We start from the raw sequence: 144,179 nt of genomic DNA, 5'->3' as shown, positions 1-144,179 counted from the left end.
CCTCCCCAGCGCTTAGAACAGTGCTTTCCACATAGTAAGCACTTAATAAATGCTATCATTATTACTTGGGACAGGGATTGTATCCAACCCAGTTTGCTTGTATCCACCACAGCACTTAGTACAGTGCCTGGCACATAGTAAGCGCTTAACAAATTCCGTAATAATTATTATTGTTATCTCCCCACTCCTCAGAAGCTTCCAATGATTGCCCATCCAGCTCCACATCAAACAGAAACTCCTTATCACCCACTTTAAAGCATTCAATCAGCTCTCCCCCTCCTACCTAACCTCCCGGATCTCCTAGTACAACTCAACCCACACACTCCACTCCCCTAACACCAAACTACTCTCTGTACCGTGATCTCATCCCTCTCACCACTGACCCCTTGCTCATGTTTTCCCTCAGGCATGGAATTTCCTCCCCCTTCACATCCGACAGTCCACCACTCTTCCGACCCTCAAAAGCCTCCTAAAATCACATCTCTTCCAAGTGGCCTTCCCAGAATAAACCTTTTATTTCTAGTATCCATCCTCTCCTCTGTACTGATTACGAACTTGGATGAAAGCCCCTTAAGCAATTTGATGCTCACGCCTATCAATCAATCAATCAATCATATTTATTGAGTGCTTACTGTGTGCAGAGCACTGTACTAAGCGCTTGGGAAGTACATGTTGGCAACATATAGGGACAGTCCTTACCCAACAGTGGGCTCACAGTCTAAAAGGGGGAGACGGAGAACAAAACCAAACATACTAACAAAAGAAAATAAATAGAATAGATATGTACAAGTAAAATAAATATATAAATAAATGGAGTAATGAGTAAAATAAATAAATAAATAGAGTAATAGCAATAAATATGTACAAGTAAAATAAATGAGCCCGTTGTTGGGTAACACTACTACCCACAGTGCTTATGGAAATATCCTTGTACTCTACTATTTCCCTATTGTCTGTCTCCCCCAAAGACTGTAAACTTCATGTGGGCAATGATCATGTCTACCAACTCTGTTGTATTTTCCCACGTGTCTAGTACAGTAAGAGCTCAATAAATGCCATTGATTGATTACTGATGGACACCTAGTAAACAATTAACAAATACCATGATAGTATAATGCTATAGTAAGAATATAAGTCTATAGTAATAATATAATTCTATAGTAATAATAATAATAACTATGACCATAACAATGATAACAGAAGAACATTTAGAAGGGTTGTGGATTATGTTATGTTGCCAACTTGTACTTCCCAAATGCTTAGCACAGTACTCTGCACACAGTAAGCGCTCAATAAATATGATTTAATGAATGAATGAATTGATTGATTACTGATGAACACATAGTAAACAATTAACAAATACCATGATAGTATAATGTTATAGTAATAGCATAATTCTATAGTAATAATAATAATAACTATGACCATAACAATGATAACAGAAGAACATTTAGAAGGGTTGTGGATTATGTTATGTTGCCAACTTGTACTTCCCAAGCGCTTAGTACAGTGCTCTGCACACAGTAAGTGCTCAATAAATACGATTGAATGAACGAATGAATGAATTATGGCAGAGGACAGGACATTCTGAAGAAAGTATATCCATGGAGTAGCAATGAATCGGAAGCGACTTGACAGCACTTGATAATAATAACAATAATTATTATTAATAATAACAACAACAATAATAATCATAGTTTTCAGTGCTTACTTTGAGCCAGGAGCCATACAAAGCCAAACAAGAAAATCAGGTGAGACATTGTCCCTGTATTACATGGAGCTTACAGTCTAAGAGGAAGGGAGAACTGTATATAACCCCCATTTTACAGATGAGGAAACTGAAGCAGAGAGGTCACACAGCAAGCAAGTGGCAGAGTCAGAATTAGAACATGGGTCCCTTGATTCCCAGACCCAAGATCTTTCCATTAGGCCATGCTATATCTCATTTTACATTTATAAGGCATTGTTTTTATAAACCAATTAATTTCATTTTATGGACAGATAGGCTCTGACTGCATTCACATCCAGTGAAATGAAAGCTAGGACTCCGGAAGCAGAACTCATCCATATCTTAATTCAAACTGTCTGAGAATTGAACTGTCTGAGAACAGTGCAGTCGTAGTGCAACTTTGGCATCCTGGAATGGATTTTCAGAGAGGGAGATTTGAAATTAATCTTTCAAAAAACCCCTGCCTTGCTGCATTTCCTTTGTTTTTCTGTTAATAAACTTTAGGAGCCAAAGTATTGTAAATGGTAATCCTTTTGATTTCCCTTGAGTTCATTTACAATCCTTAGACGGGGGGAGTCTGTTCCATTTTTTGGTATAATGCGGAGGAGCCCAAGCCAACAGCAGCAAATTGAAATCAGACCTATGTGTCTACTCGATCCCAAGCTTGACTCACTTGAAAGGGGAAACCGCTGGCTTTGGCAAGAAAGAGGTCTCAGTGGAGTGAAGGGGGCAAAAACCAGACTGTAGTCTACCAAAGGACTACAAGGGAGACGACACTTGTGAAATGCTAGAACAAAGCCATAGGTTCTGATTTTAGGTCCAGCCGACCTCAGTCAGGGCATGAGGAAAGCAAGGCCTCAGGGCAAGAAGGGCAAAGAGAGAGGAGGGTGTCAGAGAGGGCAGGAAGAGAGGCACATATAGTTTAAAGCACCCAGGCCGAGTCAGAAGGCCAAGTTGGAAGCAGTACGTGAGGTAATAGGGACCCCCTGGTAGGGGAACCCAAAGACTTTGGATCGTTAGGGGCAGGTAAGGGGTCTCTGGCTGGACAAATGAAGACTTCTGCAGGATACCATTGCATTACACTATGTGTCCCCACAGTGTAACGAGATGACATCATGCAGAATTCTGCAAGTGTTCAGTGTTACACAATGATGTGATGAAGAATGCGAGGGGATGGCTCAAATTTTCCCTTTCCTCAGGCAGCCAAGTGTTTGAAGCTGACCCTGACCTTGAGCTAGCAATCCTGGGAGGGAAAGCAGTTTCCAATGTGGAGCAGAATCTGGAACATTTCAACTCAGGCTCCCATTCTTGTCCATACCATTCACACGGGTTGTATTACCTCTACTCTGCATTTATCTCGCCTCCAAGTCCCTTTCTGATGGACTGCAATCTGGTTTCTGCCCCCTTCACTCCACTGAGACCACATTTTACAAGGCCACAAATGACCTCCTTCTTGCCAAAGCTAGTAGACTTCTCCTTTTTCTTAATCCTCCTTGACGTCTCATCTGCCTTTGACCTCTTGGACCACTCTGTCTGGAGACATTAGTTAATCTTGGTTTAACTATCACAGTTCTCTCCTGATTCTACACCCCAACTCTGGCTACTTCTTCTGGTCTTTTTGACTGGTTACTCTTCTGTCTCTCATCTATTAGCTCAAGGCTCTTTTACATGTTCCCTTCTCTTCTCACTTCAAACTCACTCCTCTGGGGAGGTCATTCACTGCCATGGTTTCGCCCGTGTCTTCCCTATCCTAAAAAAACCCTGCCTTGACCCCATGACTCCTTCCAGCTATCTCCCCATCTTCCTCCTACCATTCCTCTCCTAACTCCTTGAGCGAGTTGTCTACACCCGCAGTCTCAAGTTCCTCTCTTCTATCGCTCTCCTTGATCCCCTCCAATCTGGCTTCCATCCCCTTCACTCCACAGAAACTACCCTCTAAAAGGTGACAAATGATCTCCTTCTTGCCAAATCCAACAGACTCTACTCCATCCTAATCCTCCTTGATCGCCCAGCTGCCTTTGAAACTGCCGACCATCCCCTTCTGGAAATATTATCCAACCTCGGCTTCTCTAACCCTGTCCTCTCCTGGTTCTCCTCCTATCTCTCTGGCTGCTCATTCTCAGCGTGGCTCAGTGGAAAGAGCCCAGGCTTTGGAGTCAGAGGTCATGGGTTTAAATCCTGGCCCCGCCAATTGTCAACTGTGTGACTTTGGGCAAGTCACTTCACTTCTCTGGGCCTCAGTTACCTCATCTGTAAAATGGGGATTAGGACTGTGAGCCCCCCGTGGGACAACCTGATCACCTTGTAACCTCCCCAGCGCTTAGAACAGTGCTTTGCACATAGTATGTGCTTAATAAATGCTATCATTATTATTATTATTATTCTCAATCTCTTTCACGGGCTCCTCCACTGCTTCCCATCCTTTGGGAGTCCCTCAAGGGTCAGTTCTGGGTCCATTTCTATTCTCCATCTACACCCCCTCCCTCAGAGAACTTATACATTCCCATGGCTTAAACTACCACCTCTGTGTGGATGATTCCCAAGTCTACAGTTCCAGCCCTTTTCTCTCTCCCTCTCTGCAGCCTCACATTTCCTCCTGCCTTCAAGGCATCTCTACTTTGATCTCCAGCTACTTCAAACTTTACATATCCAAAACAGAGCTCCTTATCTTCCCCCCCAAACCCTGTCCTTAAGATTTTCCCATCACCGTAGACAACATCACCATCCTTCCTGTCAGACAATCCCACAACCTTGGCTTTATCCTTGACTCCTCTCTCTCATTCAACCCACATATTCAGTCTATCACTAAATCCTGTTGGTTCAACCTTCACAATATCGCAAAAATCCACCCTTTCCTCTCCATTTAAACTGCTACCACATTTATCCAAGCATTTATCCTATCCGGCCTTGAATACTGTTTCAGCCTCCTTGCTGACCTCTCTACCTCCTGTCTCTGCCCATGCCACTCTATGCTTCACACTACAGCTCAGATCATTTTTCTACAAAAACATTCAGTCCATATTTCCCCACTCCTCAAGAACCACTGGTGGTTTCCCATCCACCTCTGCATTAAACAAAAACTTTTTATCATTGGTTTTAATGCACTTAAAAACTTCTTATCATTGGTTTTAATGCACTCAATCACCTTGCCCCCTCCTACCTCACCTTGCTGCTCTCTCATTACAACCCAGCCCACACACTTTGCTCCTCTAATGCCAACCTACTCACTGTACCTTGATCTCATCTATTTTACCGCTGACCTCTCGCCCACTTCCTGCCTCTGTCCTGGAAAGTCCTCCCTCTTCAAATCTGACAAACAATTACACTCCCCACCTTCAAAGCCTTACTGAAGGCACATCTCCTCCAAGAGACCTTCCCTGACTAAGCCCTCATTTCCTCTTATTCCACCCCCTTCTGCATTGGATTTGCACCTTTTACTCATCCTTCCCTCAGCCCCGCAGCACCTATGTACACATCCATAATTTATTTATTTATATTATGGTCTGTCTCTGCCTCTAGACTGTGAGCTCATTTTGGGCTGGGAATGTGTCTACCTACTCTGTTGTATTATATACTCTCCCAAGTGCTTAGTACAGTGCTCTGAACAGAGTAAGTGCTCATTAAATATAACTGATTGATTGATTGATTAATTGATTTGGCTACCATTCTATGAGGGTGTCTTACATATCTGCCTTGATTGCCCTTGCCACTCATTTCTTTGGCAATTTTGCATTTCCTCTTGCCTCTGAGATATCTCCAAAGGAATGTCCTGCTAGTTATAATAATAATAATAATAATGGCATTTATTAAGCGCTTACGATGTGCAAAGCACTGTTCTAAGTGCTGGGGAGGCTACAAGGTGATCAGGTTGTCCCATGGGGGGCTCACAGTCTTAATCCCCATTTTACAGATGAGGTAACTGAGGCACAGAGAGGTTAAGTGACTTGACCAAAGTCACGCAGCTGACAAGTGGTGGAGCCGGGATTTGAACCCATGACCGTGACCATAACCATGAGCTTAGTACCTTAAGCTCAATATATTTAAATGTGAACTCCTCTTCTTCCCTCCTAAATTCTCTCCTCCATCAAAGTTTTCCGACATAGTTGGCACCCCCCCCGCCTCTGAAGGTCCTTGGTATAATCCTTAACTCCTCACTCTCTTTCAACTCTCACATTCAGTCTCACATGAAATCCTGTCAATTTTTCCTGCACTTATCAGAGCTGCCCTTTCCAATCCATGTAAATGGCATCACCCTGGCCCAATGAGGGAAAGGACCTGGAGAGCTCATTTTGTCCATTCTCCTACAGTCAGTTAGGCCAGCACTTAGTTCCAGAAAGATAATTTCTATCTTTCTTTAACAAACTCTCTGGGGAAAGTGACACCCGCACCTCTCTGAGAGTCTTCTTCCAGCTTGATTTTGGGTGAGATTGTTAACCCCTTGCAGGTGGGCACTTGAAAGAATATAGAGACTTGGTAACGAATCTTGGGGTCAATCATGTATCATCACCCTCTCTCCTCTGCTCCCCAACCAGCAAATGAACAACCAAAGAGAAAATTGTGGATAAATTAAACCACAAATGGGTCAAGTTGCTGAAAGGGACCACATTTCATCACTCTCCGGACCAGTGTTTGTGTGAGGCTGTGGAAGGAAATGAGAAGCAGACACAAAATATTCTACCGAATTGTAAAATGAATCATGGGCTTCTTTGGGGGCCTGGGATCTGGTTCTTTCTCTTGCAAATAAAACAAGACACAGTAGCTATTGGCCTGTGAGGGAGGGTCATTATCAGAGTTGTTTTCAATTAAGGGCCCTGTCTGGGCCGGGCCAAAGCTTGAGTAGACTGCTCCCCAAAAACGACATTTGCAAAATAGGCATCGTGAAGGACTTCAAACACTTTTATCTTTCAACATCCAGAGCAGTCAGGAAATGTTTTCTTGTCTTAATCAGATAGCGTATTAGGAAACACCCTTGCTACCACTCAGACAGCCTCGGGGAAGAAAGAACTGCTCTGTCACAGCCTTTTTTTCTCTGCCTACAGAACATTGTTCTTTCTGACTGTCTCTGTCAAGCTCAGGACCATTTTTATAGGCCCTTTTTGAAAGGTGGTATAGGAAAGCTCAAATTGAAAGCAAAACTAGCAACCCAAAAGATTTATACAATGAACCGGCTGCAGTGATTTGATTTTCTCTAAACTAATCGCAGGGCACCATGGACAAAAGGCATTGACCGTCCTTTAAGAGAAAAGATTAAAGAAAGAATTCACTTAAGAGAGAAGCTGGGCAGGAATGAAAACCAGTGATAAAAGGACAGTTTTATGAAGATAGGGCACACGACGGAGAACAAATCACCCCAAGAGCCCAGAAGTTTAGAAACCAGTCTTTAAAGTAAAAAACAATAGCGCTGATCCATAGTGGGAGGTGTGGTTAGAGAACATGATGTAACCGAAGACTCAAGTAATAGAACATTGCTTTTGGCCATTATCGGGAATTCAATTTAGCCCAGACTTGTGCCAAAGTAGGACACTGACAATGGACATCTATGTGACCTCAGAACCCAAGCATCACAGAGGCAGAGGGTTACAAGTTTCCTGAATGCTGATTTGGTCACAATGCCCCATTCGTTTTAGCCCATCAGGACTCTGGAGAGATAGTTCAGGCCGCAGGTTCATTCAGGACATGGCCTCGCCTTGGAGACGGGCCGACATCAGTCAGCTGTCGAACAGGGTTTCTTGGAATAGGGGTACTTATTCATTACGACTTGGACTGAGATCATCAAATCTTTTCCCTGTCCCTCGTACATGGGAGCAGCTGTTACCCACTATAAACTTGGTTGGATTCACTTGACCTAAGGGTGAAACGCTCCGCATTCTTTGGTTGAGCTGAGGAGTGGGGAATGGAGATGAAGCCCAAAGAGGACTGAAAGGTAGAGCAATTAGAGGCTTTTGAGGAACAAATATTTGTCTCCCGACTAAATTACAAGTGATGGGCATTGCCATTTATAGCTATGTAATATTGAAATGTGGCAATATTTACAAGTTCCAAGTTGGGTTTCAAAAATGAATCAGCTTTATTTCTCTGTCGTTTCAGTTACACTTGGGCACATTGATATAGGTCACTTTAAACATTAAAGACAACTATACCAGATATATATGGATATGATATAGTTATTGTGTGTATATATATATATGTATATATGTATATATAATATATATGGATACACAGTTCCATTTATGTTAGAAAGAAAAGCCATTTATGTTAGAGAATCCATGGTGAATATCCTAATTTCCTTTTCCAATTAGTCTTCAATTTTTTTAATGGTATTTATTAAGTGATTACTTTTGTGCCAGGCACTACTAAGTTCTTGGTTGTCTTGTCTTATGCCGTTGATTCATCTTCGACCCATAGCAACGCCATGGACCCATCTCTCCCATAACCCCTCACCTCCATCTGCAATCATTCTGGTAGTATATCCACAGAGTTTTCTTGGTAAAAATACAGAAGTGGTTTACCATTGCCACCTTCCATGCAGTAAACTTGAGTCTTCACCCTTGATTCTCTCCCATGCCACTGTTGCCCAGCACAGGTGAGTTTTGACTTGTCACAGATGCCCTTCCACTTGCCCAAGCTAGGAATGGAATGGGTAGGCCTCTGCTTGACTCTTCCTCCCCATAGTCGAGACTGGTAGAGTACTGGGAACTCTCCAGGTGTAACCCTGAGAGGGAAGTTCTTGGTAGATACAGCATAATCGGGTTGGACACAGTCCCTGTCCACATAGAGCTCACAGTCTTAATCCTCATTTTACAGATGAGGAAACTGAGGCACAGGGACGTTCCCACACAGGGAAGGTTCCACAGCACACAAGTGGTGAAGCTGGTATCAGAATCCAGGTCCTCTAACTCCCAAGCCCATGTTCTTTCCCCAGGCCATGTTGCTTCTCAATTCAAATGGAAATTAATGAAGTTTGGAATGCAGGCATTATCTCATGTTTCTGACACTCCTAATTATCCACATGTAATAATGATTAATAATAACAATAATTATGATACTTGTTAAGCGCTTACTATGTGCCAGACAGTGTACTGAGCGCTGGTGTGGATACAAGCAAATCGGGTTGGATACAGTCCCCTTCCCATGTGGGGCTCACAGTCTCAATCCCCATTTTGCAGATGAGTTGACTGAGGCACAGAGAAGTGAAGTGACTTGCCCAAGGTCACACAGCAGACAAGTGGTAGAGCCGGAATTAGAACCCATGGCCTTCTGACTCCCAGGCACATGCTCAATCCACTACTCTGTGCTGCTTCCCTGATATTCACTTGGGATTCACAGCCCCCTCCTTCCTCTCCCCCTCGTCCCCCTCTCCATCCCCTCCGTCTTGCCTCCTTCCCTTCCCCACAGCACCTGTATATATGTATATATGTTTGTACATTTTTATTACTCTATTTATTTATTTATTTATTTATTTATTTTACTTGTACATATCTATTCTATTTATTTTATTTTGTTAATATGTTTGGTTTTGTTCTCTGTCTCCCCCTTCTAGACTGTGAGCCCACTGTTGGGTAGGGACTGTTTCCATATGTTGTCAACTTGTCCTTCCCAAGCGCTTAGTACCGTGCTCTGCACACAGTAAGCGCTCAATAAATACGATTGATTGATTTTACAGAAGAGGTAACTGAGGCCCAAAGTAATGAAATGATTTTCATTCATTCATTCAATTGTATTTATTGAGCACTTGCTGTGTGCAGAGCACTGTATTAAGTGCTTGGGAAGTACAAGTTGGCAGCATATAGAGAAGGTCCCTACTCAACAACGGGCTCACAGTCTAGAAGGGGGAGACAGACAACTAAACAAAACATTGTCCAAGGTCACACAGCAGACAAGTGGCGGAGCCAGAAATAGAACCCTGGTCCTTTTGACTCCAGGCCCTGTATTGTTATGCACTTGGCCACTCTGTTTCTCACTGCTCTATGTCCTCTTAGAGAGGATGGAGAAGCTCTTTTCCCATGGAGCTCACTAGATTCTCCTGCCATTTCCCCCCTCTACGCTTTAATGCTTTGGTATATATGTTTGTACATATTTATCACTCTATTTATTTATTTTACTTGTACATATCTATTCTATTTATTTTATTTTGTTAGTATGTTTGGTTTTGTTCTCTGTCTCCCCCTTTTAGACTGTGAGCCCACTGTTGGGTAGGGACTGTCTCTATATGTTGACAACTTGTACTTCCCAAGTGCTTAGTACAGTGCTCTGCACACAGTAAGCGCTCAATAACTACGATTGATGATGATGATGATGGTGGGAAGAATAGGCAAATGGGCACTTTTGGTCTTCCCTCCCAGGCACCGCACCATCAATCAGTCAATCAGTAGAATTCATTGAGCATTTACTGTGAGCAGAGCACTGTATTAAGCGCTTGGGAAAGTACTATAGAATTGGGAGAAACGATCTCTGCCCACCAAGAGTTTAGGTCTAGATGAGGCCCAGCAACTTCAGCAGCTCTCCATGTGACTCGGCCAAGGCAGAAATTTACTCTTCATTCACTACCAGTTTGATTAAGTTGCTTATGAGGTAAAGCTCTTGTGTGAAAGTTCAACGGCTAAAGAATTGCAAAAATTAGCGCACCCTGAAGTCCAGGAATAAATGAGATGTAAGTCAAGGCAAAAAAAACAAAAAAAACCCAAAACCTAAAACAATCTGACTCTGGGCTAGAGAGAATTTTAAGCGCTTAGTACAGTGCTCTGCACATAGTAAGCGCTCAATAACTATGATTGAATGAATAATAAGAACAGAAAATACGAATCAAAGCTGATATCAATCTTTGGCAGGCCAGTAAGCACGTCACTACTCCAGCCCCACAGCACTATGTGCATACCCCTATATCCTACTATTTATCTTATCTGTATTTGATTTTAATTATTCATTCATTCATTAATCATATTTATTGAGCATTTACTGTGTGCAGAGCACTGTACTAAGTGGCATTTATCAAGCACTTACTGTGTACAGAGTACTGTACTAAGTGCTTGGGAGAGTCCAACATGACAGTGTTGGTTGAATCATACCCAGCCACAACGAGCTTACAGTCTACTTGTACTTCCCAAGTGCTTAGTACAGTGCTCTGCACACAGTAAGTGCTCAATAAATATGATTGATGGATTGATTGATTGAAATATTATTATTAATAATTATTATTATTATTATTCAAGGCCCTACTGAGAGCTCACCTCCTCCAGGAGGCCTTCCCAGACTGAGCCTCCTCCTTCCACTCCCCCTTGTCCCCCTCTCCATCCCCCCGTCTTACCTCCTTCCCTTCCCCACATCACCTGTATATATGTATATATGTTTGTACATAGCTATTACTCTATTTATTTATTTATTTTACTTGTACATATCTATTCTGTTTATTTTATTCTGTTAATATGTTTGGTTTTGTTCTCTGTCTCCCCCTTCTAGACTGTGAGCCCACTGTTGGGTAGGGACTGTCTCTATGTGTTGCCAATTTGTACTTCCCAAGCGCTTAGTACAGTGCTCTGCACACAGTAAGAGCTCAATAAATATAATTGATTGATTGATTGATTGATTGACAGAAGGGGACTAATGTCTGATTCTCCCTGTAGACTGTAAGCTCCTTGTGAGAAGAGAATGTGTCTACCAGTGGTATTGTATTTTCTCAGACACTCTTACAGTGATCTACACATAATAAGCGCCCCCCACCTGCAAAAAATACCATTGATTGATGCAACTTTTTAGATCATTAGAAAGTGTATGATGGAATGGATGGATGGGGAAGATTTTCTTGTCTTGTCTTATGGCATCAAGTCGTTTACGACCCATAGCGACACCACGGACACATCTCTCGCAGAATACCCCGCTGTCCATCTGCAATCGTTCTGGTATTGTATCCTTAGAGTTTTCTTGGTAAAAATACGGAAGTGGTTTACCATTGCCTCCTTCAGCACAGTAAACTCGAGTCTCTGCCTTCGATTCTCTCCCCTGCTTCTGCTGCCCAGCATGAGTGAGTTTTGACTTGTAGCAGATGCCTTCCACTCGCTAGTCACTGCCTAAGTTAGGAATGGAATGGGCAGGCCTCTGCTTTACTCTCCCTCCCGTAGTCAAGACTGGTAGAGTACTGGAAACTCTGCAGGTGTGATCCTGAAGGGGTGGAGGTGGGGAGATTTTACAAGCTGGAAAAAAAATAGTGGCCTGATAGATTTTGCTTTACCAGACCTTTCTATAGATATGGATTAGAGTTCATTTTGGAGTTTGTCTGTAATAACCACTCAGGCTCAAAGAGTCTGGTGTCAATGCATTTAAGCATATATCTTCTAGGGAGTATGGATTGAGAAAGGCAAGTTCTGTGAGGTTATCTAGCCGTGAGCAGGGAATGTATCTGCCAAGCTTGTTATATTGCACTCTCCTGAGCACTTAGTACAGTGCTCTGCACATAGTAATCACTCAATAAATACCATTGATGATGATGACATATATATGTATATGTATTAATTACATAATTATTTATGCAATTATAATTATAATAATAATTAATTACATAATTATTTTAAACCTTACATCTTTCCCATTACCTCTTTTAGGGAACTGCAGTACCTGAGGCACCTAATGCATTTGAAACAAACAGACCCTGGTTTCCTCTTAGTCTATTGATATGGAGGAAATCAATCAATTAATCATATGTAAAAATCTGTACAAACATATATATGTATATGTTTGTACATATTTGTTACTCTATTTATTTTACTTGTACATATCTATTCTATTTATTTTATTTTGTTAGAATGTTTGGTTTTGTTCTCTGTCTCCCCCCTTTTAGACTGTGAGCCCACTGTTGGGTAAGGACTGTCTCTATATGTTGCCAACTTGTACTTCCCAAGCGCTTAGTACAGTGCTCTGCACACAGTAAGCGCTCAATAAATACGATTGATGATGAGGAGGAGGAGGAGGAGGAAAGTATAAACAAGTTACCACAACATGTCGAATTGATATTTCATGTATTAATGGTTGGCTCTGAAATTCATTCTTACCCTAGGCGTTTCTTGACAGATTTCTATTTCAGTCTCATTTACTGTGTGAAAATACCCAAATCCCTAAAGTCGCCAGTCACTTCTTCCATTCGATCAGGCAATTCAGGAGCAGCATAGAGATGGAACTCTGTAAAAAGGATTGAAATGAAATTTTAGGATGAAGCAGCCAAAGGTATTTGGGCAACAGTTTCTAGGAAGTCAACAGGATAGAATCAATCATCAATCAATCAATCAATCTTATTTATTGAGTGCTTACCATCTGTGGAGCACTGTACTAAGTGCTTGGGAGAATACAATATAGAGAGTTGGTAGAAACCTTCCCTTCCCACAGTGAGTTTGTGGTCTAAAGCTTACAGACATAAGATGATGCTGTTCAACGACCAGGGCAAAATTCTGACCCAAAATGTTCTTTATAGACATTGTTGTATTGTTCTGTTCCCCGCATCCACCAGGTTTGATGGGGCACGTGAATTTCTATCCTCAGTGATAGCCATTGGATGGAGACTAAAGAGATGTCATCCTCCCAGTAACCCCCGTCTCCTGTTTAAAGGACTGTCTATTAGCATGAGTGCATATAACCAAGTCCTAAAAGAAGTCTGGCTGTACCTGGCTGAGAAGCAGCATAGGCTTGGGAGTCAGAAGATGTGGGTTCCAATCCCGGCTCCGCCACTTGTCTGCTGTGTGACCTTGGACAAGTCATTTTACTTCTCTGTGCCTCAGTCACCTCATCTTTAAAATGGGGATTAAGACTGTGAGCCCCACATGGGACAACCTGATTACTCTGTAACCATCCCAGCACTTGGAACAGTGCTTGGCACGTACTAAGCACTCAACAAATATATACAGCGCTTACCTGTATATATGTATATATGTTTGTACATATTTGTTATTCTATTTATTTTACTTGTACATATTTATTCTATTTATTTTATTTTGTTAATATGTTTTGTTTTGTTGTCTGTCTCCCCCTTCTAGACTGTGAGCCCGCGGTTGGGTAGGGACCATCTCTATATGTTGCCAACTTGTATTTCCCAAGCGCTTAGTACAGTGCTCTGCACACAGTAAGCACTCAATAAATACGATTGAATGAATGAATGAATGAACAGATGCCATTGTTATCATTGTTATTATTACTACCCAAAAGATTATTTTAAACCTTACATCTTTCCCATTACCTCTTTTAGGGAATTGCAGTACCTGAGGCACCTAATGCATTTGAAACAAACAGACCCTGGTTTCGCCTTAGTCTATTGATATGGAGGAAATCAATCAATCAATCAATCAATCAATCCATTGTATTTATTGAGTGCTTACTGCATTCAGAGCACTGTAATGAGCTCTTGGAAGAGTGGAATACCACAGAGTTGGTAGGCATGTTCCTTGCCCACAATGAGCTAATATGTTCCAGGCCCCAAGCTTCCTAGCCAGGGCAGGACTTAGCTTAAGTCCAAATGTGGCAACTGCCCTGGAGCTCATGTCTTGGGGTCATGCCCTTCTCAGTAAGCTGGCCTCTAGACTGTGAGCTCGTTGCGGACAGGAAATGTGTCTGTTTATTGCTATACTGTACTTTCCCAAGTACTTAGTACAATGCTTTGCACACAGTAATGCACTCAGTAAATAAAATTGAATGAATGAATGAATAACCACTGCCAAATCAGTGTACTGATCACTTAATAATGGCATTTATTAAGCGCTTACTATGTGCAAAGCACTGTTCTAAGCGCTGGGGGGATAAAAGGTGATCAGGTTGTCCCACATGGGGTTCACAGTCTTCATCCCCATTTTACAGATGAGGGAACTGAGGCTCAGAGAAGTTAAGTGACTTGCCCAAGGTCACACAGCAGACATGTGGTGGAGCTAGGATTCGAACCCATGACCTCTGACTCCAAAGCCCAGGCTCTTTCCACTGAGCCACGCTCCAGCGTTTGAGCATTTACCCTCAGCCTGTGGAGTCTTGTTAGCAGGAAGGGGCAGGAGCCCACAGGACTCAGGTCCAGGCTGGCAGGAGTCTTCCTGGAGCGGTAGGAAGTTAGTGGCAGAGTGTCTGGACTTTCATTCATTCATTCAATCATATTTATTGAGCACTTGTGTACAGAGCACTGTACTAAGCGCTTGGGAAGTACAAGTTGGCAACATGACTTGGCAGGATTGAGGTAGGATTTCTTTGCATGACATACTTCCAACTCTCTTTCTCTGTCTCTTTGTTTTTGTCTCTGTCTCTCACATGCACACACACACACACACACACACACACACACACATTCTCCAGAGATATTCCTGATTCTAAGGTAATGTCAATGTCCCTCATTAACCCCTGAGAATTGTTTGGATTACACTGGAGGCCACTCTCTGGTCCTGAAATCTCTCTAGAGATTTCTAGACTGTAGCTCTAGACTGTAGGCTTATTGTGGGCAGGGAATGTGTCTACCAATTCCGTTAGATCGTATTCTCCCAAATGCTTAGTAGAGTCCTCGGCACACAGTAAGCACTCAGTAAATACCACTTACTGATGGATGGATTGAAATCTCCACATCCAGTAGTCTGAAGGTGCAGCTCTTTGGAAAGTGGCGTTGACCTAAATGTTTTCCAAGACAGCTAAGCTTCAAAACCGCACCATGATTGCTTTGTTCCACATCCTGTCAAGTGCAATTAAACACCACGCAACGCTGCTTCAGCCTAATTTATGGTTCGTGCTCCCTCACCGATGCTGTCATGTACCCAGGGACAGCTATTCAGATGGACATGGGCCATCTCTTCGAGGGCTGGAGGCCTGTGGACTCCACCTTTCTGGACTGTGAGCTCCCTGTGGGCAGGGAACATGTCTACCAAATGTACTGTACTGAGTTCTCCTAAGCTCCTGGCACAGTAAGCCCTCAAAAAAATTCCACTGAATCAACCAATCCATCAATCCTCAGGGTTAGATAGTCTCCTTCCCACCTCCCTCCTCCCTTCTTTCCTCCCCATCACCAACACTTTTTCCAGGTTGCCCTTTACTTTGCTATACAAGTAACTGAGGCCCAACACCAAAACTTCAACTATGCCCAAGGGTGCCGTCTACTCTAAGTTTCATACTGGTGTCTCAGAGGATGAACTGGGTGACTTTTGAAAACACTCACATGTTTTCCTCTATAGACCACCTCCTTGGTTATCAACTCTTCCATATTTATTATTATTCATAATAATAATTACAGTATTTGTTAAGTGATTACTATTTGTCAGGCACTGTACTAAGCACTGGGGTGGATACAAGCAAATCGGGCTAGACATAGTCCCCGTCCCCTATAGGGCTCGCAGTCTTAATCCTCATTTCACAGATAAGGTAACTGAGGCCCAGAGAGTGAAATTACTTGACCAAGATCGCACAGCAGACAAGTGGCAGAACCGGGATTAGTATGCGTTTAACAGATGCCATTAAAAAAAAAGTAAAAGTACTCAAACATGATCGATGAATTTACTGAAATAAAGTCAGCCCGCTGGACTCAAAGCCATGCTTACCGCAACCCAGCTTTGCTGGGAAAGACAGGTGAGGAAAATGGGTGGCAGATGAAGGATAATAATAATAATAATAATAATGGCATTTATTAAGTGCTTACTATGTGCAAAGCACTGTTCTAAGCACTGGGGAGGTTACTAGATGATCAGGTTGTTCCACGGGGGGCTCACAGTCTTAATCCCCATTTTACAGATGAGGCAACTGCGGCCCGGAGAAGTTAAGTGACGCCCAAAATCACATAGCTGACAATCAATCAATCAATCAATCAATCGTATTTATTGAGCGCTTACTGTGTGCAGAGCACTGTACTAAGCGCTTGGGAAGTACAAGTTGGCAACATATAGAGACAGTCCCTACCCAACAGTGGGCTCAAAGTCTAAAAGGGGGAGACAGAGAACAAAACCAAACATACTAACAAAATAAAATAAATAGAATAGATATGTACAGGTAAAATAAATAAATAAATAAATAAATAGAGTAATAAATAAATAAATAAATAGAGTGATAAATTGGCGGAGCCTGGATTTGAACCCATAACCCCTGACTCCAAAGCCTGTGCTCTTTCCACTGAGCCACACTGCTCCCAAAGAATTGAATCCATCCATTTTCCTCACCTGTCTTTCCCAGCAGAGCTGGGTTGAGGTGAGCATGGCTCTGATGCAAGTGGACTGACTTTATTTCAGTATATTCATCCATCGTGCTTGAGAGCTTTTACTTTTTTTATGGCATTTGTTAAGTGCTTACTAAGTGCTGGGGTACTAAGTATTGGGGCAGATACAAGCTAATCAGGTTGGACACAGTCCCTACCCCACATGGGGCTCATGTCTTACTCCTCAATGTGCAGATGAGGGAACTGAGGCCCAGAGAAGTTAAGTGACTTGCCCAGGGTCATACAGCAGACAAGTGGCAGAGCCGGGACTAGAACTCAGGTCCTTGTTCTAGTCTGTGCACCATCCACTAGGCCACATTGCTTCTGGGTGTGCCAAGAACTGCACTAAGCACATGGGAGAGTACAGTACAACAGAGTTAATAGACACATTCCCTGCCCTCCAGGAGCTTGCAGTCTAGCGGGAAGCTTACACTCTTCAGGACTTTGCTGTTGGTGATCCCGTCTTAATGATAACAATAATGGCATTTAATTAAACGCTTACTATGTGCAAAGCACTGTTCTAAGCGCTGGAGAGATGCTGATGGAATGGCTTAAGGAGCCAGATTCAGGCAGTCATATAGATGATAGGAAAACAGGACAGCTCTTTTGGCTTTCAGTTTTGTTTGTTTTGGGCAGGGAATATGACCATCAAGTCAATTATATTGTACTCTTCCAAGCGTTTAGTATGGTGTTCTGCGCACAGTAAGTGCTAAATAAATACAATTGATTTGATTGAAATCTGACATCTTCACTACCGCTTAGTCTCCCCAAGGCTATGCTGGCCTTCTTGATTCTCTTTTCTACTTCCTTTCCTCATCCTTTGCGGCATCTCTGGCCAGAGTGCTTCCTAAGTATGCAAACCAGTCAGTACTGACCCACTAACAGCGCTGACCCCACTAACAGCGCTGACCGTTGTTTTAGGAATGAGAACTATTTGCTCCAGCTAATACAGAGTCAAGCGGCACTTTGAATAGCAATCTTCCTTCCCAATGCTGTGGGCAGGGAATGTGGCTGTTTATTGTTATATTGTTCTCTCCCGGGTGCTTAGTAATGCTAACCTTCTCACTGTGCCTCCATCTCACCTATCTCATCACTGCAGAAACCTGGCCCACGTCCTGCCTCTGGCCTGGAATGCTCTCCCTCCTCAAATCCTAAACACAATGACTACCCCCCTAGCCCACCCACCCCTTTTAAAGCCTAATTGAAGGCACATCTCCTCCAGGAGGTCTTCCCTGACTAAGCACCCCCTTTCCCTTTCTCCCACTCTCTTCTGTGTCGCCTTGACTTGCTCCCTTTGTTCTCCCCACTCCCCCAGCTCCATTCATTCATTCATTCATTCATTCAGTTGTATTTACTGAGCGCTTACTGTATGCAGAGTGCTGCACTAAGCGCTTGGAACAGCACTTATATCTGTAATTATTTATATTGATGACTGTCTTCCCCCCCTTTAGACAGGAAGCTCATCGTGGGTAGGGAATGTGTTTGTTTATTGTTGCATTGTACTCTCCCAAGCGCTTAATACAGTGCTCTGCACACAGTAAGTGCCCAATAAATACAACTGAATGAATACCCGGGCACTCCATAGCCCACGATTTCATTGCTTAAATTGGCTGCCGACGGTATTTGCCTCTCAAAAGCTGAACTCTGCCTTACCAGAAATTTGTTATATTGTTCTGAAGCTGTTCTTTTTAACCTGTCATGTTTATTGAGCGCTTACTGTTGAGTAAGCACCTGGGAGGGTATAGTATAAGAGGCGGCAGACATGTTCCTTGCCCACTTTTTGTCTTGAGGTTGTTATTCTTCAGACTTCTGGTTGCAAAACAGTGGTGTCACTTTAAGAGCTTTCATCCTAGGGCATTCAATTAACTGGGAGTGAAGATAACATTGTCATGCTTGGCTACCAGTTCATATGAATGCCCCTTGACATTCATGCCGAAGCTCAGGATGCAAAAAAAAGTTTCTCCGGAGAATTACTAAACCTGGATGCTTTGTTCCAGCTTTGTGATGAAATGCAGGGCTTCTCATTGTAAGGAAAATATTTCATTGTGAAAGTTTGAACAGGGTTGTCCTTAAAAAAGAACTCCAGCTGGTAAAATTTAAGGTGCAGAATGGAAGTTCAGTGTGAGAATCACAACTGCCCCTGAGCCATTGCGTTTTTATCTGATGGTGAGCTGGATAAATTCTCTTTCAATGCAATTCCCTTTGCCCCTCTCAATATTTGGTCCCTCTGAAATAAAGCCAGTGGGTGCTGATAGCCTCATTGGCTTGAATAAAACAGCTAGCCCAAGCCAGTCCCCTCCCTACTGTCACAACCAAAAGAAAAGTGTGGCCTAATTGACAAGTGAAGAGAAGCAGCGTGGCTCATTGGGAAGAGCACAGGCTTTGGAGTCAGAGGTCATGGGTTCAAATCCCAGCTCTGCCAATTGTCAGCTGTGTGACTTTGGGCAAGTCACTTCACTTCTCTGGACCTCAGTTACCTCAACTGTAAAATGGGGATTAACTGTGAGCCCCACGTGGGACAACCTGATCACCTTGTATCCTCCCCAGAGCTTAGAACAGTGCTTTGCAAGTAGTAAGCGCTTAACAAATGCCATCATCATCATTATTATTATTATTATTAAGTATGCAGGCCTGGAAACTCGGGTTACCTGCGTTCTAACCCCAGCTCTGCCACATGCCTGATGATGCGTCACTTCTCTATGCCTCAGTTTCCTCATCCATAAAATGGGGATTAAATACCTGTTAACAGGGACTGTGTTTGACCTGATTTTCTTGTCTCTACCCCAGTGGTGCTTAGGAAATACCAGTTATTGTCATTATTATGGAGGCCAACTACCTGTTCTCCTTCCCCCTTAGGGGGTGAGCCCCACATTGGACAGGGACTCTGACCTGAGTGTTTCGTATCTCTCTCGCATGTAGCCCATAGTAAGTGCTTAACGAATACCATTACAATTATTATATGGCTTCGGGAAAGCCCAAAACATCGCAATGGCTCACGGCAGAGCAGCTCAGGAAACTCACTCCAGAAGAGCAGCGTTGCCAAATTCCTCACCTGCCTGCTGGTCTCCTAGGGCATCTAGGAATAGAGATCTCTGGCTCCAGCCCAACCCAGCCCAGCCCATCCCAGCTGGCCCACCCAATACTCAAAGTCCAGAAACTTGGACCAAAGTCCACCAAAGTCCAGGGATGGGGACAAAGAGGAGGGAGCTAGAGTGAGGGCCTTCATTTCTCCATTTGTAAACTGGGGTGGCAGTGGGGGGAGAATGGAGTGAGGAGGTGTCTGAAAGAAACTCTGCTCCTCTAGCCATGGTGCAGTGCATTTACTGTAGCGAGCAATATCTTGTGTCTCCATTCAATCATATTTTCAATCATATTTATTGAGCCCTTACTGTGTGCAGAGCACTGTACTAAGCACTTGGGAAGTACAAGTTGGCAACCAGTAGAGACGGTCCCTACCCAACAGCGGGCTCACAGTCTAGAAGGGAGAGACAGACAACAAAACAAAACATATTAACAAAATAAAATAGAATAGTAAAGATGTACAAGAAAAATAGAGTAATAAATCTGTACAAACATATATACAGGTGCAGTGGGGAGGGGAAGGAGGTAGGGCGGAGGGGATGGGGATGAGGAGAGAAAGGAGGGGGCTCAGTCTGGGAAGGACTCCTGGAGGAGGTTGAGCTCTCAGTAGGGCTTTGAAGGGAGGAAGAGAGCTAGCTTGGCGGATGTGCGGAGGGAGGGCATTCCAGGACGGGGGAGGACGTGGGCCGGGGGTCGACGGCAGGACAGGCGAGAATGAGGCACAGTGAGGAGGTTAGCAGCAGAGGAGCGGAGGGTGCGGGCTGGGCTGTAGAAGGAAAGAAGGGAGGTGAGGTAGGAGGGGGCGAGGTGATGGACAGCCTTGAAGCTGAGAGTGAGGAGTTTTTGCTTGATGCCTAGGTTGGCTGGTAACCACTGGAGATTTTTGAGGAGGGGATTAACATGCCCAGAGCGTTTCTGCACAAAGATGATCTGGACAGCAGCGTGTAGTATAGACCAAAGTGGAGAGAGGCAGGAGGATGGGAGATCAGAGAGGAGGCTGATGCAGAAATCAAGTCTGGATAGGATGAGAGATTGAACCAGCAAAGTAGCGGTTTGGATGGAGAGTAAAGGGCAGATCTTGGCGATGTTGCCGAGGTGAGACCGGCAGGTTTTGGTGACGGATTGGATGTGTGGGGTGAACGAGAGAGCGGAGTCGAGGATGACACCAAGGTTGTGGGCTTGTGAAACGGGAAGGATGGTAGTGCCGTCAACAGTGATGGGAAAGTCAGGGAGAGGGCAGGGTTTGGGAGGGAAGATAAGGAGTTCAGTTTTGAGTTTTAGATGGCAGGCAGTCATCCAGTCTCCGGGTTGCTTTTGTGTTTTTATTTGTGCATCTTTCGTCATGTGTCTCTCTCCAGCCCTGCCTTCCCACTTTATCCTAGATGGTGAGCCTCGGATTGTATTAAATTCTCACCTGTGCTGTTTATCCCAGTGTTTAGTAGTGGTAGCAGTAGTATTCATTCATTCATTCAATCGTATTTATTGAGCGCTTACTGTGTGCAGAGCACTGTACTAAGCGCTTGGGAAGTTCAAGTTGGCAACATCTAGAGACGGTCCCTACCCAACAGCGGGCTCACAGTCTAGAAGGGGGAGACAGACAACAAGACAAAACATACTAACAAAATAAAATAAATATGTACAAGTAAAATAAATAAAGAGTAATAAATATGTACAAACATATATACATATATACAGGTGCTGTGGGGAGGGGAGGGAGGTAAGGAGGGGGAGATGGGCAGGGGGAGGAGGGGGAGAGGAAGGAAGGAGGAGGAGAGGAAGGAGGTAGTAGTAGTAGTAGTAGTAGTAGTAGTAGTGGTGGTAGTAGTAGTAGTAGTAGTAGTAGTAGTAGTAGTGGTAGTGGTAGTAGTAGTAGTAGTAAAAGTACCAAGTGCCAAGCCCTGTAGTAAGTGCCAGGAAAGAAATCCACAGATGAAGTACAGGAATGATCCCTGGGACCACAAAGGTAAGAAAGTGCCAACTGATGCAGCGTGACCTAGTGGAAATACCGTGGGCCTGGGAGTGGGAGGATCTGGGTTCTAATCGCTGTTCTATTTACCTGTTGTGTGACCTCAGACCAGTCACTTCACTTCATTCATTCATTCACTCATTCATTCATTCATTCAATCGTATTTATTGAGCGCTTACTGTGTGCAGAGCACCGTGCCTCAATTCTCTCATGTGCCAAATAATAATGGTGGTATTTATTAAGTGCTTACTATATGTCAGGCACTGTGCTAAGCACTGGGGTGGTTACAAGCAAATCGGGTTGGACACGGTCCCTGTCCCACGGGGGGTTCGCAGTCTCCACCCCCATTTTACAGATGAGGCAACTGAGGCCCAGAGAAATGAAGTGACTTGCTCACGGTCCCACAGCCGACAAGTGGCGGAGTCAGGATTAGAACCCATGACCTTCTGACACCCAGGCCCCAAGATTCATTCATTCATTCATTCAAAAGCTTTTATTGAGCTCTCACTGTGTGCAGAGCACTGTATTAAGCACTTGACCAATCCCTGGTCTCCCTCTTATTTAGACTGTATGCTCCCTGTGGGCAGGGAATGTGTCTGCTATACTGCTATATTGTTTTGTTGTCTGTCTCCCCCTTCTAGACTGTGAGCCCGTTGTTGGGTAGGGACCGTCTCTATCTCTTGCCAACTTGTATTTCCCAAGCGCTTGTGGCTCAGTGGAAAGAGCCCGGGCTTGGGAGTCAGAGGTTATGGGTTCAAATCCCTGCTCCGCCGCTTGTCAGCTGTGTGACTCTGGGAAAGCCACTTAACTTCTCTGTGCCTCAGTTACCTCATCTGTAAAATGGGGATTAAGACTGTGAGCCCCTCGTGGGACAACCTGATCGACTTGTATCCTCCTCAGTGCTTAGAACAGTGCTTTGCACATAGTAAGCGCTTAATAAATGCCATTATTATTTTTATTATTATCATCATTAGTACAGTGCTCTGCACACAGTAAGCGCTCAATACGATTGAATGAATGCTATATTGTGCTCTCCCAAGCGTTTAGTACAGTGCTCTGTACACCGTCATTGCTCAATCCCTATGATAGGCTGACTAAACCCCATGTGGAGCCTGATGATCTTCTATATACCCCAGCGCTTGGTAAGGGGCTTGGCACCCAGAAGGCACAGAACAAATGGCCATGATTAATAATAATAATAATAATAATAATAATGATAATAATAATAATAATAATAATAATAGCATTTGTTAAGCGCTTACTATGTGCAAAGCACTGTTCTAAGTTCTGGGGAGATACAAGGTGATTGGGAGCCACCTTTTTCCCCCAGACTGAGCCCCCTTTTTCCTCTCCTCCTCCCCAACCCCCCCGCCTTACCTCCTTCCCCTCCCCACAGCACCTGTATATATGTTTGTACAGATTTATTACTCTATTTTATTTGTATATATTTACCATTCTATTTATTTTGTTGATGATGTGCATTTAGCTTTATTTCTATTTAATTCTGATGACTTGACAGCTGTCCACATGTTTTGTTTTGTTGTCTGTCTCCCCCTTCAAGACTGTGAACCCGTTGTTGGGTAGGGAGCGTCTCTAGATGTTGCCAACTTGTACTTCCCAAGCGCTTAGTACAGTGCTCTGCTCACAGTAAGCGCTCAATAATTATGATTGAATGAATGAATGAATGTTGTCCCACGTGGGGCTCACAGTCTTAATCTCCATTTTACAGATGAGGTAACTGAGGCTCGGAGAAGTGAAGTGACTTGCCCAAGGTCACACAGCAGACACAGAGAAGCAGCGTGGCTCAGTGGAAAGAGCAGGGGCTTTGGAGTCAGAGGTCATGGGTTCAAATGCCGACTCCGCCAATTGTCAGCTGTGTGACTTTGGGCAAGTCACGTCACTTCTCTGGGCCTCAGTTACCTCATCTGGAAAATGAGGATAAAGACTGTGAGTGCCCCCTGGGACAACCTGATCACCTGGTATCTCCCCCAACGCTTAGAACGGTGCTTGGCACATAGTAACCGCTTAACAAATGCCATCCTTATTATCATGTGGGGGAGCGCCGGGATTAGAACCCATGACCTCTGACTCCCAAGCTCATGCTCTTTCCACTGAGCCCCGCTGATTATGACTGCTTGTTAATACTGTTTGGCGCTTGGCTCGCCGGGCCTTACTAAGCAGTAGGCCAAGCCGTGGTGGGTGAGGCCAGGGCCGCCATGCTCTGCCTCACGACCAACACGGGAAACCTCACCCGACCCGGACATGGAAAGGATCGACAGATCGATAGCTCTTTCTCGATTCTGTGGGTGGTGGTGCATGGCCGTCCTTAGTTGGTGGAGCGATTTGTCTGGTTAATTCCGATAACCAACGAGACTCTGGCAGGCTAACTCGTTATGCGACCCCCTGAGCGGTCGGCGTCCAACTTCTTAGAGGGACAAGTGGCGTTCAGCCACCCGAGATTGAGCACTAACAGGTCTGTGATGTCCTTAGTACAGTGCTCTGCACACAGTGAGCGCTCAATAAATACGATTGATTGATTAGATGTCCGGGGCTGCATGCGCGCTACACTGACTGGCTCAGCGTGTGTCTACACTCTGACGACAGGTGCGGGTGACCCGTTGAACCCCATTCGTGATGGGGATCGGGGATTGCAATTATTCCCCATGAATGAGGAATTCCCAGTAAGTGTGGGTCATAAGCTTGCATTGATTAAGTCCCTGCCCTTTGTATACACTGCCCGTCCCCCTCAATCAATCAATCAATCAATCAATTGTATTTATTGAGCACTTACTGTGTGCAGAGCACTGTACTAAGTGCTTGGGAAGTACAAGTTGTCCCCCTCCTTCCTCTCCTCCTCCCCCCTCACCGCCTTACCTCCTTCCCCTCCCCACAGTACCTGTATATATGTACATATGTTTGTACGTATTTATTACTCTATTTATTTTACTTGTACATATTTATTCTATTTATTTTATTTTGTTAACATGTTTTGTTTTGTTGTCTGTCCCCCCCTTCTAGACTGTGAGCCCGCTGTTGGGTAGGGACCGTCTCTCTATGTTGCCAACTTGTACTTTCCAAGCGCTTAGTCCAGTGCTCCGCACACAGTAAGCGCTCAATAAATACGATTGAATGAACGAATGAATGCTTGGCACATAGTAAGCGCTTAACAAATGCCATCCTTATTATCATGTGGGGGAGCCAGAATTAGAACCCATGACCTCTGACTCCCAAGATCATGTTCTTTCCACTGAGCCCCGCTGATTATGACTGTTTGTTAATACTGTTTGGCGCTTGGCCTGCCGGGCCTTACTAAGCAGTAGGCCAAGCCATGCCTCCTCCCCCTCCCCGCCCCGCCTTACCTCCTGCCCCTCCCCACAGCACCTGTATGTATGTATATATGTTTGTACATATTTATTACTCTATTTATTTATTTATTTTATTTGTGCATATTTATTCTATTTATTTTATTTTGTTAATGTTTTGTTTTCTTGTGTGTCTCCCCTTCTAGACTGTGAGTCCGCTGTTGGGTCGGGACTGTCTCTCTATGTTGCCAACTTGTGCTTCCCAAGCGCTTAGTCCAGTGCTCTGCACACAGTAAGCACTCAATAAATACGATTGAATGAATGAATGAATGCTTGGCACATAGTAAGTGCTTAACAAATGCCATCCTTATTATCATGTGGGGGAGCTGGGATTAGAACCCATGACCTCTGACTCCCAAGCTTGTGTTCTTTCCACTGAGCCCCGCTGATTATGACTGTTTGTTAATACTGTTTGGCGCTTGGCTTGCTGGGCCTTACTAAGCAGTAGGCCACGCCGTGTCTCCTTCCTCTTCCCCCACACCCCGTCTTACCTCCTTCCCCTTCCCATAGCACCTATATATATATATATATATGTTTGTACGTATTTATTACTCTATTTATTTATTTATTTTACTTGTACATATTTATTCTATTTATTTTATTTTGTTAATATGTTTTGTTTTGTTCTCTGTCTCTCCCTTCTAGACTGTGAGCCCGCTGTTGGGTAGGGACCATCTCTATATGTTGCCAACTTGTACTTCCCAAGCGCTTAGTCCAGTGCTCTGCACACAGTAAGCGCTCAATAAATACGATTGAATGAATGAATGAATGTTGTCCCACGTGGGGCTCACAGTCTTAATCTCCATTTTACAGATGAGGTAACTGAGGCTCACAGAAGTGAAGTGACTTGCCCAAGGTCACACAGCAGACGCAGACACAGAGAAGGCTTTGGAGTCAGAGGTCATGGGTTCAAATCCTGACTCCACCAACTGTCAGCTGTGTGACTTTGGGCAAGTCACTTCACTTCTCTGGGCCTCAGTTCCCTCATCTGTAAAATGGGGATGAAGACTGTGAGCCCCCCGTGGGACAACCTGATCACCTTGCAACCCCCCCAGAACTTAGAACAGTGCTTTGCACATAATAAAATAATAATATTTTGTTTTGTTGTCTGTCTCTCCCTTCTAGATCATGGGTTCGAATCCCGCCTCCGCCAACTGTCAGCTGTGTGACTTTGGGCAAGTCACTTCACTTCTCTGGGCCTCAGTTACCTCATCTGGAAAATGGGCCCCCTGGGACAACCTGATCACCTTGTATCTCCCCCAGCGCTTAGAACAGTGCTTGGCACGTAGTAAGCGCTTAGCAAATGCCATCCTTATTATCACGTCGGGGAGCCGGGATTAGAACCCATGACCTCTGACTCCCAAGCTCTTGCTCCTTCCACTGAGCCCCGCTGATTATGACTGTTTGTTAATTCTGTTTGGCGCTGGGCTTGCCGGGCCTTACTACGCAGTAGGCCAAGCCGTGCCTCCTCCCCCTCCCCACCCCTCCCCACAGCACCTGTATATATGTATATATGTTTGTACATATTTATTACTCCATTTATTTATTTTATTTGTACATATTTATTCTGTTTATTTTTATTTTGTTAATGTTTTGCTTTGTTGTGTGTCTCCCCCTTCTAGACTGTGAGCCCACTGTTGGGTAGGGACCGTCTCTCTATGTTGCCAACTTGTACTTTCCAAGCACTTAGTCCAGTGCTCCACACACAGTAAGCACTCAATAAATACGATTGAATGAATGAATGAATGCTTGGCACATAGTAAGCGCTTAACAAATGCCATCCTTATTATCATGTGGGGGAACGGGGATTAGAACCCATGACCTCTGACTCCCAAGCTCGTGCTCTTTCCACTGAGTCCCGCTGATTATGACTGTTTGTTAATACTGTGGTGCTTGGCTTGCCGGGCCTTACTAAGCAGTAGGCCAAGCCGTGCCTCCTCCCCCTCCCCGCCCCGCCTTACCTCCTTCCCCTCCCCACAGCACCTGCATATATGTATATATGTTTGTATGTATTTATTACTCTATTTATTTATTTATTTTGCTTGTACATATTTATTCTATTTATTTTATTTTGTTAATATGTTTTGTTTTGTTGTCTGTCTCCCCCTTCTAGACTGTGAGCCCGCTGTTGGGTAGGGACCGTCTCTATATGTTGCCAACTTGTACTTCCCAAGTGCTTAGTCCAGTGCTCTGCACACAGTAAGTGCTCAATAAATACAATTGAATGAATGAATGAATGTTGTCCCACATGGGGCTCACAGTCTTAATCTCCATTTTACAGATGAGGTAACTGAGGCTCAGAGAAGTGAAGTGACTTGCCCGAGGTCACACAGCAGACACAGACACAGAGAAGGCTTTGGAGTCAGAGGTCATGGGTTCAAATCCCAACTCTGTCAATTGTCAGCTGTGTGACTTTGGGCAAGTCACTGCACTTCTCTGGGCCTCAGTTCCCTCATCTGTAAAATGGGGATGAAGACTGTGAGCCCCACCTGGGACAACCTGGTCACCTTGTATCTCCCCCAGCGCTTAGAACAGTGTTTGGCACATAGTAAGCACTTAACAAATGCCATCCTTATTATAACGTGGGGGAGCAGGGATTAGAACCCATGCCCTCTGACTCCCAACCTCGTGCTCTTTCCACTGAGCCCCGCTGATTATGATTGTTTGTTAATACTGTTTGGCGCTTGGCTTGCCTGGCCTTACTAAGCAGTAGGCCACGCCGTGCCTCCTCCCCCTCCCTGCCCTGCCTTACCTCCTGCCCCTCCCCACAGCACCTGTATACATGTATATATGTTTGTACATATTTATTACTCTATTTATTTATTTTATTTGTACATATTTATTCTATTTATTTTATTTTGTTAATAAGTTGTGTTTTGTTCTCTGTCTCCCCCTTCTAGACTGTGAGCCTGCGGTTGGGCAGGGACTGTCTCTATATGTTGCCAACTTGTACTTCCCAAGCGCTTAGTCCAGTGCTCTGCACACAGTAAGCGCTCAATAAATACGATTGAATGAATGAATGAATGCATGGCACATAGTAAGTGCTTAACAAATGCCATCCTTATTATCAAGTGGGGGAGCTGGGATTAGAACCCATGACCTCTGACTCCCAAGCTCGTTCTCTTTCCACTGAGCCACGCTGATTATGACTGTCTGTTAATCCTGTTTGGCGCTTGGTAAATATGATTGAATGAATGAATGAATGCTTGGCACATAGTAAGCGCTTAACCAATGCCATCCTTATTATCATGTGGGGGAGCTGGGATTAGAACCCATGACCTCTGACTCCCAACCCGGTGCTCTTTCCACTGAGCCCCGCTGATTATGACTGTTTGTTAATACTGTTTGGCGCTTGGCTTGCCGGGCCTGACTAAGCAGTAGGCCGCGCCGTGGTGGGTGAGGCCAGGGCCGCCATGCTCCGCCTCACGACCGCCCAACCGCCCGCCCGCCGCCATCTTGCCGGCCGCGGGGCGGGGTTGGCGCATGCGCGCTGGCCCGGGGCAACGGTCGGCCCGCCCTGGGCCCCTCCCCCGCCCGCGCTGTGCGCGCAATAGTGAGGGGGAAGCAAGGTGGCTCGTTGCAAAGAGGTCCTGGGTTCGAATCCCGCCTCCTCCAACTGTCAGCTGAGTTACTTTGGGCAAGTCCCTTCACTTCTCTGGGCCTCAGTTCCCTCCTCTGGAAAATGGGGATGAAGACTGTGGGACAACCTGATCACCTTGTAACCTGACCAGTGCTTTGCACATAATAAAATAATAATGTTTTGTTTTGTTCTGTTGTCTATCTCCCCCTTCTGGATCATGGGTTCGAATCCCGCCTCCGCTAACTGTCAGCTGGGTGGCTTTGGGCAAGTCCCTTCACTTCTCTGGGCCTCAGTTCCCTCATCTGGAAAATGGGGATGAAGACTGTGGGACAACCTGATCACCTTGTAACCCCCGCAGTGCTTTGCACATAATAAAATAATAATGTTTTGTTGTCTGTCTCCCCCTTAATAATAATAATAATGGCATTTATTAAGCACTCACTATGTGCAGAGCACTGTTCTAAGCACTGGGGGGGATACAAGGTGATCAAGTTGTCCCACGTGGGGCTCACAGTCTTAATCCCCATTTTACAGATGAGGTAACTAAGAAGAAGTCAAGTGACTTGCCCAAGGTCACACAGCAGACATGTGGCAGAGCTGGGATTCGAACTCATGACCTCTGACTCCAAAGCCCAGGCTCTTTCCACTGGGCCACACTGCCCTTCTAGATCATGGGTTCAAATCCCACCTCCGCCAACTGTCAGCTGGGTGGCTTTGGGCAAGTCCCTTCACTTCTCTGGGCCTCAGTTACCTCATCTGGAAAATGGGGATGAAGACTGTGGGACAACCTGATCACCTTGTAACCCCCGCAGTGCTTTGCACATAATAAAATAATAATGTTTTGTTGTCTGTCTCCCCCTTAATAATAATAATAATGGCATTTATTAAGCACTCACAATGTGCAGAGCACTGTTCTAAGCACTGGGGGGGATACAAGGTGATCAAGTTGTCCCACGTGGGGCTCACAGTCTTAATCCCCATTTTACAGATGAGGTAACTAAGAAGAAGTCAAGTGACTTGCCCAAGGTCACACAGCAGACATGTGGCAGAGCTGGGATTCGAACTCATGACCTCTGACTCCAAAGCCCAGGCTCTTTCCACTGGGCCACACTGCCCTTCTAGATCATGGGTTCAAATCCCACCTCCGCCAACTGTCAGCTGGATGGCTTTGGGCAAGTCCCTTCACTTCTCTGGGCCTCAGTTACCTCATCTGGAAAATGGGGATGAAGACTGTGGGACAACCTGATCACCTTGTAACCCCCACAGTTCTTTGCACATAATAAAATAATAATGTTTTGTTTTGTTCTGTTGTCTGTCTCCCCGTTCTAGATCATGGGTTCGAATCCCACCTCTGCCAACTGTCGGCTGTGTGACTTTGGGCAAGTCCCTTCACTTCTCTGGGCCTCAGTTACCTCATCTGGAAAATGGGGATGAATACTGTGAACCCCACTGTGGGACAACCTGATCATCTTGTAACCTCTCCAGCACTTAGAACAGTGCTTTACGCATAATAAAATAATAATATTTTGTTTTGTTCTGTTGTCTGTCTCCCCCTTCTAGATCATGGGTTCGAATCTCGCCTCCACCAACTGTCAGCTGGGTGACTCTGGGCAAGTCCCTTCATTTCTCTGGGCCTCAGTTACCTCGTCTGGAAAATGGGGATGAAGACTGTGGGACAACCTGATCACCTTGTAACCTCCCCAGTGCTTAGGGCAGTGCTTTGCACATAATAAAATAATAATGTTTGGTTTTGTTCTGTTGTCTGTCTCCCCCTTCTAGATCATGGGTTCGAATCCCGACCCCACCGTCGGCTGTGTGACTTTGGGCAAGTCCCTTCACTTCTCTGGGCCTCAGTTACCTCATCTGGAAAATGGGGATGAAGACTGTGAGTGCCCCCTGGGACAACCTGATCACCTTGTAACCTCCCCAGCGCTTAGAACAGTGCTTTGCACAGAGTAAGTGCTTAACAAATGCTATTATTATTATTATTATTATTATTATTATTATCCAAGCCCCTTCCTTCCTCTCCCCCTTGTCCCCCTCTCCATCCCCCATCTTACCTCAATCAATCAATCAATCAATCAATCGTATTTATTGAGCGCTTACTATGTGCAGAGCACTGTACTAAGCGCTTGGGAAGTACAAATTGGCATCACATAGAGACAGTCCCTACCCAACAGTGGGCTCACAGTCTAAAAGGGGGAGACAGAGAACAGAACCAAACATACCAACAAAATAAAATAAGTAGGATAGAAATGTACAAGTAAAATAAATAAATAAATAGATAAATAGAGTAATAAATATGTACAACCATATATACATATATACAGGTGCTGTGGGGAAGGGAAGGAGGTAAGACGGGAGGATGGAGGGGGGACGAGGGGGAGAGGAAAGAAGGGGCTCAGTCTGGGAAGGCCTCCTGGAGGAGGTGAGCTCTCAGCAGGGCCTTGAAGGGAGGAAGAGAGCTAGCTTGGCGGATGGGCAGAGGGAGGGCATTCCAGGCCCGGGGGATGACGTGGGCCGGGGGTCGATGGCGGGACAGGCGAGATTAGCGTCAGAGGAGCAGAGGGTGTGGGCTGGGCTGTAGAAGGAGAGAAGGGAGGTGAGGTAGGAGGGGGCGAGGTGATGGACAGCCTTGAAGCCCAGGGTGAGGAGTTTCTGCTTGATGCGCAGATTGATCGGTAGCCATTGGAGGTTTTTGAGGAGGGGAGTAATATGTCCAGAGCGTTTCTGGACAAAGATAATCCGGGCAGCAGCATGAAGTATGGATTGAAGTGGAGAGAGACACGAGGATGGGAGATCAGAGAGAAGGCTAGTGCAGTAGTCCAGACGGGATAGGATGAGAGCTTGAATTAGCAGGGTAGCGGTTTGGTTGGAGAGAAAAGGGCGGATCTTGGCAATGTTGCGGAGCTGAGACCGGCAGGTTTTGGTGACGGCTTGGATGTGAGGGGTGAATGAGAGAGCGGAGTCGAGGATGACACCAAGGTTGCGGGCTTGTGAGACGGGAAGGATGGTAGTGCCGTCAACAGAGATGGGAAAGTCAGGGAGAGGACAAGGTTTGGGAGGGAAGACAAGGAGCTCAGTCTTCGACATGTTGAGCTTTAGGTGGCGGGCGGACATCCAGATGGAGATGTCCTGAAGGCAGGAGGAGATGCGAGCCTGGAGGGAGGGGGAGAGAGCAGGGGCAGAGATGTAGATCTGGGTGTCATCAGCGTAGAGATGATAGTTGAAGCCGTGGGAGCGAATGAGGTCACCAAGGGAGTGAGTGTAGATTGAGAACAGAAGGGGACCAAGCACTGAACCTTGGGGAACTCCCACAGTAAGAGGATGGGAGGGGGAGGAGGAGCCTGCAAAAGAGACTGAGAAAGAACGACCGGAGAGATAAGAGGAGAACCAGGAGAGGACTGAGTCTGTGAAGCCAAGGTCAGATAACGTGTTGAGGAGAAGGGGGTGGTCCACAGTGTCAAAGGCAGCTGAGAGGTCGAGGAGGATTAGGACAGAGTAGGAGCCGTTGGATTTGGCAAGCAGGAGGTCATTGGTGACCTTTGAGAGCGCAGTTTCCGTGGAATGAAGGGGACGGAAGCCAGACTGGAGGGGGTCGAGGAGAGAGTTGGTGTTGAGGAATTCTAGGCAGCGCGTGTAGACAACTCGTTCAAGGAGTTTGGAAAGGAATGGTAGGAGGGATATGGGACGATAACTAGAAGGTGAGGTGGGGTCAAGAGAGGGTTTTTTTAGGATGGGAGAGACATGGGCATGTTTGAAGGCAGAGGGGAAGGAACCAGGAACCTCCTTCCCTTCCCCACAGCACCTGTATATATGTATATATATTTGTACATATTTATTACTGTATTTATTTATTTTACTTGTACGTATCTATTCTATTTATTTTATTTTGTTAATATGTTTGGTTTGGTTCTCTGTCTCCCCCTTCTAGGCTGTGAGCCCACTGTTGGGTAGGGACTGTCTCTATATGTTGTCAACTTGTACTTCCCAAGCGCTTAGTACAGTGCTGTGCACACAGTAAGCGCTCAATAAATACGATTGATTGATTGATTATTATTATTATTATTATCCTCCCCAGCGCTTAGAACAGTGCTTTGCACATAGTAATCGCTTAATAAATGCCATTTATTATTATTATTATTATTATTATTATTATTATTATCCTCCCCAGCGCTTGGAACAGTGCTTCGTACATAGGGCTTAACAAATGTCATCATCATCATCATTATTATTACTATTATCCTCCCCAGCGTTTAGAACAGTGCTTCGCACATAGCGCTTAACAAATGTCATCATTATTATTATTATTATTATCCTCCCCAGCGCTTAGAACAGTGCTGTGCACATAGTAAGCACTTGATAAATGCCATCATTATTATTATTATCCTCCCCAGCGCTTAGAACAGTGCTTCGCACATAGCGCTTAACAAATGTCATCATCATCATCATCATCATTATTATTATTATTATCCTCCCCAGTGCTTAGAACAGTGCCTTGCACATAGTAAGTGCTTAATAAACGGCATTATTATTATTATTATTATTATCCTCCCCAGCGCTTAGAACAGTGCTTCACACGTAGTGCTTAATCAATCGTATTTATTGAGCACAGAGCGCAGAGCACACATCATTATTTATTATTATTATTATTATTATTATTATTATTGTTACTATTATCCTCCCCAGCGCTTAGAACAGTGCTTTGCGCATAGTAAGCGCTTAGCAAATGTCATCATCATCACTGTTATTATTATTATCCTCCCCTGCACTTATGCACATAGTGCTTAACAAATGTCATTATCATCATTATTATTATTATGATTATTATCCTCCCCAGCGCTTAGAACAGTGCTTTGCACATAGTAAGCGCTTAATAAATGCCATCATCATTATTATTATTATCCTCCCCAGCGCTTACAGCAGTTCTTCGCACATAGCGCTTAACAAATGTCATCATTATTTATTATTATTGTTACCATTATCCTCCCCAGCGCTTAGAACAGTGATTTACGCATAGTAAGCGCTTAATAAACGGCATCATTATAATTATTATTATCCTCCCCAGCGCTTAGAACAATGCTTCGCACATAGCGCTTAACAAATGTCATCATCATTATTATTATCCTCCCTAGCGCTTAGAACAGTGCCTTGCACATAGTAAGCGCTTAATAAACAGCGTTATTATTATTATTATTATCCTCCCCAGCGCTTAGAACAGTGCTTTGCACATAGTAAGCGCTTAATAAATGCCATCATCATTATTATTATTATCCTCCCCAGCGCTTACAGCAGTTCTTCGCACATAGCGCTTAACAAATGTCATCATTATTTATTATTATTGTTACCATTATCCTCCCCAGCGCTTAGAACAGTGATTTACGCATAGTAAGCGCTTAATAAACGGCATCATTATAATTATTATTATCCTCCCCAGCGCTTAGAACAATGCTTCGCACATAGCGCTTAACAAATGTCATCATCATTATTATTATCCTCCCTAGCGCTTAGAACAGTGCCTTGCACATAGTAAGCGCTTAATAAACAGCGTTATTATTATTATTATTATCCTCCCCAGCGCTGAGAACAGTGCTTCGCACATAGCGCTTAACAAATGTCATCATTATTTATTATTATTGTTATTATTGTTACTATTATCCTCCCCAGCGCTTAGAACAGTGCCTTGCACATAGTAAGCGCTTAATAAACGGCATTATTATTATTATTATTATTATTATTATCCTCCCCAGCGCTGAGAACAGTGCTTCGCACCTAGCGCTTAACAAATGTCATCATCGTTATTTATTATTATTGTTATTATTGTTACTATTATCCTCCCCAGCGCTTAGAACAGTGCTTCGCGCATAGTAAGCGCTTAATAAACGGCATCATTATTATTATTATTCTCCCCAGCGCCTAGAACAGTGCTTCGCACATAGTAAGTGCTTAACAAATGTCATCATCATTATTAGTATTATCCTCCCCAGAACAGTGCTTCGCACATAGCGCTTAACAAATGTCATCATCATTATTTATTATTATTTATTACTATTATTACTATTATCCTCCTCAGCGCTCAGAACAGTGCTTTGCGCATAGTAAGTGCTTAATAAACGGCATTATTATTATCTTCCCCAGCGCTGAGAACAGGGCTTCGCACATAGAGCTTAAGCAGCGTGGCTCAGTGGAAAGAGCCCGGGCTTTGGAGTCAGAGGTCATGGGTTCAAATCCCGACTCCGCCAATTCTCAGCTGTGTGACTTTGGGCCAGTCACTTCACTTCCCCGTGCCTCAGTTACCTCATCTGGAAAATGGGGATGAAGACTGGGAGCCCCCCCGTGGGACAACCTGATCACCTTGTAACCTCCCCAGCGCTTAGAACAGTGCAATGCACACAGTAAGCGCTTAATAAATGCCATTATTATTATTATTGTTATTATTGTTACTATTATCCTCCCCAGCGCTTAGAACAGTGCTTTGCGCATAGTAAGCGCTTAACAAATGTCATCATTATTATTATTATTATTATCCTCCCCAGCGCTGAGAACAGTGCTTCGCACATAGCGCTTAACAAATGTCATTATCATTATTTATTATTATTATTATTATTATTATTGTTACTATTATTACTATTATCCTCCCCAGCGCTCAGAACAGTGCTTTGCGCCTAGTAAGCGCTTAATAAACGGCATCATTATTATTATTATCATCCTCCCCAGCGCTGAGAACAGCGCTTCGCACATAGCGCTTAACAAACGTCATCATTATTTATTATTATTTATTACTATTATTACTATTATCCTCCCCAGCGCTCAGAACAGTGCTTTGCGCCTAGTAAGCGCTTAACAAATGCCATCATTATCATTACTATTATCCTCCCCAGCGCTGAGAACAGTGCTTCGCACATAGCGCTTAACAAATGTCATCATCATTATTTCTTATTATTATTGTTATTGTTACTATTATTATTACTATTATTATTGTTACTATTATTACTATTATCCTCCCCAGCGCTCAGAACAGCGCTTAGCAGGGTGGCTCGGTGGAAAGAGCCCGGGCTTTGGAGTCAGAGGTCATGGGTTCAAATCCCGGCTCCGCCAATTCTCAGCTGTGTGACTTTGGGCCAGTCACTTCACTTCTACAGTGCTCTGCACATAGTAAGCGCTCAATAAATATGATTGATTGATTCTCCGTGCCTCAGTTACCTCATCTGGAAAATGGGGATGAAGCCTGTGAGCCCCCCGTGGGACAACCTGATCACCTTGTAACCTCCCCAGCGCTTAGAACAGTGCAATGCACACAGTAAGTGCTTAATAAATGCCATTATTATTATTATTTATTATTATTGTTATTATTGTTACTATTATCCTCCCCAGCGCTTAGAACAGTGCTTTGCGCATAGTAAGCGCTTAACAAATGTCATCATTATTATTATTATTATTATCCTCCCCAGCGCTGAGAAGTGCTTCGCACATAGCGCTTAACAAATGTCATTATCATTATTTTTATTATTATTATTATTATTGTTACTATTATTACTATTATCCTCCCCAGCGCTCAGAACAGTGCTTCGCGCATAGTAAGCACTTAACAAATGTCATCATTATTATTATTATTATCATCCTCCCCAGCGCTGAGAACAGTGCTTCGCACATAGCACTTAACAAACGTCATCATTATTTACTATCATTTATTACAATTATTACTATTATCCTCCCCAGCGCTCAGAACAGTGCTTCACGCATAGTAAGCGCTTAACAAATGTCATCATCATTATTATTATTATTATCCTCCCCAGCGCTGAGAACAGTGCTTCGCACCTAACGCTTAACAAATGTCATCATCATTATTTACTATTATTTATTGCTATTATTACTATTATCCTCCCCAGCGCTCAGAACAGTGCTTTGCGCATAGTAAGCGCTTAATAAACGGCATCATTATAATTATTTTTATTATTATCCTCCCCAGCGCTTAGAACAGTGCTTCGCACCTAGCGCTTAACAAATGCCATTATTATTATTATTATTATTATTATCCTCCCCAGCGCTGAGAACAGTGCTTCGCACATAGCGCTTAACAAATGTCATTATCATTATTTATTATTATTATTATTATTACTATTATTACTATATTATCCTCCCCAGCGCTCAGAACAGCGCTTAGCAGCGTGGCTCGGTGGAAAGAGCCCGGGCTTTGGAGTCAGAGGCCGTGGGTTCAAATCCCACCTCTGCCAATTGTTAGCTGTGTGACTTCGGGCAAGTCACTTAACTTCTCTGTGCCTCAGTGACCTCATCTGTAAAATGGGGTTGACTGTGAGCCCCACGTGGGACAACCTGATCACCTTGTAACCTCCCCAGCGCTTAGAACAGTGCTTTGCACATAGTAAGCGCTTAATAAATGCCAATTATTATTATTATTATCATTATTTGCGCCTAGTAATCGCTCGATAAACGGCATTAAGAGAAGCAGTGTGGCTCAGTGGAAAGAGCACGGGCTTTGGAGTCAGAGGTCATGGGTTCGAATCCCGGATCCACCACATAATAATAATAATAATAATAATGGCATTTATTAAGCGCTTACTATGTGCAAAGCGCTGTTCTAAGCGCTGGGGAGGTTACAAGGTGATCAGGTTGTCCCTCGTGGGGCTCACAGGCTTCATCCCCATTTTACAGATGAGGTCACCGAGGCCCGGAGAAGTGAAGTGACTTGCCCAAAGTCACACAGCTAACAATTGGCAGAGGTGGAATTTGAACCCATGACCTCTGACTCCAAAGCCCGGGCTCTTTCCTACTGAGCCACGCTGCTTCTCATGTCTGCTGTGCGACCTTGGGCAAGTCGCTTCACTTCTCGGAGCCTCAGTGACCTCATCTGGAAAATGGGGGTGATGACTGCGAGCCCCACGTGGGACAACCTGATCACCTTGTATCCTCCCCCCCAGCGCTTAGAACAGTGCCTGGCACATAGCAAGCACTTAACAAACGCCAGCATCATATTATTATTTATTATTATTATTATTATTTATTTCATTTGTACATATCTATTCTATTTATTTTATTTTGTTAGTATGTTTGGTTTGGTTCTCTGTCTCCCCCTTTTAGACTGTGAGCCCACTGTTGGGTAGGGACTGTATATGTTGCCAACTTGTACTTCCCAAGCGCTTAGTACAGTGCTCCGCACACAGTAAGCGCTCGATAAATACGATTGATTGATTGATTGATTGATTATTAGAAGGGGGCGGGGCGCGCGGGGGGACGACGTTCGGCGCGTGCGTCACTCGCGGCCGCCGCCGCCGTGCGCGTGCGCGCGTCAGTCGAGGCCGCCGCCGCCGCCGCCGCCGTGCGCGTGCGCGTAGGAGGGAGGGAGGGACCGGCGCGGCCGACGGCGATTGAGAGCCGAGCGGAGCCGAGCCGAGCCGAGCGGAGCCGAGCGGGAGGGGCCCGCGCAGCAGCAGCAGCAGCAGCAGGAGGAGGAGGAGGAGGAAGAGGAGGAGGAGGAGGAGGAGGTGGTGGTGGTGGTGGCCGTGGCCGTTGCCGCCTCCGGGGAAGCCCCTGTCCCCGCCGAGGAGGGAGAGGAGGCGACACGGACGGCCGGGCCGGGCCGGGCCGCAGCATCATCGCAGGGGCCGAGCGACCACCGGCAGGAGGAGGAGGAGGAGGAAGGAGGAGGAAGGACGGCGATCACGGGGAGCCGGAGGAGGAGCGGAGCCGCCTGGTCCCGTTGTGGCCCGGCCCGGCCCGGCTGAGTCAGCCTCGGTCAGTGTCCGACCCCTCCCCCCCGCCCGCCCGCCGCCTGCATCCTCCCCCTTCCTTCCTTCTTTCCTTCCTTCCTCCCTTCCTTCCTTTCTCCCTTCCTTCCTTTCTCCCTTCCTTCCTTTCTCCCTTCCTTCCTTTCTCCCTTCCCCCTTCCTTCCTTTCTCCCTTCCTTCCTTCCTTCCTTTCTCCCTTCCTTCCTTTCTCCCTTCCTTCCTTTCTCCCTTCCTTCCTTTCTCCCTTCCTTCCTTTCTCCTTTCCTTCCTTCCTTCCTCCCTTCCTCCCTTCCTTTCTCCCTTCCTTCCTTTCTCCCTTCCTCCCTTCCTTTCTCCCTTCCTTCCTTTCTCCCTTCCTTCCTTTCTCCCTTCCTTCCTTTCTCCCTCCCTTCCTTTCTCCCTCCCTTCCTTTCTCCCTTCTTTCCTTTCTCCCTTCCTTCCTTTCTCCCTTCCTTCCTTTCTCCCTCCCTTCCTTTCTCCCTTCCTTCCTTTCTCCCTTCCTTCCTTTCTCCCTTCCTTCCTTCCTTCCTCCCTTCCTCCCTTCCTTTCTCCCTTCCTTCCTTTCTCCCTTCCTTCCTTTCTCCCTCCCTTCCTTCCTCCCTTCTTTCTTTTCTCCCTTCCTTCCTTTCTCCCTTCCTTCCTTTCTCCCTTCCTTCCTTCCTTCCTCCCTTCTTTCCTTTCTCCCTTCTTTCCTTTCTCCCTTCCTTCCTTTCTCCCTTCCTTCCTTTCTCCCTTCCTTCCTTTCTCCCTTCCTTCCTTTCTCCCTTCCTTCCTTTCTCCCTTCCTTCCTTTCTCCCTTCCTTTCTCCCTCCCTCCCTTCCTTCCTCCCTCCCTTCCTTTCTCCCTTCCTTCCTTTCTCCCTTCCCTCCTTCCCCACGCCCGCCCCGGCCCCACCCGTCCTCCCTCCCTCCCTCCTTCCCAGCCGGGCCGGAGACCGGACCCGTGTGTCTCTGCGTGTGTGTGTGTGTGTGTGTGTCTCACCCGCCCCGCCCCACCGACTTCATTCATTCATTCATTCAGTCGTATTTATTGAGCGCTTCCCGGGTGCAGAGCACCGGGCTAAGCGCTTGGGAAGCACAAGCAGAGAGGCGGTCCCGACTCAACAATCAATCAACCCTTCAATCGTATTTATTGAGCGCCTACTGGGTGCAGAGCACCGGGCTAAGCGCTTGGGAAGCACAAGCAGAGAGGCGTTTCCGGCCCAACAATCAATCAATCAATCAATCGTATTTATTGAGCGCCTACGGTGTGCAGAGCACTGGGCTAAACGCTTGGGAAGTACAAGTCGGCAACACATAGAGACGGCCCCTACCCAGCAGCGGGCTCACAGTCTAGAAGGGGGAGACAGACAACAAAACAAAACATACTAACAAAATAAAATAAGTAGAATAGATATGTACAAGTAAGAGAAATCGGATTGAGTCGTATTTATTGAGCGCTTACTGGGTGCAGAGCACTGGACTAAGCGCTTGGGAAGTACAAGTCGGCAACACATAGAGACGGTCCCTACCCAACAGCAGGCTCACAGTCTAGAAGGGGGAGACAGACAACAAAACCAAACATACTAACAAAATAAAATAAATAGAATAGATATGTACAAGTAAGAGAAATCGGATTGAGTCGTATTTATTGAGCGCTTATTGGGTGCAGAGCACTGTACTAAGCGCATGGGAAGTACAAGTCTAGAGAGACAGTCCCGGCCCTGGCCCCGCCACACCGGGCGGGACGCGGATTCATTCATTCATTCATTCATTCATTCAATCGTATTTATTGAGCGCTTCCTGTGTGCAGAGCACTGTACTAAGCGCTTGGGAAGTACAAGTTGGCAACATAGAGAGACGGTCCCTACCCAACAGTGGGCTCATATTCATTCAGTCTTATTTAATGAGCGCTTACTGTGTGCAGAGCACTGGACTAAGCGCTTGGGAAGTACAAGTTGGCAACATAGAGAGACGGTCCCTACCCAACAGTGGGCTCTTATTCATTATCCCCTTCCTTCCTCTCCCCCTCGTCCCCCTCTCCATCCCCCCCTTCTTACCTCCTTCCCTTCCCCACAGCACCTGTATATCTGTATATATGTTTGTACATATTTATTACTCTGTTTATTTATTTATTTTATTTGTACATATCTATTCTATTTATTTTATTTTGTTAGTATGTTTGGTTTTGTTCTCTGTCTCCCCCTTTTAGACTGTGAGCCCACTGTTGGGTAGGGACTGTCCCTATATGTTGCCAATTTGTGCTTCCCAAGCGCTTAGTACAGTGCTCTGCACATAGTAAGCACTCAGTAAATACGATTGATTGATTGATTGATTGATTAAGTCTTATTTAATGAGCACTTACGGTGTGCAGAGCACTGTACTAAGCGCTTGGGAAGTACAAGTTGGCAACATAGACGGTCCCTACCCAACAGTGGGCTCATATTCATTCAGTCTTATTTAATGAGCGCTTATTGTGTGCAGAGTAGACTAAGCGCTTGGGAAGTACGGCAACATAGAGAGACGGTCCCCACCCAACAGTGGGCTCTTATTCATTCAGTCTTATTTAGTGAGCGCTTACTGTGTGCAGAGCACTGGACTAAGCGCTTGGGAAGTACAAGTCGGCAACATAGAGAGACGGTCCCTACCCAACAGTGGGCTCAGGCCCTGCCCCGGCACACCGGGCGGGACGCGGATTCATTCATTCTAATCGTATTTATTGAGCGCTTCCTGTGTGCAGAGCACTGTACTAAGCGCTTGGGAAGCACAAGTCGGCAGTATATAGAGACGGTCCCCACCCAACAACGGGCTCACAGTCTAGAAGGGGGAGACAGACAACCAAACAAAACATGTGGCCGGGTTTCAAGTCATCTGAATAAACAGGAAGTAAAGCTAGATGCACCTCATTAACAAAATAAATAGAATAGTAAATATGTACAAGTAAAATAGTGTGATAAATCTGTACAAGCATATATACGGGTGCTGTGGGGAGGGGAAGGAGGTAGGGTGGGGATGGGGAGGAGGAGAAGAAAAAGGGGGCTCGGTGTGGGAAGGCCTCCTGGAGGAGGTGAGCTCTCAGTAGGATTAGAACCCAGGTCCTCCGGGTCCTCCCCCGGATCGCACCAGTTCTCCCCCAGACCCCCAGCCCTTCCCTCCGGGCCCGCCTACTTAATAGTAATAATAATAATAATGGCATTTATTAAGTGCTTACTGTGTGCCAAGCACTGCTGTAAGCGCTGGGGGGGTTAGCAAGGTGATCAGGTTGTCCCACGGGGGGCTCACAGTCTTCATCCCCATTTTACAGATGAGGTAACTGAGGCCCAGAGAAGTTGAGTGACTTGCCCACAGTCACACAGCTGATAAGTGGTGGAGGTGGGATTTGAACCCATGACCTCTGACTCCAAAGCCCGGGCTCTTTCCACTGAGCCACGCTGCTTCTCCTTGGCCACCTTTTGGAGGAGGTGGTGGAGAAGGAGGAGGGTCCTCGTTGGGCCCACGCACTCCCAACTTTCATTTAATACTCCAACCGGAGTAACTGTAGAAGCAGCGTGGCTCAGTGGAAAGAGTCCGGGCTTGGGAGTCAGAGGTCGTGGGTTCGAATCCTGGCCCCGCCGCCTGGCTGCCGTGTGATCCAGGGCAAGTCGCTTCACTTCTCTGGGCCTCGGTTACCTCATCTGGAAAATGGGGATTTAAGGCGGTGAGCCCCCCGTGGGGACAACCTGATCACCTCGTATCCCCCCAGTGCTTAGAACAGTGCTTCGCACATAGTAAGCGCTTAACAAATGCTATTATTATTATCATTATTATTATTATTATTATTATTATTATCCAGGCAGCCAGGCCGGCAGCCCGACAAACAGACAGGAACAGGAACTCAGCACTGCCTCGGCCTTTACCTGTCACTTCTACCCTGTTTGGCCTTAAGGGGCTATAGTGTGTGTGAGTTTGTGTGTGTGTTTGGGGGGGGTCTGTGTGGGGGGGGGGTCTGTGTGTGTGTGTGTGTGTATGTGTGGGGGGGGGTCTGTGTGTGTGTGTGTGTATGTGGGGGGGTCTGTGTGTGGGTCTGTGTGTGTGTGTCTCTGTGTGTGTGTGTGTGTGGGGTGTCTGTGTGTGGGTCTGTGTATGTGTGTCTACTTCTAGACTGTGAGCCCACTGTTGGGTAGGGACTGTCTCTATATGTTGCCAACTTGTACTTCCCAAGCGCGTAGTACAGTGCTGTGCACACAGTAAGTGCTCAATAAATGCGATTGATTGTGTGGGTCTGTGGTTCTGTGTCTGGATATATATGTGTGTGTGTGTGTGTGTGTGTGTGTGTGTGTGTGTGTGTGTGTGTGTGTGTGTGTGTGTGTGTGTACGCGTCCCTTCCCTGTTTGGCGGTTTAGACTCCTTGAAACTGGGTGTTGGCGGAGCCTGGCCATTGGTCCGGCCCTCCCACGCTGTCAGGCAGGGCCACTGCTTTCGCTTGGGGAAATACTCATCCATTCATTCAGTCGTATTTATTGAGCGCTTGCTGTGTGCCGAGCACTGTACTAAGCGCTTGGGAAGTCCAAGTCGGCAACATCTAGAGACGGTCCTTCCCCAACAACGGGCTCACAGGCTAGAAGGGGGAGACAGCAAAACACAGCATGTGGACGGACGTCAGTACCATCAGAATAAATAGAATTATGGCTGTATACACATCATTTATCAAATAAATGAGAGTAATACAAACGACATTGTCACCCCCTGCCCATAAAGGCTGGTAGGGCCGTCGCCGCTGGTGAGCCGGGGAGTAGCCCGGGCTCTTTCCACTGAGCCACACTGCTTCTCACGCCGAAATATGGCCAGGGTCTCCACGGTGGACCCGGCCCCTTAGTCCACTCCTTGGTGCTCAGGAATGGCTCCTTCAAGGCCCTGGATGAAAAAGACCTCTTTTTCTTTCTTCTCTTTATTTTTTTGGAGAAACAGCTTGGCCTAGTGGAAAGAGCAAGGGCTTGGGAGTCATAGGTCATGGGTTCTAATCCCACCTCTGCCACTTGTCAGCTGGGTGACTTTGGGCAAGCCACTGTCACATTCTCTGGCCCTCAGTTACCTCCCCTGGAAAATGGGGATGAAGACTCTGAGCCCCACGTGGGACAACCTGATCACCTTGTATCCACCCCAGCGCTTAGAATAGTGCTTGGCACATAGTAAACGCTTAACAAATACCATTATTATTATTATTATTATTATGTTAAGTGGGAATGCCCCCCAAATACTGAAGCCCAAAAATGAGTACCTCGTTATAATTACGGGTCTGTATTTAGGTCACCATAGCTGCAAATGAGATGACCTCAGTGGGGTACCGAAATGTTTTTATCCCTAGTTAGAAGCTGGAAAGAAGAGTGGAAGTGATTTGGAATTGGCTTTTGTTTAGATAGCATGCTAACAGGTACCAGAGGGTCATCAGCCGGAGTTTCAGAACTCTGGCACTTTAAGGGTGTACCAATTGCCTGGCTAATATTTAGCAAATCATGTGATCCAGGCGGTGTTCTTATCTGCTAAAAGGGAGTTTTGTTACTTTCCTTTTGGGAAATACTTGCCAATGTGTTTCTTTTAGGTGCTCAGACTAATTCCTAAACAAAATTTTTTTTTAAAGTTGTTTTTTTTTTTTTTTAAAGCTACTGTATGAGAACAAGTTTTCTGAAGCTAACTTTCCTTGCGTTCTTTTTCTTTGCGAGGGTACTCTGAAAGCTTACCATTGAAATATCATTGATTGAAAGTTTACAGATATTAAATACAGAAGAATGTCTTCGTGTCGTAGGAATAGCCGTCCGTGGTAGGTAATTTTCTCTGAACGTTGAGCTAGGGAATCTTTTCCCTGCATCCTTTGACGATCCGTGGACTGAGGGATTTTAAATTTCCCTTTCAGAAGGAGAGTAGATAATCGGGGGATGAAGCTCCCTTCAGTGGTGTCATGAACCGTTAGAGAGAAAGCACAGAAGTCATGACTCGAGTCTAAACAAATTAAAAAATAAGACGCGCTACCAAATATCGATCCAAAATAATGCATTTGTGATTTAGAGGATGGGTAATGCAGCTACGAAGTAATTGAGGTATGACGTGACCACTTCTCCTTAAAATGCGTGTAAAAATTATAAAGAGTCCAAACTCTTTGTTATGGCAGCTTTGTCCTTATATGAAGTTTTAAAATTTGCAGGTTGAGAAGGGATGCTGGTAACATTTGGGCCATAAAGATTTTCCTAGCATTCCTAGACTACAAAATTTAGTTTTCTGTAGAGATAAATGAAAAGCAGCCTCCTCTTCCCCTTTTTCCGTGTTTCAGGTTGAATGTCAATGGTTTTGCCTTTTTACAATTAATTTCAAAAGAGTTGCTTTTAGTTCATTTACATATGCCTCAATGTAATTAGGATTTGCTGTGAACTTAATTGATCTCGTCTCTGGGTGTGTAAATAATATTTTCATCAGTATTTCTAACGGTTATCGAAAAATGTGAACCTGAAGTAGCTGGCGTACCTTGATAGAAAACGAATGATAGTGTAGAGTGTAGAATTTAGTTAGATTTTTGAGTCAGAAAATTACTTACCGTCATCGTCAGCATTTGAGTACTTACGCTGTGCAGAACCCTGTTCTAGGCACTTAGAAACAAAAACCTTTATTCAGCAGCAAATATTTGAATGAGTAGATTGTCAGTAGTTTTTATTGGACTTTTGAAAATCGCTTGCGTTTTTTATTCGTATAGGTTGTAAACAGTAATGCCACAGCAAGCATTTCTCCTCACTTTTGAATACCCTGTAAAGTCTTGTTTATATCTCTACTCACTTTTGAATACCCTGTAAAGTCTTGTTTATATCTCTACTCACTTTTGAATACCCTGTAAAGTCTTCTTTATATCTCTACTTAATTTGTGATAGCAGTATGGCAAATGTAATTTTGAAGAGTAGAGCGCTGTACAGATGTATACGGCATTATACTTTGTATTTAAGATGCTCAGAGCTTTTTGTGGTCCCGTGGTAATGGCCAGATATACTCAGGATCTGAAAAATGTGGTGACTGGAAAATAGTATTAACATAATAAGGCTACTCTTCTTCCTGCTCCTTTTTTCCTTTGCTAATGTCCTCTTCAGTCCCCTGCATTTCTGTGCATTTGAGTGCAACCAGTTCTGTCATAACACGTGCGTTCACTATGCCTTTTTGGATTAAATGCGGCGGCAGAATTAGGGGCTGTTCTTCGGACAGTATGCACCTGTCTGGATAGAATTGAGGGGTGGGTATGAGCGTGGCGCCAGGCACGGGATGAGTACTCAATTTTCCTTAAAATGTGGGATTCCTCAAGAAAGCAAACCCCTTGTTAAAAGAGAACACTAATAAATAATAATAATAATAGTGGTATTTCTTAAGCAAACGCTGTACCAAGCATGGGAGTAGATAGAGGATAATCAGGTTGGATGCAGCCCCTGTCCCGTCTGGGGCTCACATTCGGAGGAAGGGTGAACAGGTGTTGAATCCCCATTTTACAGATGAAGAAACTGAGGCACCGAGAAGTCAAGTTGGTAGACAACAGGCAGCCGGCGGACTTGGGGTTAGAACTAGGTCCCCGGATTACTAGGCCTGGGCTCGTTCCACTAGCTTATGCTGCTCTGGAGAACGGACAGTGGATGCCACTTTGAATCATCATATTCCTATTTTGTTTCTTCTGCAGCTTCCATCCTTTTCCTCGGTTTAGGCTTTCATGAACCCATGTCTTCAGCAGCAGTGGTGTTTTTTTTGAACACCGATTAAATTCATTCGTTCATTCTATCGTATTTATTGAGCACTTACTGTGTGCAGAGCCCTGTACTAAGCACTTGGGAAGTACAAGTCGGCAGCATATAGAGACGGTCCCTACCCAACAGCGGGCTCACAGTCTAGAAGGGGAAGGCGGACAACAAAACAAAACAGGGAGACAGGTGTCAAAATCATCAGAACAAATAGAATTGAAGCTATATGCGCAACATTGACAAAATAAATAGGATAGTAGATATGTACAAGTAAAATCAATAGAGTAATAAATCTGTACAAATATATACAAGCGCTGTGGGGAGGGAAAGGAAGTAGGGCGGGGTGGATGGGGAGGAGGAGAGGGAAAAGGGGGCTCAGTCTGGGAAGGCCTCTTGGAGGAGGGGAGCTCACGCACCCAGGGGTACGCTCCATCCCACCGCCGGCCCCCGCGGGCCAAGACGGTGGCATCGCTGGTCGAGTGGGGGGCACCCCAGTAGCCCAGCCAGCCCGTGTAGTTTTCGGAGTTCACTAGTGGCCTGATGCCCAGTACAAAATGTTTAGGAAAACGAGCTCAGGAGGAGTGAAGAGCGGGAGCTGGGAGTAGCAAGTGAAGAGAGCCGATGGTGTAAGGAAGAGGTGGAATCCATCGGTCGTGTTTATGGGGCGCTTACCCTGTGTAGAACCCACTGTGGGAAAGCCTCATAACAGTCGTAAGCTTGTCTTTGCATGATGGGGAGCTGGTAGAAAACGTTTGAGGAGAGGGATGTACCAGGTGACCGACGCTTGAGCGGGTGAGGATTCATATAGCAACGTTTTGGTGAAGGCCAAAGGGGGAGAGATTGGAAGCAGGTTGGCCCTTGAGGTGTGACGAGGGCTCGGACTAAGGCGGTAGCTGTTTGGATGGAGAGGAAGAGGTGGATCTGGGAAATATTGTGGAGGAAGCACTAATAGGATTAGTTAAGCAGCGTGGAGCAGGAGCAGTGAGGCCTAGTGGAAAGAGCACGGGCCTGTGAGTTGGAGGACCTGGATTCTAATCCTGGCTCTGCCACTCGTCTGCCGTTTGACTTTGAGCGAGTCACTTCACCTCTCTGTGGCTGAGAGCATTGGATTTAGGGAGGCAAGAGAGTTTCTACTTGGTACAATGTTGGTAAAATGCATAAGAATAAAGAGCAGGCTGTTGATGGCTTCTGCTGCTCCACCAGCTGGTAGAGTAGCCTTTAATAGTCGGATAGCAGTTGATCAGGTGGATAATGACCTGGAATCTGCTTTTTTTCTAAGTAATAGTAATACTAATAACCAAGACCTAAGTAATAGTAATAACGGTTGTATTACATGCTTGCTAAATGCCAAGCACTGGGGTAAATATGATCTGATCATCCTATTGGAAACTAGTGCTGTCCCCCGCAAGGGGCTCAATCTAAGAGGTAGGGGAGAACAGCTGTCTTAACCCCATTCCGCAGGGATACCTGTTCTGTCTACTCTTCGACTGAGAGCCCCATGTGAGGTGGACCATGACCCATCTGATTATCTTTTATCAACTATTTCGCAGTGTTTGGCATAGAGTAAGTGCTTAATAAATACTATTATTATTATTATTATCATTATTTATCGTTATTGAGGTTAAGTGATTTGCTCCTAAGGTCGCAGAGCCAGCCAGTGGCTGACCTGGTAATAATAATAATTATATTATTTAAGTGCTTACTATGTGCCAGGCACTGTTCTAAGCACCGGGGTGGATACAGTCCTTGTCCCACATGAGGCTCGCAGTCTCAATCCCCATTTCATGGATGAGGTAACTGAGGCCCAGTGAAGTGACTTGGCCAGGGTCACACGGCAAACACGTGGCGGAGCTGGGATTAGAACCCGTGACCTTCCGACTCCCAGGCCTGTGCTCCATTCATTCAATCGTATTTATTGAGCGTTTACTGTGTGCAGAGCACTGTACTTAGGCGCTTCTATCCTTTACTCTGTGTTGCTTAGAACCCATCTCTCCCGACTCCCATCATCATCATCATCATCAATCGTATTTATTGAGCGCTTACTGTGTGCAGAGCACTGTACTAAGCACTTGGGAAGTACAAATTGGCAGCATATAGAGACAGTCCCTACCCAACAGTGGGCTCACAGTCTAAAAGGGGGAGACAGAGAACAAAACCAAACATACTAACAAAATAAAATAAATAGAATAGATATGTACAAGTAAAATAAATAGAGTAATAAAAATGTACAAACATATATACATATATACAGGTGCTGTGGGGAAGGGAAGGAGGTAAGATGGGGGGATGGAGAGGAGGACGAGGGGGAGAGGAAGGAAGGGGCTCAGTCTGGGAAGGCCTCCTGGAGGAGGTGAGCTCCCAGCAGGGCCTTGAAGGGAGGAAGAGAGCTAGCTTGGCGGAGGGGCAGAGGGAGGGCGGATGGGCTTTTTCCCACTAGGTGATGCTTCTCTAGGCACAGCCTAGAAATGGGTTTGCCAGCCCGAAGGTGACATTTTCTTTTGGTGCATGTTGCATTCCCGTGAGTGGGGCTGCTGCTGCTGCTGACCTGGGGGGGTCTCCTGGCCTTGCTGTACTTGGACTGGCTGCTTTGAGCGAGCTAAGTACCATGGTACTTAGTAGGTGGCTACAACTAGGGAGGATGTGGTGCAGATGGTCAGAGATAGGCTAAGTGGCTTGGGGGGGAAAGATAGGAGAGGGGCCAGGGTGTTCGCTCTGGCATATAGGTACCCGACTCGCACAGCTGACAATGATAGTTCTCTTGGTTAGGACTCTTCAAGTTGTGTGCTTCTACATCTCCACGTTTGGTCCCGTCTGCATTTTCACACGTTTGCCTCGAGCGAGGGATTGAGTCCGGGGAGCGATATTTTGTGGCGATCTGCTTTAGACTGATAATCGATCATACTTCAGGTGGTTTATCTGTCGGTCCCGTACAAATGTGTTTGCTTCGGTGGGGGGGAGCGATTATGCCAGGGCAACGCCTCCTCCTGGAATTGTCTGATTATTATGATAAAATGTTTATCCAGAAAGCGAAGAATGCATTTGTTTTGGTCTTAGCTAAGTCACGACTAAAACTTGCAGTTTGTTTTTAACTGGGGCTTGTTATTTCCAGAACATCATTAACACTGTTTTTTCTTAATAGTATTTGTTAAGTACTTACTATCTGCAAAGCACTGTTCTGAGCCCTGGGGAGGTTACAAGGTGATCAGGTTGACCCAAGGGGGCCTCACAGTTTTAATTCCCATTTTACAGAGGAGGTAACTGAGGCACAGAGAAGTTAAGTGACTTGCCCAAAGCCACACAGCTGACAGTTGGTGGAGCTGGGATTTGAACCCATGACCTCTGACTCCAAAGGCCGTGCTCTTTCCACTGAGCCAGCTGCTTCTCTTAGGCAAGCGTGCCATCTCTCTGAGTATCAGCAAAGGTCCATATAGAACCTAGACATTTAGACTTCATTTTCAGTTCATAAAAAATGTTTGAACGTGTCTGTGGATGTAACCGTTCGGCGCTCTGAAGTCTCGCAAGGAGTACCGGACAGTGTGCTAAGTGTTCCCAGATCACAGTTCCTCTAGTGTTTTTCCTATAAAGAGCTCTTTGCTTTTAAAAGAAAGACTAACAATCTACCACCTTGTAATGCTGTGGATATAACGTAAGGCTTTCTGTTAACGATGAAAGAAGGAACTGGAACTAGGTAAACTGTGCACGCAACGAGTGTGAATTCTCTAAAATTGCTACATGGGCGCTGATTTTGGTGTCACTAGAATGTAAACTGCTCGGAGTCCCGGCTCATGCCTCCCTATTCTGTTGCGCTCTCCCAAGCGCACAGTACAGTGCTCTGCATGGAGTAAGGCCTCAAAATATACCAGCGGTGGCTTTCTGGTTTTTATACAAGGAATGACAGCAAGTGTCTGTATAAGTCATACCCGGTGGAGGTTGAAAAAGTTCCTCTGCTCTGTCAGTATCTTAATGCCATCAACAGTATCCACAGTCAAGCCTGCCAGAATAATGTACGTTTGCACTGCCCATTTTGGCAGCAGAATGAGGGAATGTTCTTCTGACAAAGTGTGTCTGTCTAGATAGAACACATTATGATGTCAGAAAAAATGATGTGTGCATACGCGGGTTGTTGGAATTTCACTGTTTGTTTATAACCCGGTGGAGGAATTAGAGCCTGCATTGCAGACTGTTTTCGTACAGCAGGATCCACAGGTTTTTACAAGTAGATTGATGATATAATGCTGATAAACGGGGCCACTTAATTCTTTGTTTCTTTTTTTCTCTGTAACTTTAAAATATTTAATACAGTAAGAAAGGAAGTAGGGTAAGGATTCATTCATTCATTCAATCGTATTGAGTGCTTACTATGTGCAGAGCACTGTATTAAGCCCTGGGGAAGTACAAGTTGGCAACATATAGAGACGGTCCCTACCCAGCAGTGGGCTCACAGTCTAGAAGGTGGCATTCTGCTTGTGGTGAACCTAATGGTATAGCAAGTTGAATCAAAAAATGCCAATGATGGTGGCATATTTGAATGATCTATCACCTAACCCATTAACTTGCATTGAATGAATGGTTACTCTCTCGAGGCTTTCTCCTAACTGGGGACTCCTCAGGGCCCCTACATTAGAGGAGCACTCCTTGTACCTAACTCACTAAGCTCCTTGCAGTAGGGAGGTAAGCTGCTGGTGGTTTTGTCACAAGTTGGCCTGGTTAAGTTGAGGAAGGTGGTTTGGGGTTGTGCTGACCGGGCGAATTTAGCCAAAAAAAATTCCCAGTCTTGCGGTTTACCTTCTAATTGGCCTGGAAGTCTGCCGTATTTATAGTCTGTAAGTTCCTCGTGGTCAGGGTTTGTGTTTACCTACTCGGTTATATTGTATTTTCTCAAGCACTTGGTTCAGTGCTCTACCTAGTAAGTAGAAGCGGCATGACCTAGTGGCAACAGCATGGGCTTGGGAATCAGAGGTTGTGAGTTCTCTTCCCGGCTCTACACCTGTCTGCTGTGTGACCTTGGGTAGGTCACTTAATTTCTCTGTGCCTGTTACCTCACCTGTAAAACGGGGATTGAGACTGTAAGCCTCACGTGGGACAGGGACCGTGTCCAACCTGATTCCCTTGTATCTACCTCAGTGCTCAGAACAGTGCTTGGCACAGAGTAAGCGCCTAACAAATGCCATCGTTACTATTACTCTTACTACAGTGCTCTGCACATAATAAGCGCTGAGAAGCAGCGTGGCCTAGTGGAAAGAACGTGGGGATGGGAGCCAGTAATTCTGGCTCTGCCACTTGTCTTGTGTGACCTTGGGTAAGTCACTTCACTTGTCTGTGTCTCAGTTACCTCATTTGTAGACTGAGGATTACATCTTCCTCCCTCCAACGTAGACCGTGAGCCCTATCTGGGACAGGGACTGTGTCCAACCCCATTATCTTGTATCTGCCCCAGCACTTAGAACAGTGCTCGACACATAGTCAGCGCATAACAAATACCATTTAAAAAGCACTAATAAATGCCACTGATGGATTGCTGTATAGTTCTTTCCCGAGGATGCGAGCAGTCTTTCTCTTTGCCCACCTTACCCAAGGGTTGTCTCCCTTACCTTTGGGACCACCCTGAGGCCACCCAGTCTGATAATGGGGTGGGAGGACTCTGTTTTCTGGGTCTCCAAGGTGGGTCCGGAGCCAGGACTAGAGGTGAATGGCCCTAACACATTGATCCTGGGGTGATCCTTGCTGGAGTTTTGTGCTTACCATTAGATAGGGGGTTCGGGGTGGCCGGGGGGATTTGGACCTCAAATATAATTTTCTCCAAAAAATCCCCCTGCCTCGGGTAGACGCTATGAATGTGTCTACACTCATAATACACATTCATAGTGTATTTTTTTTGTCCCTATAGACACACCAGTCTCTTTTCTTTTAAAAGCCGAATGTTTTCAAAATGTCTTCCACGGGTCTATCTCGGTCAGTTTTCTGTCAGAAATCACATACTGTAAGCCAGAAGGAGAGAATTCAGTCTTCATAGTTTTGTTGCGTGGCGAAAATAAAATCGTTGTCCAAGTTGTGAGTTTTTCTCTTGTGTTCTGTGGCTAACTCTACTTCTCCGGCCATGCCCTTATCGGACGTTGAAGAAATACCTTTCTCCACTCGCCTTTTCCACATTATTATTATTATTAGTAATAATTATATTTATTACACACTTACTATGTGAAAAGCACTGTACTAAGCGCTTGGAAGAGTACAATATAAGATCAGACACATTCCCTGCCCACAACGAGCTCACAGTCTAGAGCATTGCGCCGCGGCCTCCACTCTACCTCAGTAGGGGTATTTTGACCTTAGGCTCAATTCTCTTTTATGCCTTGCGGGGTGAAAGCTTTTCCCCATTTTCGTAGGGATCTGAGTATTACATAGCGCTACCTCATATTTCTGTCATGTGGATAGAAGGAAGCTACAGAGTTTTAAAAATTGTTCTGAGCAGGTGGATTGTGTTAGTTACCCAAATCAATAATAAATAATTATGGCATTTGTTAAGGGCTTGCTAGGTGCCTAGCTCCGCTCTGAGCCCTCGGATAGATGCAAGGCAATCAAGTCAGACACGGTCCCGAGCCCACCCAGGGCTCTCAGTCAAAATCAGTACTGAATATTAACCCCCTTTGTGCTTCTCATCTGTTATCTTCGTTTTCTGATTATAACCCTACTATTATTCCACTATTGTGCGGTATTTTTGACAGGAAAAGGCAAGGAAGAAGAGGGAGATTAACAAAGGGAATTGGGGGGGTGGGGGCGGGAAGGCTTGAATGAAAGCTGCAGAACGGGAAGCTGGGATTGGCATAAGTAAGAAGGGAGGAGCACCATAACATAGGAAGGAGATTTTCCTGCGGTGGGGTGAGGTTATGTTTTCGAAGAAGGAGCCACAGGATACAAAGAAAAATAGCAGCACAGGTTGAGATCCGGAAAAAAAACTGATTATCGTGAGAAAGACCCAGCAGCGTGTGGCTTAGCCACGTCACCACTTTGTTTTCCTTCTTTCTGTTGCCTGCCTTTTTGCTCTTTTCACTAGTTCCACCATAAAGCATGGAGTGCAGAGGTGAAGCCCTCCCAGTTTCATCCCAGGTTTGGGCAGTGGTTCTTCTAAAGAGTCTCACAGCTAGTTTATTCCCTGGCGTGAGTTCCACCTTGATCCTTGTGTTCTGGTCATCTCCAGGCTGGAGCCAACGAGACAGGAGTCTTCCCTGCCAGGTAGGTGGGAAGTAGGCCCGTCCCCTCGCCTCTGCACGGAGTTGGCCCAGATCTCCAGCCAACAGACTCCCCCCATCCACTTCTCCATCTGGGTCCGGAGCACCGAGGCGGGTAGAGCCCACTGCTGGGTAGACTGTGAGCCCACTGTTGGGTAGGGACTGTCTCTGTGTGTTGCCAATTTGTACTTCCCAAGCGCTTAGTACAGTGCTCTGCACATAGTAAGCGCTCAATAAATACGATTGATTGATTGATAGAGCCGGGACCCCTGTCCCGAGCCCTTTGGCCCGCCCTTCTGCCGCTGGGCATCAATCACTAAGGTGGGCTCTGTAGGGGCAGCGGTCGAGGGATGGGTGCCCAGAGGGGATCACGTTTGACCTAAAGTTTTGCCAGCTGAGGAACCCACCCCCGGGGGACTTTTCCCCGAACCCGGGGAAGGGGCTCATGGAATTAAAGGCCTGAAGATCAGCTTCTCACTTTCCCCACCAGAAACCCGCATACTCACAGTCGACCCACCCTTCTGCGAGTACCTAGAGCGAAGGCGTGGGTCAGGCTGGGTAAATCAGTATTTTGGGCAGCGCGTGTGGGATGTCTGGGGAGGTGGCGGTGGTGGTGGTCTGAAGGGTGGGTGTGAGTAGAGTAGGGGTAGCCACAGGGAAGGGAGAGGCTCTGCATTTCTGGAGTGTGATGGAAGAGGCTGAGGCAGGGTATAGATGAAGCACTGAAGGAGGAACCTCTCCCTTTCTGGGCCTTTTCCACTGCCATACCTGGGACACCCGCCCCTCAGGCTTCCCTCTAGCTGTGAGCCCGTTGTTGGGTAGGGACCATCTCTACGTGTTGCCGACTTGTACTTCCCAAGTGCTTAGTACAGTGCTCTGCACACAGTAAGCGCTCAGTAAATGCGATTGAATGAACGAATGAAAGGGGGTGAAATGTTTTTTAGTTGAAAGGTTCGATGGGGGCTGAGGTTGAAACGGATTGGGTTTCTAAGTCCCTGCCAAGGGGTGAGCGCTGTACTAAGCTCTGGGGAGAGTACGATAGAAGCAAAACATCTTCTCTGCTCTCAGAGGTTACAGATCGATGGAGGAGACAGACAACAATTATTTACAGATCACGAAAGCAGGCAGAAGAACAAGGATTTGAGTAGGAGGCAGTTCAAACATCAGAAGAAACGGCAGGACAGGTAAACAGTGTTCAGGTAAAGATTAAGTACAATGTATAAATAAAAATGATGTTGATGTTGGGAATAAAATAGACAAGTGCTGCGTCTGGGCAGTTGGACTACTGATGTGGTAGATCAGTGGTATTTATTGAGCATTTTACAATGTCCTCTTAACAGTAAGTTTCTTGTGGACAAGGAACACGTCTGTCAACTCAGTTAAATTGTACCTTCCGAAGCTGTACTACAGTTCTCTGCACAAATTAAGCACTCAATAAATAACTTCGATTGATTGCAGAGCCTAAGAGCTTGGGAGAGTACAGTGCAACAGAGTCAGAGACAGGTTCCTTGCCCACAAGGAGTTTACAGCCTAGGAGGGGAGACAGACATGAATATAAATAAATTAGGAATGTGTCCACAAGTGCCCTGTGGCTGAAGATAGGGTGAATATCAAGTGTTTAAAGGGTTCAGATCCCACTGCATAGGCGACACAAAAGGGACAAGGGAGTAGGAGAAATGAAGGATTAGTTGGAGAAGACCTCTCGGAGATGTGATTTTAATAAGACTGAAGGACTGGTGAGTTGTATGTCGGTTGTATGTGGAGTGGGTTGTAGTTCCAAGTCAGAGGGAGAACATGGATACGTGATCCGTGGCAAGGTAGATGAACTCAAGATACAGTGAGTAAATTTGGAATTTATCAGGGAAGGTGGTTTTGGGAAGGCTGTGTTGTTGGGGGAAGAGTTTCCAGACAGTGTGAGGGAGCGACTGGAAGTGGGAAAGTAGAGAATGCATTCCAGTGGAAAGATAAGCTTGGAAGGAGTAAAGAGTGTGAGCTGGGGCAATGTGGGTGAAGGAGAAACAATATTTAAGACAGAGCTAGTGGAACGTCTTGAAGCTAATAAGGGCCCGTTTCCTCCTCCTGTGGTATTTGTTAGGCTCTTACTGTGTGTCAAACACGTGCTGGGGTACGTACAACTTAATAAGGTTTGGACACAGTCCCTGTCCCGCATGTGGCTCAGAGTCTAAGTAGGAGGGAGAACAGATATTTAGGCCTCATTTTACAGTTGAGGAACCTGAGGCACAGAAAAGTGACTTGCCCAAGGTCACACAGCAAGCAATTGGCAGAGCTGGGATTAGAACTCAGGTCCTTCGACCCCTAGGCCCGTGCTCTTTTCACTAGGCCACAGTGCTGCTGCTCCCTCACCCAACAGCCGTACCGCCTCCCCGGAAACCCAGACCGACTCCCCCCCATGTCTTCCCGGACCCTTAATCCTGACCTCTGCACCACCAGTGTGGGAAAGGACAGAAGCAGCTGCAGCCACGCCACCTCTGCAACCTTTAGAACCTCATCAAGGCCGTGGCTGCCACCGGGACAGTTGGACTCCAAAATTCTGTCCTTCTAGCCACAGCATCCTCCAGATTTTCCTATTTGTCCCTCGTCTTCTGCGGTGTTTTGGTGTTTTGACTGTTTCACCTTATGTGTCTGTCACCGGTCCCCTCTCCCCACTTCCATACTACTTTGTGAACCCCTTCAGGGCCAGGGACTCGAAATTCTCGCCTGTAATTTTCCCCAACATTTTCTGCTGTACTGTGCACACAATAATCATTTAATAATTACAATTATTCCTAAGGAAGTAAGGGTTACTACTAAGATTGTGGATTATCTGCATATTAAAGCTCCATTCTGTCAGAATAGATGTGCGGAATAGAGTTTAAATTGGTAGGATTTTTTTTTTTTCCCGTGTTATGAACACTTGAATCATATTGTTCAATTTGGGGGGGTTTGCTGGCTATCCTGATGGATGAATGCGTTTTTTGGAAAGGTGCTTGAAATTGAACTGAAGTTTGTGCATCTTGTTGTTTTTGCTCGCTTAGCCATCTTTTCACGGTGCATAGGTGCCGAGAACTACTCCTCAAATGAAATTTTAAAATGAATTAATTCCCCTTGGACTGATGTTGCATCAGAGCATAGATTTATGGCCACTAAAAGTGAGGACGACAGTTACCCCTGTATTTTTGTAACTTGTGGTTGTTCTATTTTGGTTGAATCTTAAATTCATCCCTTCATGGAAGTATGTTTAAACAGTGACACATTATTTCTATCTTTAAAGTAGTTAAGTTGCAAGCTTGTTTATTATAGGACTTTCTAATTCTAATATGTGGGGTGTTGATATAGGTTTCATGTTCATTCCCCAGTATCTATTTATGTAGTGTGTTAGAAGCTGAGATAAATTTTAGAAAATCCTGCCCCTTTTTTGTCTAATTCGTAAAGTTTTTGTTAAAAATCGAGAAAGATAACGGCTTAAAAGTGTCTTGCGGTTCACCATGGGAATTGGTTAAAAGAAGAGTAAGGTTGTTTGAGGACATTTCCTTGGTGCTTTGTGGATAGAGCAGGTTTCCCTTCTTGTCTTGGCTTCTTTTGAAGGGACTATGTGTGTTTCTGTGTTTGATTACCTAGTGGCAATAGAGTTTAAAAATTGCTCACAAATTTATCTAACTAAAATTAAACACACCTTGTTGCTTATGTTATTTACAGATATGCAGAACTTTTTTTTACCTAGTTTCTGTAACAGAAGTGAACCACTGTTCAGAACTTGTTTTCTGTCTCTGGTATTATGGCTGATGTTTCGGAATGGTTCAAACTAGATTTTCTGGAAAAATTTACCGCCTAATGAGTGGAGCCGCAATGGCTGAAACTTCAAAAGATATATCTTTGAAAATCTTGGGTGGAAAGGATGCCACAGAGGGATTCATTGACTTTCACAGATTTATAAAGCTTCGCAAATGAGAAAAATGCATATTTTGTTATTACAGTCACTTGTCTAGGTTATTTTTGCTCTGTGGGTGTGAGCTGGCGCTTGGGTGTGAAGTATCTTAGATGAATTCTTTCAGTAGGGTGCTGAGAAAAGCAATACACTTAATATAAAAATGTTGAGAGCTCATATTTCCCTCTTCGTTTCTTCCCTTTCCTCCTTCCAAAATATTCTAACCATTCTAAGTCTAGTCTTATGTTTTGTCTTTACATTTTCTTGTGGAGAAAAATAGTGCGTTGGAGGGAAAGGGAGTGGGGAAATGGAGTCATTAAATGTTTTCAACAGAGTGTTGTTTTGCTTCGGTTACTGTTCAGATGCTGGGGGTGTATCATGAAAGGTCCTCCTTAAAGCAACTTTCTTCCTTGCCAACTCTGTTGTAATGTACCCTCCCAAGCAGTTAATACAGTGCTGGGCAGTATGGAAAGCGCTCAGTCAGTCAGTGGCATTTATTGAGTGCTTGTTACGTGCAGGGCACTGTACTGAGTGCTTGGGAGAGTACAGTACAACAGAATTATTGTTGGTGATGATGATAAGCAGGGTCTGGCATGGAAAAAGTATTCCAATGAATAGTCTGCACACACAGTTCAATTCCAGTGAAATTACTCTGAATGAGAGGGTCATGGAGTTGCAAAATCTTTCTGAAATCACAGCAGTGTTGCTAATGCCAATGAAAATGTTAACCCCTATTATTTCACGGTTTAAATATTTAAGTGTCTTAGAGTTTTCAGTCATTTTTATTGTTTCCAAGTGCAACAGCTAGGTCTTAATTAGGTATTTCCACGTAGATATTACTATGGCTGCCATGAGAGGCCTGAATAAGCTTTGCCGTTTCCACTGTGACCTGTGTTTCCAGAGCAGTGTTAGGTATGCATCTTTGATGCCCAGATCAGTTTCCGCGTATAGGTTTGAAATGTGTGGGATGAATTTGGGGACATGGATGCGTGGCTTGTAAAATGTCCCACTAGCATTTTTGTCACTAGCGTTTAGCTACCCGATCCAGTTGCCTACTGTGGAACTTCCTAAGCTTCTACAGTCTGGCCTTTTTGGGAAGGTGGTGCTTACATAAACATTGCAAGGTCCTTTCTGTGTCTCAGGCAATCAATCAGTGGTATTTATTGAGCGCTTACTATAAGCAGAGCCCCGTACCAAGCGCTTGGGAGAGTACAATGCAACAGGGTTGGTAGACACGTTCCCTGCCCGTAAGGAGGGAACGGGTCTGCCAACTCTGTTTTACTGTACTCTCTCAAGTACTTATTCCAGTGCTGTGCACATCATTCATTCATTCAGTCGTATTTATTGAGCACTTACTGTGTGCAGAGCACTGTACTAAGCGCTTGGGAAGTACAAGTTGGCAACATATAGAAGCAGTCCCTACCCAACAGCGGGCTCAGTCTAGAAGCATAAACACTCAAACATAAGCATAAGCTCCTACGTACTCAGTAAGTGTCGCTGATTGGTTGCTAGATATCAACAAACAACAGTTTGCTGAAGAAATAAGAAAAGCAGTGAGGTACTTTCAATTGAAATGATGCCAGCCATATTCATGGCTTAGCCTGATTTCTTTCATGATTTAAACGTGTTCTAGTTTTGGAAATCAATCTTTGAAAAGGTTTTTCAAAGGTATGCAGTTTTGGATTGGGGGATTACCCCAGATCTTCAAAGGAGTACAAAACATTTTGCCTCATTTTTTGAGAAGCTGTTAGAGGAACTTTTCCAAAACTACTGGTTCAGGATGTGAAAAAAGAAAATGGCATTAAGTAATGCTATCTCAGTTAAAATTACGACTCAGATAATTGTAGTTTTAGGTCTAAAATAGCAGGTATCCCAAAAGGCAAGTAGTACTTGACTTGCCGAAATCACGTATTTATGAAACATTGCCAACTCTTGGAGCGCAAGGTCTGCGTCTTTTTTTTAAACAGTCGATCAGTGGTATTTACTGAGCACTCACTGTTTGCAGCGCACTGTACTAAAAGCTTGGGAGAGTGCAGTACAGTCGAATCGGGAGATCTGATCTCTGCCTGTTAGGAGCTTACACTGTAGGGGGAAAAAGACATATACATTGCCAGGTGGATGTGTATATAAGTGCTCTGAGAGTGGCGTGAAAATAAAAGTGTTTAAGGGGTACAGACCCAAGTGCAAAGGTGAAACAGCTTTGTCAGGGAAAGCCTCTTGGAGGAGATGTCATTTTAGGAGGGCTTTGAAGACTGGGGCAAGTGGTGGTCAGTTCGATATGAATAGGGAGGGAATTCCAGGCCAGAAGGAGGGCATAGACAGGTGGTTGGCAGCAAGAAAGATGTGAGTCGCTTGGTGTTAGAAAAGTGAAGCGTGAGGACCCGGATGAGGTAGGAGATTAGCGAGGTGAAGTGGGAGGGGGAGGGTTAATTGGGTGCATATTGGGTTTTACAGTTTAGAGCTTTAAAACTTGAGCCAAGTGGAGAAGTTAGAGGGGCAGAGGACTGTGACCAAAATGATTGAAGAAGGAGGAATATATGATGAGTGGCCAAAGGAACTGGGATTATTTAGTATTGAGAAGAAAATATTTAAAGTCGATTTAATAGTAATAATAATTTTCAAATAAATGGGACTGTTTTGTAGGGGATGGTGACTGTGATAGCTCAGAGGGAAATGAGTATCAATCGCAGTAGAAGTGATTTATTCTTATGTTTGTTAAGCACTTATATGATGAGCACTGTTCTAAGCGCGGGGATAGTTATGAGGCCATCAGGTAGGACTCAGTCCCTGTCCCATGTGGGTGTCTCAGTCTAAGTAAGAGGGGGGTAGGTTCAAGTCATTGCAATTTGAGGGCTCAAAGGACACTGAAATGGTTTGCAAAGAAACTGTGGCTCCCAAAGTATAGGAAACATATCTACTTCGGAGAGGTTAGTTGTAGTCCAGGCAACTTCTGAAATCAAGCCCTACAGGAGTTAGTTAGAAGCAGGAATTCATGTGTCAAGTCTTCCACTTTCACAAGCACCATATAATCTTTCTTAAAAGCTCTTCTATTTCCTCGTGCCGCTGGGAGTAAGCAGGAACCCACCGGAGCGTGAGAAAAAAAATCCCAGGACAGGCATCTGGAGCGGCAGCTACCAGAGTCGTGGGAGCTGCCCGGGTCCCGGTGTAAAAATAAAATACCATTTGGACCCTGTGCACTGCTTCTTCCTGCCCTCCCTAAATTTGCGGTGGAAGTCTTCGGGTGACAGGGTGAACCGTGGTTTGCCGAGAGTTTGGAAGACTCCTGCCCAATGTCTTACTCATCTGCGATACAAATTTAGGGGTCTCAGGCTCATTTGATACTTTCTGATGTTGGTTGATTTCATGGGTTCGGGGAATCAGTATGCGGTTGATGAGGCTTGAGCACGTTTACATTGCTCTAGCAATTCCTGATTCTGTTCCCGTATGAACACACCAAAACCTATTCATTTTCTTCATCTGTAAAATGAGATACTGATGTCAACCCAATTTGCTGCGTTGTCTTGAGGAATAATGAGAGTATATTCAAAATTATGTATTTTAAGGCTCTTTTGGCAAAAAAAGGCATCTTTATATGCTTTCATTTGCTTCACAAAGCCAAAATGTGGAGTGGAGTCTGGCTGAAATAAAGGTTTTTTTTTTTTTTTTTTTAATTGCTGTGTTTTATTATGCAGCAGGAATTTTTTTTGTGGGGGGGCGGGGGAGATCTTTTTTTAAAAATGTGGTCTATAAATTCCTACTATGTGCCAGGAACTGTACTAAGTGCCCGGGTAGGTACAAGCTAATCAGGTTGGACACAGTCCATGTCCCACTTGGGGCTCGCAGTTTTAATCCCCGTTTTACAGATGAGGTAACTGATGCACAGAGAAGTGAAGTGACTTACCCAAGGTCACACAGCAGACGAGTTGCAGAGTGGGAATTAGAACCTAGGTGGTCCTGACTCTCAGGCCGTTGATCTGTCCACTAGGGCATATTGCTTCTCATTGTTGTGAGTGCCCAGAATAACCTGGACATTGCACAGTATTTGAGAGGGAGTTGAAAAGACTGTTTTGGAAAAATTAATTCTTGATGAACAAAGGCCAAAGCTTCTTCCTATATAGCACAATCAGGATTTTGTTTGTTTGTTGGAGTGATAAGTACAACTTTGAATTATTTTGATTTTCTGCCATTAATGTGAAACATCAGATATCTTGCAGAGCAGATATAAAAACCATAGTTGAAAAACAGCTTTTTTCAACTAAATATTTTTAGTTGAGTAAATATTAAATAAATAAATAAATGATAAATATTTTTGAGCTAATAAGTTTATAAATCATAGGATTTTGCACCCCAGTGACAGTTTGAAAAGGAGGGAAAAAGCAGTTAAATATTAAATTGCCCTTGAAGAGCTTTTTTAAGACTGGAGTGTGAGACAGAAACTTCAGTGCCGACAGATTTATTCCTTACTGAAATAGTTAGGAATCTTCTCCCTAATGGGTATTAGTTTAATTTATAGTCTGAATTTCTCAATGTTTGCAAGTTCAGGGTTGAACTTACACACAATAAAACCGGTGCCTAAAACAAAAGTCTTGCACCACAATAAGAATGTAAGAATTTCCTGCTTAAAACTAAGAGCAGAGGACAGACTGAAATCTTCCTCCCCTCCTCCCACCCACACCATGTGTCCACAGGCTCTCCTGATGGTGGGACTCCCCGGACTACTAAAGATCCTCTTCTCTAGTACCAGTTCCAGGGAAATTTTCATTTCTGCAACATCCAGGATGTTGGATGGTTGTGGCAGTTGCTCGGAAGGTTGTGGCAGTTGCTCACATAGGACCGTTTCTTGGCTGGGGGTTGATTGAAAACTTTATATTGTTTGCTGTCCTTATGTTTGATCTTTCCCTTCCCCTGTTTGGACGTATATCGATTGTGGGCATTTCGCTGCTCGTCTGTCTTCCACATTTCTCCCTTCCGTTCCCCCATTTAGATTGTGGACCATGAACTGTCTAAGAGCCCATAAACCCAGAGGTTGAACCTGTTCTTTATTTCACGCACTGCTTAATGAATGCTGTTGATTCAGTAATTTTAGTTGGACGGCTGGAGGGAAATGGACTGTTTTGCGATGATAAAATGGAGTCATCGTTAATTCGCTTCTAACAGGAGTTTGAAAGGGTAAGTTGAGGTTGCAGAGGGAACCTTGGGCAGCTGCCTGTGCCGATCGAGTGCTTCAGGAAGGCCTGTGGTGATGGGAATCTGACTGGAGACATGGCTTATAAACACTTCTGAGGTTGCACATTAGAACGGGCATTGCAAAACATGGCCATTTTTGTGGACAATTTTTTTTTTTTCAGAGGAAATGTGTATATTTCCCTTGTCGATACACCTGTATATTATAGGAAGTGAAAACAATTCTGACTGCTCTGTGAAAAATCAATTTAACCCTCCACACAGTCTAAAAGCTCATTTTGCACAGCCTTAAACTTGGTTCTCAACTCTTCAGTGTGGCTCGAGAGGAGTTCTAAGAACCGTGGAGAATTTGACTCAAGAAATGCCCGTGTTGTGAAGTCTTATGTTTAGATCTGCATCCATCTTTTACATGAAAGAAGTAAACTACTGGTTGCACAATGTAGTTTTTCTCTGGGAAGATGGTAGATTAGCTATATCCTGTGTGTTGATCTTACCAGGATTTCCCCATGGGCCACATTTAGATAATGATGATATTTGTTAAGCGCTTACCATGTGCCAGGCACTGTTCTAAGCACTGGGATAGATACAAGGTCTTCAGGTTGTCCCACTTGGGGCTCACAGTCTTAATCCCCATTTTACAGATGAGGTAACTGAGGCCCAGAGAAGCTGTGACTCGCCCAAAGTCACGTAGCTGACAAGTCATGGAGCCGGGATTAGAACCCATGACCTCTGACCCCCAAGCCCGTGCTTTTCCCACTAAGCCACGTTGCTTCTCTACCCCCCCATCCTACAGTACCTTGCGGATCCTTCTAGAAAAATAACAGGAAATTCTTAGCGTGCAGTATACTGTAATTTTAAATGTCACTATTAAAGTAATTCAGAACCTCACGCTGCAGTATTAAATAAAGAGCAGTTGTAATATGATTATGACTATGTAGGAAGTTGCAGAAGTAGAAGGTTGGTCTGCTGAATGTGGCAGTGTTTTTTCGCCATTAGTGAAGAATGTCTAATTTAGAATTGACTCATTCACTTTTTGGGAAAACAAGTGGAAGGCTTTTCAATCCTAAAATCTTAACTGGTAGTGGAGAAACCCTAACTTCATCTGCATCGTAGTCTTGCACTGCTGTTTTGGATTGTTGAAGTTTGAGGCCCTCAGATGATTCCGCTGGATAGGATGCAATGAATTAATTAGCATCTGTATCATCCATGCCTAAATTAAGTTGCCATGCCAATTCATCTCCTCCTTTGCTAATAGGCTTAGCGTCATCTTCAGTCTAATGTGAACTGTGGACAAAACTGTCTCTAAAATCTATTTGTTGGTGTTTACTTAACCTGAGCCTCAGGGAGAAAGGAACAGGGTGGTTGGTTGCTTGTAGCGAAACTTGGCTGGAACATTGGGATGTATCGTCTTATGCCGTCAAGTCGTCTCTGACCCATAGCGACACCACGGACACATCTCTCCTGTAACGCCCCACCTTCATCTGCAGTCGTTCTGGTAGTGGATCCATAGAGTTTTGCTCATCATCAATCGTATTTGTTGAGCGCTTACTGTGCGCAGAGCACTGTACTAAGCGCTTGCTCAGGCAAATGTGTGGGGTTGTATTCCTAGATTGGTTTTATTGTGGGGCAGTGGCTCTCCTTATGATCTGCATTTGTCTATATGGACTGTGCATTTTATTCTTAGGGATAGTTTCAGGTTAAAATTTTGTATTGCAATTAATATAATAATTGTGACATTTGTTGAGTGTTTGCGCTGGTCTAAGCATGGTATTCCTGGGGTCGAAATAATAATAATAGTAATAATTATGGTACTCGGTAAGCACTTACTATGTACCAAGCCCTGTTCTAAGCACTGGGGTAGATACAAGTTCATCAGGTTGGACACAGCCGTGTCCCACACAGAGCTCACGCTCTTAATCCCCATTTTACAGATGAGGTTACTGAGGCCCAGAGAAGCGAAATGACTTGCCCAGGGTCACACAGAAGACGTGTGGTGGGGCCCGGATTAGAACCCAGGTCCTTCCAACTCCCAGGCCCCTGCTCTCTCCACCAAGCCACGCTGCTGACCTGATTACCGAGTCTGTCACAGTCAAAGTAGGAAGGAGAACAGCTGCTTAATCCCCATTTCACAGATGAGGAAATTTAAGATCAAACAAGTCGTGACTTGCCCAAGGTCACGTAGGATTAGAGCCCACATTTCCTGGCTCCCAGTCTTGTACTCTTTCCACTAGGCCCCACTGCCTCTCTGAGGATTTTGATATTTCTCCCTTTAACTTTTTCTTCCCTTCTCTTCTAACCAGCTCCCGTCGTTGCCCCAGATCTCTCACATGAAAATTGTGTAACCGAGATGCAAGGGCCAAGGGAAGGGTGAGGGCGAGAATTGCCTGAATGCTTTGACAGAGCGCAGTTGGAAAGCCGTTGAGCTAGATCCTTGCTGCAAGAGTGCCTGTTTGGTGCTGAAAAGGGAGAGACGTGCAAGGTTGGTGTTTCTTGTGACAGATTCCTGTAACAGGCAGCCTCTTCGGAATCTGGATCCAAGTTTCCGAATGTATTTATATTGTCCTCTCCCAAACACTTGGTACAGTGCTCTGCACCCAGGAAGCACTCAGTAAATACCATTAATTCCTATGCGAGTCTTATCAAGGACCTGCTTAAGCAGGCTTGTAGAATAATAATAATAATAATAATAATAATAATAATAGTGGTATTTATGTGCTTCAGCATGGCCTAATGGCAAGAACACGGGCTTGGGAGTTAGAGGACGTGGGTTCTTCCCACCTCTGCCACTTGTCCGCTTTGTGACCTGGGCAAGTCACTTCACTTCTCTGTGCCTCAATTACCTCATCTGCCAAATGGGGGATTAAAACTGTGAGCCCCACCTGGGACAACCTGATTACCCTGTGTCTACCCCAGTGTTTAGAACAGTGCTTGGCACATAGTAAGTGCTTAACAAATACTATAATTATTATTATTATTATTAACTGCCAGGCACTGTACTAAGCACCGGGAGCAGGTGCGGGCTTACCAGGTTGGACACAGTATCTGTCCCACGTGGGGCTCACGATTTCAATCCCCATTTTACAGATGAGGTGAGTGAGGCACAGAGAAGTGAAGTGACTTGCCCTGGGTCACACAGCAGACAAGTGGCGGAATGGAGGTTATAACTCAGTTTCTTCTGACTTCTAGGCCTGTGTTCTGTCCACTGTGCCATCTTTTCCTGGACTGGCACTGGTCATCTGATGTATGGATGGTACTCCCTTAACTTTGTAGTAGAGACCCCACCCAGACTTTTCTTTCTGGTAATTTGGTCCCATTGAGCAATACCATGGAAAATCAGGGCTGTGATCCAGGTCATGGATGATAGATATGTGTCGTGTTGATTATAAAATGAAATTCTCACAAACATTTGGAAGCATCCTGGTGTAGTAGATAGAGCATGACTGTGAGCCCACTGTTGGGTAGGGACCGTCTCTATATGTTGCCAACTTGTACTTCCCAAGCGCTTAGTACAGTGCTCTGCACACAGTAAGCGCTCAATAAATACGATTGAATGAATGAATGGGCCTGGGGGTCAAAAAGTTATGGGTTCTAATGCCGGAGCTTCTGCTTGCCTGTTGTGTCACCTTGGACAAGTCACTTCATTTCTCTCTGCTTCAATTACCTCATCTCTAAAATGGAGACTGAGACTGGGAGAGCCCCACGTGGGCTCGTAACCCATTTTACTTGTATCCACCCCAGAGCTTAGTATAGTGCCTGGCACATAGTGAGTGCTTAATAAATACCACATTATCATTATAGTGTGTGTGTGTGTGTGTGTGTGCGTGTGTGTGTGTGTATACATATAAATATTTAGTGTATATACTTAATTTTGTAGATCTAGTAAACAAAATGATTTCAAAAACTGAGGTGACTATTTGGAGAGATATTTATGTGGTCAAAATCGATAAAGTTTGTGTAATGACTAGAGAACAAAGTGACGAGAATAAAGTGTAAAGTAGTATTGACAGGACAGCTATTTGGGCTTAAGGTCATGAACTTTAGAGTTACAAACTTTAGTGGGAAAGCAATGTGGAATACTTAATAGTAGTTTGGAATTTTCTCCTCTGATTGGAAGTTCAGCCTCCTCTCTGATCTCCCATCCTCCTGTCTCTCCCTACTTCAGTCTATACTTCAGTCTGCTGCCCGGATTATCTTTATGCAGAAATGCTCTGGGCGTGCTACTCCCCTCCTCAAAAATCTCCAGTGGCTGCCTGCCAACCTACGAATCAAGCAAAAGCTCCTCACTCTCGGCTTCAAGACTCTCCATCACCTCGCCCCCTCCCACCTCACCTCCCTTCTCTCCTTCTCCAGCCCAGCCCGCACCCTCTGCTCCTCTGCCGCTAACCTCCTCACCGTACCTCGTTCTCGCCTGTCCCGCCGTCGAGCCCCGGCCGACGTCCTCCCCCTGGCTTGGAATGCCCTCCCTCTACCCATCTGCCAAACTAGCTCTCTTCCTCCCTTCAAAGCCCTAATGAGAGCTCACCTCCTCCAAGAGGCCTTCCCAGACTGAGCCCCCTTTTTCCTCTCCTCCTCCCCAAACCCCCCACCCTACCTCTTTCCCCTCCCTACAGCACTTGTATATATATTTGTACAGATTTATTACTCTATTTTAGGTGTACATATTTACTATTCTACTTATTTTGTTAATGATGTGCATATTGCTTTATTTCTATTTGTTCTGATGACTTTGACACCTGTCTACATGTTTTGTTTTGTTGTCCGTCTCCCCCTTCTAGACTGTGAGTCCACTGTTGGGTAGGGACCGTCTCTATATGTTGCCAACTTGTCCTTCCCAAGCGCTTAGTACAGTGCTCTGCACACAGTAAGCGCTCAAAAAATATGATTGAATGAATGAATGAAAGGGGTGTCACATGCCAAATTTCCCACTGCTGGGAGTGAGTGCCTCAGACACATGATGTACTGCTTCAAACATTGAGGTGACTACCAGTCAATCAGTGGTGTTTATCGAAAGCTACCATGTGCAGAATACCATACTAAGTACCTGGGAGAATCCAAGGCAATAGCTGGTAGACATGCTCCCTGCCCACAAGGAGCTTTCAGTCTGGAGTGGGAGACTAAGGTACAGTAAACGGGTCAGCTGCCCAAGATCATCCTGCTGTTCTTTTTCAGTGGGTTACAGAAGAGCTGTCACCTTTTCCCACAGGGTTGGTGTGATTTTGGCCTGGGAATTGACGTGCACATTTGGATCCCAAGATTCTGATGGCCTGAGGTAGGATCTGAGCCTCAGCGTAAATGCCCAACTGTAGGTGTTTACATATAGTTACGCACGTGGATGCTCAGAACTTGTGCTTATCCTCATAGTGGTTAAGGGTCAATGGACCCCAGTCTCGGTGCTCAATTTACCAAGACTGAATTTTTTCTGAAAGTATGTAGCAGGCACAGTAACGATCGGTGCACTACCACTGAGGTCATTTGCCAAAGAAATCATTTGTGGTAGAGTATTGTGGGATGGCGCGCACCCCTCTTTTGAGTTTATGTCCTTCTGATTGATTTTAGAGTGAAAGTTCCACTTGGAAATGCCTTCAGTTTTGCTATAACACATTTTCACTTTGTGTTTTAGGTAGAATATCATGATAGACTTGGGGAACGTTCTTCCCATAATGTGCAGCTGTCTGGATAGGGCGTGGATTCGGGAGAAACGGTCTTGTAAATACACGTGGTGTTCCCGGATGCTGGTTGTATATTAAAACACATGTTTTCCTTAAAGTGGGGTTTCTCAAGGAGTACTGTCTGTCCCTACCTCAAGAGCAGACATCTCGTTCTTTGAGGTCTCCTCGGAGCAGATACTGAGCCAGAGTGCTGGAAGACTGGGTGGCTACATGGTAAATGATACCGTCAGGAAAAGGTTACGGCTGGGTTTTCTCACAAAAGACACCTCTTATTTCAGGCAGAAAATATTTAAAGAGGTTTTGAAAGCTTTTCCTTTAGTGTAGGTTTGTGGAGCTACTTTTCCATCTAGTTCTATCCGGTAACTTGGCATCCATGTTGCTGTGTCACATTGCGCCAGATATAAGGTGAGGTAGTTTGTTTTCCTTCCAGGAATTAAAATCTGAGTAAAGTTTCTCTGCTATATTTACGTGGAGACACTCCTCTCTTGGCCTTCTGCAGTTCCTGCTCACAGTACTTCATGTGTAGCTGTAAGAAGCTGTTGCTCAGTTGATCAATTTAATAATGTATCTTATTTTTTCCAGGCTGTTTTAGGACCCAGGGTAATGGTGGGTGGGTAGGCCAAAGGGGAGGTGTTGTGCATCTGTGAACAGGTGATCCATTCACTGTTTTGTTTTTTATTTCCATGTCAGTAAATATTTGAAATCTATTTGGTGCATAGGACTCCGCTATGTCCTTGTACCGATCACCATACGCTCTTGGATTCAAGCGAATGTGTAATTATGTGTCTAACTTTAGGCAGAAAATTGCAATCCAAAGCCTGTGAGGTAAACTGGGAGAATTAGCAAGGCATATTTAACTTTAGTGTGGGGTTAGAAATTCATTGTAGAGTATGATTTATTAGAGTTTACGTTTTTCTCTGCCCTTGTGTCTCAGTGCATTATACTTCAGTGAGGGCACCTAATTGGATTGCACAGAAAGTTGGGTTCTTAATTAAGACATACAGTTGTTCAAATTCAAGGGAGCCGCTTCCATGTTAATGTGCCCTTTGACGCCGGTGTTTTAGCCACCTCTGCTCTCCTGTTCCTTCTATATCTTTGAGTGAGTCAGAATGGTGGTGAAACAATTTGAATTGTCTCTAGGAACGGTTCTTGCAGAATTTAGGATTTAGGGTGACAACCATACAGTGCCTAGTACAGTACTCTGCACACAGTAAACGCTCAATCAATACAATTAATTGAATACAGGGGAAACCTGTCTTGTTCTTGGCTACTGCTTAAATTGTGACTTCTGTGTTGAGGACTTCATCTTCCTTTGTTTTCTGGAGCTCCCTGAAAATGCTGTATTCACAAGTGTAAAAGCTATAGGAATGGATTTCAGTATTTGTCTTTTCTCTACTCTTTAACTTAATCCAGTACCCTAACTTGATCTCAGTCATGTAAACCCTTTATCAAAAATCAGATTTGTTGAGATTCTGTACTAATTGCTCCAAAATTTTTATTTATTTTCGTCAGTTATTTGCAGTAATCAAGATTATTTCCTACACACTTTACCGAAGACATACCGTCTAGTTTCAGAGGGATTCACAAAATCAGCATATGGTTTCTAATTATTTGGAAATGCATCCTGGCTTTCACCTATGAAGATCAATATCCAAAACGATGCGTTTTATTTATTTTTTTTCTCATGACTAAGTTGCCTTAGAAAAGCCAACTAAGCCCACAAGGAAACCTAAATATATTCCACTCATTTTACGTTGCATGTCATTGGGATCAGTGAAGACGCATGATCAGATAATGCATTCACTGGAAGTGACAGATGGCAAGCAACTCTTGGGGGTAAGGAGAGGTCATTGCCCCCTTGGGCTTGGCCCTGATGTGGTGGAATTAATGGCTTCATTCCAATAGTTTTTTTGGGGCAGAGGGCAACATAACTAGCCCTCTCCCCTCCTTGGTGCCCAAAAGCAGGACCCAAGGTGGAGCCATGATAGTAACTCCACTTCTTGTCCCTGTTGGCAGGCTGTTGCTGCCATTATTTTTCTGCGTGCGACTGGGCTCTAGTACTGGGCAAGAGGCTCCTTTTGCCCCAGAATCTTGTGATTTTTTTTTAAGGTATTCATTAAGCGCTTACTGTGTGCCAGGCACAGTACTAAACGCTGGGGTAGAGACAGGCTAATCAGGTAAGATACAGTCCATGTCCCTCGTAGAGATTACAGCTTTAATCCCCATTTTGCAGATGAGGAAACTGAGGTACAGAGAAGTTGAGGTCATGTAGAAGATAAGTGGCAAAGTCGGGTTAGAACCCAGGTCCTTCAGGCCCATAGTCTATTCATGAGGGCTGCTTCTTGGGATGGTTGATTGGCTCCTGGGACCGGAGGGGTGGGGATGGACAATATTTTATAGCCACCCCTGGCTTTGGCCTGGGGACATGGGGAGGGATGTTGCCAGCGTCCAGACATTTCCCTTGAAGGTGCCAGAATGCCCGTTGTCAAACTCCTGTCCCCGGAGTCCTCTGGACTCGCCCTGGACTCAGAGCCAGGCTGACCTAAGTGTAGACTGTAAGCTCGTTGTGGGCATGGACTGTGTCTGTTTATTGGTAATAATGGTAATAATAATTATGGTGCTCACTGTGTGCCAAGCACCGTTCTAAGCACTGGGGTAGATCCAAGTTAATCAGGCTTGACGCAATCCCTGTCCCATATGGGGCTCACACTCTTAATCCCTATTGTACAGACGAGGTAACTGAGGCCCAGAGAAGTTAAGTGATTTGCCCAGGGTCACACGGCAGACAGGTGGCAAAGCCAGCATTAGAACCCAGGTCCTTCTGACTCCCAAGCCTGAGCTCTGTTATAATGATGGCATTTATTAAGCACTTACTATGTGCAAAGCACTGCTCTAAGCATTGGATTATTATACCCACCCCAGTGCTTAGTACAGTGTTCTGCACAAAGTAAGCGCTGAAATAATACAATTGACTGAGTCAGACCAGGAGTGTATCCAGCCCGGCAGCCTGTCCCTGGCAGAGACACCCAGGAATCGCAGTGGGTGGTTCGCGCTCTCTCACTTGCTCTCTCTTGCTCTACCTCTCTTTCTCAGTCATTTATTGTATGTTTACTGTGTGAAGAACACTATACTAAGTGCTTAGGAGAGTACAATGTAACTGAGTTTGTAGACGTGTTCTCTGACCCCAGTCCACAGTAAGATTATAGTCTAGAGGGGGAGACAGACCTTAATATAAATAAATTATGGATATGCACGTAAATCCTGTGGGGCTGAGGGAGGGGTGAATAAAGGATGCAAATCCAAGTTCAAGGGTGATGCAGAAGGGAGTGGGAGAAGAAGAAATGAGGGCTTAGTTGGGGAAGACCTCTTAGAGGAGATATGCCTTCAATAATGCTTTGAAGGGGGTCTTGTGATTGTTGGATATGAGGACATTCCAGGCCTGAGGGCAGATGTGGGTGAGAGATCAGTGGCTAAATAGACAAGATGGAGATACAGTGAGACGGTTAGCATTAAAGGAGCCAAATGTGGGGCTGCCTTGTAATAGGAGAGTAATCAGGTGAGGTAGGAGGGGGCAAGGTGATCGAGTGCTTTAAAGTCAATGGTGAGGAATTTCTGCCTCCACCCCAACACGTCAGTCCAGCCCTGCCCTAGGAAAATGGCCCTTGGCCGTGGACTTCCTGCTGTCTGGGTGCAGACTTAAAAGAGTGTTTTTAAGGATTATTTGTCACAACTGCACTTTGCAGTCCTCTTGTTGAGGGAATTTATTGGGCTTACATTGAGAACTGGTATTTCCCACTTCCCTGGGTAAAGCACAACCCAAGCGGTCTAGGGGACAACAGACAGATGGGTGGATTGGCAGAGTGATTTAGAAATGGAGTGAGCAAGCATTAGATCAGGGCAGAGCAAATCTGTGTGGTCGCAGAAGCAGGCCGAGTCACAGAATGTACCTTTGATGGTCCCCGAGGACATGCGGGCTGGGGTTGGGGCCGGGGGCAACGCCTGAGGGCCAGGTCTGGCTGTTGGGGCCTGGGAATCAGTGAGGGAAGCCAGGCAGGCTTCCTGGAGGAGTTGGGGGGAATGGGAGCTGGGTTGGGGAAGGCCTCCAAACACTTACTTGTCCAGAGAGCCAGAGCATCTGCCCAACCAAGGCTGCTGCAGATCTGAGTAGAAATGAGCCGTCCTTCACCTTGCACTTGGATCCATATCCTTTGGCATTTGGAATTCACTCCATCCGCAGCCCCACAGCCCCACAGCATTTTTGTACACATCTGAAACTTATTGGTTTATATTAATGTCTGCCTCCCCCTCCCTCCACCCCGTCACAAAGACTGCAAGCTTATGGTGGGCAGGGAATGCACCTACTAACTTTGCTCAGTACACTGCTCTGCATACAAGAAGTGCTCACTAAATACCACCTGTGAGTCATTTGTTGTGGTGCCAATTTGTACTTCCCAAGCGCTTAGTACAGTGCTCTGCACATAGTAAGCGCTCAATAAATACGATTGATGATGATTTGTTATCTGAGGGAATTACATAGAAGGAGGGGAAATGTGTCAGGTAACCAGTTTTGCCAGATCATGAGAGACCCTTGTAAGGAAAATTTTAATATCAAAACGTGCATATTTTTTGTTGTTGAAAACACTGATTAACTAGAAGCTGCTTGAAGTGATTTGAATAATGATTTCAAACAATTTAATTTCCACTTAGTTGCCAGTTGGAATGCATCATTCATTACCCTCATCAAAAACTTCCAATGGCTACTCATTTCTCTCTACATCAAACCGAAACAGATCTTTGTTTTCAGATTGTTTTTTTCTCAGCTTTCCACTCTCCTACTGAACCACAGTTCGCACTTTACTCTTCCCAACCTAACCTCCTTGCACTATCTCCCGCTCTGTCTCTAACCTATAGTTCATGTCATTTTCCCCCTTTGTGGACCATCTTTCCACCAGGAATCTGTCAAACCACACCTCTCCCCATCCTCAAATCCCTCCTAAAAATACTTCTATAGGAGGTCTTATTTGACTGATTTTTCCCCCCCCTTTCCTGAGCAGGTTGTCCCATTAACCACCTTTAAGCACTTAACTGTATGGTTATCAGTTGATTTTTTCCAGTAGTTTATTCATTTCTTGTTTACTTTTGTCATCAGTTGTAGCTCTGATTTCTGTTTTATTCCCAAAGTGTTTTTACAGTCTGTGTCTGCTTGTTTCCCCAGTGATATTGTAAATGCCTAAAGGGAATGTGGATTCTACTTTTCATTTTTCAAATGGCTAGTAAGGATGGCTGTGGCCTTGTGGAAAGAGCATTAATTCTAATTCTAAGCGCTTAGTACAGTGCTCTGCACATAGTAAGCGCTCAATAAATACGATTGATTGATTGAACCTGTCACTGGTTTGCTGTGTGTCCCTGGGCAAGTTACTTGACTTTTTTGTGCCTGTTTCCTCATATACAACATCTGTAAGAACATGTTCTTCCTCCCTCTTGGACTCTGAGCCCTATGAGGGACAGGGACTGGCCCCCACCCTATGATTCATTCATTCAGTAGGATATACTGAGCACTTACTGTATGCAAAGGACTGTATTAAGCGCTTGGTAGAGTACAGTACAACAACAGACACATACATTCCCTTCCCACAGTGTAGAGGGGGAGACAGACATTAATATGCACAAATAAATAAATTACAAATATATTCACGTGCTGTGGGGATGGGAGAAAGGGTGCATTAAGGGAGCAAGTCAGGGCGATGCAGAGTGGAGTGGGATAAGGAGAGGAGGGCTTAGTCAGGGAAGGCTTCTTGGAGGAGATGTGTCTTCAATAAGGCTCTGAAGTAGTGTAGATCAGTTATTGGTCTGATTATATTGAATGTACCTCTGTGAATAGTACAGTTCATGACCCAATTGTGCTTAAATACCATAAGTCTAAAGTCAATCGTATTTGAGTGCTTACTGTGTGCAGAGCACTGTACTAAGTGCTTGGGAGAGTACATTATAACAATATAGCAGACATATTCTCTGCCCACAAGGAGCTTACAGTCTAGAGGGGGAGACATTTAGTCTTATTACAGTGACCTGCACACAGTACATACTCAAATGCTGATGGTAATGATGTGGTTGATTGGAAAAAAAAACACCAAATATTGAATTTATTTAATTTTAAATTGTTAGATTTTTGCGATAGTCTTGAATATGCATATGTGCGCAAGTATTCATTTTATATCACAGTTTCCCAAGCAGGATGGAGGTTGCCAAATTTTATTTAATTGAAGAACAGTAGAACTTTGCCAGTATAATCTTAATTAGAAATTTTCAATTAAGCAGGGCAGTTCTAAATCCCATATAAAACAAATTGGTTTTTTATGTTAAGGGTTTCTTCTGCCATTTGGTTGATACTTTTTATGAAGTTAGTGCTTTCCCCAAAGTTAGTTGTCATGTATTTTTAAGGAGAAACGATTGACGGTCAAGATCACTTTATGAGGGTGTCTGGGGCTGAAAAAGCCAATAGGGGACCCACAGTCCCAGGCACATTGGGCATACAGAAGGGTCATCTCTTGGGTTGTTTTCATGTTTGCAGTGTTTGGCACTGTTTTCTTTATTGCCTCTCTGTCTTCCTTTCCACAGCAAAAATTTGCTCAAAGAGCTGATCCTTTCTTGAGTGCAGTCTGCTGTACAGGTATTTGTATTGCTGTCTGTCTCTGCTTCCCCCCGCCCCGCCGCAGACTATAAGCTCGTTGCGGGCAGAGATTGTCACTGTTTATTATTGTATTGTACTTTCCCAAGCACTTAGTACAGTGCTGTGCCCACAGTAAGCGCTCAATAAATGATTGAATGAATGAATGCCTTCAGCAGTTGCCCCGTAGTTTTCAGCTGGGATGCAGCATTGTCCGAGGCTTGGTTTTGCCATGTCCTTAAACCACATCCCGTGCCCTCTTTGCTTTCAGTTTCCCACTTTCAACTCTCCATCCAACAGCTGCTTGCCATCTTGCCGCCACTGCTTATCCTCACGGGTCCCACCCAGGATAATCGCGTTGAGGTAAGCGCAGCTCCGAGGCGGACTGGTCTCCAGAACTGCATTGTTTGTGATCTCATCTTGCCATTTGCTCTGGAGTATATGGCCCAGAAATGGCGCCGTCGATGGAACTGCTCAAGTAGCCAAATATTCCTTTTTGGGGTCCGGGACATGCCATCCCAGAGAAGATTAGACCACACTACAGCTCTGTTGGTCTTTAGTTCAGTCCGGAGACTGATTTCCCCCACTGCTGCCACGGACTGTTTGTCGGGCTCAATTAATCCATGGTATTTAGAAGCAGCGTGGCTTAGTGGCAAGAACACGGGCTTTGGGAGTCAGAGGTCGTGGGTTCTAATCCTGGCTTTGCCACTTGCCTGCTGTGTGACCTTGGGCAAATCACTTAACTTCTCTGTGCCTCAGTTACCTCATCTGTAAAGTGGGGATTGAGTCTGTGAGCCCCACTTGGGACAACCTAATTACCTTGCAATTACCACAGTGCTTAGCACATAGTAAGTGCTTAACAAATACCATCATTATTATTATTATGACTGAGTGCTTATTGTGTGCAGAGCGCTGTCCTTAAGTGCTTGGGATGTGTAGGCCTTCTTGATTAGGCTTTTTGATCGTTGAGTCAATATAGAGTTACCTGCCTTCCAGTATCAACCTGAGCCCCACGTTCCTTTACGTATGATGGTTTCTGCCAAGGCTCGCCAAACACTAGAGGAGTAGGATGTCAGGCGACCAAGGGGATCGGATCTCAAGTGCTCTGGGCTCTCCAGCTAGAGCCAGTTAGGCTCTATCAGGGTCTGGCCCCTCTGTTTATTCCTTCCCGTATGCTTTCTTGCCCTTTCCATTGCCAATCTTGCCTCGTTCCGTCCAGAGGACTTCTGAGACCTGACACCTCTTCCTCCTCCTACCCCAGTACACATTATCCAGCCTGTACTATCTCTAACTGTACTCCCCTTGTACCAGTGCCTTTGAGCTTATTTTCTTTCATCTCTTAAAACACTTGGTCCCCTCTTACAGCTATCTTCAGCCTCTCTCCTTGGCTGCCTCCCTATCTCTCTCTTTCTCCCACTTTCCACCTTCAGACATTCTCAACGTCCTCCCTCCCCAACCCCCACGGTAAAAATACCTATTTCCAGATCGCGCAGCACCCTCTATCACCTCAACCCCCTATCATTTCAACCCCCTATCGCCTTTCCTCACCAAGTTCCTTTACAGGGTAGTTTTTGCCCACTTCCTTCACTTCCTGTCCCCCAGCTGTCCTTTTACAAGACAGAAGTTTCCTCCCCTTCAATCCACCGAGACCGCAATCTCCAGAGTTACTTCTGACCTCCTTGTAGCCAAGCCAGCGAGGTCTATTTTGTCCTCTCAGCAGGCTTTGGCACTGTGGGTCACCTGATTTTATTATATTATGCTCTTGTGCATTTAGCGCAGTGCTCTGGACACTCAGTAAAGTGCTTAAAAAATAATGCCGATTGATTCTCCTTAGAACGCCGCCACCTTTTCTGTTTCCTTTTATTCTTTTTCTCTTCTCATCCCCTAAATGTGGGTTTCCCATTAGGCTTTGTGCTGGGTCCCTTGCTTTTCTTCCTCTCTGTTCACCCTTTTGGGGAACTCATCCATTCTCATAGCTTGAGCCCTCGTCACTAGCCAGATGGTTTACAAACCTGCTTCTTAGCTACTCCAGTGTTCACCCTGTCTTCAGCTTCTACTACCCCTCTGCATTTCGGACTTCCTCCTCTTGTGCCTTAATCTCCCATTTCCCCTTTCCTTACTCCTCAAAGGTTGCCATTTCCCTTCTCAGCCAGCTTGAGACTCTCAATTTCATTTATTGGCTCTCTTCATGGGCTACTCCCTGCTCACACTGTTATATTAGCTTCTCCAAAGCCTATCACCTGGCCGTATACCCTGCTGTCAATCAGTTAATCAGTTATTAGTTTTTACTGAGCATATGGGCAGAACACTTTGCTAAATGCTTGGGAAGAATACAACAGAATTAGTAGACATCATACCTGCCCTCAGTGAGTTTGCAAAGTAGTGAGAGACAGATCCTAAAATAAATTACAGATAGGCAGAAGTGGTTGAGCAGAAAGATTTGTACATAAATGGTCTGGGAGCTTGTGAGGATTTAACTTTTGCTCATGTTTTTCTGCTGCTAGTGCTGAAGTTGTTATATATAAAATTCATTTTATTAAACCTCTTGAAGGAATGGATCTGTTTTTCATATGATGTAGCTAATCAACAAAATACATAGCTCTGCGATGTCAAACAGAATGCAAGCAATCAGTCACCTTTATTGAGCATGTAGCATGTGCAGAGCACTGTACTAAGCACTTGGGAGAATGCAGTATAACAGTTTGTAGGGATATTCCCTGCCCACAAGGAGTTTAAGCAGCGTGGCTTAGTGGAAAGAGCATGTACTCGGGAGTCAAGAGGATGTGGGTTCTAATCCTGGCTCTGCCACTTGACTGCTGTGTGTCCTTCAGCAAGCCATTTAACTTCTCTGGACTTCAGTTACCTCATTTGTAAAATGGAGCTGAAGACTGTGAGCCCCACATGGGACAACCTGATTACCTTGTGTCTACACCACCGTTTAGACAGTGCTTGGCACCTAGTAAGTACTTAACAAATACCACAATAATAATTATTAAAGTTTAGAAGGAAAGACAGACATTAATAGCAGTAAATGAGTTATGAATATTCATTCAATTGTATTTATTACTTACTGGCTGGAGGCAGGATGTGGGCAAGGGGTCAGCGGTGAGAGAGGTGAGATACTTCTCAGGTGAGAGAGGAGGTACGGTGAGTAGGGTGGTGGTAGAGGAGCCAAGTGAACGTGCTGCTTTGTAGTAGGAAATCAGCGAGGTGAGATAGGAGGTGATTGTGAGCTTTTAAGCCATCGATAGGGAATTTCTGTTGGTGGTGAAGTATGGACTCCAGTGGGGATGACAGGAGGCAGGGAGGTCAGTGAGGAGGCAGATACAGTAGTCAAGGCAAGATAGGTTAAGTGCTCAACAGTCACCACTTGGTAAAGTACGAAATGCTTTTTAAAAGGTTAAAAAAAATGCGGTTGTGAAAGTAGTACTTGGGTATGTAGTGCGTTTTTCCACCTTTTGACTTTGTGTTACCTAGTTGCACTTGAAGATAGAATGACAGAACAGTTTTAATTTCCTTCTCTTAATTCAACAGCCGTGAAACACTATGCTATCTAAAAATATCCATTTTTTTGAAGTGAAGATTGATAAAATTGGAGCAAAATATACAAACCGGAGCTATTACAAAAGATTGTTTAATAATGCTTTCCATAGCTGGAAAAACATCACCCCCAGATGTAAGGATGAATGGGGAGAAAAGGAAGACCTAAAACCCTCAGTCGTGACTTCAGTGGGAAGTGCACTATCCCCACAGCTCCCTTTTCTGTGCTATAATGGCAGAATGATTCAGAAACGGAATCTTTATCTGTTAGAGCCAGGAAACTCGAAGTTGATTTCTGAACTTTACTTGGGGTTTTATCTCTACTTTGAGGTCAGAGCTTTCCTCAATATAGCTTTTGTGCAACCCAGTTCCTTGGCAACTACTAAGGTTTCTTAACCTGGCTTCCGTTCAGAAAATGTGTAGGATCTTTTCTCATTGGGTCATGGAAAAATCAACTGCAGAGCCAAGTTAATTTTTTTTTTAATGGCAACTTTCCCCTCTCCAACCTCTGGAGATTTTAAGAAATTCATAATTGGTAGCTTGGTTTGTCTTTTTAATTGTCCAGTTTGGAGGCTTTCCTTGCTATCGATTCTCACCCCGGTTTGCCATAACTGCCTAAGAAATTGGGACTGAGGAACTTATGTTAGAACAGTCCTTGGCACATAGTAAACGCTTAACAAATAACCATGATTCTTATTTTAAGTGGCTTTTAGAAATACCAGTAAACTCTTAGCTCTAAGGAGTAATTGAGAAACTCCATTTCTGATAACTGATTTATTGAAAAGTACATTTAATAATAATAATAATAATGATGATGGCATTTGTTAAGCGCTTACTATGTGCAAAGCATTGTTTTAAGCGCTGGAGGTGGATACAAGGTGATCAGGTTGTCCCGTGTGGGACTCACAGTCTTCATCCCCATTTTATAGATGAGGTAACTGAGGCTCAGAGAAGTTAAGTGACTTGCCCAAGGTCACACAGCTGATGTGGCGGAGCTGGGATTAGAACCCATGACCTCTGACTCCCAAGCCTGGGCTCTTTCTACTGAGCCACACTGCTTCTCTAAGAGATATTTATTCTTTATTATTTATTTATTACTTATTAGATAATAAATATCTGAGATATTTATTCTCATCTTGGAAGAGTTGTCCTCCAGGTTGTTCTGGCTTCTGATTTTGGCCAACAGCACTCAGCTGCATGAGGGTAGAAGTGGGGGAAGTGGGACTGTAGGGGGGTGATCCAGGGATGTGATGTTTTGGAATGTGAGAGGAAGGGCAAAGGAGTAAGAGTTGAGTTGAGCAGAGAATGCGGTGTTGCATTAGACTGTGAGCGCTTAGTTCCCAAGCGCTTAGCACAGTGCTCTGCACATAGTAAGCGCTCAATAAATACGATTGATGATGACTGATGTGAGCCTCATGTGGGATTGTCCAAGACCGAACTCCTTATCTTCCCTCCCAAACCCTGCCCTCTCCCTGACTTTCCTAGCACTGTAGACAGCACTACCATCCTTCCCATCTCACAAGCCCGCAACCTTGGTGTCATCCTCGACTCTGCTCTCTCGTTCACCCCTCACATCCAATCCGTCACCAAAACCTGCCGGTCTCACCTCCGGAACGTCGCCAAGATCCGCCCTTTCCTCTCCATCCAAACCGCTACCTTGCTGGTTCAATCTCTCATCCTATCCCGACTGGATTACTGAATCAGCCTCCTGTCTGATCTCCCATTCTCCTGTCTCTCCCCACTTCAGTCTATACTTCACGCTGCTGCCCGGATCATCTATGTGCAGAAACTCTCTGGGCATGTTACTCCCCTCCTCAAAAATGTCCAGTGGCTGCCAGTCAACCTACGCATCAGGCAAAAACTCCTCACTCTCGGCTTCAAGGCTGTCCATCACCTCGCCCCCTCCTACCTCACCTCCCTTCTCTCCTTCTACAGCCCAGCCCGCACCCTCTGCTCCTCTGCCGCTAACCTCCTCACTGTGCCTCGTTCTCGCCTGTCCCGCCGTCGACCCCCCGGCCCACGTCCTCCCCCTGGCCTGGAATGCCCTCCCTCCACACATCCACCAAGCTAGCTCTCTTCCTCCCTTCAGAGCCCTACTGAGAGCTCACCTCCTCCAAGAGGCCTTCTCAGACTGAGCCCCCTCCTTCCTCTCCCCCTCCCTATCCCCCCACCCTACCTCCTTCCCCTCCCTACAGCACCTGTATATATGTTTGTACAGATTTATTACTCTATTTTACTTGTACATATTTACTATTCTATTTTATTTTGATATGTTTTGTTTTGTTGTCTGTCTCCTCGTTCTAGACTGTGAGCCCGTTGTTGGGTAGGGACCGTCTCTATATGTTGCCGACTTCTACTTCCCAAGTGCTTAGTACAGTGCTCTGCACACAGTAAGCTCTCAATAAATACGACTGAATGAATGAATGAGTGAATGGGATTGCCTGACCTGGGTATCTTGTATCTTCTCCAGTACTTTTAGTACAGTGCTTAGCATAAAGCATAAAGGCTTAACAAATAGCGCAATTATCAAAAAAGTGGGCTTTTGCTTCTAGGAAGGGAGTGGAGACCAGAAGAGGCATCAGAGCTAGGGGCAAGGCTTTGGAGAAGGAGGTCTTGCTAGGAGAAGAGGACAGCTTGGAAAGGATGGGGCTGTGGATGAGGTGGCTAGCTAATTGACGATAGTCCAGAGGGTGGTAATTTATTTTTTAATAGGCTTTCATGGTCATATTTTATTTCCGAAGTGGTGCTTGTCTTTTATAGGCATAGTCATCTTTTATGATGGGAGAATTAGCTGTTGACTTTTCATATTTATCAAAGAGTGAGGTAATTATCAGTTGGTATTTCACATAAATTCACCACAGAGCTTTGTGGGAAGATGAATGAGTGAAGAGTCTTCAATTCTGAGGTACTGTGAAAGAAACCTAATTCATAATTTCATGGTATTCCTCAGATCTAACCAAAGGTTCTGATTTCCAGAGAATTAGCTGCAGTATGCATTTGTATGACCTAGTCTATTAATTAATTAATTCATTCATTCAATCGTATTTATTGAGTGCTTACTGTGTGCAGAGCACTGTACTAAGCGCTTGGGAAGTGAATTTGTTTAGATTTTCTAGATTGTATTTAATGGGAAGAAAGCTATTGAAGCCAATTAATATTAAAACCATATTACATGTTTAAACTGTAAAAAAAACCTAATTTGTATATCAATTCTAAAATTTTAACTTTTTGGAGGAAAAGCTCATTTTGTCAGTGTTTGCTTCTTGAACTGGGAAACATGAGTGTATTGACAGTCACAGCTTTAAACGCCCAGATTTGCACAGCATTGTAGATTCTGTACGAAGTAAATGTGTTACTTTCTGAGAATTCTGTGAGATATGGTTATATGCTGCACAACTGTATGTAAAGCAAATTATATGCAGCACAAAAAATTAATTTGGGGAAATATTCAGTTTAGTTAATAGCATGAAATAAGTGACTTTCTATTCTGTGATATAATTTTAGAGTTTTTGTTTGTGTAAGACATTTTCTAGTGGATTTTTAAGCATCACATTTAAGACATGAAAGTATCTTAATCCAAGGACAGGTAAATTAAAAAGTAATTTAAATTCTTTTTCTAAACAATAAAAGCAGGAAAATAAACTGCCCAAATGCTCTGGAATTTGATAGACTTAGATTTTAGCAGCAATTTAAAAAGAAAGATTTAATCGCATATCCACAAAGTGACGTTAGGTTTTTAACAAACTTGAGGGCCGTCAAACTTTTAGTAGTTGCCAGATCCCACGCTTAATGTAGTATGATTTAGTACACTGCAGAGAGATTTTACAGAATAGTATCCTAGTGGCCTGAGAGAATTCTCCAGAGAATACCCTAACCTACAGTAGATTCTTTATAAATAATGGAAAGGAAGAGGGCTATTCCAAGCACAATGATGATAGCTTATTCTGTAATTGTATTTTTTTGTGCGACCATCTGTAATGGAAGTAAAAGCTGTACCATGTTGATGAGAAGCAGCGTGGCTCAGTGGAAAGAGCACGGGCTTTGGAGTCAGAGGTCATGGGTTCGAATCCCAACTCCGCCACGTGTCTGCTGTGTGATCTTGGGCAAGTCACTTAACTTCTCTGGGCCTCAGTTACCTCATCTGTAAAATGGGGATTAAGACTGTGAGCCCCACGGGGGACAACCTGATCACCCTGTATCCTCCCCAGCGCTTAGAACACATAGTAAGCGCTTAACAAATGCCAATTATTATTATTATTATTATTATTATTATTATTATTATTATTATTATTAACAAGGCCTTCTTAAAAAAGGAATGTGATGGCCTCAACCCTATGTCCCGCTCTTGCTTTATGAGATTCACCAGTAGAAAACATATTCTAGGGCTTCCTGCCTTCCCTCTGCCACGTTGTGCCCTAGTGGGAACTTGACAGGGTGGGTGTGGAGAGAGAACAAGTAGCTCTGTGCAAGCCACAAGAACTATAATCAATTCCTCTGCTCAAGTTCTCAGTCCTGATTTCTCACACCTAAAGCTTATCCCCATTCCTGGGCGGGGGTGATGGTGGTGGGGAGAGAGACAGACAGGCACACACACACACCCTCTCCACACCCCCACACACTCCCTCTCCCCTCTCCCTCTCCCCTCTCTCTCCATTCTACTAAGAAATCAGAAAATAAAATTATACTGAAATCTCTGGTTTGAAAGGGAGAAACCCTCTAGAAATGTGGTAGAATTGAAAAAGAGATGTTCACGTTCCATTTTAAAAATCCAGCACGTTTGCAACCTTCCTTTCTCTTGGGGTAGCACCGTCAATGGCATTTTTGTCATCAGTGGTATTTATTGAGTACTTACTGTATGCAGAGCACTATACTAAGTGTTTGGGAGAGTACAGTACAACAGTACTGGAGGGGGAGACAGATGTTAATATAAAGTATAGGACTGTGTAACCTGATAATCGTGTACCTACCCCATTGCTTAGAACAGTACTTGACACATAGTAAGTGCTTAACAAATACCATTCTTATTATAAACAAATCATAATATGTAATTTTTAGATCTGTACATAGCACCTTACTGTTTGTAATGTCACCTTTGAAAACAGTGGTCAACTCTATGTACCATTTAGATTGCTTTCAGATGAAAACAACCTTAGAAAACACCAACAACTATTTGCTTAGAGAAATGATCTATGCTGGGCAAATCTGAACATAGTATCCATTTTTTTCCTGAATCTTTACTACATCATCCTCAAAAAATGTGAGGTGCTTCTTAATTCATTAAGAGAAAATGTACTTGAGTGCCATCTTTAAGGTTTTCAAAAACCTCAAATTGTTACACAGTTGTTTAATTGTTTAGTACAGTGCTCTACACACCACAGCTGCTCAATAAGCACCATTGTTTGTGGAACAGTTAACTTAGTCTCAGTTTGGTGGATATTTTTTAGTTTAATGGTATTAAGTGCTTACTCTGTCCCAGCCACAGTACCAAGCGTTGCGATGGATACAAAATAATCAGATTGGACACAGCCCATGTCCTTCATGGGGCTTACAGTCTTAATCCCAATTTTACAGATGAGGTAACTGAGGCACAGGGAATTTAAGTGACTTGCCCAAGGTCATGCAGCAGACAAGGGCTTAGACAAGCCAAGTGGGAGCTTAGGGAAGGCCCCTTGGAGGAGATGGGTATTTTTTTCAAAGGCTTTGAAGTTGGGGAAAGCGATGGTCTGGCAGTTATGAAGCCGAGGGGAATTCTAAGCCAGAGGGAGGACCTTGACAAGGGGCCAGCAGTGAGATAGATTGAGGTTCAGTGAGTACGTCGGCATTAGAGGAGCCAAGTGTATGGACTGGGTTATAGTAGTAGTTTCCATCCCACATAGCCTTCACCATAGGGCCAGAGAAGAGAGCCTTATTCCTCTCCCTGATCATAACCCTTTTCCTTCCTTTTGTCTTTTGGGGAGACTACAAAGGAGCCTCTGGCAGGGAAGGGGGATCAAAGCCATATAGTGGTTGGAGTGAGGTTCTTGGGGTTTTCGGTTTGCCAAGCAGGAAAGCCCAGCCCTCTCTCCTAGGCCTCTCCCGCCATCTGGGTCACTCTCCAGGATCGGCCTAAGCCCCAAACCAAGCGGACAATGGCCTGGGCCTCCATTTCCCTAGAGGCGTTTAACTCATCGAGTAGAACGCGATGTCCCCCCTGACCCAGCAGCCGCAGTGCCTCTACCCTTGGCTCTTGAGAGCCCAGTGGCTCAAAGACTTCATTTTTATGGTGCTTCTGCACTAGGTTTGCAGACCCCTACACTGAGATAGTTTGGAGAGAAGAGTTTTCCAGTTTTAAGACCGTTCAGTAACGGTAGTAGGAAAAAGAATCTCCACGTATGAGACTTTTAGCATTTAAGTAATATTCTCTTGTCAGATTGAGATTTCAAAGATCTGTTTTCGGTCAGGCTACGGCCACGTTCGTGATTTCTGTGTAGTCATTACATACCTAAAACGAGAAGTGGTACTAATGCACTCATCAAAAAATCAGGAAATTTGGCATAGCTCAGAATCCTGTTCAGATAAATTCATTCATTCAATCAATCGTATTTATTGAGCGCTTACTGTGTGCAGAGCACTGTACTAAGTGCTTGGGAAGTACAAGTTAGCAACATATAGAGACAGTCCCTACCCAGTTGTGGGCTCACAGTCTAGAAGGGGAAGACAGACAACAAAACAAATAATATTAACAAAATAAAATAAATAGAATAAATATGTACAAATAAAATAAATGAAAGAGTAATAAATACTCACAAACATATATACATATATGCAGGTGCTGTGGGGAGGGGTAGGAGGTAAGGCGGGGGCATGGGGAGGGGGAGGAGGGGGAGAGAAAGAAGGGGGCTTAGTCTGGGAAGGCCTCCTGGAGGAGGTGAGCTCTCAGTAGGGCCTTGAAGGAAGGAAGAGAGCTAGCTTGGCGGATGGGCAGAGGGACGGCATTCCAAGCCCCGGGTGATGATGTGGGCCGGGGGTCGACGGCGGGACAGGCGAGAACGAGGCACGGTGAGGAGATTAGCGGCAGAGGAGCCGAGGGTGCGGGCTGGGCTGTAGAAGGAGAGAAGGGAAGTGAGGTAGGAGGGGGCGAAGTGATGGACAGCCTTGAAGCCCAGGGTGAGGAGTTTTTGCCTGATGCGTAGGTTGACTGGTAGCCACTGGAGATTTTTGAGAAGGGGAGTAACATGCCCAGAGCGTTTCTGGAGAAAGACAATCCGGGCAGCGGCATGAAGTATGGATTGAGGTAGGGAGAGACAGGAGGATGGGAGATCAGAGAGAAGGCTGATGCAGTAGTCCAGATGGGATAGGATGAGAGTTGAACGAGAAGGGTAGCGGTGTAGATGGAGAGGAAAGGGTGGATCTTGGCAATGTTGTGGAGGTGAGACCGGCAGGTTTTGGTGATGGCTTGGATGAGGGGTGAACGAGAGAGAGGAGTCGAGGATGACACCAAGGTTGCGGGCTTGTGAGACGGGAAGGATGGTAGTGCCGTCAACAGTGATGGGAAAGTCAGGGAGAGGGCAGGGTTTGGGAGGGAAGATAAGGAGTTCAGTCTTGGACGTGTTGAGTTTTAGGTGGCGGGCAGACATCCAGATGGAGATGTCCTGAAGGCAGGAGAAGAGGCGAACCTGGAGGGAGGGAGAGAGAGCAGGGGCAGAGATGTAGATCTGGGTGTCATCAGCGTAGAGATGATAGTTGAAGCTGTGGGAGCGAATGAGGTCACCAAGGGAGTGAGTGTAGATCGAGAACAGAAGGGGACCAAGAACTGAACCTTGAGGAACCCCCACAGTAAGGGGATGGGAGGGGGAGGGGCCTGCAAAAGGGACTGAGAATGAATGGCTGGAGAGATAAGAGGAGAACCTGGAGAGGACGGAGTCTGTGAAGCCAAGGTCGGATAGCGTGTTGAGGAGAAGGGGGTGGTCCACAGTGTCGAAGGCAGCTGAGAGGTCGAGGAGGATTAGGATAGAGTATGAGCCGTTGGATTTTGCAAGCTGTACATCATCGGTGACCTTTGAGAGGGCAGTTTCTGTGGAATGTTGGGGGACGGAAGCCAGACTGGAGGGGGTTGAGGAGAGAGCTGTCGAGGAATTCGAGGCAGCGCGTGTAGACGACTCATTCGAGGAGTTTGGAAAGGAATGTTAGGAGGGAGATAGGGCGATAACTAGAAGGTGAGGTGGGGTCAAGAGAGGGTTTTTTTTAGGATGGGAGAGACGTGGGCATGTTTGAAGGCAGAGGGGAAGGAACCAGTAGAGAGTGAGTGGTTGAAGATGGAAGTTAAGGAGGGGAGAAGGGATGGAGCGAGAGATTTCATAAGATGAGAGGGAATGGGGTCAGAAGCACAGGTGGCTGGAGTAGCACTTGAGAGGAGGGAGGAGAGCTCCTCTGAGGATACTGCTGGGAAGGATGGGAGAATAGTGGAGAGTGTTGAGAGCCGGGCGGTTGGAGAAGGGGGGCGGGGAGTGACTTTGGGGAGCCCAGACCTGATGGATTTAATTTTATTAATGAAGTAGGAGGCCAGATCGTTGGGGGTGAGGGAAGGAGGAGGGGGAGGAACCAGGGGCCTGAGAAGGGAGTTGAATGTACGGAAGAGCTGACGGGGATGATGGGCATGGGTGTCAAGGGAGGAGAAATAGTTTTGTCCGGCAGAGGAGAGGTCTGAGTTAAGGCAGGAAAGGATAAACTTGAAGTGAACGAGGTTGGCATGGTGTTTAGACTTTCACCAGCAGCGTTCGGCAGCTCGAGCATAAGAGCGAAAAAGGCGGACAGTGGCAGTGACCCAGGGCTGTGGGTTAGTGCTACGAGAGCGGCGAAGGGAAAGGGGAGCGAGCGAGTCTAGCTGAGTAGAAAGGGTAGAGTTGAGAGCAGTAATCTGATCATCAAGATTGGGTACAGAGGAAAGGGAAGCGAGGTGGGGTGTGAGGCGCTCAGAAAGATGGATGGGGTCAAGATAGTGGAGATCTCTGAGGGAGTAATATGGATTTACAGGGGAAAGGTGTGTGAGTGAGGAGGCAGGTGAGAAGATTATGATCAGAGAGAGGGATTTCAGAGTTGGTGAGGGTGGACACAGTGCAGCGGTAGGAGATGATGAGGTCGAGGGTGTGACCAAGTTGGTGAGTGGGTGACGTGGGGTGGAGGAAGAGGTTGGCAGCGTCAAGGAGAGATAGAAGGCGGGTGGCAGAAGAGTCGTTAGGGATATCCATGTGGATGTTGAAGTCTCCGAGGATCAGAGTGGGCAAGGGAAAGGAGAGAAGGAAGGTGAGGAAGGGGTCAAAATCGTTAAAGAAGTTGGAGGTGGGGCGGGGGGGGTAGATGACGTCTACAAGAATCTGGAGGGGGTGGTAGAGGCAAATAATGTGGGCTTCAAAGGAAAGGAAGGAAAGGAAAGGGGGAGGAGGGATAGTGTGAAAGCGACATTGGGGGGCGAGAAGGAAACCGACACCTCCTCCTTTTCCGGTGAGTCTGGGGGAGTGGGAGAAGAAGAGGCCTCCCCCTGGAGAGAGCAGCAGAAGAGGTCACGTCGTCTGGAGACAGCCATGTTTCAGTTAGGGTGAGGAGGAGTAGAGACCTGGAAAGGAATAGGTCCAGGATGAAAGGGAGCTTACTTATAGCAGGGGTTCCAGAGGCCACACTTAGCAGCAGCTGTTGAGGGAGGGGAGAGAGAGGCAAGGGTGCGGTCAAATGAAGATTTGACCGGATGGAAGTATTAAATAATAGTTTAGTGGCAGCCTTCAATATAAGGAATGTTGAATTAAGGTGAATGACACTTAAATTTCTAATTACACACTCTTTTGTAGCTTGACAACACTACCATCTTTTATGATAGAATTTTTTGTATATAATGCATACAAATGTTAATTGTATAACGAATTTGTATTCTTTCAGTACTTACTATGTGTCGATCACTGTACTAAGTGCTGGGGTAGATACAGGTGAATCAGGTCAGACCCAATCACCGTCCCACGCGAGGCTCACAGCCCCCAAGATGGGAGGGAGAACAGGAACCGAACCCCCGTTTTACCGATGAAGAAACAGGCACTGAGAAGTTAAGGGACTTGCCCAAGATCACGCAGCAGGCAAGCAGAGCTGAGAGTAGAACACTTTTTCCCTGATTCCCAGGCCCGGGCTTTTTCTGCTAGACCGTGGGCTGCCTCACCCCATTAGCCCTGGGGTAGTGGGTCGCTAGGATACGAGGGCCAGCAAACCATTCCTGGGCTGGTAGCCGGCTAGCTAACTGCACCCCTGGCCTGTGTGGAAGCATCTGGACTTAGGAGAATCTATGGAGTTAGCTCAAATAATCATCTTCTGCAGCGTCCTGCAGCATGTTTGGGATAGTCATGGCTCAGTGGAAAGAGCCCGGGCTTTGGAGTCAGAGGTCATGGGTTCAAATCCCGGCCCCACCACTTGTCAGCTGTGTGATTTTGGGCAAGTCACTTCACTTCTCTGGGCCTCAGTTACCTCATCTGTAAAATGGGGATTAAGACTGCGAGCCCCACGAGGGACAACCTGTTCACCTTGTAACCTCCCCAGTGCTTAGAACAGTGCTTTGCACACAGTAAGCGCTTAACAAATACCATCATCATTATTATTATTATTTGTGTAACTTTAATAAGTTTGTTCTTCCAGGCTGGTAGAGTACAGCCGTGATATACCCTGCCTTTGGATGACTTTGTATGATATCCCCCCTTCTAGACTGTGATCCCATAGTTGGGTAGGGACCGTCTCCATATGTTACCGACTTGTACTTCCCAAGCGCTTAGTACAGTACTCTGCACACAGTAAGCACTCAATAAATATGAATGAATGAATGAGTATATAGTGTGTACTGTCAAAGAGCTTAGGGAAGCAATCAGAATCAGGCTATTTCAGTCACTATTTTCTGACCTCAAATCTTAGAAATGAGTTGTAATTGTTATAGCTGCTTAGTGGTGTCTTATATATTCCTGTAGACCATTTTCTTGCTTGGGAAACCAAATTTTCAAAACTAGGGAAAATCACCCTTGGCACTTTGTTAAATTACTGACTGTGTTCATTCCGGGTCAGCGGCTTTTATAAGGCCAGCTCACAATTATCAACGCTAGTCAGAGTGTCCAGGAAAAGCAAAGTTCACAAGTAGGCAACCCTGTGTGTAATTAGCAAACAGCAGAAAGAGAGAGGTCTGTGAAATTAGATGTCAAACAAAATTAAATAGATAAGCCAAAGAGAGCACAGAGGGCTCAGGCACAGGAGAACATGTGAGCCCTCTGTGCTGTCTTTGGCTTACCTATTTAGAGTCCAAAGCAGTATTTGTGGAGCCTTCATAATCCAGGGATTCCTGGATAAATGCAGGGGTACTCTTAAAAACCTAATTTTAGCTATTCCAGCCTTCTCCCTCCCATTAGACCTTTACAGTTTCTGCCCACAACAAAGTTAACCAATTTGTGTGGCTTAGACAACATAACCCCTTGCTGCATGCCACTGAAAGACCCATATCTGCCAATTGCACTCTCCAACTGTACCAGTGACCTCTGTTACTAATCCTTGGATTTGTAAACTCATCTTTAGACTGTAAGCTTGTTGTGGGCAAGGAATGTGTGTTTATTGTTATATTGTACTCTCCCAAGCCCTCAGAACAAATGCTCTGCCCGAGGCAAATGCTCAGTACATATGATTGACTGACTGACTGACTGACGTTTCAGCTGCCTTTGATCCTGTGGACCACTCCTACACCTGGCAGTCCTCTCTAGTTGTGGTTTCACTGGCACAGTTCACTCCTGGTTTTCCTCATGCCTCCCCAGTTGTTCTTTCACTGACTCCTCTTCTGCCTTTCACCCCCAACTGTGGCTTTTCCTTAAGACTCTCTTCTTGATCCTCTGTCCATCATGCCTTATACTCACTACAGAAGCAGCATGGCCTAATGGATAGAGCACAGACCCTCCCAGGAGATAGAGGTTGCAATCCTGGCTTCATGGCCTTGGGAAAGTGACTTAACTTCTCAGTGCCTCGGTTTCCTCATCAGCAAAATGGGTTTCAACACCCAGTCTCCCTCCCCCTTAGACTGTGATCCCTGTGGGGGACTGTGCCTGACCAGATTATCTTCTTTTGTACCTCACTGCTTGGCACATATTAAGCGCTTAACAAATGTTATTGTTAGTATTATTTTTGGGGGAGTGTATCCTCCCCCTTGACTTCAACCGCCATGTCTGTGTGGATGACTTCCAAATCTGTCTCATTAGCCACTGACACCCCCCACTCCCCTCCACATACACACCACTCCCATTTGCAATCTTGTATTTCCTTTGGCTTGTGAGACAACTCCATATAGCTGTCCTGCCAGCACCTGAAACTCAATGTACCTAAAACTGATCTTTTTACTTTCCCTCTTAAATCCTCTCCATTTCCTAATTTTCCCTTCCCAATTTACCATACCGCGCTCCTCTCTGTTTCCGAAGCTTGCAACGGCGACATCATCCTTGGCTCCTCTTCTCTCTCTGGGAGGCGAAAGCTGCGAGTCCAGGGTTGAGAGTGGTGACCAGGTTTCAGTTGACTGTGACTAGGAGGAGAGAGGAAAGTTGTGATGAGCTTTCCTCTGCAGAATCATAGAGCCAGGTGGGTCCTAAATCAACTGGCTGATGTCCAAGACTGAACTCCTTATCGTCCTTCCCAAATCCTATCCTCTCCCTGACTTTCCCGTCACTGTAGACGGCACTACCATCCTTCCCGTCTCACAAGCCCGCAACCTTGGTGTCATCTTCGACTCCGCTGTCTCATTCACTGCACATATCCAATCCACCACCAAAACCTGCCAGTCTCACCTCCACAACATCGCCAAGATCCGCCCTTTCCTCTCCATCCAAACCGCTACCTTGCTGGTTCAATCTTTCATCCTATCCCGACTGGATTACTGCATCAGCCTCCTCTCTGATCTCCCATCCTCCTGTCTCTCCCCACTTCAGTCTATACTTCATGCTGCTGCCTGGATCATCTTTGTGCAGAAATGCTCTGGGCATGTTACTCCCCTCCTCAAAAATCTCCAGTGGCTGCCAGTCAACCTACGCATCAAGCAAAAACTCCTCCATCTCGGCATCAATGCTCTCCATCACCTCGCCCCCTCCTACCTCACCTCCCTTCTCTCCTTCTACAGCCCAGCCCACACCCTCCGCTCCTCTGCTGCTAACCTCCTCACCGTGTCTCATTCTCGCCTGTCCTGCCATCAACCCCTGGCCCACGTCCTTCCCTTGGCCTGGAATGCCCTTCCTCCACACATCCGCCAAGCTAGCTCTCTTCCTCCCTTCAAAGCCCTACTGAGAGCTCACCTCCTCCAAGAGGCCTTCCCAGACTGAGCCCCCTTTTCCCTCTCCTCCTCCCCATTCCCCCCGCCCTACCTCCTTCCCCTCCCCATAGCACTTGTGTGTATATGTATATATACACACCATCTAAAACTGCCATCTAAATATATATGTACAGATTTATTACTCTATTTTACTTGTACATATTTACTATTCTATTTTGTTGTTGATGTGCATATAGCTTTAATTCTATTTGTTCTGACAATTTTCACACCTGTCTACATGTTTTGTTTTGTTGTCTGTCTACCCCTTCTAGACTGTGAGCCTGTTGTTGTGTAGGGACCGTCTCTGTGTGTTGCCGACTGGTACTTCTCAAGTGCTTAGTACAGTGCTCTGCACACAGTAAGCGCTCAATAAATACAATTGAATGAATGAACTGGCTCTCTTCTTTGCCTCTAGGGCAATTGGGTAACAAAACCATCCTGTACTGATTGTGTGTATGTTGGTTTTAAAATCTCTAGGGATGGAGATTCCATAAATCCCTTATGCATATTTTATCATGCTCCTGAAATCCACTCCAGACATACCCTCTTGTTTTAATCCTTTACAGCAGCAGCATGACCTAGTGGATAGAGCATGGGCCTGGAAATCATTCATTCCTTCATTCAATTGTATTTATTTATTCATTCAGTCATTCATTCAATCGTATTTATTGAGCGCTTACTGTGTGCAGAGCACTGTACTAAGCGCTTGGTAAGTACAAATTGGCAACATATAGGGATGGCTCCTACCCAACAGTGGGCTCACAGTCTAGAATGGGGAGACGGACAACAAAGCAAAACATATTAACAAAATAAAATAAATAGGATAGTAAATATGTACAAGTAAAATAAATAGAGTAGTAAATCTGTACAAACATATATACAGGTGCTGTGGGGAGGTGAAGGAGGTAGGGTGGGGGGGATGGGGAGGGGGAGAGGAAAGAGGGGGCTCAGCCTGGGAAGGCCTTCTGGAGGAGGTGAGCTCTCAGTAGGGCTTTGAAGGGTGGAAGAGAGCTAGCTTGGCGGATGGGCAGAGGGAGGGCATTCCAGGCCCGGGGGAGGACGTGGGCCGGGGGTCGACGGCGGGACAGGTGAGAACGAGACACAGTGAGGAGGTTAGCAGCAGAGGAGCGGAGGGTGCAGGCTGGGTTGTAGAAGGAAAGAAGGGAGGTGACGTAGGTGGGGGCGAGGTGATGGACAGCCTTGAAGCCGAGAGTGTGGAGTTTTTGCCTGATGCGTAGGTTGACTGGCAGCCACTGGAGATTTTTGAGGAGGGGAGTAACGTGCCCAAAGCGTTTCAGCGCAAAGATGATCCAGGCAGCAGCATGAAGTATAGACTGAAGTGGGGAGAGACAGGAGGATGGGAGATCAGAGAGGAAGCTGATGCAGTAATCCAGTCGGGATAGGATGAGAGATCGAACCAGCAAGGTAGTGGTTTGGATGGAGAGGAAAGGGCAGATCTTGGCGATGTTACGGAGGTGAGACCAGCAGGTTTTGGTGACGGGTTGGATGTGAGGGGTGAACGAGAGAGCAGAGTCGAGGATGACACCAAGGTTGCGGGTTTGTGAGATGGGAAGGATGGCGGTGCCGTGTACAGTGATGGGAAAGTCAGGGAGAGGGCAGGGTTTGGGAGGGAAGATAAGGAGTTCAGTCTTGGACATATTGAGTTTTAGATGGCAGGCAGACATCCAGATGGAGATGTCTGAAGGGAGGGAGAGAGAGCAGGGGCAGAGCTGTAGATTTGGGTGTCATCAGTGTAGAGATGGTAGTTGAAGCTGTGGGAACGAATGAGTTCACCAAGGGAGTGAATGTAAATCGAGAACAGAAGGGGACCAAGAACTGACCCTTGAGGAACCCCTACAGTAAGGGGATGGGAGGGGGAGGAGGAGCCCACAAAGGAGACTGAGAATGAACTGCCAGAGAGATAAGAGGAGAACCAGGAGAGAACAGAGTCTGAGAAGCCAAGGTCGGATAGCGTGTTGAGGAGAAGGGGGTGGTCCACAGTGTCGAAGGCAGCTGAGAGGTCGAGGAGGATTAGGATAGAGTAGAAGAAGGACCTGGGTGCTAATCCTGGCTCCGCCACGTTTCTGCTGTGTGACCTTGGACAAGTCATTTAACTTCTCTGTGCTTGTTACCTCATCTGTTTTTTGTTTTTTTTTAAATGAGGGTTGAGACTGTGAGCCTTGCGTGGGTCAGTGACTGTGTCCAACCTGATTATCTTGTATGTACCCCAATGCTTAGTACAGTGCTGGGCATATAGCTACCAGGTTCATTTTGTTCAGGCCTCGTTGGGAATAGGAATAACTGGTTAACATCTTCAGAAACACAAGGCTCATTTGAAATCGAAAGACAGTATAATTTTAATGCAACACATTTTTTTTTTCTGGCATATGTGCTAAGTATTGTATTTCAATACCTGTTCCTGTGTAAATTTATTTTTGAAACAGTTGTGGAATTTCTGAGACCGCTTAGAACCTAGTCAATTTTTGACCGAACCGATGATTCCAGTATAGAAATGTTGTTAGGCCTGACTTCTCTGAGCAGCTGCAGTGCCATGTAGGATTTTGTTGTTGTGTTCCTTCCTTTAGAGTCTGTCTAGTGCTGATATTTAGTAATGAAGTGTCCAGAATGTAGGAGAAAGACCTAATGCATTGGCATTTTTGGTATTATGGTATTTGTTAAATGCTTCTTTAGGCTAGTTACAGGCCAGTTGAGATTGGGCAGAGACCCTGTTCTACATGGAGTTTGCAGTCCAAGTGTTGGAATAGCAGGCATCTTATCCCTGTTTTACAGCTGAGAAAACTGAGACCCAGAGAAGTTGTGACTTGCCCATTTCACACAGCAGGGCAGTCGTAGAGCTGCCATCTGATACCTGTTTACTTGTTTTGATGTCTCTCACCCCTTTTAGACAGTAAGCCCAGAGTGGGCAGGGATTGTCTCTGTTGCTAAATTGTACCTCCCAAATTCTTAGTACAGTGCGCTGCACACAGTAAGTGCTCAGTAAATACGATTGAATGAATGAATCAATGAACCCAAGTCAGCGAACTCCCAGTCTCATACTCTTTACTTGAAATCATTTTGCCACTGAATTCATTTTGCCACTCAGTCAGAAGTTGAGATTAAATTTCAAGTGCAGTGTATTTTGCAATTTTATTTTTTGGGGGGGAAGGTTGTCATTGTGCCATTTATGTAGGTAGATCAGTATTCTAGATAAAATTTCTTCCTGACTTACTGATTGTGGAAAAAATGATGATTTCTAATCTCAGATGATCAATGCAATGCGATGAATGAAAGAATTTGACATTTAGAAAGTTGGAAAACTGCTAGTCTTGTAAAAATTGAAACTCCCAGGGTTTCCACTACCATCTCTACACAGATGATCCCCAACAGTCCTGACCCCCAACCTTCTCTGCAGTCTTGCATTTCCTCCTGCCTTCAGGACGTATTTGGATAATTTTCCATTATCAATTAAGGTTGGTTTCACTGACGACACTGCCCTCTCCTGGTTGTCCTTTAGACTGTGAGCCCGCTGTTGAGTAGGGACCGTCTCTATATGTTGCCAACTTGTACTTCCCAAGCGCTTAGTACAGTGCTCTGCACACAGTAAGCGCTCAATAAATACGATTGGTGATGATTGTCCTCCTGTCTTTCTGACTGCTATTCCTCACTCTTTCGCAGCCTCCCACCTCCTGACTGGAGGTCCCTCAAGGCTCAGTTCTGGGTCTCCGCCTATTCTCCACCTACACCCACTCCGTTGGAGAACTCATTCTCTCCCATGGGTTTTACTACCACCTCTACATCGATGATCTCCAAATTTGCTTCTCCAGCCAGGACCTCTTCCCTCCTTCTCTGTAGTCTCACTTTTCCTCTTGCTTTCAGGACATCTGTACTTGGATGTCCCACTGACACCTCAAACAGTATGTCTAAAACAGAGCTCCTCATCTTCTCATGCAACCCCTAACCTCCCTTTGTCTTTCCCGTCACCGTAGATAGCACCACCATCCTCTCTGTTTCACAAGCCTGTAACTGTGGCGTTATCCTCAACCCATCTGTCTCATTCAACCCACATACTCAGTCACCAAATCATGTCAATTCTACCTTCATGACAATGCTAAAATGTATCCAAATTGCTTCCTCGCGGATCCAAGCATTTATTATATCTGTCTTCGACTTCTACATCAGCCTCCTGGGTCTCCTCCTATTTTCCACCTACACCCACTCCCTTGGAGAACTCATTCACTCCCATGGGTTTTACTACCACCTCTACATCGATGATCTCCAAATTTACTTCTTCAGCCAGGACCCCTTCCCTCCTTCTCTGTAGTCTCGCGTTTCCTCTTGCTTTCAGGACATCTGTACTTGGGTGTCCCGCTAACACCTCAAACAATATGTCTAAAACAGAGCTCCTCATCTTCTCATGCAACCCATAACCTCCCTTTGTCTGTCCCATCACCGTAAATAGCACCACTATCCTCTCTGTTTCACAAGCCTGTAACCTTGGCGTTATCCTCAACTCATCTGTCTCATTCAACCCACGTACTCAGTGTCACCAAATCGTGTCAATTCTACCTTCATGACAATGCTAAAATGTATCCAAATGGCTTCCTCGTGGATCCAAGCATTTATTATATCTGTCTTCGACTTCTACATCAGCCTCCTCATTGACCTCCCTGCCTTTTTTCTTCCCATTCCATTCCATGGTTCACTGTGCTTCCCAGACCATTTTTCTTCTAAATATATGTTCAGTCCATGTCTCCCCACTCCTCTCAGAACCTCCAGTGGGTTTCCATCCAATCTCTGCATCAAATGGAAATGCCTTAAAATGCTCAGTTCTCTCCCACTTCCTTAACCTCACTGATTTCCTACTACAACTCAGTTGTCACACTTCACTCATCTAACACCAACCTATACTAGCCATACTTCAGTCTTGTCTATCTTACGACCAACCCCTGGCCAGAAACTCCCTCCCCCTTCATATCCAGCAGTTTTTCCCACCTCCAAGGCCTTATTAAAATCACGTCTCCTCCAAGAAGCCTTTCCTGACTGAATGTTCATTTTCCCTACTCCCTCTCGCTTCTGCATCACCTATGCACTTGGATCTGTGCACTTTAAGCACTTGATAGTCACCTGATCCTCAGCCCCACAGTGCTTATGTACATATCCGTTGTTTATCATAATGTCTGTCTCCCCTTGACTCTTAAGATACTTGTGGACAGGAAACGTATCTACGAACTCTGTTGCGTTGTATTATAAGTGCTTAGGACAGTACTCTGCACACAGTAAATTCCACTGACTGCTAAAGACTCATTTTCCCTCACCTGAGGTTTGACCTCTGTTTTGTATTCCATCTCCAGGTGAAGCAGAAAGAGAAGATAGAAGGTTCACCGAGTTTGCAGCCATGCCATTCCCCTTTGGAAAATCTCATAAGTCTCCTGCAGACATAGTGAAGAATCTGAAGGAAAGTATGGCAGTTCTGGAAAAGCAAGATATATCTGACAAGAAGGCAGAAAAGGTATGTACGTAACTGGACATTTTGATTTCTTGGATTTTGTTAACATTCTATTAACATTTAACAGTGGAGAACCTTAGATTTTCTTTGTCCCAAATCTGGGGAAAAAAAACCCACCTTTTTTCTTATCACCCTTCAAATAGGGGCTTTTTGTCCATTACAGTTGGTTTCATTCTGTGCTGGAAGTAATTCATCTAACATTTTTGCAATTGATGTTTTCATAAGCAGTCCTCAGAAAAGGAAATCCGTTTCAACAGATCTTTTAAACATCATCATTTAGGCCTCTCAGACTTTATTGTTTTAAAAATTTGTCCAGGATTGTTTTGAAAATTTACCTGTATTTTCATTTGGAGAGGAAATCCAGCTCCTTGTAAATGATTTGCAGTTGTTTAGCTTGGCTTCTTCCAAATCTGGTAGTCTTGTAATTTTCCTGTAATTATAACAGCTTTCAGCATTATTGCAGGTCCTTTATGTATAGTCTAAGGAACTATCTATTGAAAGTACATCTGGAGATTGGAGCAATATAACTGTAGACAGGGGCCTGTAACAAAAATTATTTTATAAAATTTCTGTTTGGAGTACCGACTGCTGTCTGAGTCCATTCCATACCGTGCCAGTCATTTTGAAATTACATTACTGTAAGAGATAAAAGAAGACACTCTTCTTGTGAATTATATAATGCCACCTCATTGTTCATATAAGCACCTCAGTCGCTGTTGGAGATGGAATATGGGTCAGGTGGATCATTGGCCCCTTACCCTGGGATGGCATTATGTTCCTGTCCTGCTCCACATCCACACCCATCTTCAGAGCTCTTCAAAAGTCACATGTTTTCTTGAAGAACTTCCCTTCCTCTCATCTCCCCATCCCATTTCTCTCCCCCTACCCCCACAACACACACTCTTTCCACTTAGGCACTTTTGTGATTTCCTAAGCACTTGGGTGCTCCCTCCCTCCAAGTAGCTCTCATATGCATATCTTAAAAGTCAGTTGCTTTGCCCTGCCTGTAATTTATTGCAGTGTCTTTCTCCCCCCATTAGATTGAAACTTCTTGATCAATCATTTAATCATATTTATTGAGTGCTTCCTGGGTGCAGAGCACTGTACTTGACACTTGGGAGAGTACAGTATAATAGAGCTCACAGTCCTGGTGGAGGAGACAGAAATTAGTGTAAATAAATAAGTTACAGATATGTCCATAAGTGCAGTGGGGCACTTACATAGGTATACATGTGTCCCTGTATTTCTTTTGTACTCATCCAAGTGCTTAGTGCAAAGCTTTTCATAGAATAAGGGCACAATAGAAGCTATTGATTTACTGATCATCATCTTGGGTTAATACCTTCCATTTGTATCCTATTTTTTGTGGGGGGGGATGGGAGGAGTATCATTTAACTTTTCAATTTTGTTTTTTCCATTCATTCCTCTATTTATTTTACTTGTACATATTTACTACTCTATTTTATTAATGCTGTGCATATAGCTATAATTGTATTTACTCTGACTGTTTTGACACCTGTCTACATGTTTTGTCTTGTTGTCTGTCTCCCCCTTCTAGACTGTGAGCCCGTTGTTGTGTAGGGACCGTCTCTATATGTTGCCGACTTGTACTTCCCAAGTGCTTAGTACAGTGCTCTGCACACAGTAAGCACTCAATAAATATGATTAAATGAATGAATGAATTCCTATCTTTCCTTCCTCTTTCTTTTCACTGTGAATTTCCAGTTAAAGAAGCAAACAACCAAGGACAGTCTTGATTGAGTCCTCTTTGATTTCCGTGAATTTTGATAAGATGTGAACATATACTGGTGGAACAGAATGGTATTAAAAAAATGAACGGCAAGGCAAGTGGCTAGTTCTTAAACTCAAAGAAGTCACTGAAGTTCACAAGTGGTATAATCATTATGAACCTAGTAGGAAAGCTGCTTGTATAGCTACAAAATGGACCTAAAAGCAGAAGCAGCAGGTGTTCATGTTCATGATCCTTGAGTAAAGGAAAACTCACATTGTAATACCTGCCTCTTGATGTACATACCAGTTTCTTCTGCCATCACATCCTATCCAGGTAGTCATGTGTTGCCAGAAGAGAGTTTCTTAATTACCCGCAAAGCATTCTCCAAAACCAGTAATGGTGGGAGGATTGATTGTTGTGGTAAAAGTTTGTGGAGAACTTGCCAAACTACTTACGTGTGGTATTTAAGTGCTTACTATGTGCCAGGCACTGTACTAATCGCTGGGTTAGACACTATACCTCTTGCGCATCTACGCGTTGCCCACATCTTTTTTCTGGCTTGGAACTCCCTCCCGCTTCTTGTCCAATAGACCACCCCTCTCACTCCCCCTTCAAACCCTCCTAAAAGCGTATCTCCTCCCAGAGGCCTTTCCTGATTAAGCCATCTTTCCTCCTATTCCCTCTCTTTTGCATTGCCTATGCACTTGGATCTTTACCCTTTAATCACTTGATTTTCATCCCACCTTCAGCCCCGAGAAACTTGTGTACATATCCATAAGCAGCATGGCCTAGTGGAAAGAACACGGGCCTGGGATCTGGCTCTGCTACTTGTGTACTGGTGTGACCTTACTCCTGTGCCTCAGTTTCTTCATCTATAAAATGTAGATTAAATCTTACTCCCCCCTACTTCTGAGCCCCATGTGGGGCAGGGATTGCATCCAACCTGATTATCTTGTATCTACCCCAGAGCTTAATATAGTGCTAAGTACATAGTAAGCACTTAACAAATACCATAATAATTATTATTACTTACTTATTAAATTTAATGTCTCCTCCAGTAGATTGTGAGCTCCTTGTGAGCAGGAAACATGTCTACCAACTCTGGGTTGTACTCTCCCAATCTCTTAGAACAGTGCTCTGCATACAGGAAGTCCTCAGTAAATACCAGTAATTGATTGAGAATTGCCACTTTTTTATAGAAATATTTGTATGTCTGAAGGCAAACCTTCCTTTTTTTAAAAAAAAAAATCTGAATTCTCATTTGGATCCTAATTTTATTAGAATGAAAACCATCTCTAACTTTTTGAATTAATTCTTGAGGTAGCATAATTAAATTCTCATAATTTTTTCTCTGATTTTTGCTTTGGGAACAGTTTTATGGTGTTTTTTTTTCACAGCTTCAGATTTTGGCTGCTGCATCATTGATCTATCATCTTTGACTCACCTTGGGCTTCCTTAAAATTTAGGAAACCCAAAGTCAAATTATTGTTTTCCATATACCAAAAACCTGGAATTTGGAAACTTAGCAAACTAGATGCCCTTGGTTGCTTTCTTTAACGTTCCAGATATTTGGGGTATTTAATAAAACGGCTAAGGAAAACAAGCATTCATTATCAGTTGTGTAGCAGGTGAATTTGAGATGTTAATAAGTAGGGTGGTGGAATTTTTTATTTTAACTTACAGTTATGTTGCTGTGGTGTCAGAATATTTGTATGTATGTTTGGGAGGAACTGTAATAGAGACTTTGTTTTTATCACATAAACTAAAAAATTCCCACAAAGAAACAGGAATTCTAAAATTTAAAGTCTGGTTCCAAGAGTACTGTGTGCATATGTTAGGGCATACTTTGAAAAGATAGTCATTTCTTGTTCCTAAATAAAATTCCAGAAAAAAAAGACCTTCCTGCTATATTCTTAAAGAAAGCATTATGGTTTAGGGAATTTTTTCGTCTTCAGTGGATGTTGGCCAAATTTTGTTTTGGGGGTTTTCAGTATTTCTGGAACCAGAAATCATAATCTCACATTCGGTTGCTGCCCTTTTCTTTCCTTTTTGCAAAATACAAAAAAAAGTATCTTGTTATATGCATGATGTGTGTAATTGCAAGTTAAAAACCACTAACATATGGTTGTAACGTCTTGCATCCACATTTTAGCATGGTATAATACTCTTTAAATGAACATTAAACATAAAACATTTTCAAAAGGCTCCTGCATGGGGCTCTTTTTATGTGGCAGTCAAATAGGTAAATAAAATACATCACCCTCTATATAAAATTAACTTCAAAATATGGTGAATAATTTTCTTTTCTATGACCCATCTTGTGGAGTTCCTTTATCAGAATTGAAGGTTTTGGTTGTTGTTATTTTTCCACTTTCCAAGCTCCAAGATTTTGTTTAAACTCTGGATTCAAATGTAAACTTTGGCAAAGTGTGACTTTCTTGGAAGAAAAGAAATCTTAAAATAAAGGTCAAATTATAGCTGTAGGAAAAATATTTCCATTTTCTTTTGGCCATTATGAGGAAATAATTCTTTTTTAAACTTTTCTCTCAGATGCGAAAGGTTTTTTTTACTTCATCAAAAAAAAGAAAAGTACCGCCTAGTATTAGATTAAGGATGACAGTCATCTTTTTTTTAAAATGGTATTTAAGTGCTTACTATGTGTCAAGCAATGTTCTAAGCACCGGGATAGATAGAAATAATTCAGGCCAGATGCGAAGTCCTCTACTCAAGCTGGGATGATATAGCGATTTGGCCGCATGCCCTTTAAGAGTCACAGTTAAATCTGAAATAATTTCGGTGTTTTAAGTGCGGCATCGTACCATTCTTTTGTTGAGTGCTAGGGGTAAGAATAAATTGTGCGGTGAATCTCTTCGCTCTCCAAATCCACAACAAAGGAGGCATAGGCATCTCAACACCCAAATGGTCTCTGCATGCACCAAATTAGAGGGTTTATGCTGTTGTCGTCTCCGACCCGTAGCAATGCCATGGACACATCTCTCTCAGAACACCCCACTTCATCATCATCAATCGTATTTATTGAGCGCTTACTATGTGCAGAGCACTGTACTAAGCGCTTGGGAAGTACAAATTGGCAACATATAGAGACAGTCCCTACCCAACAGTGGGCTCACAGTCTAAAGCCCTTAGAATCTAGAAATTGCACTTCCATCTGCAATCGTTCTGGTGGTGTACCCATAGAGTTTTCTTGGTAAAAATATGGAAGTGGTTTACCATTGCTTCTTTCCATGCAGTAAACTTGTTAGCTCTACTGAATTTTTATGCCGAAAGGCAAGTACAGTATAAGGCAATATAACTTGAGGAAGTGGCCTCGAAACTTACAACCGAGCTATTATTACAATTGATTTATAAGCTCCTGAATATGATGTTGACTATTTCCCCCATTGCTATAAAATGTAATGTTTCTAACTTTATCTCTGGCTCATATCTCTCCCGGACTTACAGATAAAGTTGTTTTTAACTTTCTGTACTGATCGTTACATTCTTATATCTAGAATCTTCACAGCCAGTGTGCTGTATCTACATCCCTGTGTTTTGAATTATGCATGGTTGCTATCAAAGAGATCTTGTATGATCGCTTCACCTATTTCTATGGCAGCTCTTTTGAGAGCTCATTCAGCCACCATTTTCATACCTGAAAAAGTGCTTCGTGTTATTTTCCCATTCTAGACTGTTCCTTCATTCATTCATTCAATCGTATTTATTGAGCGCTTACTGTGTGCAGAGCACTGTACTAAGCGCTTGGGAAGTACAAGTTGGCAACATATAGAGACGGTCCCTACCCAACAGTGGGCTCAAGGGAACGTGTCTACCAACTCTGTTATATTGTATTCTCCTAAGTGCTAAATACAGTGCTCTGCACATGGTAAGCTTTCAATCAGTCTGATTGATAGTGTAGCTTTTTGTTCTTCGGTAAACTTATTAAAGAACACAAACATATGGGAACCTCCTAACTTAGTTTTAAAATGCTGTCACTTCATATTTTAAAATGCTGTCACTGTTCATATAGATGCCTATGTTTAACTCCACTGTATTTTAATCACTTATTCTGCGAGACTGAAAATGGAATAATCAAATCCTAAATTAAAAAGGGACCTCTAACAGTCCCCTGCTTGCTCTTTGTCTGTTGCATCTGGTGGGATTGCATTTGCTCACAGTGCTAAAAAGTGACCAGGAGAGTAGCCTGCTGATGCAGTAATTATTCTGGTGGCATGAGGGAAGAGAAGAGCCCTTAGAATCTAGAAATTGATCAATGACTCATAGCTCTAAGTTTGTTTAGACTAATTTTAGGTAGCAGCAGTCATATTGGGTTTTCTTGATCCATACACTTCCAAATCAGTCAGCCAAAGCACTTCCTCCTGTCTTGAGAGTAAATCTAGCCTTTTAATACATGGCGAGGACTATTCCACTTCTTTTACTGTTTTGAATTTTGTGTGTTTGGTCACATTTATCATTAACTTGAAGAGTTTCTGTGCTTGCTTTACCTTATTTCTAATGAATCTATTTTCCAACCCATCTCCCTCTTTTCATATGATCATTTCGGGGTATGATCTCTCCTCTCCTTCTTTGTCTGTGAGTCCCACAGGAGACAGCACCTGTGTCCAATCATATTTTCTGGTATCTATCTCAACGTTTAGCACTGTGCTTGGCACACACTAGACTGTAAGCTCGTTGTGGGGAGGGAATGTGAATCCCAAATCTACCTCTCCGCCCCGACTGTTCTCCTTCTCTGCAGTCCTACCTTCAGGACATATCTATGTGGTTGTGCCACCGTAACTTCAAATGTAACATGTACAAGACAGAACTCCTCGTTGCCACCCAAACCCTGTCCTCCTCATGTCTTTCTCATCACTGTAGACAACCCCACTATCCTCCTGGTCTCACAAGCCTGTAATTTGGGGATTATCCTCGACTCATCATCATCATCATCATCATCATCATCATCAATTGTATTTATTGAGCGCTTACTATGTGCAGAGCACTGTACTAAGCGCTTGGGAAGTACAAGCTGGCAACATATAGAGACAGTCCCTACCCAACAGTGGGCTCACAGTCTAAAAGGGGGAGACAGAACAAAACCAAACATACTAACAAAATAAAATAAATAGAATAGATATGTACAAATAAAATAAATAAATAAATAAATAGAGTAATAAATATGTACAAACATATATACATATATACAGGTGCTGTGGGGAAGAAAAGGAGGTAAGTTGTGGGGGATGGAGAGGGGGACAAGGGGGAGAGGAAGGAAGGGGCTCAGTCCGGGAAGGCCTCCTGGAGGAGGTGAGCTCTCAGCAGGGCCTTGAAGGGAGGAAGAGAGCTAGCTTGGCGGATGGGCAGAGGGAGGGCATTCCAGGCCCGGGGGATGATGTGGGCCGGGGGTCGATGGCGGGACAGGCGAGAGCTGACTCATCTCTCATTCAACCTGCATATTCAGTCTGTCACCTGTCTGTTGGTTCCATCTGCCCAGCATCACTAAAATCTGCCTGTTCCTCTCCATCCAAACTGCTACTATGCTGATCCAAGCAATTAATCCCGCTTTGACTACTGCACCAACCTCCTTGCTGACCTATCTTTTCCCCACTCCAGTCCGTACTTCACCCTACTGCCCAGATTATTATTTTTTTTAATTCAGTCCACCTCTCCCCAGTGGTTACCAGTCTGCCTCCACATCAAACAGTACCCCCTTACCTTCAACTTTAAATCCCTCAGTCAGCTCTCATCCTTATCTTACCTCACTGATTTCCTACTACAAACCAGTGCGCACCCCTGACTCCTCTAACACCCCCCCCCCCCGCCCCCTTCTTCTTGCCCACATCCTCCCTCTGGCCTGGAGCTCCCTCCCCCTTCCTGTATGACAGACCATCACTCTCCCCACCTTCAAAGCCTTCTTAAAATCACATCCTCTCCAAGAGACCTTTCCCAATTAAGCCTTCATTTCCCCTACCACCCACCCCTTCTGGATCATCATTAAGTGCTTAGTACATTGCTTTAAACAAAGTAAGCAGTCAATAAATATGATGGGATGAATCACCTGGGCACTTGCATCTGTAGCCTTTAAGCACTTGATATTTACCCCACCCTCAGCTCCACAGCACAAGGCTGCAATTTCTTTTAATGTCTATCTCCCCTCTCTAGACTAAGCCTTGTGGTTAGGAAACATGTTTACCACTCTCTCATATGCTTAGTACAGTGCTCTGCACCCAGTAAGCACTCAATAAATGCCTCTAAATGCCTCATCTCACTACTTTCTTACTATAACCCAGCTCACACACTTCCTTCCTTTAATGCTAACGTTTTCACTGTACCTCAACCTCATCTATCAGAAACTCCTCACCCTCGGCTTCAAGGCTGTCCATCACCTCGCCCCCTCCTACCTCACCTCCCTTCTCTCCTTCTCCAGCCCAGCCCGCACCCTCCGCTCCTCTGCTGCTAATCTCCTCACCGTGCCCCGTTCTCACCTGTCCTGCGGTTGACCCCCGGCCTACGTCCTCCCCCTGGCCTGGAATGCCCTCCCTCTGCACATCCGCCAAGCTAGCTCTCTTCTTCCCTTCAAGGCCCTACTGAGAGCTCACCTCCTCCAGGAGGCCTTCCAGACTGAGCCCCCTCCTTCCTCTCCCCCTCCTCCCCCTCTCCATCCCCCCGCCTTACCTCCTTCCCTTCCCCACAGCACCTGTATATATGTATATATGTTTGTATGTATTTATTACTCTATTTATTTATTTTACTTGTACATATTTATTCTATTTTATTTTGTTAATATGTTTTGTTTTGTTCTCTGTCTCCCCCTTCTAGACTGTGAGCCCACTATTGGGTAGGGACCGTCTCTGTATGTTGGCAACTTGTACTTCCCAAGAGCTTAGTACAGTGCTCTGCACACAGTAAGTGCTCAATAAATACGATTGAATGAATGAATGAATCTATCTTGCTGCTGACCTCTGGCCCTCATCCTACCTCTGCCCTGCAAACGCCCTTCTTCCTCATATCAGACAGATAAGTGCTCTCCCACACTTCAAAACCTTATTGAAGGCACATCTCCTCCAAGAAGCCCTCCCTGACTAAACCTGCCTCTCCTCTTCTCCCACTCCCTTCTGTGCCGTTCTTACTTTCTCTTTCATTCATCCTCCCTCCCATCCCCACAACACATATGTATATATCTGTATATTTATTTATTTCATTGTCTCCTCCTGTAGACTGTGAGCTCATTGTGGGCAGGAATGTGTCTCTTGTTATATTGTACTCTCCAAGCGCTTAGTACAGTGCTTTGCGCATAGTAAGCACTCAGTAAATACGAATGAATGAATGAACTATTCACCCACATGGAAGTAAGAACTCTTACTCTTAAGCACTCAAATTCTCTTGCTTGATGGATTTTAGTTGTCTTAGCTTTGAAATTAATTGCCGACTCTCTCTCTTCTTCAGGCCACAGAGGAGGTTTCCAAAAATCTCGTTGCCATGAAAGAAATCCTTTATGGCACAAACGAGAAAGAGCCTCAGACAGAAGCTGTGGCACAGCTTGCTCAAGAACTCTACAACAGTGGCCTTCTCAGCACCCTTGTAGCTGATTTGCAGCTCATTGATTTTGAGGTAATAAAATCGTTTATCACTGTGATTGTCAAATCCAGGATTGCAGATTAGGGCAGGGAGGCTTTGGTTTGGGCCGCTCTGAACCCCTGCGCTATAGTGATACTCCTCACCTTCACTAATTGATCCATATTATTTTGGTAACTGGTAGCACCAACTTTACTGAATCCTGAATAACCTGTTAGGACTGAAATCCCTAGGGAACTTCATTTGTCGATGCAAAAATCAACCCAAATTAATTCTGCACCCTCTAACCATTAGAAAAAAAGTTGAGTTAATTGAAGGCTCAGCACAGCCGATGGAGCTCTTGAGTGAGTTTCTGATGGTTTCTAACCCCCCTTCAAAGTATTTAAAAACAGGAAAAAAATGGGCAGCTTCATATGTTGCTGCCGAGTGTGAGTGTTTTGGATGTCTCTTCTTGTCACTATGTCAGGCATTTGGAAAAAATTACGATGAAATCCTAATGTAACTTTGTTTTAATGAAGTAATTCAGCACAACAATATTTGTAAGATGCCGGTTGAATGCCACTGACTACATAGCTTTCAGATTCCAGGAGAGTGACCCGTGAAACTCAGTATAACCTAAGCTTCCCCTGCATTAAGGAGCACTGGGAGGGGATCTAAAGCCCGTTATAATTAATGTCCATGTAGCAGCAGCAGAAACCAGTTGCAAACGCAAATTTGAACCACAAGAAGCCCAAAACTCTGCTCTTCTAGCCATAGTACCCTACTACTCTTTGGATTTTATTTCCATATTTATCCCTGACCTTGTCTCTTATGGTTTGTGGGTTCTTGTTGTTTTGTCTTTCCTCATGTGTTGACAGTCAATCCCCTTTCCCCCTGTATACTTAGCTTGTGAGCTCTTTGAGGGCCAGGGACCATATCTAATTCCTTTCCAAATCATAGTAGAGCACTTTGCACACAAATGCTATTACTACTGCTGCTGCTACTGGTACAGGATTCAGAAATAAGAAGGCCAGTTACACCGCTTCCCTTGCAGTCATTCATTCAATTGTATTTATCGAGCGTTTACTGTGTGCAGAGCACTGTGCTAAGTGCTTGGAAAGTACAATACAGCGATAAAGAGAGACAGTCCGGGCCCACAACCGGTTTAGAGTCCTGTTTCACATGCCCAGAGACCACCTGAAAAGCAGGTCCATGAGAGCTGGATTGGGGAATTTGGAGGTGCTGAAGTGAATTTTTGAAAAAAGAAATGAAGATGGTTTTGAATTTCTTTAAATTCAGTACTCAGAATTTCATGTAAATTGTAGTCACCAATGCGAAATAGCCCTTGTATTTTAATACCCAGTAAACCTCTTATATTTAGTTGGGAAGAAACGTGTTTAAAGATTTTATTTCCATCAGGGCAAAAAAGATGTGGCTCAAATTTTCAACAACATCCTCAGAAGACAAATTGGTACAAGGACTCCCACCGTTGAATACATCTGCACTCAACAGAATATATTGTTCATGTTATTAAAAGGGTACGTACCTTGCAAAACTGTATTTTCTAAAAACTGAGCCGTTGGAAAAAAATGAAAAGGATGACATCAGTTCCTTTTTCCACAGGTCTTCATCATAATTTCCTAAAAGCAGGATTAGAGCATAAATATCAGTAAATACAAAAGTAAAACCTCAGTGGTGATGAGTCTATGAAATTATGAAAATACTTGTAACAAGTGTTTGTTCTATCCAGAGCTAACTCTTTGGTCATATAATACGGTTATGCTTGTATTTTCTCTTCTCAATGTAAGCTATTCCTCTTAGCTCTACTCCGTAGTTGTGACACACTGATTTTGTGAAGAGAAAATAACTTAGATTTAATTCACAAAATCTTCATTGCTAAAACACCGTGAGGGCTTGGTCTGACTTCTTGAATTTTAATGAAGTGTCTGATTCAAGCTTTTCATTTGAATTTATTCACAATAGTATTTGCCCACAATAAGGCAATAAAAGCTGTATAATTGAGTGAAGATTGATAACAGGAAACTTTCCTCTGTCAATACAGGTTTCTCTTGCCAACCATGATTTTACAACCACATTTATAAATGTGTTTGGCCATCAGGGTATTTAGATTTGATCAAACATTGTTTTTTAAATCTGTCATTTGAAGCTCACTTGAGTTTATGCTCCCATTGTACAGCGAACTGGTAGAGCATGTGGTAAAGGTGGATTTAAAGCAGTTACCATTCATTTCCTTGGTAATGCTAATGAAGTTTTGGTACGGTGTAAAAGAAACACAGTGCTATCCCAGAATTGGAAGTAGTAAATTGGAATGCAGTCAGCTTGAAAGAGGTTTGGAGTGCTTTTTGTTTGACTTAACCTGTGATCAAGTCATCAAGTCATTCCCCAACTCCACTTATTCCATAAACCTTTGGTTGTATCAACCACAGTTTTGGCCTCTGCAGCTGCTTTGAGCCATATATTCCCCCCAGACCCTCGTCCCTCATGTTTGGCAAAGGAAACCTTTATAATCAACTAAGTACATGCTTATAATGCAATCACCTTTATTTTTATAATATGTTCAGTAACTAATCCACTAAATTTGGTAATTCACAGTGCATCTCCCTGGAATTACTTCTGGATTAAGTTTATGTTTGGTAGTCTATCAATTAAAAACTAAATAAAAAAAAATAATTCCTTCCTCATCACTGAACCTACTTGATTGGCAAGGTAACCTACAGTTATTCCATACCATGTTTTGATTTCTGGGGGGTTGGCTTTTTATTTTCCAGTTTTAAAATTTTTTTTCTTTTACCAGCTGTGGGTATGGTTTGCATTTGTGTTGTTAGCTTTTCTGGTGTTCTGTTAAATGGGTGAGTAAACCTGCCATTGGCTTACTCCTAGTTTGAATAAACCTGCTTTTCCACCTCCTCACTTTGTGGGGCCCTTGTTTCCTGGTGATTCATATCCCTGTGGGTGCACAGTACCCCACAGGTTCTAGCTTGTGCAAACAAAGCATGATTTGGTGCATGCCGTGGATTCATTCATTCATTCAATCATATTTATTGAGCGCTGACTGTGTGCAGAGCACTGTACTAAGCTCTTGGGAAGTACAAGGTGGGAACGTATAGAGACGGTCCCTACCCAACAGCGGGCTCACAGTCCGTGGATGCCAAACCGGGCACTTCGTCCTCTCCGTGCTTACTTTAGCAGCATTGCTACATCAGAGTGTCATGCAGAACTGTTTTTTGTGTCAGTTTTGCTGTAGCAAGCTGAAGCTCCAGGTCTGAATAGACAATGAAGTGACTTTTTGGTGCCCTTGGAAACAGATTGTGAAGGGTTATTGTGTGCTTAAATTAGGAAGCGCACATTTACTTCGGCTAGAAATGGTTCATTCATGGTAAAAGGAGTTAATTGAAAAGGTGATCATCTTGAAGTTTTCACTTAGGTTAGTTAAGGCGTAATAGGAACTTCATTAAAAACAACCTGGTTGGATTTAAGAGAGATTTTATGTTCCAGCTTTCAGTTTTTGAATTCCTGTCAGCCAGTCTTGACATTTGTCCTGCATATCGTGATTGGATTTAGGTCAGACACATGGTTATTATCCACTTGTATTGCTTTGTGTGATTTGCTAGTGTGAATGTGCATTTTAAGTAATAAGAGCTACTGGGTGTTTAGGTGTTAATGGGTACAGCACTCCAAATTTTGCATCTTAAGTGGGAGCGTATCCTTTATATAGAATAGATATTCACTTAGTGCTCATTTATGGTTTAGCGGTGATGCGAAGGTGTCTATTCGAGAGCCAAACTTCTTGTTTTTAAATAACTGTAGTCATCCTATTATACCGTCCTTCTGAACTGCTTGTTGACTTTTAAGAATGACTAGGCAAGCAGTGAATCAATCTGTCAGTCGATCAATGAATGAATGATATTTGTTGAGCACTTACTGTGTACAGGGCATAAGCACCTCGGGGCCGGGGGGTGATCTCAAGTGACTAAAGTCTGGCAGTTAAACTGTACTAAAGGATGATCAACTACTATGGGGGAACATCCTTTGTTTTGGATCTTTAGGTGAGATATTGCCTCCTAAAAGCTTTTTCAGTCAGGTAGCAAATCTGAGGCTCACAGGAAGACAGTTAATGTGTTTTCTGGTTTCACCAAGTTTTAGTCTTTGCTAAGTTCCTGAAAGCACCATTTTCAGCATTCTGATCTAGCAAATAGAATGGTACTAAAAAAACCCACCTCATTTGATATACCTGTCAAATCCACGGCGTGCAACAACTTACAGCCTTCAATTTTGCAGTGTAGAATTTGCATGAAAATACTTTTTTCCCTTTGTAATAGGAAGAAACAGCTTTATGTTAGCTTTGGGCTTTAGCTAAAAATGTAAAAAGTATCAAAAATAAAAGTTTAACTGATTTATGCTATTACACTAACTTTTGTTTATATATTCAGTTTCATGGTTATCATGTGATTTGTATTCATCCCCAAAGGTCAACACCACATCAATTTCCAAAGTAGATTCTATATTATAGAAGATTAACTGTCAGCTTGTTGGGACATTGCAGCACTATATATATATATATATATACATTTTTTTTTTTTTTTTACTATTCTGAAGTTGCACATATGTGGTAATGAGGGGTTTGGTTTTTCATTAGTTGTGATTTTTTTTTAATGACATTATAATGTGTGTTCTTCCTAAAGGTACGAATCTCCAGAAATTGCTCTAAATTGTGGGATTATGTTAAGAGAATGCATCAGACATGAGCCACTTGCAAAAATCATCCTGTGGTCAGAACAGTTTTACGATTTCTTCAGATATGTTGAAATGTCAACATTTGACATCGCTTCAGATGCGTTTGCCACATTCAAGGTAATCTGTCCATCTAGTTGGAGAAAAACCGCAGTGATGAATTTTTTCTGATTCTTCTCTTTCCTTTATACACTAACACAGAGTCAGCCCCACAGATTAGATCTACCTTAAGGGATGTGAGAGTGCTTCTATTTCAGTTGGTCCCCTAGCATTTGAAGTCACATGCTTCCTGCTCTCACCTACCCCTAGGCTGACTTGGCCGCACACCATTGCCCTCTAAAGAAAAGTGGAGCACGTATATGTTGTAGAGCCATGTTCTGGCTGGAAATCAGGACTCTACCAGTTCTCTTCTTACCTTTCTGACTTCTCCTTCACAGTCTTTTTTTGACTGGCTCTTCTCCCGTTCTCCCTTAAGTGTGGGTGTCCCTCAAGGCCTTGTTTTGGATTGCCTCTCCTCTTCTGCCTTAACTGGCTTTGGGAGCTAATCCGACTTCCAGTGCTTCAACTTCCACCCTTATGCAGATAACCCATATCTGCCTCATTCAATCAGTGATATTTAGTGAGCACTTACTGCATGCAGAGCACTCTACTGAGCGCTTCAGAGAGTCCCAACTTCTCACGTCTGCAACTTCACATTTCCTCATGTCCCCAGGGTATTATGTCATGGAGAAGCAGTGTGACCCTTTTTTAAAAATTTTTTTAATGGCATTTATTAAGCGCTTACTATGTGCAAAGCACTGTTCTAAATGCTGGGGAGGTTACAAGGTGATCAGGTTGTCCCATGGGGGGCTCACAGTCTCAGTCCCCATTTTACAGATGAGGTAACTGAGGCACAGAGAAGTTAAGTGACTTGCCCAAAGTCACACAGCTGACAGTGGGGCACTTCTGGAAAGAACAGTGGCCTAGGAGGCAGCGGACCTGGGTTCTGATCCCAACTCTGCCACTTGCCTGCTCTCTGACCTTAGGCAAGTCACGTAACTCCTCTGGGCCTCAGTTTCCTTATCTGCAGAGTGGGAGTTCAATTTCTGTTCTCCCTCCTATTTAGACTCTGAGCCCCCTGTGGATCAAGGAATGGGTCCAATCTGTTTATCTTGTATCTACCCCACTTAACAGATATCATTAGGTATGTCCCCCCAGCACCTGACGTTCAGTGTGTTCCTTCCCAAATCTTTTTCTTCACCTCCTTTTATTCATTCAATCGTATTTATTGAGCGCTTACTGTGTGCAGAGCACTGTACTAAGTGCTTGAAGCAGTGTGGCTCAGTGGAAAGAGCCCAGGCTTTGGAGTCAGTGGTCGTGGGTTCAAATCCCGGCTCTGCCAATTGTCAGCTGTGTGACCTTGGGCAAGTCACTTAACTTCTCTGGGCCTCAGTTCCCTCATCTGTAAAATGGGGGTTGACTGTGAGCCCCCCGTGGGACAACCTAATCACCTTGTAACCCCCCAGGGCTTAGAACAGTGCTTTGCACATAGTAAGCACTTAATAAATGCCATTATTATTATTATGATTATTATTATTACAAGTTGGCAACATACAGAGATGGTCCCTACCCAACAACGGGCTCACAGTCTAGAAGGGGAAGACAGACAACAAAACAAAACATGTGAACAGGTGTCAAGTCAGAATAAATAGAAGTAAAGCTAGATGCACAGCATTAACAAAATAAAATAAATAGAATAGTAAATGTGTACAAGTAAAATAGAGTAATAAATCTGTACAAACATATATACAGGTGATGTGGGGAGGGGAAGGAGGTAGGGCGGGGGGGTGGGGAGGGGGAGAGGAAGGAGGGGGCTCAGTTTGGGAAGGCCTCCTGGAGGAGGTGAGCTCTCAGTAGGGGTTTGAAGGGAAGAAGAGAGCTAGCTTGGCGGATGTCCAGAGGGAGGGCATTTCAGGCCGGGGGAGGACGTGGGCCGGGGGTCGACGGCGGGACAGGTGAGACCGAGGCACGGTGAGGAGGTTAGCGGTAGAGGAGTGGAGGGTGCGGGCTGGGCTGTAGAAGGAAGGAAGGGAGGTGAGGTAGGAGGGGGCGAGGGGATGGACAGCCTTGAAGCCGAGAGTGAGGAGTTTTTGCCTGATGCGTAGGTTGACTGGTAGCCACTGGACATTTTTGAGGAGGGGAGTAACATGCCCAGAGCGTTTCTGCACAAAGATGATCCGGGCAGCAGCGTGAAGTATAGACGGCGGGGGCGGAGGCCATGTAGGCTCCGGGCTGGGGGCTCCTCCTCCGGGCTGGGGGCTCCTCCTCCGGGCTGGGGGCTCCTCCGGCCGGTGGCGACGGCGGCTCTGGCGGGGATAGGATGGGGGCGGGGCCCATCCCACGGCCCTTTCCTCAGTGTGTTGGTTCTGGTTGCAGAGGGGGCATCTGGCCTTCTGGTATCATCACAGTTAACCAGATTACCACCCTCCCTGTGTCTGAAGCCCACAACCTTGGTATTAATTATCTTTGACTCCTTGCTCTCTCACAACTCTCACTTTCTTTCTGTACTATAGCCTCTCAAATTTTCCTCCGTAACCTTTCTTAGGTCCCCCACTTCCACTCCATGCAAACAGCTACCAAAACCATCCAGGTGCTTGTCGCTAGGCTATAGTATCAGCTTCCTCTCTGGTCTCCCTGCCTCCGTCTTCTTTCATTTCCGATCCATATTTCAATCTGCTGCCTGAATCATTTCCTAAAATATTTTTCTGCACATGATTTTTTTTAATCCTCAAAAACCTCCAGTTCCTCTGTGAGCCAAGCAGACATTTCTGGTTGTCAGCTTTAAGGATTTTATCAGCCGTCTTCCCCTTTCATATCCACTCTCCTCCCCTACTACACTGCAGCTAGCATTTTTTTTTCCTTTCAAGCTCACCTTCCACAGTGCACCCAACTTGTACTTCCCAAGAGCTTAGTACAGTGCTCTGCACACATTAAGCGCTCAATAAATACAATTGAATGAATGAATGAATGAATGAATGAATGAATTGATCTCAACCGTCCTGTTTCTGAGCCCTTGTTCACACCTTTCTCTTGCCTGGATGGTACTAGTAATACTATTTATTAAAAGCTTATGTGCTCAGCACTGGACTAAGGGCTGGGGTAGATGCAAGGTAATCAGGGTGGGCATAGTCCTTGACCCAATCCCTCATCATTGCTCACCTCACCCTCCAAACCCTTCTGAAATTCACCTCCAAAAGACTTTCTGATTCATTTTTCTTCTCGCTGCACCGGAGAAGCAGTGTGGCCTAGAGTAGAAGCATGGCCTAGTGTTGGTTGTTTCTTGGTATTTTTTATGCGCTTACCATGTGCCGAGCATTGTTCTAAGCACCGGGGTAGATTCAAGATAATTGGGTTGTCCCACGTGGGGCTCACAGTCTTAATCTCCATTTTACAGATGAGGTAACTGAGGCACAGAGAAGTTAAGTGACTTGCCCAAAGTCACACAGCTGACTAGTGGCGGAGGTGGGATTAGAACCCCCAACCTCTGACTCCCAAGCCTGTGCTTTTTCCACTAAGCCTCGCTGCTTCTCTGTTACCTATATCACCGTATCCTAGTTGTTAGAGCACGGGCCTAGGAGTTAGAAGGACCTGGGTTCTAATCCCAGCTCCACCACTTATCTGCTGTGGGGCCTGGGGCAAGTCACATCACTCCTCTGTGGCTCAGTTACCTTATCTGTAAAATGGGGATTGAGACTTTGAGCCCCGTGTTCGTTCATTCATTCTGTTGTATTTATTGAGCTCTTACCGTGTGTAGAGCACTGTACTAAGCGCTTGGAAAGTACAATATGGCAGTGAAGAGAGAAAGTACCTGCCCAGAATGGGTTTACAATATAGAGGGGCAGAGACAGACATCAATGCAAGTAAACAGGCAACAATATTAATAAAGAGAATTATAGATATCTACATCTGTACATAAGTGCTGTGGGGCGGGGAGAGGCGGCGAAGAGCTAAGGGAGTGGGTCGAGGTGACGCGGAAGAGAGGCGGAGCTGAGGAAAAGGGGGGACATATGGGACATGGACTGTGTCCAACCTGATTAGCTTGATACAGTTCTTGGCACATAATAAGCACTTGATAAATATTATCAATAAATTTTATGTGGCAACTTGAGTCTACCTCAGTGCTTAGTACAGAGCCTGGTGAGGAAGCACTTTACAAGTACCATTAACAAAAGAAAAGCAAAAAACAAAAACCTCTTTGCTTTCCCCACCATCTCTAGCACGTAGGTACAGGCAGACCTTCATATATTGGTTTCGGAACACTTATCCCCTTTCCTTCAGTCCATTCTCTCTCTTTTTTTATTTTTTTGTGCCTGACTTCATCATTAGACCCATTAGATTGTAGAGTACTTATGGCAGAGATTATCTTCCAACAGAGATTGTGTCTTCCCCCTTTTAACTGTACAGACCACTGCACTCCCTTTTTCCAATGACATTTTTTGAAATTCCCCAATTTCTCTAAATTACATCTCCTGCAGAAAGCCTTCCCTGGCTAATTTCTCATCTCCCCATCCATTATTCCCTCACTGTTATGTTACCTATGCACTTGAATCTACCCCCTGCCCCCAGAGTACCTATGTACATATCTCTGTACCACCTGTGACTTTATTGTCTCTCTCTCCCCTACCAGATTGTACTAAAAATTGTGGTATTGAAGTGCTTACTATGTGTCAAGCATCGTAATATGCCCTCGGATAGATCCAATAATCAGGTCAGAAACATCCCTATCCCAAATAGGGCTCACAGTCCAAGCAGGAGGGAGAACAGATGAGAAAACCGAGGCACAGATAAGTGAAGTGACTTGCCCAGTTTCACCCAACAAACAGATGGCAGAGTTGAGATTGGAACCCATCCAACATCCTGACTCTCCCTTCCCATCAGCGATGCACCCCTGAATCCGCCCTCTCTGCACACAGAAAGCAATCAATCAGTTAAATTAATTGTATTTATTCAGTGCTTACTTAGTGCAGAACACAGTACTAAGTGCCTGAGACAGCGCAGTACAACAGAGTTGGCAGACCTGTTCCCTGTACACAATGAGATTACAGTCTAGATGGGAGACAAACATTAATATAAACCATTTATAGCTATGTACATCAGTGCTCTGGGGCTGCGGGTGGGGTGAATGAATACCAGTGGCCAAAGGGCACAGATCCATGTACATAGACATTGCAGAAGGGAGAGGGAACTGGGTAAAAGAGGGCTTAACTGGGGAAGGAAGAGATATGACCTTAATGAGGCTTCATAGTTGGGGAGAGTGATGATTTTATGTATAATGAGGGAGAGAGAGTTACAGGCCAGACTGCGGATGTGGAAAAGAGGTCAGCGGCAAGATGGACGAGATTGGGTCACACTGAGCAAGCTGGTGTTAAAGGAGCAAAGTATGCCGACTGCACTGTAGTAGGAAATCAGTGAAGGAAGGTAGGACGGGGAGAGCTGATTGAGTGTTTTAAAGCCAATGATAAGTAGTTTCTGTCTGATGCAGTGGTGGGTGGACAAGCATTGGAGGTTCTTGATGAGTAGGGAGATGTGGACTGATTTTTTTTTTTTTTAAATGGTCCAGGCAGGAGAGTGAAGTGGGGACTGGAATGGGGAGAGACAGGAAGCAGGGAGTTCAGCAAGGAGGTAAATGCTGCAGTCAAGGTGGTACAGAAGAAGTGCTTGGATTACTGTAGCAGTTTGGATGGAGAGGACAGAATGGATATTAGCAGTGTCGTGAAGGTTGAACCGACAAGATTTGGTGACAGATGGAATATGTAGGTTATATGCGAGAGATGAGTCAAGGACACTGCCAGGAGTATTGGCTTGTGAGACGGGGAGGATGGTGGTGCTGTCTATAGTGACAGGAAACTCAGGGACGGGGGCACGGCTTGGGTGGGAAGATGAGTTCTCTTTTGGATGTGTTAAATTTAGGTGTCAGTGGTACATTCAGGTAGAAGTGCCCTGAAGGTAGAAGGAAATGGGAGACCACAGAGGAGGAGAGAGAGGATAGGGGTGGACCAATAGATTTGGGAACCAGGTGCGTAGAGATGGTAGTTAAAGCTGTGGGAGCAGATGAGTTCTCCAAGGCAAATGGTGGAAATGGAAAACAGAAGGGGACCTAACACTGAGCCTTGAGTTACTCCCACAGGTAGTGTGTGGGAGGCAGAGGAGAAGCCCACAAAAAAAGCCTGAAAAGGAGTGGCCGGGGACATAGGAGGAGAACCAGGAGAGGATAGTGTCAGTTAAGCCGAGGTTAGTTAATGTTTCCAGGCGATGGGGGTGGTCTACAGTGTCAAAGCCACGTGAGAGGTCAAGGAGGAAAAGCGTGGAGTAGAGACTGTTGGGTTTGACAAAGAGGAGGTCATTGTAGATCTTATAGCAGAGAGTTTCTGTGGAGCGAAGCAAGCAGTGCATGTAGACAATTCACTCAAGGAATTTGGAGAAGCATGGTTGAAGGAAGATGAGTGATCGCTGGAGGTAGCTGTGAGGTCAAGGGAGGATTTTTTTATGATAGGAGTACTTGTGCATGTTTGAAAGCAGAGAGGAAGGAACCATTTAAGAGTGATTGGTAGAAGCTGTTGGCCAGGGATGGAGGAGGGAGGGGGCAAGTAGTCTTCTGAAATATGGGAGAATTGAAGGGCAGAAGGAAGGAGGGACTGGAGATGAGCCGAGGAGATTTTGGGGTGATTGCACCTGTTTTTTCAATAAAGTGTGTGGCTAGGTTTTTAGAGGCAAGCGATGATGAAAATGGGGGAACAGAGGGTTTGAGGGGGGAGTTAAATGTCTGATACAGTTGGTGTGAGCAGTATAAGCTCATAGTGGGCAGGAATCATGTCTGCCAACTCTTTTTATATTGTATTTATATACTCTCCTAAGAGCTTAGTATGGTGTTCTGCACACATTAAGCACTTAATACGATTGGTTGAGTTTTTAAGGGTGAAGAAATAATGATCTGGGCAGAGTTAAAGCAGGCGAGTATGAACTTGAGATGGATGTCAGCCTCATGTCTGGATTTCCACCAGCTGCTCTGTGCAGCATGTGCCCAGGAAGGAAGGAAGGAAGTGTACTGCAAAGGTGATTCAGGCTTGTGGGTTAGTGATTTGAGATTGGCAGAGGGGCAGGGGAACAAGGGAGCCGAGTTCAGTAGTAATGGTGGTGTTGAGGACGTCAGTTTGTGTATCAAGAGACGGTAGTTTGGATATGGAGACAAAATGGGGCATGATGACTTTAGAAATTTGGAGGCGGTCCAAAGGTCAGAGGTCTCTGTGGAGGAACCGGACAGATTTCAGATTTTGGTGGCATAGGTGGGAGAGAAGGCAACAGAGGAGGTTGTTGTCGAATAGAAGAATTCCTGAGTCAGTGAGGGTAGAAATTGTACAGTGGCTAGTGATGACGAGATGGAAGGTGTGTCCGAGTTGGTGAGGAGGTGAGGTAGGGTGGAGCAGGAAGTCAGTGGAGGTGAGGCGTAAGAGGAAGCGGCAATGGAAGGGTCACTGGGAATATCCCCATTGATATTGAAGTCCCCAAAGATCGATCAGTCAATCAGTAAACATTGTTGGTTGATTCCCTAGACCAGACTGGAAGAGGTCCTTGGGCCTGCTCCAGGGAGGCCTTGCCTCATGTTCGCAGCTCTGGGAATTGTGGTCCCCGAAGTCCAGGGCATCAACAGTGCAGCATTTATCATATAAATGCAGCAGTGTCTAAGCTGCACTGTGGCCTGCCCTTTCTCCTCCTCCTCCTCCTCCTCCTCTCCTCCTCCCCCTCCCACCCCCAGGTGATGGATTTGGAGGCGAGGGTCCCCATATCCTAATCTGATTCAGATTTGGGTCTCCCCGAGGGCTCAGGATGTTCAAGATTCTGGAACACACCTGGTCTCTGCAGAACTCCAACAACCTTACTGTCCCCATTTGACTGAGTGCCCTGCCGCGCTGTGCCTCCCAGTCCATGGGAAGAAGTCAAAATTGCAGGCAATTTTTGTTGTTGTTGCTTTGCTTGTATCTGTAAGGAGGTTGTCGAAGAAACAGGAAGGACATTGGGGCCTGAGGAGTGAGAAAGAAGGCTCAGGAACTAGGAGGCCACAGTGAATGGTTGGGAGTGAGGGGTAGGAATGCAAACTCATCACTTTGGAGTTTCCACTTGAGACTTATTCATGAGGTTTTAGAATTTTCATTCTGTATCTTTAGAAAGTGGCTAAATACAAAATGTAATATCCTGTGGTAGTGTATTAACCTTTGTCCTTCAATTTATCATCAAGAATATCTCCAAATACAAAAGTCTGGAAATAGCAATAGCTTCTTTGCAAGGAATTTCAAGTAATTATGTGGTGCCTCCTGAAAGGAAATGTGGAATGAATTCTTAATTTTGAAGAGCAGTTACAGAAACCTCTTCAAAATCTGAGAAAACTTGGTAATATTCACGGGGTGATGGTGCGAAGTGCTTTTACTTAATAGTTTACCTGGGAAATTAAATTGTAATAGAGTGATTTGTGCAGTTTTATGACTGCCAACAAAAACAAGTTATCTAGTGAACTACCTCCTTCACTAACCAAATAGTCCTTGATTTCATAGCCTGTTCCCACGCCCTCTTGTTGATATCCTTTCTTTAACGTCCTTGCTCCACTTCCTCTGCTGTACATTTTAGTTTCTCTGCTTCTGACTTTATAAGTTCCTCTTTGAGTCGTCTGAGTTGCAAGTCCATGACCCTCCTCATAGAGCCTCTTTAAATACCTGTTGCAACTTGAGAAAAGGAACACGGGTTTTAGTTTGATGAAAGTGGCTCCTCCCTCTGCAAAAAGTACGTGAGAAGATAGAGGTGTAAAAAGATTACTGATAATCCCTTGGTGGTGGTATCCTTTTATGACAGACACAGAATAAATATTAATTTTTCCACTCATCTAGCCACAGTTGTTTATGACCTTGTGGAAAGGCAATATTTCCCAAGCTTGGAAATAAAAAATATAATTGTTCTAGATAGCAACAAGATTTGTTTTGGTCCCTAATTGCTCATGTGCTTGCATTAGCCTTTTAGGAGAAGCATCATCTTTTACAACTAGTTTCTTCTGTTTAATGGCTCTCTTAGCTATTACAATTTTATTAAAACTAAGGTTAGTAGGAGTGAAATAGTTTCACCAATAAATATATTATTTTTAATAAGGGGTTTCTCAATTTTCATTAAGATTACCTAAACAGTAGTTACTGGTATTTGTTAAGCCTCCCTGTGGAAGGCCCTGGGAGTTGGACACAGTACTTTGAAAAGTATAATTGATTGAGCAAAATGATTTGGAATCTAAGCATATTTAGAATCAACTCTTAAGATCATTTGAGTAAATGCAGTTTTCTTTCCTCAGGACTTGCTTACAAGACATAAATTGCTGAGTGCAGAATTTTTGGAACAGCATTACGATAGGGTGAGTATATATATATCTCTCACACGCATATATATGTATATATGCATATATATATATATATATATATATACACACACGCATACAGACACACACACACATATATGTATACACATATACCTCAATCCCGTCTGTCTTGCCACCAACCCCTCGCCCATGTCCTGCCTCTGGCATGGAACGCCCTACCTTTTCATATCCGACAGACATTCACTCTACCCACCTTCAAAGCCCCCATTTCTTCTTTTCCCACCCCCCTTTTGTTTTGCTTTTGAACTTGTATTTGTACCCTTTAGTCACCTTCCCTCAGCCCTACTGCACGTACATACATATCCGTAATTTTATTGTGGAGAGGGAATATATATGTGTTCCTTGTCTCCAAGAAGACAGCACAGACAACTGTGAAATTCACTTAAGGATGCATGTGTGACTGAAAAGCCCAGTGTGGGTCCCATAGACACAACCACATTATGCACACAAAGAGATGGTCTCTTGCTGTGCTGTTGTGCATGTGGCTTCCGGCTCCTGGCACTATTTTTGCTTTTGCCTGCCTGTTTCATAATCCTTACAGCTAGGAAAGGGTACTTTCTGCCTTGATTTTAGTGCACCGTGCTTTTCCTCTTAGATGCAGCCCTGTCTGAGGCTTTGCTTTACTGTATCTGTATGAAATACTTGAATTGCCTTCAATTAAAATGAAATTCTTCCTGCCTCATTCATATTCATTTTGGATATTTCACTTGGTGAAAGCAGTCTTCTAATGTAATCATTTCTGCATTGAAAAATGAATGCTGGGACCTAAATTGTCATTGACCTTATCAGGATTGTCCTAGTTCTACTTCCTACCCCAGACATCCATTCTAGTTTTGAGAGTATACGTGTCTTTACCATGCCTGGGTGTTTACATACCTTAATGTGCTAAAGATTGAGAAGAAGGTGTTTCCTTCATGTTTTCCCTCCCCTTTCTACCGTTTCCCATCATTACCGCTGTCTCCTAGGGAAAGGAATATAATTGGAGAATAAAAGTATACTAGGCTCAGGGTCCAATTTCAGTACATCCCAGCCCTAACTCTCCCTGAGTACTTTCAGTATATCTTTCTTCCTTAACAGTTCACTTATCCCCGTGTCTCAATTAGTCGTATTTGAGTGCTTATTGTATGCAGAGCGCTGTACTAAGTTTTTGGAAGAGTACAGTTTAATAGAGTTGGTAGACAATGTTCCCTCTCCACAACGAGTGTAAAGGAGAAGACAGACAATATAAATTATGGATATGTATGTATGTGCAGTAGGGCTGAGGGAAGGTGACTAAAGGGTACAAATACAAGTTCAAAAGCAAAACAAAAAGGGGGTGGGAAAAGAAGAAATAGAGTCTTTGAAGGTGGGTAGAGTGAATGTTGGATATGAAAAGGTAGGGCGTTCCATGCTTGACACACTACACGTGTGTGGCTTTATTGCCCCTGGCAAGTAATATCAGTCTGGGCCCTGGACTTTTAGCCCATTCTTGAAAGAAAACGTGTTTTTTTTAAATCATCCTTTTCCTTGGTGATTTGACTCTACCAGACCTATTCTCACCAAGTCTCACCCAGTCATTTAAGAAAACTGCTAGGTTTTCAAGAGAATTGATTCCACTGACCAGAAGTAATTGCTAGAATTAAGTGGTGACTTTGGTGTGACAACTGTTCTCTTTTCTAATCAGGTAATATTTGCCTAGGTTTTGATTATTTGGCTTATTTCTGTCTCCACTAGAGGGATTACTTCTCTAACTTTTCTATTCAGTCGCAAGGGTAACATTTTAGTCAGACTGATCGCTTCCTGGTTAAAAAGCACCATCTACTGGATGTTTCCATCTTGGTTTTTTGGGGTGTTTTCTTTCAAGTTGTTCTGAAAAACAGTGTTGAGACCCAATAAGGCTGTTTTGTGCAAAGGAGTGTTCAAAATTCTTCAGAGCCAAAGTTAGCATTATAAAAAGATGCTGATAATGAGGAGATTAAATACGTGATAGGGCTCATTCTTTAGAAGGCACAAGCTCATGATCATCAACGTTTATTTAGCATTTACTGTGTGCAGAACCCTGAGGTAGGTGGTACGGAAAATGAACTAAAATAAAAGGCATAGCGACTGCGTTCAAAGTGCCCACAGTCAAACAGAAGCAGAGATATTGTAATGCCCGTCCGTTGTAGGCATGAATTCTCTGGCCTTGTTATACTGTCATTTATTCGGGAATGATTCTGATATTTTGAGATGCCCTGACTTGTTTTCTTGTCACTTTAGTTCTTTAGTGAATACGAGAAGCTACTTCATTCAGAAAATTATGTAACGAAAAGACAGTCACTCAAGGTATGGAAGTTTTACTTCATGCTATAAAACAGTTCCATTAATCACCTCCTTTAAGTCGGTTGGATACTTATAATATATTGATTTATGGCAGATTTCATGATCCTGAGGCCACGTTTCTTGAATCCTACTTCATTCCTTTTTGAAATGTTAATGCTTTGAGTCTGTCTGACCCTTTTTATGTTTCCAAGCACTTTCACATCATTTTAATACATTTTCACTGAACTGCTGAACTCAAGTCTACCATTTCAGATCTGTGCCTTGCTTAAGCTATTTACCCCCGGAATATCGGAGCTATTTCTTGGGTCTTACCCCAGGGACTGAAATGAGACTTGGGCACCTCTCACCTCTGAGTCTTTAAATAAACTGTAAAAAAAAGGGAAGGTACCTTGTCCCTCGAAACCCACAATATAACTAGAATTCACTGTATAGTCTGCAACAAACCCTACTTTGCATTCTGTCCAAACAGCCCAGGACTGTTGGAAAGAACATTCCCTAATTCTGCCATTGTACCTTTTCCACACACGTAGTGAAAATACAGTTATGGCACTATTGCTGATCTCATTTTTCCTTCACTCATTCAATCGTATTTATTGAGCGCTTACTGCATGGAGAGCACTGTACCAAGCGCTTGGGAAGTACAAGTCGGCAACATATAGAGACGGTTCCTGTCCAACAACAGACTCACAGTCTAGAAGGGGTCAGAGTCTAGACATCGTTATCAATTAGGGAGGAGTGATGTTGATAATAATGATATTCATTAAGCATTCAATTACTCCAAGAACTGTGTTTAGTGCTGGCGTAGATAAAAGAAAATCAAATCAGAAACAGGCTCTCTCCCATTCGAGGTTCACAGTCTGAGGTAAGGAATAAAGGTATTTAACAGGTGAGGAAATTGAAACAAGGAGAAGTTAAGTGACTTGCCCAAGGTCACCCAGCTGACAAGTGGGAGAGCCTGGATTAGAACCCAGGGCTCCTAACTGTCAGTTTTGCATAGTTAATACTATAGGACTGTTTTCCATTAGGCCACACTGCCAGATGGAAAAAGTAGTCTTGGTGTTTTGGAATCTTAAATGTGCTTTCAGTAACAGTCTAATCTTAATGTCCTCATTTCTTGAATATCCTGTTATTAAATTTTGCTTAAGAAGAATTTCACTACTGAGCTAAATTTTAAAAGAAAACCACCTCCAGTCTCAAGTAGCTAAGGACAAGAACCACTGAATTTTTTAAATCTAATACAAGCTACACCAAAATCTTCCAAACGAAGTAGGTAAACAAAATTATGCTACTTGATTATTTTTAAAAATATAGGACAGTTGTCTAAATAGGGCAGACCTTTAGTGAAAGAGAGCACTTACATGAAATTTAAATTTTAAGCAGAAGGCAGAGTATATCTCTGAATGTAGATAGTTTTATTTATTCACTCCGTTAGGCATTACTGTTGTTTTATGTTTTGGATGATAAATAATTCTCTTGTATTTATCGGTTTACCACCTGATTAGAGTGGAACTTGAAAGTTATGACTAATTAGTACAACACTGAATTCACTTGGTCCACTTGACGAAGTACTTTTGTGAACATTAAAGGACGGCCTTCTGAAGTTGTACTGCCTTTGTTAGCCTTTATCAGACCCTAACTTTTCTGCTACCAAAAAACTTAAAATGGTCTCAAGTGCTACCATAAGAAACAATTCCAGAAATAATTGAGGTCTGCCTATTTAGTTTCAAGCCACACTTTTAATGGATGTATTTTCATATTGTGAAGAAAATGAATTTCAAAATTACAAAATTGTGCTTTATTAGTCCAAGGGGCAGTATTCATTTGGACTATGCAGGTGAATTGTCATCTACGAGAAGATACGTAATGACTTCTCGTCTTGAAATTCTTTATTTGATGGTTGAAGATGATGTAAAAATGTGGTTTTTTTTCCATTTGGGATGGGCTTTGAGAAATGGAAGTGTAGTGAACTCAGATGAAGTAAATAGACAGTTTCTAGACCAAAATTGAGCAGCTTGCGTGTACAGCAGAATCCTAAAGTATGACTGACTGAAAAGTAGCAATGATAATCATTTACATACAATACAGGGGAACGATTCAGGGATGTATCTGTAACACCTGGTTTCACACAACATTTTGGGAATTAGAGAACATTCTTTGGACAACACTTGCCACTGTGGTTACAGTGTGGTGACATTTTGGAAGACTCGGTTGTGCTTTTGCAGAGGGCGATAGTCAGGGTTCATTTATCATTTTCATTCTCTAGAAAACTCTTATTTTTATTGAGATTTGTTAGAACTGATTTTGTAAGTTCTCTTCCTGAAAGCTTTGCTTTTATGAGATACATGAGCCCAAATCTCGCAGCGCATCTCTCCTGGGCTGGTCAACCACTTTTGGAAGCTGAGGACATTCAATACGACTTCAGTGTGTTAAATACATCCCTCTAGCCTCAAAGAGATAATGCAACTTCCAAGGATGCCCAGTGGAATCCCAGTGGTGTTTCAGACCCTTTGGGAATTGGGTTCAGTATTTCTCATCAGTTTTAGAGAACTGTGCAAACATTTATTTTGGCTTATGCCCCCAGAAATCTACCTAAACGTCTCTTGCTCAGGTCATGATTTAACTGTCTTGGTCTTTTCTCAGCTCCTTGGTGAACTGCTATTAGATAGACACAACTTCACGATTATGACAAAATACATCAGTAAACCTGAAAATCTCAAATTAATGATGAACCTTCTACGAGACAAGAGTCGCAATATCCAGTTCGAGGCGTTTCATGTCTTTAAGGTATAGTATCACAAAACCAGAAAGCTCCTTTATGTGCTGATATAATTGACTAAACCTTTTACTAACGAAATACCAAGTGCATTATAAATTCTAAACATGCTGTGTGCTAGATCAAAATTCTCTTGGTAGGAAGCAAAGGGTTAGGGAATGTTAAAAAAAAAAAAAAAGTGGATTTACTGATTTAATACCAGTTATATTTTTCCTGTACAATAATTTTCCTTCAGTTTGCCTTCCAGGCTCTGAAACTGCTTTTTACTTGAATGCAAGTGATGCTCTGTTCTTTGTTTTACATTTCATTCATTCATTCAATCGTATTTATTGAGCTCTTACTGTGTGCAGAGCACTGTACTAAGCGCTGGGAAGTACAAGTTGGCAACATATAGAGACGGTCCCTACCCAACAGTGGGCTCACAGTCTAGAAGGGGGAGATAGAGAACAAAACAAAACATATTAACAAAATAAAATATTTGTTATATTGTACTCTCCGAAGCGCTTTGTACTGTTCTTTGCACACAGTAAGTGTTCAATAAATACAAATGAATAAATGGAGGCTTTTATTTTTAAAATTCAGTCGTTCAGCTGTGAGCTATGGAACAAACTCTCCCCATCATCAATATTGACTAAAAGTATTTTGAAAAGTAATTCTTATAGTTTTATAAGGATGAAGGCATATTCTAGATTGAAGAGCTACTGCCGTTTTAGTGCTGGGGCATATGCAAGTTTTTCTTGTTAATGCTATTTCCAAAATGAGTGAATTCAGTATTACCAAAAGGGTGAGAAGCAGCTTGGATAGAGCACAAGCCTGGGAGTCAGAAGAGCCTGAGTTCTAATCCTGGCTCCTCCACTTGTCTGCCATGTGACCATGGGCAAGTCGCTTAACATTGCTGTGGCTTAGTCCCCTCATCTCTAAAATGAATTAAGACTGTGAGCCCCATGTGGACGTGGGCTGTGTCTAACCTTATTAGCTTGTACCTACCCCAGTGCTTGGTACGGTGTGTGGCACAAAATAAGTACTTAATGTGTATCATTAAAAAAAAAGAGAAAAGGCGCCCACCACTTTCTCTTAGAGTTGTCAGTTATTTCGTCCTTGGTAGAGAAGGGACAAAGCTGTTAAATGACAGCTTTCTATTAAAAATTATTTAGGATCATCATCAATTGTATTTATTGAGCACTTACTATGTGCAGAGCACTGTACTAAGCGCTTGGGAAGTACAAATTGGCAACATATAGAGACAGTCCCTACCCAACAGTGGGCTCACAGATCTAGCTTGCAGTCTGTTGCGAGGTGAGCTACATCTTGTTCCTGCCCCTGCCCTCAGACCGCCTCTGGGCTGGATCACCCTCCCTCTTCATATCTGACAGACTATCACTCTCCCACTTTCCAAGCTTTATTACAGACACTGCTCCTTCAAGAGGCCTTCTCCAACTAAGCCCTCATTTCCCCCTTTTTTCCCCTTCCTTTTATTATGGTACTTGTTAAGCACTTACTATGTACCAAGCACTGTTTTAAGCACTGGGGTAGAAACAAGTTAATCGGGTTGGACACAGTCCCTGTCCCACATGAGGCTCACACTCTTATCCCCATTTTACAGAGGAGGTAACTGAGACCCTCCTTTGAAGGAGAAGTGACTTGCCCGAGGTCACGCAGAGGACAAGTGGCAGAGCTGGGATTAGAGCTCAGGTCCTTTTGACTTCCAGGCTCGTATTTGCTCCGCTAGGCCACACCACTTCTCTTTTCCCATTCCCTTTTGCGTCTCCCTTTATTCACCTCACCCTCACCACCATGACACTTACGTATATGTAATTTGTTTATGTCGGTCTCCTGCTCTAGACTATAAGCTTGTGGGCAGGGAACGTATTTACCAACTCTGTTATATTTTCCCTCCCAAGCACTTAGTGCAGTGCTCTATACAAAGTAATTGCTCAGTAAATATGATTGATTAATGGGGGCCCTTATTTTTCTAAATATGAGTTGCATTTTAGGTGTCTTTGGCCGTTTTCTATTTTGATGATTCCAAAGAATCATAAAGCGCTCTGCTCTTACGCACCGTACTGTTCCAAGTTTAAAAATCATGACCTGCTTAGAAACTCAGTTTTTGTTTGAACGGTTAAGCATTGTATGCTTCCAAAGCAATCTTAGTAATAATCGGTGAGTTAAAAATGAAAGGCTCCCCAGACTGAGCCCCTTCCTTCCTCTCCCCCTCGTCCCCCTCTCCATCCCCCCCATCTTACCTCCTTCCCTTCCCCACAGCACCTGTATATATGTATATATGGTTGTACATATTTATTACTCTATTTATTTATTTTATTTGTACATATCTATCCTATTTATTTTATTTTGTTAGTATGTTTGGTTTTGTTCTCTGTCTCCCCCTTTTAGACTGTGAGCCCACTGTTGGGTAGGGGCTGTCTCTGTATGTTGCCAATTTGTACTTCCCAAGCGCTTAGTACAGTGCTCTGCACTTAGTAAGCGCTCAATAAATACGATTGATGATGATGATGATGAAAGAAGAAAAGCGTAAGAGCCAAGAGATTGACCACCGAATTTAACGTTTCGAGGGCTTTTTCTTCGTCCTCACATAATAGTATCACATACAAAGTGTAAAATTCCGAGGTTCTCTCTGGTGAACCATTTTACCTTTTCCCCAACCCGTCGCTGCTCTGTCGCCAACCTACCCATTTACCGTGATCTCATCTATCTCATTGCCAACCCCCGGCCCACATCCTCCCCCTGGCCTGGAGCTCCCTCCCCGCTTCATATCCGACAGGCCACCACTCTTCCCGCTTTCAAAACTCTATGAAAGTCACATCTCCTCCAAGAGGCCTTCCCTGACTAAGCCTTCATTTCCCCTCCTCTCCCTCCCCTCTGCATCTCCCACGCACTTGTATCTGTGCCCCTAATACTTGACGTTCACCCCACCCACAGCACTTAGGTACATAAACTTACACTTTCCCACTTCCCCTTTCTGTAATTTATTTTTGCATCTTTCTCCCTGTCTAGACTATAAGCTTCTTGTGGGCAGCAATGGTTTCTACCAACTCTATTGTATTGTACTTTCCCAAGCACTCACTACAGTGCTCTGAACACCGTAAGCGCTCAATGCATACAGTTGATTGATTGCTTTTAGAGTTGTGTTTTTAATATACAGTAGTTTGAAAAGAAAGAATTTAAACTTTGAAATTACATTTTGAGTGAGCTAGTGTTTTTTTTTCTTGTTGTTGCAGGTGTTTGTAGCCAATCCTAACAAGACCCAGCCAATATTAGATATCCTTCTAAAGAACCAGACCAAACTTATTGAGTTCCTCAGCAAGTTTCAGAATGACAGGACCGAGGACGAACAATTTAACGATGAGAAGACCTATTTAGTTAAACAGATCAGGGATTTGAAGAGACCAGCTCAACAAGAAGCTTAATCTCCAATAAACATCTAAAATATTAAACAGAAATTCAGCATTTGCTGTTAGATATTCAGCATCAGGCACTCTTTATCGATTTCATGAGGAACATTTCTGCTAATCTGCTGTTCAGTGAACGGTTTTTCGTTTTACTTTTTTCATTTTTTTAGCCCAAGTTGAAAAACATAGCTGCTGCTTCTTGCACATTAGAGCACAATGTGGACTTTCTCTTGATATTTGTGTCATTTCCGAATTCAGAGACACCGCTTGTTTTAGGAGTCCTAAAGAAATTCTAGTTTCATGAAAGCAAACATATAGATTAATAGTTTGGTTTAGGAGTGAAGGTATAAATGTAGTTAAGTGGCAGGTTGCATGCTTGCAAATCTGATTCAATCTGTATGTTTGCACTACCTTGTTTGAGAGATGAGCACAATGTGACCTGTGCATACTTGGCACCATAATATAATCAGATTGTATGCCTTGATTTAAAAAAAAAATGTGCAGTGCTTTATTTGTAATCAAAGGGGAAGTGTATCTACGATGTGAGCTTTTGGGGATAAACAGTCGTCTTGCAAATACGTCTTGAACCTTATAAACTTTTCAAAAGTAAAAACCTCAGAGGGTTCATAAGGAAATGTGTATATATATATATGCTTTTCACTGCTTTCTAGAATTTTTTTTTGACTTTTGATTTGATTTTTCTGAGACTAGACTTGTTAAACATTGAGAAGTTCAAGGGTTTGTGTTGTTTTACTTTGAAGGGATTTTTAAGCAGTAAAGCCAGCAGAGACATCCTGCGTTTCATTTCAACAATGCTTACTGGTTTCTTTTGTATATAACTCCTAGGCCGCTCATTTCTTTAAAATGATTTAATTTGTACAGCAGAGGAATGTTATTGTATTAGTCTGTAACTATTACCTAATATTGAGTTTCTGCAAAAGTGAACGCTCATATGGAATTGAATACTTCGGATCACATGGAAATGCTGATTTGCTATTTCCTAAATTCCTGCAGCATTAAAGAGGAAAGCACCAAATTTTTTGTATTCCTTATCTAATGAAGTGCCATCAGTTAGAAAAGGCCAGAATTTGGAACTGGATCCCAGGAAAACTGTACTCCAACTGGGTAGTACTGGCCTTCTTCATTTGAAATGTTATGAACTCGTCATATCTTCAAATGATAAAGATTATGCTAGATTAATGCTGATTTGGGGATTTTTTGGGGGGGAGGGAAGAGGGAGCCTCTGTAGAGCACCTTTTCATTCTTAGAGTAAGTAATCCAGTATAATAGCTGTGAGACTGAATAATTTAAAACTTTTGCTTCTCTGGGTTAAAAAGTTCTTATCCTTAGATCCCTAAAGAAAAAAAAAAATCCTTTTTCTGCCTCTTGTTCCTTTAATGCTGCCCATTATCAGTATTTATGAAGCAACACTGATTTTGCATCACTTTTTTGTTACTGTGTCCACAGCAGAACAACTACAAGAATATAGCTAAAGTTATTAGAATGGTATCTGTTCATTTTCTAGTGATGCTAAGATCACAATTAGTAAACTTAGAGATCAGAATTTGCCACTTTAAATTCAGCACGACTGCAGCTGATTGAAGAAGTTATACAATTATTTGTCCTTCGTTAGCCTCTATGCTAATTAAATTATTTTCATTTGTTAGAATCGGACTCCCAATTGATGTTTTAGTTCATTTTAAAGCCTTCGTGAGGGAAGCTGGGTAATGAAATGACGACTTCAGGAAATTGATGTGTTCTGTTCTGGTTAATTAAAAATGACTCTTAATATTATAATTGGTCTTTTTTCCATGCTCTGAAACTGTCCCAGACAAGGTAATTGTAATCTGGTATTGAACCTCTGGAAAATCAACTCTCTTACGTATTTTGCAAGGCATGGCTGGCCTCGAAGGTAGATGGTTTTACAGCTCAGTACTTGTATGTTTAGGTTTCGTTTAAGTCAGTGGTCGTGGCTGAGTGGAGGAAAACATTGCTTGCCAAGATGTTCTCCAGAACATAAAAGTCTTCCACTTTGAAAATAAATACAAATCCTGAAGGCTAATGCATAAAGCTGCAAATGGGATAAAAAGCATAGAGTGGAGCGCTACTTTCTAACGATTATATTTGGGATCTATCTGGAGAGAGTTGCTATGGTACTTTTTATTTTCCTTTCCTAAACTTTGTCAAAACATTTGAGGGTTTGCATCGAAGAAAGAGTTGTATTTAGAGTTGTGATCATTTAATAGGTTCCTGTTAAAAAACGATTGTACTGGAAATGGTTTCTTCTCACTTCGATATAAAGGCTTAAGATGCTAAAACAATAATTTCATGTGACTCACCCTTTAAAATAAAAGTAGAGATGTATACAGTTGTAACTACTTAAAAGCGTTTCATTCCTCCTGAGGAAAGTGAATTTCTTACCAGAAAATCTGGCTGGCCCTGTAATTTAAATTGAAATAAAATTTTGAAGAAATGAAATTGTGGTTGCTTAGGTATGTATGTGTATATATATATAGAAGGTTTATGTGTATGTGAACCATGCTTTTAAGGGTCACACAAGTGAAGATTGCTACAAACCCCAAAAGAAAAACTCATTTCCTCTTTAAGTTTGGGAATATTTCAAAAGAGGGTGATTTCTTATTCATTTTTTTTTTTCTTCTGGCTGGGTCCTTCTTTTAGTTTAAAGAACCTTAATGTGTTTAACAGGGAACTCAAGCAGGTAAATCCTTATCCTTAAATTACATTGTGATTAAAAGTCATCACCCACGGAAGATGGGAAGGTGTGGGGCTGTGACCTTAGCAAAACTGCAGCTGAAATGAGAGAGAATCAGGGGAGCACAGTGTTGGCCACACATAGAAGATACCTAGCAAAAACAATCCCAGGCAATTAATTATATGTGCTTCCCAGGTAGGCTTGTCTGCATCTTCCTGGGCTTCAGAATCCACCATCATACTTAGGAATGAGCAAATCAAAATGAGAGGAAGGGACATGGTAGTATTAAATATACCAGAATCTTAGGACTACTGAAGATATGAGTACTCTGTGTTGATTAGAATTCTTTTTTTCCACGGCCTTTGAAACAATCAGCGTGGCTTAGTGGAAAAAGCACGGGCTTGGGAGTCAGAGGACGTGGGTTCTAATCGCGGCTCCGCCACTTGTCTGCTGTATGACCTCGGGAAAGTCACTTAACTTCTCTGTGCCTCAGTTCCCTCATCTGTAAAATGGGGATTAAGACTGAGCCCCACGTGGGACAACCTGATTACCTTGTATCTACCCCAGTGCGTAGAACACTGCTTGGCACATAGCACTTAAAAAATACCATAATTATTATTATTATTATTATATATGGATGTTTATTCTACCATCCTTGTGAGTTGGGATTGGGGGTAAAGTAGTGAACCAATTTGTTGGGGATGGAATTTCACTTGTGACAGAGGTAGGTAAAGGAGGAGATCATGATTAGCAGCCTGGTCTAGGCGAAAGAGCACAGGTCTGGGAGAGGAACTGGGTTCAAATCCACCACTTGTCTGCTGTGTGACCTTGGGAAAGTCACTTCTCTGTGCCTCAGTTTTCTCATCTGTAAAATGGAGCTCCAGTAACTCTGAGCCCCCTATGGGATGGGAACTGCACCCAACCGGATTCAGTTGTATCTTCCCTAGCATTTAGAACAGTACTTGGCATGTAATAAACACTTAACAAATATAATAAATAATTTACCAGACTAATACTCCTTCATTTGGATCTAATCATTCTAGGTAAGTTCTGTTTTCTGTAAAATTCAGGTTTTCATTGATCCTTGTTATCTGTTTCTGTGGTGGTTGTAAATCATCTCTTCTCCCATCAGAACCCAGCCTATGCGCTTCACTCCTCTTCATTCAATCGTCTTTATTGAGCGCTTACTCTGTGCAGAGCACTGTACTAAGCTCTTGGGAGAACGCTTAGTAGAACAGTAAACAGACACACTAATTCCAACCAACTCAGGGTGCTGTGCTCTCACCTCTCCCACCACAGACTTGTTTTGTCTGCCTCCCCCCTTCTAGACTGTGAGTGCGTTGTGGGCAGGGATTGTCTCTATTTGTTACTGAATGGTACTTCCCGAGCATTTAGTACAGTGCTCTGCACGTAGTAAGCACTCAATAAATACAATTGCCCTCCCTCCTGCTCCATATCCAGCAGACTCTTACCCTCCCTGGTTTCAGAGCCCTATTAAAATCACACTTCCTCCAGGAAGCCTTCCTGACTAATCTCATCACCCCATGCCATTTCCCCTTCCCTAATGTGTCACCTGGGCTCTTGAGTTCCCACTCTGTAAGCACCCATCCCCTCTCTCCTCAGCCCTTAGGTATTCATTTGTAAACTTGTCCTTGCCTGAACTTTATTTTAGCCTGTCTCCCTCGCTAGATTGTAAACTCCTTGTGGGCAGGGATTGTTTTTGGTTACTGTGTTGGACTCTCCCAAGCTCATAGAGTGGTGCTATGCGGAGAAGGAGGACTCAATAAATACTGTTGATTAATTGCTCTCCATTGAGGACAGGGAATGTATCTACCAACTCTGTACTCTCCCAAGCACATAATACAGTGCTTTGCGTGCAGTAAGCACTCAATATATACCACTGATGATGGTTGTGAAACGTGATACCCTTGCCTGTCTTCACAGAGCAAGGCAGAGACGAATTGGGAATAAAACTTAGGTCGGTTCTCCCCATCCAAAACCCTGTTTCCCTGGGAGGTTGGGGGGAATAAGACCCTCCTAGTCAATTGGCCTAAAACATAAATTTCTCTCCCCAGGTTTAATCGAATGAATTGCTTCATAGTTGGCAACCAGCTTCCTCCTTCGCATCACTGATTCTCTTTCCAAGGTAAGATACTTTCTGTTTGAACCCTGACGCTGTTCTTTTTAGCTCAACTGTTTGGTGTATCAAGTGTTGATAATTTTAGCCAATCAAATGAGACCATTTTTAGCCTTGTAGTTTGGACAGTCTGGCCCAAAAGAAAGAAGTTAGCATTTGCTTTGGGTTCTTTACCTGCAGGGAACCAATCATAGAATTAGGATGGGCATTTATTTTGAGTATCACTTTAGTTACTCAATGTAAAATGAACACTGAAAAGCTGAAAGTGGTTCAGAGAAAGACAGATGTTTCCCACCAGCATTCGGTGAGGAGGTGCTCGGAGTTGACTTTGGCTGCACCCAATGGTCTTCCTATTCTTTCCTGTAGCCTGCTGTATCCAGAAGATGTCCTCCATTTTTCTGACACTAATGGTGTGTGCCATTACATCAGTCAGTCAGTGGTTATTTAGTGGACACTTAGTGTTATACTAAGCGCTTTGGACAGTACAATACAGTTGGTAGACACGTTCCCCCCCGACAAGGAGCTTACAGCCTAGAGCGGGAGACAAGATACCAATGTAAAATAAATTTAATCCAACCTAATGTCAAGGCTCGTCCTCCATTTCTAGCTTCCAGAGTCAAGCAAGACTGAGCTAAGGATTCTAATTTCACCGTATAAATTTCTTTTCATCCTACCAGCTACCTTTTCTCAGCCCTAGCATAATAATAATAATGATTATGATGGTATTTGTTAAGCACTTACTATGAGCCAAGCATGTTCTAAGCGCTGGGGAAGATACAAAGTAATCAGATTGTCCCACGTGGGGCTCACAATCTCCATCTCCATTTTACAGATGAGGAAACTGAGGCACAGAGAACTTAAGTGGCTTGCCCAAGGTCACACAGCAGACATGTGGCAGTCAGGATTAGAACCCATGTCCTCTTACTCCCAAGCCCGGGTTCTTGCCAGTAAGCCATGCTGTTCCTCTAGAAAAACTGACGTAAGAGAAACATTTGACTTCTGGACATGTTCTTAGCAAGAATACATTGCCATGGTAAAGAGAAATCAAGTTCTCTTGATAATTGAGGGATAATTTTAACCAGGATAGTAGTTTTCTAGTGCCCTTTCTTTGCAGTTTTTCCTTTTAGCTTACTGACATTTCTCCCTGGCTTCTACAAATGCTTCTGAAGTGCATTTGTAGAAAAACTACAGTAAGCTCAAAGAGTCTGTGATGGAGCAGGTAGATTTGCATGGATGGTCAAAGATACCAAAGCTTCGTGTAAACAAACAGTTTCAGCCTCCTCCCCCTCCAAACTTTTCACTTAATCATCATCAATCGTATTTATTGAGCGCTTACTATGTGCAGAGCACTGTACTAAGCTCTTGGGAGCGTAAGATACAACAGAGTTGGCAGATGTGTTCCCTGCCCACAATGAGCATACAGTCTAGACAGTTAGACAGACTTTAATATAAATCAATCATTTATAATATATCATTTAAAGATATGTTCATAAGCACTCTGGGGTGGGGCAAATATCAAATGTGGAAGATCAGAGACCAAAGTGTGTAGACGATGAAGAAGGGAGATGGAGCCAGGGAAAAGAGAGCTGAATCAGGGAAGGCCTCTTGGAGATGTGACCTTAATAATACTGGCATTTGTTAAGTGCTTACTGTGTGCAAAGCACTGTTCTAAGCGCTGGGGGGATACAATGTGATCAAGTTGTCCCACGTAGGGCTCACAGTCTTAATCCCCATTTTTACAGATGAGGTAACTGAGACTCAGAGAAGTTAAGTGACTTGCCCAAGGTCACACAGCAGACTTGTGGTGGATCCGGGATTCGAACCCACGACCTCTGACTCCAAAGCCCGGGCTCTTTCCACTGAGCCATGCTGCTTCTCTTAATAAGGCTTTGAAGGTGGGCAGAGTGGTGTTGGGGCCTACTATTTCAGTCCTTGGTACATAGTAAGTGCTTAACAAATACCACTATTATTATTGTTGTTTTTACTGTTATTCAATTTATTCACATTCCACTTCCTGTGAATATTTTTTTTTGCCTCTATTAGCGTAAGCTTCTTGTGTACAGAGGTTGTGTCTTGTGTTTTTGCTGTAATTCCCAAGCCCTTAGTGCAGTGCATTGCATTCATTAAATGCTCAAGAAATACCATTGCTTCGGCAAGAAAGAAAAACAGGAGGCCTAGATAATCCACAAACTGGATGATGGGCGTCAAATCAATTGTATTTATCAAGTGCTTACTGTATGCAGAATACTAAGCGCTTGGGAGATTACAGTATAACACTATAACAGTCACATTCTCTGCCTTCCTTCCTCTCCCCCTCGTCCCCCTCTCCATCCCCCCCATCTTACCTCCTTCCCTTCCCCACAGCACCTGTATATATGTTTGTACATATTTATTACTCTATTTATTTATTTATTTATTTATTTTATTTGTACATATCTATTCTATTTATTTTATTTTGTTAGTATGTTTGGTTTTGTTCTCTGTCTCCCCCTTTTAGACTGTGAGCCCACTGTTGGGTAGGGACTGTCTCTATATGTTGCCAATTTGTACTTCCCAAGCGCTTAGTACAGTGCTCTGCACATAGTAAGCGCTCAATAAATACGACTGATGATGATGATGCCCACAACAAGGTTATGCAGTCTTGAAGTAACCTACTGTCCGGTTACTGGATTTGAGGACTGGCTGGATTTTCCTTCTTTGGGAATGACCTTGGATTCCCTCTGGTGAAGGAATCGCAGCACCTGGGCCCCACCCTGCCTCCGCCTGGGGCCTGTAGCAGGTGGGAGTCACGGACGGGGGACTCCTGGAACGTCTTCCCCACTTGGCCCCAGCCCCACGTGGCACATAGTAAGCGCTTAACAAATACCAACATTATTATTATTATTTTTTTTATTACCAGGTCTCCCTGAGCCCTTCTGCTGGACTCTCCCCATTAGGGCCCAGGCCTCGCTGGCCACCAGGTCTTCCCAAGCCCCTCTGCCGGCCTCTCCTCAGTAGGGTCCAGCCCCTCACTGGCCACCCGGCTTCCCAGTGCCTGAGCCCCTCTGCCGGCTTCTTCCCAGTAGCGGGACTCAGGCTTGCCTGTTCCATTTCCTTGTCCACAGCTGTGGCCTTGGGCCTTGGCTCAGACCTCCCCTGGGAATTCTGGCCCGGCCTGGCCTTCCCAGCCCCGCTTATCGGCCGAGGTCTCCCCGATGCCCCCTGGCATGGCACCCCACTAGGCATCACCCACCACCATGGTACTCTGCTACACGCCCCCCCAACGGCACGGCACCAAAGAGCACCTACTGGCACGGTGCCCGGTCTTGTACCTAGCTATACAGTAGCAAACAGCGCAGTGCCCAGCCAGTTGGCACCAAACAACATGGCATCCTGAGGAAAGTTATCTAGCCCCTTGCCACCAATCCAAACAGTGCCAACTGTCACGTCTAGCCCCTTGACAGCGAACAGCATGGCACCCAGCCCCTTGGCACGACACACAGCACCGCAACGCGTGGCATCCATGGGCACAACATCTACCTCTGGGCAGGTGGTGAATGGCACGGTAACTGACAGCGCCGGCCCCGGGCCCCCTCGATCCGGGGTACTGCTGTGGCCTTGGGCCCCTCCACCCCAGAACTCAACCCCTTTAGTCCAAGAGCATCTGCCCCCCGGTCCAGCTGCCCCCTTTACTGACCCTGACCTCTTTCTTGGTTCCTCCCCTCAACCCATACCTGACCCCAGCCCTTCCATCTCGGCACCGGAGTCCCAGGCGATGGACTCCCCTCTTGTGGGTGCAACGTTCAGCCCAGTTACCACTCAAGTGGGCCCAGGCTCTCGTTCTGCTGCCTACCCGCTCTCCACAGAGCCTATTCATTCAATTGTATCTATTGAGCGCTTACTGTATGCAGAGCACTGTACTAAGCGCTCGGGAAGTACAAGTTGGAAACATATAGAGACGGTCCCTACCCAACAACAGGCTCACAGTCTAGAAGGGAAGCCCATGGCCTCCCAGGACCTGGCGGTCCCTTTCTCGAGGCCCTGGGTGCCCTGTCCCCTCCCACCAGGCAGGAAGTGGCAGACAAAAGTTAGCTGGTGTTCCCTCCAGCCACTCTGGTCCTGCTGGCTTCCCCAGTGGAAGAATTACAAGCAGGTGGACTACCTGATAAACAGCATGTACACCTGACTCTGAGCTGTGACCCACGGGTGGCTGGACCCAGCTGGGTCATCACCTCGCCCGCAAATCCCATGTTGACCCGTCATGGACCGCTTAGTTTTGATCAATGTTCCCCCACCTGTTGCGATCCGGCCCGGCCCCACAGTCACTCCCACCACTTTTGCGGTGGCTTCCCAGCCTGAGAGCTTCCCACTCCCACACCTCCCTCTCCTCCTGTCTCCCCCCCCACCCCCACATACACACAGTCACCCCTCCAGCTGGCTGGGTGGGAGTGGGAGAGGGGGGCTGCCACCCCTCCCCAGATACTGCTACCTCCCCCAAGCAGTGTGTTCTCTTTTAAATAAATACTTTCTGGGTGAGGATCCCTCAGTCCGGCCTCAGAGGGGTCCACTTATGCTCACGGGAGTCCGTGCGGTAGCCCAGTCCCCTCAGCCCAGCCTCCCAGGGTCCACCCATGCTCGCAGGGGTCCTTCCAGTGGCCCAGCCCCTTCCGTCCAGCCTCATGGGGTCCACCCATGCTTATGGGAGTCCGTCCAGCCCCCAGCCCTGGCCAGGATTGGTTAAGGGCCCAGCAATCCCTTGGGCAGTAGCAACACCTAGGTTCTGGGCAAAGTCCAAAGCCAATCCCAGGCCACACAGTGGGTGTTCCCAGCTGCCCTGGGCACGTCTGGGCCCCTCCCACCACTCCCATCGTGGCACTAAACAGCATCTCGTGGCACAGTGCCCGATCTGGTACCTAGCTACTGTCACCCGTCGTCCGGGGATGAGTTCGTTCAGTGATCGGCGAGGCGAGTGAGAGGCCGGGGATGGAAAGCCTGAGTTTATATAAAATTTATTCCGTGAGGTGAATTGAATTTATGTAATTGTTTAGGCGCAATGAATTGAACTTCCCTTTCGGGAGGAATATAATTAATTAGCAATATTAGAGCTTCCCTATACGGGAGGAACACAATCATACGTTGATCGCGCGTGGGTGAGGCGGCTAGCTCTCACCCATGTGCACTTCCCACTCGGGAAGAATCCACTTACTTTCCCACATGGGAAGAATTCATTACATTACCCGCGCATGTGGTGGGCGGCTAGCTCTCACAATGTGCTCTCCCTACATGGGAAGAATCCACTCATGATTCCCATCAGCAGCGGGGTACCTGGGTTCCACCCACGAGACACTCACCCATCCCGCGGCCCTTGCCTCAGTGTGTTGGTTCTGGTTGTAGAGCGGGCATCTGGCCTTCTGGGCAGGGAGAGACAAGTGGGCTGCTGCTGCTGCTGCGGCTGCTCCTGCTGCTGCGTGTCCTGGTGTTCTGACCCCGAAGGTTAGAGGCGACAGGTATTTATTGCCTGTGCCCCTAGGCCATTCCAGCTTCTGGCCTCAGTCTATCCAATCTCTGCCCTTCCCCCTCCTCCATACCTAATTTGATTGGCACGGGGGCGAGGGAGACCTTCTGTATTCCCATCTTGGGCTGTCAATCTAGGAGATTTGGTCGTGGGAGCAGTATCCCACCCTAACTTCTGAGTTCCGCCTGCTGGCTCAGGTGGTCATGAGATAGCTTTTGACCTTGAGATGGCCGGTACCCAAGGGTCACCGCGGGACAGCTACACAGTAGCAAACAGCACGGTGTTCAGCCTGTTGGCACCAAACAACATGGCATGCTGAGATATGGTGCCTGATTTTTACACCTTCTGCTGCCTGCCGGTACACCTGGGCCCAGCATTGGCCCCTGAGTTAACGTGGCAGAGGAAGTCCCCAAGCTACAGGCTCACAGTCTACTAGTTAACAGATGCACAAGCTAACATCCTAGCTTTCCTCTCTCATAGCCCATCAGTAATATATCATCCATGAACGGTATCATTGATGCTCGAGTTAAACTATTTAAGCTTATGAACTTGCACCCTGGAATAAATCTAGATTGGGTTGGGGGCCTTATTATTCTTTATTCTTTATTCTGGGTTATTTATTCTTTTTAGTGAAATCCAGAGCCGGATTAATTATAGTTACACGGTCGGGTGGTCTCTTTCGGAGAAGCAGCGTGGCTCAGTGGAAAGAGCACGGGCTTTGGAGTCAGAGGTCAGGGGTTCAAATCCCGGCTCTGCCACTTGTCAGCTGTGCGACTTCGGGCAAGTCACTTAACTTCTCTGTGCCTCAGTTACCTCATCTGTAAAATGGGGGTTAAGACCGTGAGCCCCCCGTGGGACAACCTGATCACCTTGTAACCTCCCCAGTGCTTAGAACAGTGCTTTGCACATGGTAAGCACTTAATAAATGCCATTATTATTATTATTATTATTATTATTACAGGGTTGACCGCCCCCCACCCCAGCCCTGCCCATCTCCCAGCATCCCCCGATGCTGCCGCTCTGCCTTTGTACTGGCTCCTGTTCCCCCGCTGGCTCTGAACTGAAATGTGGATCTGGTGCTCAGGGCTCTGGGCATTTCTTGATCATGGCATTCAGAGGTGGGAAACACGGGCATAGCTGGGGAGGGATGAGGTAAGCAGGGTGGGCCTTCCCTGCTGTCTGGGTGCTGAGCCCGCTGTGCTCCTGCTACGTTCCAGGGAGATCAACTTTGGACCAAGTTAGTGTGTTCTGCTTCCTCCGGGATAGGTGGGGATATGAGGAAGGGGCAGACTCTCCCCCTACCCAGTTCCATCAGGCCCCCATACGCAGCCCCGGGTCCAGGGACCCTCTCGTTCCAGTGACAGACCTTCCGTCAGGTGGCTTGGTGCCAAGGATTTTCTAGACTGTGAGCCCACGTTGGGTAGGGACTGTCTCTATATGTTGCCAACTTGTACTTCCCAAGCGCTTAGTACAGTGCTCTGCACACAGTAAGCGCTCAATAAATATGATTGATTGATTGATTGATTTTCTACGGCAGGGGCTGCAATTCTGAATGAATAACCAGCTGAGTGCTGGGGCAGGAGACAATTCTAGTAATTGTCCGACCCTGGACAGGGCTGAGCCTGGCTGGACCGTGCTGTGTCAGCCCCACTCCACTGCCCCCAGCCACTTTTTTTTCCAGTGATATTCATTAAGCTTTTAAATTTGTCAAGTACTGTTCTAAGCGCTAGAGTGTGGCTCAGTGGAAAGAGCACGGGCTTTGGAGTCAGAGGTCATGGGTTCGAATCCCGGCTCCGCCACGTGTCTGCTGTGTGACCTTGGGCAAGTCACTTAACTTCTCTGAGCCTGTTACCTCATCTGTAAAATGGGGATTAAGACTGTGAGCCCCCTGTGGGACAGCCTGATCACTTTGTATCCCCCCCAGCGCTTAGAACAGTGCTTTGCACATAGTAAGCGCTTAACAAATGCCAACATTATTATTATTATATGAGTGACTTAGGTTGGACACAGTCCCTGTCCCACGTTAAGCTCACAGGGAAGCAGCGTGGCTCTGTGGAAAGAGCAAGGGCTTGGGAGCCAGAGGTCACGGGTTCTAATCCCGGCTCCGCCACGTGTCTGCTGTGTGACCTTGGACAAGTCACTTAACTGCTCTTACCGACTTTTCTTACTGATGAGGGAACTGAGGCACAGAGAAGTGAATTACTTGCCCAAGGTCACACTGCAGACAGGTGGCAGAGCAGGGATTAGAACTCATGTCCTCTGCCAAGCCCGTGCTCTTGCCACTAAGTCATACTGTATTTATTAAGAACTTACTGTGTGCAACACAACACAACGATATGAGATGCATTCCTGCCCACCGAGAGTTTGCATACAAGGAGAAGAAGCTGCCCCTCTTCCTCTCTCTGCCTCCCAAAAGCTGAATTTGGGCTTTCTAACAATGGGCACTGGACTGAAAAGGAGACTGTACTTTCCTGTTTGTGCTGAACTGAATGTTTTACAGCTTGGGTTGCAACTTCAAGTTTACGATTAACGTAAAAATCTTCATTCTGGGTTGAAGCACCATGGCCTAGTGGAAAAAGCGATGGCCCGGGAGTCAGAGAACCTTGGTTCTAATCCCAGCTCTGCCATTTCCCTGCTGTGTGACTTCAGGCAAGTCACTAAACTTCTCTGGGTCTTAATTTCCTCATCTGTAAAATGGGGAGTCAATTCCTGTTCTCCATCCAACTTAGATTGTGAGCCCATGTGGGACAAGGGGCTGTGTCTGACCTATCTTGTATCTAACCTGGAACTTAGTACAGTGCAAGGCACATAGTAAGTGCTTAACAAGTACCTAATTAAACTAAATTAATTACTCCATCTAGGCCAACTTTTTCTGTTGTTGGCAAGTGGCTCTTGAAGACAATCACTTTCCTCTCCCCCTCGCCCCCCTCTCCACCCCCCCCCGTCTTACCTCCTTCACTTCCCCACAGCACCTGTATATATGTATATATCTTTGTACCTATTTATTACTCTATTTATTATACTTGTACATATCTATTCTATTTATTTTATTTTGTTAATATGTTTGGTTTTGTTCTCTGTCTCCCCCTTCTAGACTGTGAGCCCACTGTTGGGTAGGGACTGTCTCTATATGTTGCCAACTTGAACTTCCCAAGCACTTAGTACAGTGCTCTGCACACAGTAAGCGCTCAATAAATACGATTGATTGATTGATTGATAGTAATGATAGGACAAAAAGACTGGTCCTGTCACATAAATACCTGGACCCTTAATATTGCGTTTATTAAGTTCTAACTTTGTTCTCGGCACTGCGCTAAACTCTAGAGTAGAGAAGCAACTCAGATACAGTATGACCTGAAAGGAGTTTAGCCCAGTGTATGGAAATATGTGTTTCAGGCATCAAATGTGGGTCTTGTAAAAGGATTCATCAGAGCGATTTGTGGTTTTGTTGGGAAAAATGATCAAATCTAAATCTGGGAGGTAAGAAGATGCTGTGATTAATTCCTTTCATCTATTTTTCATGTATTCACCCTGCCTTTTGAGATACTCCATAATTGACTTTGTCTCTACTATAGGATGCAGAACTTTGATCTTCTACTGCTTTTATCTTGGAAAGATAATTGTGTGCCCTTGGTAAATGGAGTTGGCCATTGCAGTGGTTTGGAGTCTGTGATTGTTCCTGAAAAAATATCCTGAGCACAAATGATAATTCCATCAAATTAGAAGGCTGGTGATACCCTCTGGAAAAGACCATCTGTTGTGCACTTATAAACAATACCGGCCTTTCAGATAATTTACTAACATATAGGAAATCATTCCTGTGGTAGAAGCTGCCGTTACCAGGGGACAACAAGATCTAGAGTGCAGGTTTGGGGGGAGAGGGGTGAAAAACTCGGGGTCAGGTGAGTCATGGGAAGTCAGAATGGTGGAAAGCAGTGTGGGCTAGTGGAAAGAACACAGACCTGCGAGTCGGAGGACCCGGGTTCTAATCCCAGCTCCACCACTAGACTACTGTGTAGCCTTGGGCAAGTCATTGAACTTCTCTGGGCTCAGTTTCTTCAACTGTAAAATGGGGATTCAACATCTGTTCTTCCTCCTACTTAGACTTTGAGCCCCCGGTGTGCAACAGGGTCCATGTCCGACCTGATTGAATGTCCACCCTGGTGCTTAGAACAGCGCTTGACACCCCATAAGTGCTTAACAAGTACCATAATTAATTAATTAGATTGCTCCTTGAAGGTGCCATCTCCTTTCCTTGAATCTATTGTGTCGCTCATTTCAACCGTATTTATTGAGCGCTTACTGTGTGCAGAGCACTGTACAAAGCATTTGGGAGAGTACAATATAGCAATAAACTGACACATTCCCTGCCCACAATGAGCTTACAGTTTAGAAGAGGAGACAGATATTAATAGAAATAAATAAATTACAGATATGCATATAAGTACATATG

The 144,179-nt window shown here is 44.4% G+C and overlaps 1 protein-coding gene across 7 annotated transcripts; it reads left to right on the top strand.

Annotated features, from left to right (window-relative positions):
* Window positions 1-38,587: 38,587 nt before the first annotated feature.
* On the top strand, window positions 38,588-131,860 carry CAB39 (calcium binding protein 39). 7 transcript variants are annotated; one of them, XM_038764989.1, is made up of 10 exons: window positions 38,634-38,655; window positions 54,660-54,775; window positions 97,264-97,421; window positions 106,594-106,758; window positions 108,121-108,239; window positions 111,405-111,573; window positions 120,818-120,877; window positions 123,140-123,205; window positions 125,843-125,986; window positions 129,212-129,400. In XM_038764989.1, the coding sequence occupies exons 3-10, from the start codon at window positions 97,308-97,310 to the stop codon at window positions 129,398-129,400; spliced, it is 1,026 nt and encodes a 341-aa protein (XP_038620917.1). In that variant the 5' UTR covers window positions 38,634-38,655; window positions 54,660-54,775; window positions 97,264-97,307. The 7 variants fall into 7 exon arrangements, with proteins under 7 accessions (XP_038620996.1, XP_038620917.1, XP_038620843.1 ...); XM_038764915.1 differs by having other exon boundaries at window positions 54,660-54,790; XM_038765068.1 differs by lacking the exon at window positions 54,660-54,775 and having other exon boundaries at window positions 38,588-38,655.
* The last annotated feature ends 12,319 nt before the right edge of the window (window positions 131,861-144,179 follow it).

The sequence above is a fragment of the Tachyglossus aculeatus genome, chromosome 1, assembly GCF_015852505.1.
Source record: "Tachyglossus aculeatus isolate mTacAcu1 chromosome 1, mTacAcu1.pri, whole genome shotgun sequence".
In the NCBI taxonomy this organism is placed as follows: domain Eukaryota; kingdom Metazoa; phylum Chordata; class Mammalia; order Monotremata; family Tachyglossidae; genus Tachyglossus; species Tachyglossus aculeatus.
The sequence above is the reverse complement of the archived record's forward strand: the minus strand, read 5'-3'. Positions and strand labels throughout refer to the sequence as shown.

Coding starts and splice junctions, on each gene's coding strand:
- CAB39 (XM_038765222.1), top strand. CDS start 97,308: ATGCCATTCCCCTTTGGAAAATCTCATAAGTCTCCTGCAGACATAGTG. Junction 111,574..120,817: donor ATGCGTTTGCCACATTCAAG/GTAATCTGTCCA, acceptor TTCTTTCCTCAG/GACTTGCTTACAAGACATAA. Junction 123,206..125,842: donor CGAAAAGACAGTCACTCAAG/GTATGGAAGTTT, acceptor GTCTTTTCTCAG/CTCCTTGGTGAACTGCTATT.